General features: G+C 37.5%; 2 protein-coding genes and 6 pseudogenes across 7 annotated transcripts; 3 read left to right on the top strand and 5 right to left on the bottom strand.

Annotated features, from left to right (window-relative positions):
- Window positions 1–22,432: 22,432 nt before the first annotated feature.
- Window positions 22,433–25,967, bottom strand: LOC143539167 (1-aminocyclopropane-1-carboxylate oxidase homolog 4-like; annotated as a pseudogene). The gene is made up of 3 exons (XR_013136383.1): window positions 25,286–25,967; window positions 23,915–24,299; window positions 22,433–22,709 (listed from the first exon to the last, which is right to left on the bottom strand). The product of XR_013136383.1 is annotated as a 1-aminocyclopropane-1-carboxylate oxidase homolog 4-like (transcript).
- A 1,502-nt stretch (window positions 25,968–27,469) lies between these two features.
- Window positions 27,470–30,438, top strand: LOC143539179 (1-aminocyclopropane-1-carboxylate oxidase homolog 3-like; annotated as a pseudogene). The gene is made up of 3 exons (XR_013136386.1): window positions 27,470–27,938; window positions 28,791–29,168; window positions 30,103–30,438. The product of XR_013136386.1 is annotated as a 1-aminocyclopropane-1-carboxylate oxidase homolog 3-like (transcript).
- Window positions 30,439–47,901: 17,463 nt separating this feature from the next.
- LOC143539180 (1-aminocyclopropane-1-carboxylate oxidase homolog 11-like) lies at window positions 47,902–53,079 on the top strand (annotated as a pseudogene). Its single transcript, XR_013136387.1, has 3 exons — window positions 47,902–48,336; window positions 51,007–51,384; window positions 52,717–53,079. The product of XR_013136387.1 is annotated as a 1-aminocyclopropane-1-carboxylate oxidase homolog 11-like (transcript).
- Window positions 53,080–55,105: 2,026 nt separating this feature from the next.
- Window positions 55,106–59,392, bottom strand: LOC143539149 (uncharacterized). The gene is made up of 6 exons (XM_077032550.1): window positions 59,247–59,392; window positions 58,420–58,833; window positions 57,435–57,552; window positions 56,175–56,524; window positions 55,349–55,447; window positions 55,106–55,278 (listed from the first exon to the last, which is right to left on the bottom strand). Exons 1-6 carry the CDS (start codon window positions 59,390–59,392, stop codon window positions 55,167–55,169), a joined length of 1,239 nt encoding a protein of 412 aa, XP_076888665.1. The 3' UTR covers window positions 55,106–55,166.
- Window positions 59,393–67,007: 7,615 nt separating this feature from the next.
- LOC143539166 (putative calcium-binding protein CML25 pseudogene) lies at window positions 67,008–67,942 on the bottom strand (annotated as a pseudogene).
- Window positions 67,943–69,425: 1,483 nt separating this feature from the next.
- LOC143539177 (protein VAC14 homolog) lies at window positions 69,426–96,434 on the bottom strand (annotated as a pseudogene). The gene is made up of 20 exons (XR_013136385.1): window positions 96,325–96,434; window positions 96,131–96,244; window positions 95,168–95,233; window positions 92,669–92,758; window positions 92,451–92,570; window positions 92,328–92,356; window positions 82,983–83,125; window positions 82,810–82,904; window positions 80,050–80,136; window positions 79,254–79,361; window positions 78,816–78,907; window positions 78,623–78,704; window positions 77,664–77,729; window positions 77,303–77,418; window positions 76,154–76,275; window positions 71,441–71,602; window positions 71,226–71,354; window positions 71,068–71,136; window positions 70,416–70,655; window positions 69,426–69,672 (listed from the first exon to the last, which is right to left on the bottom strand). The product of XR_013136385.1 is annotated as a protein VAC14 homolog (transcript).
- Window positions 96,435–100,913: 4,479 nt separating this feature from the next.
- LOC143539165 (borneol dehydrogenase, mitochondrial-like) lies at window positions 100,914–115,784 on the bottom strand (annotated as a pseudogene). Its single transcript, XR_013136382.1, has 2 exons — window positions 115,743–115,784; window positions 100,914–101,737 (listed from the first exon to the last, which is right to left on the bottom strand). The product of XR_013136382.1 is annotated as a borneol dehydrogenase, mitochondrial-like (transcript).
- A 15,843-nt stretch (window positions 115,785–131,627) lies between these two features.
- On the top strand, window positions 131,628–133,369 carry LOC143539164 (uncharacterized). Its single transcript, XM_077032563.1, has one exon. It carries the CDS (start codon window positions 132,230–132,232, stop codon window positions 133,142–133,144), a length of 915 nt encoding a protein of 304 aa, XP_076888678.1. The 5' UTR covers window positions 131,628–132,229; the 3' UTR covers window positions 133,145–133,369.
- Window positions 133,370–134,924: the final 1,555 nt, after the last annotated feature.

Genomic DNA, 134,924 nt, shown 5'->3' with positions numbered 1-134,924 from the left:
TCATAAGTTCAGTTTAAAAAAAGACAGTTGGTTTAATTTTTTCAGTTTAATGCATGCCTCTAAATTGTCAAACATAAAATGTGTTTATTAGGTCTAGTGAGATTTTCGGTGACGAATTCCACGGCTTTAAAGTTCACATCACATGAGGGGCATGACTCACATGTCGTTAGCTATGAATTGGACCATGTCCTATTGTCCTTGCTATCATGTCGCTACCACATGAAAATACAACATAAAATATCTTGGGTTTGGTGAAAGGAACCTCTTTAGATGAATATGCATAATCTACAGAATAAATAGAGGCTTGGGTTATACATGCACTATGCAGGTTATTTATATATCAGGAGTGCATAGTCAACTAATTTTCAATCAGGTATGTCAGGTTTTATTCCTTCATATCGTATAGCCCCTACACGAGTCGTATATGGCTATACGACTCGTATAGCCCCTATACGAGGGGCTATACGAGCTGTATAGGTCAGACCCTATTATAAATCTCTCGTCAAAGTACATGCCGACATGCTGTATATATGAGTCGTATAGACCCTGTAGGCTCGTATAGGTCAGACGCGTTACTTGAGCTATACGAGCTGGAAAATCTATACGGCTCGTACAGACTGCAAAAAGCTGACACACTATCACCTTCGTACGCATGTCAATGCATTAGGGCTATACGACTCGTATAGGCCCTATACGAGCCGTATAGCCTTATTCACACACCAGGGGGGCTGGTGTTTGTATATAACCGCCCATAAATAAATGGTTTGTTGGATTTAAATAATCTGAACTTCGCCCAATCGGGCAAAACTTAACGGAGTTAGACGTTGTTAGGAAAAAGGCTCACTGACGGCCGACACAGTGAAAATTGGATTAACGTGGGTCAATTCTTAAGGTAAGATTAATATTGATCAATTGACCATAATTCAGATTATTTAAATCCAATAAACCTAAATAAATAGCAAAATAAAATTTTAATAAATAAATAAATACATATATAACATATAACAAAATTATACATAAATTATAAAATATAAATTTTTTATAAAGTAATAAATAAACAAATAATAAAATAAAGTTGTATTCATATTTTTCCTATTTCTTAAACTATAGTACAACCTATAAATATGTTATTGCTTTAGTACTTTATCATATTCTTCGGTGATACTTTTGGAGGATTGTCACCTTTTGGTGTTTGGATTTGACGTAAAGACTCCATTCAAAGACAATTGTGTGAAGTATTGAAGAAGACACATCACACATGCACCATCCACAATATTCAAACAAGTATTTTTGTCCCATAAAATTTTATCCAATCTGGTAATCGCCAGAAAAATAAAGCCGCGTGTTGCAACGGGTATAAAACCTTTTGAAAATATAGTCGTAACTCGACCAAAAGAATACTGAAACGTGTTTTGTCTATTTTATTTATGTAACGTTCAAGTTCAGGCTACCAAACATGCACGTTGTGACAACAATCAACAATTAAGATTAAAATTGCACCCCCTCATCCAACCAACTCGAGCCATCCTAAAAAAAACAACTCGAGCGATCCCACAAATCCCAAACATCAATTAAGGATAGAATCGCAACACCTAATCCTAGCTATATATAGCATATTAAAAATCGTGTTTTTTAATATACCGGAATTAACTTTATTAAGTTTATGTGATAATTGACTTAAACCCGAAATTGGTTATGTTGTACTAACTTAAATCTAAGCGTACCAACTTTACACATATTTTTTAAAGTAATTTAAAACTAAAATTTTTAAAATTTAGTCACTCGATATAAACCCTTAAAATTTTGTCACTCGATATAGACCCTTACATCAATTAAGATTAAAATCGCACCGCCTCATCCTAGATATATATTACAATTCATATTTTAAATATACCGGCATAAAATTTTTAAAGTTTTATGTGATAACTTACTTAAATCAGAAATCGGTTGCATTGTACAATGACTTAAATCTAAACGTACAAAACTTTACACATATTTTTTAAAGTGATTTAAAACTGTAATTTTTAAAATTTTGTCACTCAATATAAGCCCTTACATCAATTACGTTTAAAATCGCATCGCCTCATCCTAGCTGTATACAGTGTATTACAATTCATTTTTTTTTAAATATACCGGAGTTAACCTTATTAAGTTTTATGTGATAATTGATTTAAACATAAATTGGTTACATTGTAACATAATTTAAATCTAACTTTACACATATTTTTAAAAACAAATATAAACTAATTAAAATGTTAAAGAATCTGTCACTCGAAGGATGATAGTTTCAGTATGAAACACATAATGATAATGTGTTTAAGGTTAATCAGGGCCGGCTCAACGAATGTGGAAGCCTAAATCGAAACAAGATTTTGAGGCCTTTTCAAAACAATTGTTAAGAAAAAAAAACTAACTATTACAAGTTTTGAACTCATAACATATACTTTTATAAAAATCAAGCATACCACCGCACCAATACATTACTTTGAGTTTACTATGCTCATCATAATATATCTATATATAATGTTTTTTTTGGATTTGGAGGCCTTAACCGAGTATGGGCCTAAAGCCCTAACTTGTTTTCGCTGTTCCACGAGCCACCCCTGAGGTTAATTAATATCTTTCGATGTAGTAAGCCATTTTCTAAAATAATAACCCTAACTCGATAACAAGAAAGTATCGTTTTATAAACTCGATTTCAAAGTTATAGTTATAAAACCACGTTCATTATTTATATAATTTGTATTAGAGGAAAGTTAACGTACAAATTAAATTAACGTACTAATTGTGATAATCAAGTAGTGTAATTATGTAATTACATCATATTGTAATTACAATACACTAAGCGTATATATAATTACACTACTTGATTATCACAATTAATTAGCACGCTAATTTAATTTGTATTTGATTCAAACTCTATGCAAACGTTAACGGTAAGATATATGAAACATGTGTAACCCTTAATTCTACGTTTTAAACATATGTTTTGTTTCTTAATAACAAAGTTTTATGAAAACAATAATAAATTAATTAAGAAGATATCACTTTTGCTTTCACGCATTCACTTTACCCTATCTAACGCAACAAAATATTTGAATAACATATGTTCACTTAACGACATGGGTTTCTATAAAGTTATCGATAGCTTTTAGAAATGACTTTAACGATAAATTGTTTTATTGTCATCTAATTTATCTTATTGATTAACATGACCAGCCTCTATGCCTGTACAATACAGGATTTGAACGCACGATTTCTAGGCAATGAAATATACTCTAACTTCTTTTAATTTTACATAATCATCGCATCATTTATTTTTCTCTTTTTCAGTGCATCTTATCCAAAAAAAATGGTTTAATTCATTTAACTTTATCTTAACCCAATTAATTGTTAATTTAATATATTGGTCCTTGTCTTTTAACCCGTGAAAAGCATAATCCATGGTTCTTTTTAATAAATTTAACATAAATAGGAAGTAATTTAATCCATCTTAAAGTGTCATATCATTTTAATTTATGTTGGGGCGTTATAGTATACTCCATGGCCTAACCCATTCCTTAACCTGCATTAATTACCCCCCCCCCCAAGTAGAACGCCCCCATCCACCAAAGGTCGTCCCTGAGAATCGTTAGAAAAGTTTTGGCCAGAATGTGGAAAAAAAACTAGGCTTCAAGTAAAAGGGTTCTTTTATTTGGGTTAAACAATTTAATTTTTAAATAAGGTTATTGGTTAATAGTTTTGATTGTGCAAATTCTTTTTTCATATAAAAATGGGATTAAGTGAATTGGACAATTGAGTCTAAACATTAAGAATACATTTTTTTTTCATAAATATATTAACTTTGAAAAGTGAAAAGTTTTAGGCCAAACGAGATGACCTTGCCAATATTCAGATTTAAGAATAGGTTTAAAGTTTAAACAATGTATCAGTTAGTCGTTCTAAAAAATCAATATTAATAATAATATTTCGTTTCCTTCTATTATAACTATTTATTTTCTTCAACTGACGTACCGGTATAGTGGTATAATGTTGACTCTTTAAAAGTGAGACGATAGTTCAAACCTTGTAATAACAAAATTATGTTAGATGGAAAAATTTGCTGTTAAAAAAGTTATATTATTATTGGTGTATCCCCGAATAAAGGACTTTTTACCTTTATTTATTTTATTAAAAAAATCCAAAATTAAAATTCCACTTTATTTTGCTCTCACACTTCCCGTACGCGTTTTAGCCTAATAATTCGTTACTGTTTTCTTTCCTTAAAGATAATAATATAGTAACGTTGCTTAAGGAGATGAAGTAAGTGATACATTTACACATAAACTTAGAATCAATGGCAAATTTGAACATGGCTTTGCACTATGCAAAGCAACTCTAACCACATATTTACTTACACGCCAACGCAAACAATATTTTCCACCTTTAGTGGAACCGAATAATAATTGAATATAGCTATGATACATGTTTTCCATTATATTAACAAAAGTTTATCAAACTTTTTGATCATTACAAAATTGTTTCACTGGTTTCACACTACTTTGGGTTTTGAATGTTGGTGACTAACAAATTTGGAGCCGTTAAAATTTTAATAATGTAGGGACTTTATAATTAATGGAATACATACTGTGGTACTTATATAAACTAGAAGTATATACGTGTGAACCTCGGGTGAGCAAAACTGAAATTACACTAATTTTGACGTTATTTTACTAATCTCGTGAAAATAACATTAAAAATGTCGGAAGGTTAATCAGGCATCATGTGGTGGCGTTGATAGCCGAAAGACAAAGGTACACGCACCAGTCGGCCGGTGTCTCGATGGTTGAGTGTTATGTGTCTTATGTCCAAGGTTTGATGCAAAACTACTATCGAGTCGGGGGTCTCAGCAGCCTCTCTATTCCTATGGGTAGAGGTAAGACTGTCTACATCTTACCCTCCTCAGACCCTATCATAGCTTTGTTATTGGTGGGATTTACTGAGTACGATGATGATGATGATGATAAACTAGAAGTGTGCACGAAACCAAAAAGGTAAAAAAAACAAAAACGCAAAAAAAAAAAAAACAAAACCAAACCGAATTAGAAATCGGCTGTTCGGTTTTGATTTCTAGTAAAAACAGATATGTTGGTTTTGGTTCGGTTTTGTGTTTTGTGAAAAACCGAACCAAACCGAAAAACCGATTTTAAATCTTTTATGTTTTATAATGTTGCATCTGTTTTATATTTAACGTTAATCAGTTACGTTTTGTCGATTTAGGTGTAGTTAAACCATTTTAAATGTAAGTATCTTTCATTAGCTCTTAAAATACTATATTTGCAAAATATAGGATTTTATATTAATTATTTATATCTTTAAAAAATATTAGGCACAACTTCAAAATATCATGAGTCAAAAGCTTATTTGGTTCGAAAATTACAGCCTGAATAGCAAAACCGAATAAAAATACCAAAGTGAACCCAAAGCCGAAACATAATGCTTTTGAAAAAAATCAAAACTTTGGTTTTTAGTTCGATTTTAACCCAAATTACACCGAACCGTACAACGCACACGCCTTAATATAAACTATTACTAGAATCAGTTTGATGGTGGCTTTTGTGTTATCTAATTAATTTGGGTAATTACAATTTAGTTGTAGACAAATTAAAGATTCATGATACATATTAAAAGGTGTGGAGTGCGCACTCATCTAAAATTAGTATGACCTCGATACCTATTCAGGGTGAGGTGGTTGGCCTCTTATGGGGTCTAAAAGACAATGCCCCTGACTAGGGTCTGACGTGAGGTCGAAGACTCACTAAAAAATAAACCGAATACAACTAGTTAGATAGCAATAAGCGGGTATCGAACACAAGGAGTTTGTGGAAAATGCGTTATTAAGTAGCACAATAATTACTCTATATTAAACTAAGTGCAAAAGTAAATTCAAATAGTTGGTTGTTTGGTTTTGATTAACAAAAAAAAACTGAAGCAATAAACGAGTGTTAAACAATATAAGAAACAATACTCTCTCCCGATTTCAGGTTTCCAATGTTGACCAAGTTAACGTTTACTTTTGGGATGAACTACATAGACATAGTTCGTGACAATGCATTTGATTGTAATAAAAGAGGACTAAGTACTTGGATTGTAAACACGCAAGGTTGTCACTCGATAATCAGTTTAGTATAGTTAACCCTAATTCCCTTCCAATAAATCCCGATTGCCTATGGCACCAATAACGGATAGACAAGAACACGAATTATACTTTACTAACAATTACTAATCAAACTCACAATCACCATAGCAATACAATCATAAGATCAAACTACTATCCCACAAATAACATAAACGATTCAAAGGTATTCAATTGAAAACCTTACAATTCGGGAGAGAACATAAAAAGAACTAGCCACACATACTTTGATTCATCGTCACATCAATTAGAGTTTGCATATGAATCTAAATCGAGTCTCTAATGGTTACCACACTCAAAATAATGTTCTTGCACTCAAAAATCGCCTCTAGGTCGCTCTAGGATGAAAAGATATGATTAGGATGTCAAAAGTCGTCCCTAAAACAAGTTTATAAGGCTGTTACAAGTTTCAGCGTCATGCCCACCGTAAGCTACGGTGGCCACCGTAGCTTACGGTGGCTTCCAAATGCCATGCGGTGGCTTAAACTGCCATACGGTGTCATTTTCTTCAGATCCCACCGTAGCTTACGGTGGCTTCACCGTAAGCTACGGTGGCCTTTAACAAGGCCTTCTTGTTTTCGTCATAACTTTCTCGTTCCAAGTCCATTTTCTTCACCGTTTTCGCCCACGTTCTCGTAATTACATCCTCTATCTTCTCCTACCTGCAATTATATGAGTAATCATAGTCAACTAATTCAACAAGATAAACCCATTACACACATGATTATTATTGTTCTTAAACCACTTAAGGGTTGTCCCATGGACCACCCGTCACATTCCCACACTTACTTATTGCTTGACCTCAAGAAACATCTCAAAACAAACTCTTTATTATTTTCAACTTGTATCCACCAATCTTACCACAAATCCGGTTCAGTTACGGTCCCAAGTCATACCCTATTCCCTTATTTTTATCAGTTGCACTAGTTCACTTGACTTTCCATTTAAACCGAAGATTTCTAACCAAACCTAACATGCTTTCGGTTTTTACCTATACATAACACATTTACACATTAACCTTTTTATTGGTGATCATCCATACATTTCATATTTAATCAATTCTCCTCGCATACGCTTGTACAATCATCAAATCTCCACCTATGTAAATGCTTTTGACATGAATACAAATCAAAAGGTCTTAAAACGGGTTGTAATGGGGCCAAGTGTAAGGGTATGGAAGAGAATTTTGAAAGTAGCTCAAACGATCAGATCCAACTTATTACAAACAAACTAAGTAAACAATAAAATAAACAACTATAAACATCACTAACTTCTCTTTTTCTTTTCTCTTTTTTTTTTCTTTTCTTTTTTTTCAATACATAATACTTTGAACATTGCATACATAAGCATTGCAACTCTAATACAAACTTTTTTTTTCTTTCTTTTTTTTTGTAAGCATAATAAACATAATGCTTAATACTAATTGACAAATACTAAAAACAATTACATAGAAACCTATTAAGTCGGATCGTTTCGCAACATAACACCATGGTTGATTGAATATAATAATAGGCCCAATAAAGTTTTCTAAAGGAACCAACCCCCCGCCCCTCACATAACCATCCTCATATGTATAATGTATGAGGCCCCAACCCCCCAGTACCCACACTCTCGCTCATCCAGACGAAGCTTAGCCTAAGTGCCTCTATCACTTTTGCACTCATGCCACGCTAAGATCTCGAAATGCACTAATTGTACAAGTTCTATCGGAGAATATCTACTTTTCCACCAACCAATACTTCCTCAATTCTCAAGTGTAAACGAATATGTTATGCAAGTTATTACACTGAAAGCATGCTAACCTTGATTAGAAAACTACATAATCTCCTTTTAAAAACAACAACTAGGCACATGTTATTTAGGGAATTGTGACCATGAAAAGGGACCAAAACTTTACCCCGCTATCTTACCACTTTCCGATTCTTTTAAACACATTTTTTTTTAATTTTCTATTTTTCTGATTTTTTATTTTTTTTCTGATTTTTTATTTTTTAATAATTTTTTTTCTTTTAACGAAATTTTTCAAAACAAACAAAATTTTTCTCATCCCCACACTTGGGATACATTGTCCCCAATGTACGTGTTTGAGAAAATAAAAACAAAGACACTACTAAGTAAAACTCCACTCCCTTCCATGAAAAACCCGAGTTGTTCCCAACACAGTGTCGAGGAGAAATCCATAAGAATTTCCCCACCCTTGGTTTTTGCTAAGATGGTAGCTTAATAACAAACAAACTAGAAATTATAATGCAAAATAAAAATTAAAATATACAAATGTACAATTACCATCTTTTTGAAACTTTTATAACATTCAAGGTGGGTGACTGGCCCACTCCCGTGCAGCTTTCTCGTTATAAGCACGCTCCTTTTCTATCAATTGTTGCCAGTCTTCCGGCAAACCAGGGTCAGGCCCGAACATCCTCATCCTCCACCCTGGATCATTTAGGTTAGGTGGATATCTCACTTTCGTCTTCCTTAGTCGGCCTCCTTTTTCTGCCACCTTCTCACTTTGTTGATGCTCAACTTCTTTCTTCTCAACTAACCTGTCAATCACAAAACACTCCACTTTCGTGTGATCCTTGCTCAAGGATACACACTTGTTAAATAAATCTGCCTTCAGGCTTTCGTTGTCAACAAGAGTGTTAGTAGTATTTTCAAATAATAATAACCGTTTATCACGATTCCCAAATTTAATTCCCAATGTCCCTTTAGCACAATCAATCACTGCAAGTGAAGTGGCAAGGAAGGGTCTACCCAATATGACTGCGGGGCGTGTTAGTTACCTTTTTAGCATAATCAAGCACTAAAAAGTCAACTGGGTAACAGAAATCCTCCACATGTACCATCACATTATATATCATGCCTCGAGGAAGTGTATGGGTTTGATCCGGTAATACCACGGTGGTGTTTACTTTCTGTAGCGGACCAAACTCATACTGATCATATAAACTACCGGGCATGATGCTAACACAAGCTCCAAGATCTAGCAGTGCCCGATCAGTTTTAAATTCACCAATTTGGATTGATAAAAGGGGCACTCCTGGGTCTTGAAGTTTACTCGGGATAATATTATTATCAACCCTCTCATCCCTTATTTTGGTTAATTTGTCATTTAAACATTTATCACAAGAACAATTTTCACAAAAATATGTTTCATTCGGTTGTAATTCAGAGTTATTTAGAAAAACTGTTTCATAATTACCCACATTTTCAATCTCATCACTAATATCTTCCACCACCCTCTCAACAAACTGTGGTGTTGGATCACTTTGAACACTAGAAATTTCAAAATTAGGTAAAAGACTTACCACATTGATATGCACGTTGTTCCCCTTCTTCAAACTCGAGCTGTTTTTCTTCAAATTTGCCACATCAGTTGCAAGTTGACCCATTTGAGTGGTCAATGATTGGATGGCTTTGTCTCGGACTTCATCCTTTTGCATTCGAGCTTCATCGAGTTGATTTCTCCGTTGCATGTCTTGTTGCATTATCTTCAATATGTCTATGACTTCATTTCCACTTGATGAACTTTGACCCGTTGACCCACTTTGACCACCAACCCCTTAACCTTGAAACCCTTGATTATTCCCGCCATGAAAATTACCTTGATTATTATATTGTTGGCGAGGAACATAGTTTCCTTGAGAATTCGGGTTATTGAGTGGCCGGGTTTCCATATAGAAAATTCGGGTGATTTCTCAACCCGGGGTGATAGGTGTTGGAATTCATGTTGTAATTACTACCCCCCCCCCTGAAGTGCATTCACCTCTTCCACCGGTGCTTGACCTACCACACAAACCTCCGAAGCATGACCCAACTCGTTACAATTTGTACAAACATTGATTACTTGATTAGTGGTTTGTACCCCTCCATCTTCCACGGCTTGCACTTGCGGTCTACCAATCGCCGGTCTTGCTCTTCATCCGGTTTGGGCCTTTCTCTTTGAAGTAACCGCCATTTGTTCTAAATACGCCCAATCATCTTGTTCATAATTGGTACCAAATGTACCATTAGTGATCGACCGCAAATCCCGTTCATCCTCCATACTCAAACCCTCATAAAACGCATTCAACAATTCCCATAAAGCAATACCATGATGAGGACAATTTTTAATCATCATGTTAAACCTCTCGAATGCTTCATGAAACATTTCCCCTGATTGTTGTAGGAAGGTTCTCAAACTTCTTCTCGCATCGTTTGTCTTTTGGGCCGTGTAAAATTCTTTCAAAAATCTTTGTTGCATTTCGGCACAAGTATAAATGGATGCTGAAGGTAAAGTATAAAACCATCTCTTTTCCTTGTCTTCCAACGAAAATTGAAATAGAACCAACTTGACTTCATCCGATGTAAAACCTTGATCTCCAATTGTGTTGCAAATGGAGTCATATGTCTCCAAGTGGAAGTAAGGTTTCTCCGTTGCTAGACCCTTATACTTCGGAAGACTTTGAAGGGAATTGGTTCTTACTTCAAATGTCCTCCCTTGATGATTGAGAGGGATAACCATCAGAGAAGGATTATTAGTAATTATGGGTCGGAAATGGGCTTCAATCCCCCTTACCATCTCTCTTGCATGCCTTCTTGGTACCCCCATTGGTAGTCTTGGTTGACCTATTTGCCTATAAACGGGCCTTGGCTGCGCATATTGTTGTTGAAACTGTGGTTGGGGCATTTGCTGTTGGAATTGTTGATATTGAGGTTTCCCTTGCGGTTGTTGAATAATCGGTGGCGGTTGAACTTGATTAACAACAACCGGTGGTTGTTGTTGAGCTTGTTGAACTGGTGGTTGAGCTTGTTGAACTGGTGGTGGTTGTTGTCGATTAAACTCTTGCAACGGTTCCGGTTGATGCCATTGACCATAACCAAAATTTCCCGGATTTACCCTTTTGCTTCCATCACCTCCCATGTAGTAACCTTCTACTTCATACCCTTCAAATTCATTGTCAAAACCATATCCGTATCCGTCACCTTGTGATCTTGAATGTTGCATAAAAGGTTGGGGTTGGTATTGGTAGCTTGATTGTGATTGTTGAAAAGGTAGTTGTTGATGTTGTTGAGATGATGATGACACACCAAAGTTAGGAAAAAGGTTGTAATAGGTGGCAATGTGGATGATGTTGCATAGGTGAATTGAGCATTGATGGGTTCAATTGTGGGTGGTGGTTGGAGTTCACTTGATGTTGTAGGTATATTAGTAGTGATCGGTGGAGGTGGATTTGGTGGAGGTGTGGTTGGAATTGTTTGACCTGAAGTGGGAACTGGTGAATCCATGTTGTTTGATGCAGTTGGAGAACCAAAAAGCTTGTTCTCTCGAAGTAAAACTCGGTTTCTTCGAAGTGTTCTGTCAATCTCGGGATCAGTAACTAGCGGTGATGACCTGTTAGAGCCTCTAGTATGCATACACATGTAGGTACCTGCACACTAACACAACCAGCGTAAACCCGAAAATAACAAACAAAAACTACTTAAACTAACACACGTTGCGCACTACTCCCCGGCAACGGCGCCAAAATTTGACGTGAGGTCGAAGACTCACTCAAAAATAAACCGAATACAACTAGTTAGATAGCAGTAAGCGGGTATCGAACACAGGGAGTTTGTGGAAAATGCGTTATTAAGTAGCACAGTAATTACTCTATATTAAACTAAGTGCAAAAGTAAATTCAAATAGTTGGTTGTTTGGTTTTGATTAACAAAAAAAACTAAAGCAATAAACGAGTGTTAAACAATATAAGAAACAATGCTCTCTCCCGATTTCAGGTTTCCAATGTTGACCAAGTTAACGTTTACTTTAGGGATGAACTACATAGACATAGTTCTTGAAAATGCATTTGATTGTAATAAAAGAGGACTAAGTACTTGGATTGTAAAAACACAAGGTTGTCACTCGATAATCAGTTTAGTATAGTTAACCCTAATTCCCTTCCAATAAATCCCGATTGCCTATGGCACCAATAACGGATAGACAAGAACACGAATTATACTTTACTAACAATTACTAATCAAACTCACAATCACCATAGAAATACAATCATAAGATCAAACTGCTATCCCACAAATAACATAAACGATTCACGGGTATTCAATTGAAAACCTTACAATTCATGAGAGAACATAAAAAGAACTAGCCACACATACTTTAATTCATCATCACATCAATTAGAGTTTGCATATGAATCTAAATCGAGTCTCTAATGGTTACCACACTCAAAATAATGTTCTTGCACTCAAAAATCGCCTCTAGGTCGCTCTAGGATGAAAAGATATGATTAGGATGTCAAAAGCCGTCCCTAAAACGAGTTTATAAGGATGTTACAAGTTTCAGCGTCATGCCTACCGTAAGCTACGGTGGCCACCGTAGCTTACGGTGGCTTCCAAATGCCATGTGGTGGCTTTAAACTGCCATATGGTGTCATTTTCTTCAGATCTCACCGTAGCTTACGGTGGCTTCACCGTAAGCTACGGTGGCCTTTAACAAGGCCCTCTTGTTTTCGTCATAACTTTCTCATTCCAAATCCGTTTTCGTCCACGTTCTCGTAATTACATCCTCTATCTTATCCTACCTGCAATTATATGAGTAACCATAGTCAAATAATTCAACAAGATAAACCCATTACACACATGATTATTATTGTTCTTAAACCACTTAAGGGTTGTCTCATGGACCACCCGTCAGGGTCTCAGTAACATTGAAGTTCAATAGTGACTTTAAACTTCAGTAGTGAAAATAAAGATTTTGAACTTCGACAGTGAAATTGAAGGTCAGTTGCGACTTTAGGAATTGTCGACGAAGCTATCAAAGTACATATTATGGTACTATTACTAAGGTAACTGCTACGGTAACATGCTAACTGCCATAACTGTTTTTGCACCATTGCATGTTTCACCTTAACCTTTGTGTGACTTCATACCTATGTTATAAAAGGGTCAGTAAAGATAATTGTTGTGGTTACGTTTATTTGTGTTGACTTTATGGAGTTATTTAATCATTTATCTGGGGTATTGGATTTTAAAATCACAAGTCAGGAAATGTTTACAGATAGTCCAACCTTGAATATATTTTTCTCCAACATGCTAGATTTTTTATGATGCAGAAAATACGTAAGAGATTGTTGAAGGAAAATACGTTAAAAGCTAGGGTTGTTTGTAGATATATATTTTTTTGGGATTAATCCCGGTTTATAGGGAATAATTGGGATTATTAAAATTCAATAACCCTATAATTTGGTGAGGGGTCATGCGGGCACAAAAGTTTAAAGGATGTGGGGTGGCAGGTGGGTGTTCAAAAGTTTATGGGGGTGATCCCAAAATATTATAGAGGGCGATCGAGATTTTTACAAGTATAGTAGAAACTTTAAAAAATAATACACTTGGGACCACCAAAATTTATTAATTAAAAGAGTTATTAATTAATCGATAAATTAATAATTATTAATTTATATATTAATTAATATTTTATTAATTTATATTAAAATACTTAGTTTACAAACAACTTTCAAGCTTCTACTTAATTATTGTATACAATGCATGTATATTAAATGAACGGCCCAATTTGAAAGAAACCTTCAATCTCCCACGTTATTATGCTTCTTGTGTTCAATGTATCACTTTATGGACATTAAAAATATTTTCTGTATAAATACAAGATCAAAATAGGTTAACACAAACACTAGAAGTTCTTACCATGCTAAGAAAAATTAGAGACGAGATATGAGGAATTATTAATTTATAAATCATTCATTCATAAATCATTCATGTAATATGCTATATATAAGGAATTATTAATTTATACTTTATATGAGGTCTAAAGAAATTATCAAAAATGTTTTATCTTATAATTTTAGCGAATTATTAATTTAGCACCATATCCCGAGTCGGGACCGGCAAAAAATATTATCTTATAGAGTTTATTAAATAATCGAGTATTAATTTATCGAGTTTCTACTGTATATAACAATAATTTTAATTTATGGAAGGCAGTTGGCCCCATACTTTGACTTTGGGTCTCCCCCCCCCCCCCCCCCCCCGACAAAATAAAAAAACGGATTGTATGGTGCATGCCCCATGCTACTGGGTAAGAGTGTGAGCTAGTGATGCTTTCAGCTACTGCACTTTCGCCATCTAGAGTGTAGCGTTATACCTCTTGTCTTTTGAGGGATAAAAACGCCTAAACCCCACCCATTGCAAATGCTCTAAGACGTAAACATTATATATTTTTTTAAAAGTAAAGAACCCTTTTTTTATTAGATAAAAACATGAATTTTTTACATTAATAAAATGTTCCGTCACAACACTAACCGAAAGATTTTGGTTGCATCATATAAATTTGTACTTATTGTATACTTTATGTGATGTATAAATCACTTTAAAGTTGAAGGAAATATTTCCTTTTGTTGCTAGTCATAATTATTAATTCATAAAGCCAAAATAATATATTTTGATAGTTGATACAAATAAGGGTTGTCTAGGAGAATCATATGAATACATGTAGTTGTAGAATTTGCTTAATTTGCAATTTTCTCAACAGTTACACGCAACAAATCAAATAAACGTGAGTCGGGTTGAAATGGGCTTTTTGAGTACGTGTCTAGTCAAGTTGGTATGAGCCGAAACACAAACTAGTTTATCCACTATACAGTGATAATGAGAGACTGTGTGAAATTAGAAACCAGAAATTGATAATACACTTGAAAGGTTGATAAGCTCTTGATGGTTAACTATACGCAATCAAATTGATAATACACTATCATTCAATCGTACCAAACGATACCTTATTGCAATAGAGGCTACATTATTGTAACGGTTGCTTAGGCTAAGGGGTATACACCAGTGGGCAACCCCCACTAGTCCTAGATGGCAGTCACATGGCAACGCACCCCTCAACGGTCTCACTGGAACACTTCCCCCCATATACTGGTCACACGTGACCTGAGCATCGTCACGCGCGCCGGTAGGTCATTTCCTTGCTTTCATGTGGGGGCCACTGGTGGAGATTGGTGTGTTTTGAATATTCTATAAATTAAAAAAAAAAGAAGCAAAAATGGAAAATGGTGGAGAATGATGAAGAGTGGTGTATTTTCTTGGTTAAAGGGTGATGATGAATGATGGGGGAAGCTGACATGGCGCTAACGTGAAGAATGAGGAGAATGATGTTGAGTGGTATATACCCCTTAGCCCTATAAAAAAGATTGGGTGGAGTTGATGCAACATTAGATAGCGATCAAACGATATCATCACCATCTTCAATGCCGACTATATAACCTTGTTTTCGATTCTATAAGATAGTTTGACATACTTTGTTCTCGAACGGCAGCGTTTCATTAAACATGGCAAACTAGCAATACGTTAGGCCAACAAAAAATAATGAAAGAGTTTATAAAGAGAAATTACACAGGACATAAACAAGAATCTATTTTTTATCTATAGATACGCAAAGGCATTAACGTCTTCAATGACTTTGTAATCTACCAAAGCTCAAAGATATATGCTAATAATTTTTTGCGATTATGTTACGAATTGAAAAAGAATGAATAGACAAAGCATTATGGGTAATACGAAGATTGAGATAGAAAATTGTTTTGAATTGTATTTATTGATTATAAATTTACAACATTGAATAATAACTTAATAAGTGCACAATACGTGTATAAACTATTTGGCATACACATAAAAAGAGTCATACGTGTACAAACTTTTTACAAGGAAGCCAACGCAAATACCTTGGAATTGTGTTGGAACGAATTTGAGCAATCACATCGTAATTAAGTGATGACTGATGATTAATGAATAATGAGATGAGTTGGATAAATGTACAGATCTTTCTATTCTCTATATAAAAGATAACTAAACATCTATACATGATAACGACTTTGCATAGAATTCGCGCTCTAGTTTAACTTAATAATCAAAATAAAAATCAATGAATATACGTCTATAATCGAAAAATACATATTATACTAACCAGCTCTTTATGGATATGATTCCTTATTTACCATAATTAAGTGAATGTTGAGCACATGATTAACTTTGGGTGCGTACTCCGATATTGTTAGTACGCTTCTTGATAGAGGTGCACAATATACCAGGTTCCAGACCCAATCAGGAGCCGGTTCCTACCCGTACCCGACCCACGGCTACGACCCAGTATAGGATTTCTCCTCGGAACCAAAACCGACCCGGACCCGCGGAACCAGAACGGGGAATATCTAGTCAAAACCCGACCCGACTGAAACTCGAAAAAACCCGGTCAAATACCCGAATATACCCGGAACCGGCTCCTACCCGACATGATTTTGACTTTTATTGACTATACCCGAAACCGGTTCCTATCCAGTTTCGCTTAATGGTCCTGAAAATACCCAGTTTATGCATCCTACTTTTTGATATACAAAGGGATACATCTCTGGACTCTGGCTAACGTTAACATAATGATTCATCTTGTTCACCATTTGTCAAAATAAAATATTGGTGTCACATGTGTATGCATAAATATAACGTTCTCAAAATCAGCCTTTGTTTAGCATATTTCTAGACAAATTTGTAGTGGAACATTTAAACATTATTAGATCTTATTTATGTTAGAATTTTGTGCGGGCTAAATCGCTAATTAAGTTGGATAGACCAATAGAGTAATGGTGGGCTGCAATTAAAAAGTATTGTTTTGGGCCCATTAAAGATGTTAACGAGGCCCAGCCTTTTGGAGTTTTGGTATTGATTATAAATTCATAAATTATGACAATTGGGTTCAAATTTATTCTTTTGTTTATTATTTGGTTGTGTTAATTAATAAACGGGTTCTAGGGAAAATACAGTTTGTAGGAATTCATATGTTACAAGCCCAAAATTAATACGGGTTTTATGTCTATGAATATATAACAGGGCATTTATATATATATATCCCTTTCTTAAGTTCCTTTATTACACATATCCCCAACCCTTAAAAATCAATTACATATTTCTCCTCCTTAAACCACATATATTACATATATCCCCATTTCATTAAAAATATATGATAAAATGACTGTTTTACCCTTAATGAACTAACTTAAAAACTATTTACATATATCTCTTTTAAAAAATCAATTACATATCGATCCATCTATTGGTCTTCAAATACTCATTCCTATTATGTATATATATATATATATATATTACATATACTTCTAAAATGTATATTATAGAAATGGATCCCACAGCCACAAGCACATCCTTTAGCGTGGATATAGAGACCGAGATGCTATCAAACATGAAATCTAGAATTGAGTTAAACCAAACCCTATCACAATCTGCGGAAGTATAACGCCTATCACAATCTGTAGCACATCAATTCAATGAAATTTAAATGAAATCTAGAATTAAACCAAACCCTAAAAAATGAAGACCAATGGAAAAATCCGACTCATATGGTGAACCAAATCAAATACGATTAAACCCATACGAAGAACACTGATTATTTAATAATGATTTCGTATGCGATTATACCCAAATCGAATTCGATCAGGTCGAACAAGGAAGAAATGTCGTTTGGTTGTTTGGTACTCTAAATTGATAAAGGGTAAATGGGTAAATTAATATAAAAAGGGGAAATATGTAATTATGTTTTTGTGATTGGGGAAAAATGTAATTAAAAAGCTTAGGAAGGGGAAATATGTAAAAATCCCTATATTAAGCATCAAGTTAACATGTTGCAATCTAGTTTAGTTGAATAAAAGTTGTGTTTAAGCATTTAACTGGGTTTTAATCATACGCATATGATTTTTATTCATTTTGGTGTGACTGATTTAACGTTAAGACGGTTTATAGTACACCACTTGGTTGTGCCCAATAGTATACACCTTACTTAAGTTTAGTTAAGGATCTAACACTTGGCGTGTACACACATGAATCTTCCTCTAGGTCAATGGAAGAATCAATAAAAGAAGTTATGTCTATGTAGCCGATTAAACATTATTATTGATTAAGTTTTGCAACTAAGTAACCATCTTGATACGTGAACTCTTGCGTGTTCTCCTCTTTGTAACCTTTTAAATCTTTACTAGTTTCTTGTTTTTTTTTATCAAGTTACGAATTGGTTTAGTTTCGTTTGATTCATCACTGTTACGATCATAAATATTATTTAAGTTTAATATAGTAATTAAATTTATCTTTTATATAATTTCCTTATTGTATTATAATTAGGTTTCCTTATTTTTTATCTTTTCCTATTTTTATGTCTTTGGCTTTCCTATCTTGTCTAAGAAAAAATAATCAGAAAAATAATCAGAAAATTGTTTCAACTCAATTTGTCTTCTTCTCTCTTGTTTTTGAAACCTAACTCACACTACAGATCTATCGGAAGATTAACCATCTCGAATCGGTCTCTATCAATCAATCTCCAATTCAACTTTTCATAATCAAATAAAACATTTAATATTAACCACATGCTTGTAGATACAATACCCTAGTTACCATTGCCACCTTAGTTATTTATGTTTTGCATGACTTAAACGACATTCATTACTCGTCAGTCAACTATGAAAGAAAGACGTGAACATTAAATTGTGGAATTGAACTTGTGTTATAACTCATGATCATTATTGAGGTAGTTTAATTTAGGGTATATTGGCAACAACTAGTTGTGGATGATAGAAGAACATTATAGTTAAACGTGTTTAAAAGAGAGAAATTTTAAGATAAGTGATATGTTAGGAAGTTTTCACCCCAAGTATTGTTACGCCTCATAAACAAGGACGTGAGCTCCCTTTGCGTGAAGCAATCAATATTGGTTGGTAATTGGTAGCAGATGTTAGATGTTACAAGTGCCTCATGTGTGTCGTCTAAGATGGATGGGCAACCCTCATTTACGTGATAAGTCCCTAAAAGGGTGTTAGAAAAACTTCAGTCGAATGTTACATTTCTTGATCGATTGAGAATGTTAGACAAACATTGTTGATGAACAAACGAGATGTTTTCTCTTATTCCACGAAATTTGACTAGAAAAGAAAAATAAACGAGCATAGAAAGTGATGAATAATTATCTCTTTATTTGAATTTTGATTTTAAATATCTTTTATTATTTTATGTTATCTCGTTTCCTCGTTTATCTTTTTTCATGTTTAGTATAAATAATGATCCAATGTTGTTTAGATTATTAGTTTATGATTGCGTTTAATAAAAGTACATTGTTATTGGAACCTTTGGTTCTATTTCTCGTGTTTGATTAATCATGAGTCTCTTGAGTTATTGATTGTTTCCAAAACTACACCAGTAAACAATGTTCTTATAATAAAACTTAATCAAAATGTGAAAATTACATAACATTTGACCTTAATTTATGAAATAGCTACATCAGAAAGATTTGAATCAAATTAAAAGGTATGAAAATCTTGCTTTCTTTATTTAATAATTCTTTATCATCAAAAAGTTCATCTTAGATCTATAAATAAATTGTTTTGATTGAAATAGAAATAATATCTCACAGTGAATTAGTTAATAAGTTGAAGTAAACTAACTAAAATCAAGAGCTTTTGTTATTAGACCGACGCCTTTAGTCCTTTAATTCATATTAGGATAAAGTACTGACTGTTTTAAAATTCGAAGATTAAAAGATGTGCATGGTGTGATTAATATAATAGTGAATCCACTCGTGGTTAAGATAGCTATTTTTAATTTTTGTTGTTCTTTTTATATTAGATAAGCATAGTTTTCAAAAGAGTACACTTTATTCAAGGGAAAATACCATAAAAAACCAACATACTTTCTGCTTTTGTTTGTTAAAGTCCCTCAACAATTTTTTGCACGTTAAAATCCCTCAACATGTTAAATTTGAACAAAAATGTGACATGACTCATAAAAACAATGTGAAACTTATTTTTTTTGCTTATGTGTTACTTTTTCTTATGTAATATATATGGGAAAGTGTATATGTGGCTTTTAAACATCTAACTCATATGCGGAACCCATCAAAACCATGTTGTTTTGATTAAATATGACTAAAAAAGTTAAAATTATCAAATTCTTTTAGGGTTCCATTTAATACAATGTGAAAACCGGAATTGACAAGAACTCTGAACAGTGACATCGAGCATAGCAATTGAGTTCAACATCCCACACAAACTTCATAGCCCATATCCAAACCAATCCATCCCTAATTAATCAAAAAAAATTTATACTGTTAACTCCATTATGTTTTCTTTCTATTTTTATTTTACTTTTTTTTACGAAACTTGAATTAAGATGATTGGTAAATCATTCTAAATTCCTAATACTATAACCAATACTTTAACATGTTCTAACTTGCAGCAACGCACCGTAAATAATTCAGATTCATAGTGCTCCATTTTGATACAATGATACTTGTGATGTAATTGTAAGAATATGTGTTCCACCATCAAAAGAAAAAACTCACTCCATGTGATCTTGAGTAAACAATTCCATTGCAAAATTGAGGATTCGTAATAGGTTCTTGAGATGTGTCATAATTATCAACCAGGAAAAAGAATATTATTTATATACTCAAATGTTTTTATAAGTTATGTCACATTTTTGTTCAAATTTAACATGTTGAGGGACTTTAACATGCAAAAAAATGTTAAGGGACTTTAGCGAACAAAAACAGAAAAGTATGTTGGTTTTTTATGGTATTTTCCCTTTATTCAAACATGTATTTCACATCATCGATATATCCAATTATTATCGGTGGATATTTCCAATTTTAATCGGTGGTTATCTTGACGTATACGCAAGAAGACTTCTGATTATTTGGATGTGATTTCTTTCGACTTATTTGTTTAGAACTTTAGGATGCATCCCTTTTGTATGTCGTATATAACACTACTAGTTTTTATCCTCCGTATTATCGGGGTTGTTTTATATTGTTTGTTCGAATATTTATTTATTTTTTAAATTTATATTTTTTTATTGTATGAAAGTTAATAATATACTTATGGTTTGATGATAAATTGTTTCACAAATAAATGAGATGTTATAACTCGGTTTAAAAGCTATATGGTTTTGATGAGACCCAAGACCCGTTTATTTTTTTTACTATAAAACTAGTTTTTTAATTATAAATAATATTTATGAAAGTTAATAATATACTTATGGTTTTATGAGACACAAGACTCGTTTATTTTTTTTACTATCAAAATGGTTTTTTAATTTAAATAATATATATATATATATATATATATATATTTTAAAATAAATAAAATATTAATTTTTAATATATCCTATTTTTTAGGATTTTTACATCAATAATTTGATAAGAATAACTTTTTATTTATATATATTATAGATATTGTTACATGCGACATATAGAGGGTTTTGTCATATCCTATTAGTATCTTATATGTCGCGTTTATATGCGGTACATAGTTATTTAATTTTTTAATTATTATTTTATTTAAAACATATATCTAAAAATACTAATTAATATTTTTATTAATACTTTTTAAATTAATACTTTTAAAAATAATAAATCTTTTTTAGTAATACTTTTTTTAATTAATATAAAATAAATATCAACCTCCACCGCTGCAACACGTTCCGCGTGTATATCGTGTCACGCTTTTGCTTACCGTCACTCACGACCATATCCATATGCAGGAGATTTCAGAGCTTCACCAACTTGTGGGCTAACTCGTTAATTGTAAGTCACCCTTCATCGTGGTGAGGACTACAAACTACCACCACCACATTTAGACCACAGGGCTAGCCCGTCGGGTGTGGGACGCGACGACGACGTGTTGTCGCTTAGATAGATTTGCTATTGTTTTATTTGTATAAACTCATTGTACAATTTTATTTATATTATTTGTAATTTATTTCTTGTTTGTTTCGTTGTAATATGGAATTCGAGCCGACCTTTGATAACCACGTTTTTTTTATTAAAAAAGTGATTTTTTTTAAAGTTAATAATACAAAAACAAAACAAAAAAAACTTTTAAAAAATTAATTAATAATACAAAAACAAAAGAAAATAAAAAATAAATAAATAAAACACATCTATATGTCGCATATATTGCATATGCGGTATAGATTTAATTACATGTATTTTCAATCCCTTCATTATTTTTTTAGAATTTAATTTCATGGTGTAACATTTTAATTGAACTATTATATAAAGCCAAGAATAAAACGACTTTATTATGTAATGTTATGTAAAGATTATCAGTCATATCACTATGTTATTTTTTTCTTAAGCCAAGAATAAAACGACTTTATTATGTAATTTCAAACACTCATCATATTTCACATCAAATGATACAATATTCAAATAACCATACATGGCACATCATGCTTTTGTGTTATCAACTTTGTAGAAATTGGTTAATGTTTTCCCATCAAGTTCCTTAGTGAAAAACCTTCTCATGTAGTCTTCATACACGAAATCCCTATAAACCGCGGGTTTGGTACTAGATACGAGCTTTGGGAACGGCCCGTATAGTTTGTTTCGGTTGCTAGGATTGAAAAACACAGCGATGGAAACACGCGCACCTTCAACAGGGTTTGCTAATACGCGATGTTGCGCACTTTTGTATTCATCGTTTGACATCATCTGTAAATTTAAAAAATAAAATATATATATATATATATATATATATATATGTATCGATTAGTTCATGTAAGCAATTACTTGGACTTGCGTTTTCGAACATGTTATATCACAAAAAAAAGAAAAAAAACCTTTTTAAGTTTGTGGATAAGGTGGTGTAAACGAGTCAAGTTGCTCGTAAGGTCATTGGGATTGGCTCGTTTTAGCCCGAGCTCAAGCCTAAAAATAAGTTTGTTTAGTAAACGAGCCTGAGCCCGAGCCTCACTTATCAAACAAGCCATTGGGCTCACGCTCGTTTACTAAACGAACTTATTTATAGGCTCGAGCTCAGCTCGGTTTAAGCTTTTAAACAAGCCAAGCTCGATTAGCTCAACAACGGCTTGACTCATTTATATTACTTTTATCCGGACACTTAAATTTTATTTTTTTTGTATAAAATACAAAATTATAATTAAATATCTATAAAAGTTATTTAAATATGTACATGCATTAACTTATAAATAATAAACGAGCCATAAATATAAATGAGCGGAGCCAACCTCGAGCTTGAACAACTACTCATGATTCTAGCTCGACCTTTAAAAATTAAAAATAAAGCTCGAAACAAGGGGTGGCAATTGTGGCCCATTGGGTTGAATGGGTTGTATCAAAATGTATATAATGGGTCAAGCTAAAAAAAGAAAATGACTTAAACTGGTCAAAACGGGTTAACATTTCTCGAGTTCTTTTTTTTTTTTTTTTTTTTATGGAACGAAAAAACGGAGGAAACATTTTAGTATTTTTACTTTTTAAGTTTTTTTATTTATATTTCGAGTTATAATATTTTAATAATTATTTTTTTTTTGAATTTTTTAATGAGGGGTGTTTTGAAATCTCAACCCATTTCACCCATTTCAAAAACCCCTCATTAAAAAATTCAAAAAAATAATTAAAAAATTATAACTCGATATAAATAAAAAAACTAAAAAAAGTAAAAGTACTAATAAGTTTCTTCCGTTTTTCTCGTTTATAAAAAAAAACTTTAAGAAATGTCAACCCGTTTTGATATGTTTCAATCATTTTCTCTTTTTAGTTTAGCCAATTTTGACTCATTATATATATTTTAATACAACCCATTCAACCCAATGGGTCACATCTGCCACCCCTACTCGAAACGAACCAAGTTCGAGCTCTCATAAGTTAACCAAGACGCGCTCGAGTTTGGTTACCTGTAGGAGATCACCTATGTTAACAACAATAGCACCATGAACAACCTCAACATCAGCCCACTCATCACCACACTTAACCTGCAGCAACCCACCAACTTCATTCTGCACCACCATGGTTAACACCCCAGGATCGGTGTGCGACGACAGCCCCACCGTGAGCTCCGGCTGCGGACACGGCGGATAATAATGTGATGCAAATACCCTTCCTTCCAAGTTCCAAACATGTCAACTCCTTCAATCTATCACTTTTTACACCCAGTCCTTCACACAATATAGACATCAGTTCTTCTCCTAACCGGACCGCCGCCTTGTCCCATTCCGCGAGCGGTGTTCAACACATCTCGGGTACCGACTCCCAGTCGGGCTCCACGGGTGACATCCTCACCTGTAAACAGGGGTGTGCATGAACCAAAAAAAAAGGGAAAAGTGAACTGAAATAAAAACTGACGGCTTTGTTTTGCGTTTTTGTAAAACCGAATTTATAGGTTTTCATTATTTTTAATTTTATTTCAAATAATTTATATGAATTTAATAATTATGTAACTCAAATATTTTACTCCGAATATATAATAATCATTTTGTTTGTAATTCTACAAAATGATTTTAGGCCCGGTGCATTAATTTGCACCAATTTTTTTTTCAACACAGATATTTTAAGCTCAAATTATAAAATGTAAACAAACCCATACCGAAAATCGAAACCGAACTGTTTTCAAATATTCAAAAAATTTAATAAAAACTGACGGTTTTGTTTTTGTAAATGTAATAAAAACAGAAAAACAGAGCTGAACCAAATTTATAGGTTTTCATTATTTTTTAATTTTATTTCAAGTAATTTATATAAATTTAATAAATATGTAACTCAAATATATTTTAGCCCGAATGTACAATAATCAGTTTGTTGTTAATTTAACAAAATGATTTTAAGCCCAGTGCATTAATTTGCACCAATTTTTTTTTCAGCACAAATATTTTAAGCTCAAATAATCAAACCTAAATAAACCCAGACCGAAAATCGAAACCGAACTAATTTCAAATATTCAAAAAATAATGTTTCGTTTTTGGTTCGGTTTTAGCCCAAAACCGACTAAAACCAATGAAGCGAAACCAAACGGGTTTCAAAAACCGAAGTATTGTTTTTTGGTTCAGTTTAAACCCAAAACCAACCAAACTGAACTGAACTGAAACCGACATATTAATTTAAACATTTAAAATCCAAAGTTTCATTTTTTGGTTCGATTTTAACTCAAAACCGACCAGACTGAACCGAACCGAACCCGAACGATTAAAAAAAAACTCAAAAAATAAAGTGTCGTTTATTGGTTCAGTTTTAACCCAAACCCGACCAAATCAAACAGTACACACCCCTACCTGCAACGTGTCACGCCAGCTGGCAGCTTTAGACTGATACAAGTCAAAGTTGGTGGAATAAGCTGCTCCTTTACCGGCCTCTCTATGATAAAACCGCATCTTATACTCCGTCAATTGCTCAAAAAAGTTCTTCATCGAACTAACAGCCGAATCGATTACATTTAACGGAATACTATGATTCACAATCTGAAAAAACCCAAGCGTGGAAGCCGATCGTCGAATTTGGTCAACGACCGTTGACCTTTTTTCGGATAAGTCGATAACTGGACCTTTAACCGAGGTCGGTTTTTGGGTTTCGGGCCGGGTAAATTCTCGGGCGGGTGGTGGAAGAAGCTGAGGGATGGCAGTGACACCAGAATCTACTAAGCCTTTTACGCTGATTTTTGATTCGTCGAATTGTTTCACTTCTTTGAGACGATCGTAGTCGTGTTTGTGTTTAGTTGTAACTGATGCCATGATGATGAATATTATTATTATTATTATTATTATGAATATATGCAATAAGATGAGTTTTCTAGTGTTTATATTGAAGGTACAAGATTTAATTGGTAGTGAAGTAACGTGTTAAATATGGATTCTATGCATTGATTGAGGTGGTTGTTGAGACAACGTAATATGTACATGTGACATGTTTGACTATTAAAAATTAAAATGTCGTGTAAAGTTAACCAATTTGTGTTTTTGTGGGGACCAAATAAACTGTCACCAAGTGTATGGGACTGGGAAATGTAGTAATGTACAAAATAAAAACGTTTAGGTTCATTGATTTATATAATCTCATCGTACTAGTAATCATTTATCACTCAAAAAATCGAATATCTAGCAGTCATTCGTGGACATTATTCAGTCTAGATCGAACGACATTAAATCCATGTGTTCGTTTATTACTTTATGTGTTCTGTTTTTATATTTAATCCAAATATTCCCACCCCGGGTCCCACATTAAAACCTAAATTTGAACCTGCTAAAGTTAGAACAAGCAATGGAAGATAAATTTTGCAAACTAAAACCAATTTAATTATTCCACAATTGTTGCTTTTACCGGTGGTATGGTTTAACGAGGGACAAGCTAAACTCTGAAAGCCAGCGTTGACCCAGTTAAAACAACATAGTTTAACCATGGTGGGACGACAAATCTCTCCAATTTAAAAAGTGCGGTGACCTAAACACAAGAAAATCATCGTTTAAAAAAAACTCTTAGCTGGTTAATGTTCTTTTCCTTTATGTAATGGAGGATCAATGTAGTTTTAAAACATGGGAAAGAAAACATAAAAAACCATTAAGGTAAAGTTAAAATATAAAGGGAGATAAAATGAGAAGTGTGAGAATGATTTGTGGTCACACAAAGAAACCCCTTAAAAAATTCAAAAGAAATAATAAAAAAATCATAGCTCAAAATATAAATAATAAACGAAAAAAATTTTAAAAACCAAAATATTTCACTCGTCATTCCCATTAAAAACAACGAAAAGACACAATGCCGAGAAAAAAGACACAATGATGAAAATTAACAAAAGACACAATTATAAATAAACAAGACACATTAGATTATAAATTATAACAAAATGCCAAACAAAATATAAACGATGTTTAGTAATATAACATAATATAGAAAAAAAAGGCACAATGTCAAGGGAAAAAAACACAATTAATGACGATAATAAAAAACACATTGATAAATAAAAAGACACAATTTCAAGAAAAAAAAGATACAATCAATGACGAAAATAAAAAACACACATGGATAAACAAAAAGACACAATAATCTTTTTTTCCTCAAAATTATGTCTTTTTTAGAACGAAAAAGACGGGAGAAACATTATTGTTTCTTTACCTTCTTTTTTTCAAATTTTGATTTATAATTTTTCATTTATTTTTTGAGGTTTTTTTTTTCCATATATTCTTCTCATTGTTTTCACTTTTTTCCCTTCTTAGAATAAGCAGACCAAAACAATAAAAACAATAATTAAAATAAACCACAATTGGGCTAAAACAAAATGCAGATGGGCTGGCCCAGTTTCATCCATTTGACCCAGTTAAAAAGTCAACTTGCATGCATGTGCTGTACTGCTGTGCATCCTCTGTTGACATTGCTTACAAAATTATTTAAACACATAGCTAATCTCACAATTAATAGTTTTAATTAATATATCCCACAATTAATCCATCCTGATCTCTGTCAAACCACCGTACCTAGCCACCAATGGCAACTACCTCACCGGACTACGACCGTCTAACCGAACTCAAACAATTCGACGAGTCAAAACTAGGCGTAAAAGGCTTACTAGACTCCGGCATCACCGCCATCCCACGCTTCTTCCACCACCCACCAGATACTCTTCCAGCTCCAAACCATAACAACAATAACCTTACTAAACTTACAATACCAGTAATCAACTTATCCGACGAAAAGTCAACGGTCGTTGACCAAATTAAAAAGTCAAGTTCCACATTGGGGTTTTTCCAGATTGTGAATCATAGTGTTCCGGTGACGGTTATTGATTCGGTTATTGGTTCGATGAAGAAGTTTTTCGAGCAACCGAATGAGTATAAGATGCGGTTTTATCATAGAGAGGTTGGTAAAGGAGCCGGGTATTGGACTAATTTTGACTTGTTTATGTCGAAAGCTGCGAGTTGGAGAGACACATTACAGGTATTTTAATCGAATTCGGAATTGATTTTTGAATGGAATACGAGTTTATGATTTCATATTCGATTCAAAGTCAAATTATATATGTGCGTGTGTTCAGTTAAGCTATTAGACTAAAACTGAAGTTATCAGTTAATCTATTTTATTAACCAATAGGTTTTCGGATTATTAGTTTAGTTGTTTGGTTGGGTTTATTCCGTTTAATAACCAAAACCAAAATTCGGCTAAAATTTTGGTTAGCTTTAAGTTTTCGGTTCATTTCAATTAACCATCAAACCAAAATTTGGCTAAAATTTTTGCTTAAAAATACATGAAATGAAGATATAAATACTTAAAGTGGAGGTATAATACATGAAATGGAGGTATAAAGGCTGAAAAATATATGAAAATATCAATGGCTCGGTTCGGTTAGTTGAAAGTAAATAAAAATATAAAACAAACACCGATTTTCAATTAATTCGATGAATCAATTTTTGGTTCGGTTTTAATCAATGTTTTAGGTATTGCTCACCCTTAATTTTAATCATACATGCTCTACTAATTCAATATCTAATTATCATCGTACTCAGTAAATCCCACAAATAAAAAAGCTATGGTAGGGCCTGAGGAGGGTAAGATGTAGACATCCTTACCTCTACCTCGTATGAATAGAGAGGCTGCGTCCGGTGAGACCCCCGGCTCAATAATTCAATATCTAACTCAAGCACAAAGTCTAATTATTTTTTATTTTTATTTTTTGAATTCAAATCGAATTTCAAATTTGAATGAACTAAATCTAATTTAAATTCGTAAAAAAACAAAATTCGACTAGTTCTAATATTCGAAATTTGATGCGTTGAACGCCCCTAACTGCAGGTAAGTATGTCACCAATGGAGCCAAACTGGGAGGTGGTGCCAGAAATGTGTAGGGAGGCACTGGTCGAATGGGACAAGGCAGCGGTGGTGTTAGCGGAAGAGCTAATGTCGCTTTTGTGTGAAGGATTGGGGATAAAAAACGAGAGATTGAAGGAATTGACATGTTTCGAAGGGAGACTGAGTGTGGCTCATTATTATCCACCGTGTCCTCAGCCAGAGCTCACGATGGGGATGACGCCACACACCGATATTGGGGTGCTGACCATGGTGGTGCATAATGAAGTTGGTGGGTTGTTGGAAGTCAAGTGTGGTGATGAGTGGGTTGATGTTGAGGCGGTTCCTGGTGCCATTGTTATCAACATAGGTGATCTGCTACAGGTACTTTTATGCTATTTATAAAGTCCCGTAAACTAGTTATAACTTAAGTTTTGGTAATACAATTGTGTTTAATACCCGTCAGGTAGTCGTTACTAATTACTTATCGGGGTATGTTTCATACTCGTCAAGTAGTTGTTATGAATCGTGTTTATGGTTAAAATGTTAGGTGTTAGGATATCCAATTGTTCATTACCTTGCATATGAAAAACTGATTTATAATTATAGGTGTTCATATGATTTTAACAATTAGGAACTTACCATTTATTAATAGTTCTCAGATTATATAATTGTGGGTATGATATTAGGTGATATCCGACTTGATTACCTAAAACATACATAACCGTTTACACAATTTCGTTTCTTAATCATTAGTTAATCGGGTAATCTAATAATTCACTAATTTTTTGTTACATATATATAACTTTCTTGGATAGTGTTTATATGAAAGTAAAATAGTAAAATGTACTTGAAAATCTCAGTAGGTATGCTAGATACAGACAGGTTTAGTTGGGTATTTGACACGATTACACAATTAGGTATGGACTGGGATTACCCATACACGCCACCGCTGGTAATAACTTTTATTACTAACTCTGTACCGGTCTCAATATGTTTCGGGTTTTCATGTTGCTTGCCGAAATTTTGATTGATTAATAAATTATTAAATAAATTTCTAAAAATAATATCTTGGTAGGAGAGAAAAAAAAGGCAAACTATTTTGTAAAATATTAAATAAGAGTTAAGAGCATCTTATAGTGAATGTTACAATTAGGTAATGATAATTGATATATTAATGTGTAACTATATAATTCTGAACAAAAAGCATGCATTAGACAACCGGTTATCTAGATTTGTAATTAGTTCAAAACACAAATCAAAACACTCGCTTACGCAAATTAATCCATATACGTGTTCATGTTTTTCACATTCACAGATGATGTCAAATGATGAATACAGAAGCTCGGAACATCGTGTATTAGCAAACCTGTTGAAGGTGCGCGTGTTTCCATGGCCACCTTTTTTGGTCCAAGCAACAAAGAAAAACTCTACGGCCCGTTCCCAGAGCTCGTATCTACCACGAAACCTGCTGTGTACCGGGACTTCGTGTATGAAGACTACACGAGAAGGTTTTTCACCAAAGAACTTGATGGGAAAACATTGACCAATTTCTACAAGATTGATAACAAAGAGGCATAATGTGGTATATGGTTATTTGTATACGTGTATTGTTTGATGTAAAATATGATGTGTGACATTTGTCACTTTTCATTTTCATGTATCCGACTCGTATTATAATTCAGACCTTTCAGTATTAATAAAATTTTGCATTAACAAATTATGGTGTGTATTTATTTATTTAATTATGTAACTGCATGTTCGAACTATATCACAAACGCTATTTCACGTAATTCAATACGTTATTTGCATTTAATCCAAGTTTAAGGGTCATATAAGTTATAAACTAAACTTTCTATGAAAAGTCTTCCTTTCACACTACGAGAAGAGCTCAACCCTAACTCGTCACGATAAGTGGCGATGCTAGGGTTTTTCGTCCAAATTATTCCAGTCGTGCTACCTGAAGGGGCCTTTCCTAACGCTTTTGAGATACGTGACGGTCACCATGAATGTAACATCCTAAAATTTTAAGGTTGAATAAAGAAAGTTATGTTTAGTGATTTCGCGTTATTGATTATTTAATATCGAATAAGGAGCGGATCATGGACTTAGATTAATTGAGATGGGTTAAATGAGAATAGGCCTTAGGTCCATGGGCTTAAGGGATATAAATATCCCCTAAACCCTAAAACATCACTCATTCCATCTTATTCTCTAACACTCCAAAACACACCCACACCACACACACCGCCGGCGGCCGAGGGAGAGGAACGAGCGTGATCCGAGAGAGAGTGAGCGATTAGTTGTGATTAAACAAGTTAAACGAGATCCAAACAAGCACAAAAAGGTATGATTCTTGATCTTTGAAGTTTAAAGATCCAAGCTTTATAGTGTTTATACAACCGAAAACGGTTGGGGAGCGTAGTGGGTGATGTCGAACCATAACAAGGGTGTTAAAATCGCCAAAAATGCTTGATAGAAACCAAACAGCGGCTGAACTGGGCAACTTCGCCTTCAAAGCGATAACTTCGCCTTCAAAGCGATAACTTCGCCTGAGGCCAAGTTCGCCTAATTGATAACTTCGCTTACGGCCAAGTTCGCCTAACTGGTAACTTCGCCTGAGGCCAAGTTCGTCTAACTGATAACTTCGCCTAAAGCTAAGTTCGCTTAAGGTTTAACTTCGCTTAAAGCTAAGTTCGCCTAAGGTTTAACTTCGCTAAAAATCAAGTTCGATTAGGAAATAAATTAAAAACCTAATGAAAAATGTGTTAAGACAGTTAATGGAAATAAAATTTTTCCAAGCTGACCTGGCAGCTCGACCCCAGCCAGGGGCTCTGCCCCTTGGACCCTGCTAGGGGCTACCGCCCCTGGACCCCGCTGCCAGGGGCGCTGCCCCCGGACCCCCGTTCGTTGTGGGTCATATAAAGATAGAAATGCAATATGAGAAGTGATAGTTAATTGATACATATACTCGTTATACAGTTAGCCGTGCACAACTGAAGAAAGGGATTATGATTAACGGTGAACGTAACCGTGTTCAGGTGAGTTTCTAGCCCCATTCCTTGTTATGCTTTCGGGGCTGTGTGCATACTCGATGTGTTGTTAATACATTTATCCTAAGTGATAAGTGTATGCCATATGTGATATGTATGAATGATTGCTTGATGGTATGTGAACGATCTTCGGATATTGCACGTACCGTCAGGTTGTAACGCTATGTATAAGGTAAGTATGATATGTATGCTTATGTGTATGAATGTAATAAAGTTAATAAAAGAAGGAAAAGACGGTTGTATGGTTGTATGGTTACGAAAAGGGTACCGAGCCCTAATAATACTCGAGGTATGATGTATGGTTGTATGGTAACGAAGAGGGAATCGAACCCTACTAATATTCGAGAACTAGGGACCAGACCCTTATAATATCTGTGATGTTAGGGACCAGACCCTTATAATACCTGTGATGTTAGGGACCAGACTCTTATAATATCTGTGATGTTAGGGACCAGACCCTTATAATACCTGTGATGTTAGGGACCAGACCCTTATAATACCTGTGATGTTAGGGACCAGACCCTTATAATACCTGTGATGTTAGGGACCAGACCCTTATAATACCTGTGATGTTAGGGACCAGACCCTTATAATACCTGTGATGTTATGAACCAGACCCTTATAATACCTGTGATGTTAGGGACCAGACCCTTATAATATCTGTGAGGTTATAGGGCGAAAGGCTCTTTAAAACGTATGATTATGTATGTAAAGAAAGTACGAAGGTAAAAATGAAAGTATATGCACTTAGGTGTGTATGAAAGAAAGTTAAGAGGTTAAGTATGAAATGTAAGAATGTATTGTATGATTATGTGATTAACTAGAACTCACTCAGCGTAGCTGACTTTTAGTATGCACGCAGGTGAGTAGGATGAGGCAGCCCGCTTGAGGAGACACGTGGCACGGAATAAGAGGCTGGCATCGAAAGACTCAAGACGTTTAAGTTTAATGTTTCGTTTATTTTGAAAGACAAAATGATGTTTTAAGACAAGACGTGTTTTGTTATGAAATGTTTTATGAAAGTTTTTAAATTCCGCGAATGTGTTAATTAACTCTGTTATTTAGAACTGCGTTTATGAGTAAATCCAACACGAAAGTAGGGTTACCGGTGACGGGGCCTTACAATGAACCAGGGCAGTATCCGAGAATTTAAATACCTCGGCCGAGCCGAAATAAAAAGGCCCGTAGGCCTTAACGAAAATTTTTTATTTGCTAATTTTTATCGACCAATTTATTATAAGCAGAAAATATTCTGAGAATGTAATTATCTCATAAACTATTGCAAATAGCTTTATTTTTAACACCAAAAATAATATATATCTAACATGTATAAAAAAGTTTGTGCCCCCAAAACTTATATGCCTCGGCAGATGGTGTAGCTAACCCTCCGAGTCTCCCTTGCCATAAACAACCGAAGCTGTAACTAGGTGACGCTACACGAAGTTCCTCATCACAAACTTTTAGATGTACAATACAAAGAAACATAATCAAATACAATATCCTAATTATGATAACACTATTATACTAAAACTCTAATAATATATTCTTCTACAATATTCTCTAACATTCCCCCGCAGTCAGAGCGGTAGGAAATCGGACGCTCAAACTGAAGCGCAAAGCTTGTGTAGATACATGATCGGCTGTCACGTAGAGCAGGAACTCAATCGGTTATAGGATCTAAGAAGATCACTGGCGGCATGACCGTGGTTAGGCGGCTAAGCATGATGACAGGAGCTTCGACTGCGATGGCAGGAGCTATGATTGAGTCGGCCGAAGCAACGACTTGACGGCAAAGAAAAAAAATTATATATTCTGAAGAATAAAACCGAATAAATAAAATCTAATAATATATAAATATATTATTTTTTACGAAAAAAAACTAAGCTAAAAAGGAAAAAAATAAAATAAGGAAACAACTCCCGAAGGATAGCTAAAAAGAATAATAAATAAATATTAGAAGAAAAACTAAATATCAAATAAAATAAGACAAAACTGTTTAAAAAAAGGGGGTTTTTTCATGGGTAAGAAACCTATCGCATGCAAGAAGACATTGTGGTTTTCCATAGATCGTAATCTCCCGCGGCTGATCGCAATGCGGCGGATGTGAGACCGTAATCAACTATATATTGCGTGTACAAAAGTCCCCGGGGTAGGACAAGAATGAGAAGAACAGAAAGAAACATGTTAGAACCCTAAGGCTGTGATACCATATAAAAATAATGAAAACCCCGTAAGGTGTAATGTATTATTGATCAACTATATATTGATGTACAATACAAAGAAACATAATCAAATACAATATCCTAATTATGATAACACTATTATACTAAAACTCTAATAATATATTATTGTATAATATTCTCTAACAGTTCCTCATCACAAACTTTCGCAATACGCGACGTAGATCTAGTGTAGAAAAATGCGTGTTATCACTATAATAATCAAATAAATTATAATATCCCTTGCACTTAAATTAAATTGTTGTGGCTTGTGGGGTTTAGAGAAACGTGCATAACAAAAATAATATTATCATAGTAATATTATAACATTCAAATTTGTTAGGTGATAAAATATTCGTTTCCTTTCCCCTTGAATCAAAAATCGTTGACCTCATGAAGAGGTAGGTCCCAGCAGAGCCCAGTTGGACCCGCAAGACTCACCTTAAACAGGGACGTCTGCGCAGAGACCAACTGGATCCGCAGGACCAACCATGCTCAGAGACGTGACGTCCTTACGCGCAGTACGCAAGCTGGTCCCGCAGGAAATGCCTCCCAATGGTGAAGGACTCCGCCTGTCCCCGCAGCCTCGGATACAAGCCATTAGGGAAGGCCACCCGCGCAGCATGGCTACACGCACAAGGCACTTAGCTCTCAATCGTTCAGTGTCACCTGAAGGAATGAGCCAAGCCGGGAGCAATCCCGCACAGAGGCGGGAGGGGGAATACTCCCGCCCAAATAAGCCAGTCCGTATACTGAAGGATCTTTTACTGTACCTGACGAGGTATGGGCGAAAGATCTGATCAGAGATACGACAGCTCACTGATACAGTATGGCGAGCAGCATGCTCCAGTACTGTATCACTATTAGCCGCTGCCTACTCACCAACTACTGCCATACCACGTGCGTAGCCGTCAGTTGGTGGAACAGGAATAGTATACAGCAGGCCTGGTCACTATCAGCCGCTACCTACCCACCAACTACCAGCAGGGCACGTGCGTAGGCTACTGTTGGTGGAACAGGAACACTGTTGCAGCCGGCCATACCTCTTTGGAAACCTACCTTCGGCTATAAATACCACAAATGGTATGACCATCTCATCTTATCATATCTTATCACAATATACCTGATATCTGCTCTAGCAATCTCTTAATATACTTTTATATTTAAAGAGCAATCTAGTCTGATTCTCACGCCGGAGGGTGGTCACAAGGAGGAACCCCCCCCTTCTCAGTGACGAGCTCACGGTGCCTGTTTTGCAGGTTATCAGAAGAACCATCTTCTCAGGGTCTAACCCCTCGTGGGAAACATCTATCTAACCCCCAGGTTACCAGTAATCTGTCTGGGGTCCGGTTAGTGTTTCTTCATTGGCGCCATCCGTGCATAAAGCTAGAACTTTATTTTTCTCCAGTTTTTTCAAACTTCTACAAAGATGGTTAGAGAAATTCCGGTAACCACAACCCCAGCTACTAGGGGGAATACCGGCAACACAGTTTTTACGAACACTACCCCGGCTACCGAAGCCGGGGCAAGTGAAGTAAATTTTACGAACACTACCCCACTTACCAAAGCTGGGGCAAGTGCAGTAAATGATAGACTACTGGGATCCACCGATACCCAGTTTGAGAAACGAAGACTCCCCCGCCAGACTCTCGATGAAGTTAAGGCATGGGCGGAGGCACGACAAAAGGAATTCCAGGCTGAGTTGGACGAACGCTTGTGTTCCGTGCAACAGGCCGACGAATTCGAATACTGGGAGGATGACTCGGAGGAATCCGACTCCGACGCGAACCCTCGCCATAGGGCAAAAGGGAAGCGTAAGGAAACGGAATCCCAACCGAAAAGGCATTTTGGACAAGCCTTCAAACCAAAAAGCACAGGTGGAAGTCCACGAGACTTCTCCAAAACGTTCAGACCAAACGTTGCAAATGCAGGAACGTCCAAATTTGCAAGGGACATTGCTGAAGCAATTGCCCCGAGGAGTGCTAAACAAATGCCTAACATAGGCACATATGACGGCCTATCTGATCCAGACGATCATTTGAACAGGTTCATAGCGGGGGCAACCGTTAGCAATTGGACGGAACCCACGTGGTGTTACATGTTCCAAATGACGCTGGTGGGGGCTGCTAGGGCTTGGTTTGATCGTTTACCGGTTAACCACATTTACGACTGGGCAGACTTCCAGCAGAAGTTTAGCCAACACTTCAGCCAGCAGCGAAAGTATACCGAGGAGCAATGGACAATCCTCAAATGCACACGGGAAGAAGATGAATCTCTGCCAAACTTCATCACTCGCTTCAACACAAAGAAGTTAAGTTTGGGCAATATCAGCGAGGATCTTGTTCGCGCAGCCTTCATCCAGGGTGCGCAGGACCCAGAGCTTATCCGCACCCTAACGGGTAAAGATGGAATGCCATCCACATGGGATGGCATCATGACAGCAGCCAAACGCTATGCGGAAACGGAGAAGCAACTGGGTAGAGACCTTCCGCAGAGCACAAACCTTTACACCCAGAGGACGAGAGAGGACAACGTCCTCACCGCCCGATTGAACAAAAAACGGAAGCAAGGCATTTGGCAGTCAAGGGTAAACTTTGACACCTCATCCGGCTTACAGCACCGATTGGGTGAAAGGGATAATGTAAAGCCGCACCGGAACTCCAGATGGACGCCACTTACCAAAAGCGTCACTGACATATTTGCTACTGAAGAGCTCCCATGGCCAAAGCCTCCAGTAATCCGACATCGTCACGATGCTGATCGGAGCAAGTACTGTGACTATCACAGAACAAAAGGCCATAACACTGAAGAATGCATAGACGTAAAAGACATGGTCGAAACATTCGTCAGAGATGGGACGCTCGCGCACCTCGTGGCGAAATAAAAGCAAGGCAGGCGAGTGCGTATAGAACCCCAGCTGGGGAAAACACGAACCAATTCCAGCTTCAAAATCGAGACTACATGCTGCGTAAAGAACGAGATCCCGAACCAGGTGCGTATCGGCTCGATGGCACTCCCATCCCAACATGGAAGGGAGTTCAATTACACAGTTTGCATGTAATCAATTCCAATTTGTAAAGAGAAGGCCAAGAGCCACTTCTAATGGAAATGATTCTCTTTAAGAATATCGAAGCTGATGATTTTACATTTATACTTTTCTGGACACCAATATGCCGGTGTTCACCGCATAATTACGTGAAGTCATTGCATGGGAAGGCGGTACTACCCGCACGAACCCAATAACGTGACAAACCTTCACGCAGGTCAGTTGAAGGGGAAAAAAGTTCAGCACCCAAAAATGAAAGTGCCGGTCTATCCGCATGAATCATTAAGGAAACTGAATAATAACCTGTCAACAACCGCGCGTCGAACGGTTAAAACTATCCAACACTGGTGACGACATTCACATTACGCGAAGTCGTTGCGTGGGAAGGCGGTACTACCCGCACGAACCCAATAACGTGACAAACCTTCACGCAGGTCAGTTGAAGGGGAAAAAAGTTCAGCACCCAAAAATGAAAGTGCCGGTCTATCCGCATGAATCATTAAGGAAACTGAATAATAACCTGTCAACAACCGCGCGTCGAACGGTTAAAACTATCCAACACTGGTGACGACATTCACATTACGCGAAGTCGTTGCGTGGGAAGGCGGTACTACCCGCACGAACCCAATAACGTGACAAACCTTCACGCAGGTCAGTTGAAGGGGAAAAAAGTTCAGCACCCAAAAATGAAAGTGCCGGTCTATCCGCATGAATCATTAAGGAAACTGAATAATAACCTGTCAACAACCGCGCGTCGAACGGTTAAAACTATCCAACACTGGTGACGACATTCACATTACGCGAAGTCGTTGCGTGGGAAGGCGGTCTTACCCGCACGAACCCAATAACGTGACAAACCTTCACGCAGGTCAGTCGAAGGGGAAAAGTTCAGCCCCATTAAATGAAAGTGCCGGTCTATCCGCATGAATCATGAAAAAGGGAACTGCACTAACCTATTGACAACCGCGCGTCGAACGGTTAATTTATTCAACACGGATATGCCGGTTTTCACCGCATAATTACGTGAAATCGTTGCGTGGGGAAGGCGGCAAAACCCGCATAAACCCAGAAAACGACAAACCTTCACGCAGGTCAGTCGAAGGGGAACAGTTCAGTCCCATTAAATGAAAGTGCCGGTCTATCCGCATGAATCATGAAAAAGGGAACTGAACACAAACCTATTGACAACCGCGCGTCGAACGGTTCAAAACAGAATTTCTAAACAAAAGGATGAGGAAAACCTACACGCAGGTCAGATAAGGGAAAAGTTTTGCCATCCTCTTAAGTGCAAGTGACGGTTCTACCCGCACAATCACGAAAGAGGAAGCAAAACTTCACACCTATTATCAACCACGTTCAAAGGTTAACTTATCCTCAAAAGATGAGAAAAACCTATACGCAGGTCAGATGGTAAAGTTTAGCCATCCTACTACGTGCAAGTGACGGTCCTACCCGCACAATCACGGAAGAGGAAGCAAAACTTCACACCTATCTACCACGTTCAAAGGTTAACTTATCCTCAAAAGGATGAAGAAAACCTACACGCAGGTCAGATAAGGGTAAAGTTTTGCCATCCTGCTAAGTGCAAGTGACGGTTCTACCCGCACAATCACGAAAGAGGAAGCAAAACTTCACACCTATTATCAACCACGTTTAAAGGTTAACTTATCCTCAAAGGATGAGGAAAACCTACACGCAGGTCAGATATGGGTAAAGTTTTGCCATCCTACTAAGTGCAAGTGACGGGTCTACCCGCACAATCACGAAAGAGGAAGCAACACTTTAACCCATCAACCACGTTCACAGGTTAACTTATTCTGAACACTTGGAAAATTGCTAATTTAAACTAAGTATGCAAGTCATAAGTTTATAAAGCAAGGAACCCAAAGAAGGAAATAACAATCTTATACGCGAAAAGATTAATATTTCGATGATATATTACAACAGTGGCCGGGTAACTACCCGCCTAAAAGAAATCTATACAAAGCTAAGTCTATCCTAGCGGTGGGAAGAGATCTTCAGGATCAGGCTTCAGGGCCACCTCCGCTTGGACCAGCACCGTCTGAGCGTGGCTGCCCAAGGAAAGCCTTAAGGATGTTTAGCCCATCATCAGCAGCAGCAGCTTCGTTCACCTTCTCCACCACTGGATGCGGGAAGGCAGCATACTGGTTCACAGCTTGGTCATAAGCAGCTTCAGTATTAACATTGAATAAAGGGAAGTTGGAGGGCGGAAAGCCTCTCTCAGCGAACCCTAGACCAAGCAGGAAGCCAGTCTTCTGCCCATCCTCATGAGAAGCGTTGAGGGCTGCGCTCATCGCATCGTCATAAGAGGTCTCTGAGAGGACCTGACGCACAACCTGCAAAAGAATACAAGTTAAACATTTTCTAATTACGAGCAAAAAGCGTAAAGAAAAAGATAAAGATACCTGAGGCAACGCTTCTCGAAGCAACCATTGGAGGGTAGCTTGACTTTCTTTGTAAGCACGTTCGGCTCCGCTTTTATCAAGGTTGGCAAGTTGAACTTCCTTGGCGGCAGCCTCTTCGACGCTTTTGAGTTTCCTTTCAGTACGGTCAAGCACCCCCCTCTGGTCAAGGATCTCCTGCAGCTTCTTGGCATCTTCCATTGCCAAGGCGTCATGAGCATGCTGAAGAGCCTTTAATTTGCATTTAAGCTGCTCATTCTCTTCGCGAAGTGGCTCAGCAACAGCTTCAGCCTTGGCAGCCCTCTCAGTTGAGTTTCGCGCAGTCTCCTTGGCCAGCCGAAGCTGTTCATTCACAGCTTGGGCAGCCTTGGAGCGGGCCTCGAGTCGCGCCTGGACTTCAACCTCGAGGGCCTTGAATGCCTTCTCCTTCTCGGCTGCGGCAGCGGCCAACTGCCGGTTCTCCTCCCGAAGGGCCCGCGCTTCAGATATATCTTTGGCGCGAGCTGCTTTTAACTTGTCGTTTTCACGACAAAGCAGCTCGACGCGGGGCTGCGTTCGGGCCTGGAGAACCCGAAGCTCATTGGTTAGCCTACCCTCTTGGTAGCTAGCCATGGCTTCCCCCAACGCACCATGAGGAGCAGCGTGGCGAGCCCAGTCCACGCACTCCACAGGGGTGCGAAGGGTTGTTCCTCGGCGTATGTTCCATCTTGGAACATACACTTCATTGGAATCCGACACTGCAAAAGAAACAAAGGCAGTTAGGAAAAGATGATAAAAATATATAAGGGAAAAAGAACCCTACATACCTGTAGGGTCAATAACAGGCCGATAGCCGCCAAACCCATCACCTGAACCTAAAGGAAATCCATCCAACAGGTCAGGCAGACGGGAAGGTGGCATAGATCGGCGGGAAGCCTGGCGCGTACCTGATGGTCCGGCCGTCTTTGCCGGTGGCACAGGTACAGTGGCAGCCGCTGTGGTAGCCATGGTTGGCGCCACCTCCTCAGCAACAGTAACCGCCGGCTCCGTGAAAGATGCTGTAAAAATTGCACTCACGGCCGGCGGAGACACCTTCTCAGCTGGAACAGCCTCAGGAAGGCTGGAACCAGCGGAAGCAGGCATAGACGCCTGGGTCGACGCCTCGGGAAGGCTGACCGAGCCTACCGTCATTGGCGGGGGAATACTTGCTCCAACTCCACCCTGGAATGCGTCAACATCCACACCTGCACAAGCAAAAGTGTTAGAAAAATTTATTTGAAACAACAAATCTAGACAAGAATTATGGGGGTACTCACGGGGTTTCTTGAGCTTGAACGCACGGACGAGCGGGGGAGAACCCGATGGAGCCGGCCTCTTGACACCGGTAACCGTCGTCGTCGCTGCCTCCCCGGAGGTAACACCGACAGCCTCCGGAGCGGTGGTCTCCTCACCACCGGGCTTCCCCGCCACCTCTGCATTATCTGACTCCGAGTCAGATAGGACTACCGGGTCGGCCGTAGAGGCCACCTTCTCCTTGCCCTTCCCGACGGCAGCCTTTCTCTTCCGCACCAGTGGAGGACCTTCTGCGGATTCCTCAGAAGAAGAAATGTCATGAACTCCAGCAGCAGGCACAGCATTGAGAGGTTCAGGGTAGAAGATAGGCTTACCTGGCCGTCGGTGGCTCAGGATCTCTTGGCCTGGCGGGTAAACCTCCACGAACCGACCCGCGGTCTGCTCTAAGATGGGCAACTCGTTCTCGTCCAGAGCACGAGTACCCATCCGCGCAGGACCATCTTCCTCCCGCGGATTCAGGAGCGACTGAAGATCGTTCCCCTCTGAAATCAACAAGAAAGTTAGTAAAAATCGAAGTCAGCAAAATGAAACAAGACGTACCATAAGGGACAGAGTTCGAACCATATTCAAGGACGATCGGAACCTTATTCGCATTCGCCGCCTTCCACACCCGGCTCATCCCCAACATCACCATCGCCGACTCCGGAAAACGGAAAACCGGGGACTGGACCTGGGAAATCTTCGAGAACCATTCCGCCTCCTCGTAGTTGAGGGCGGGAAGGTTCGGAAGCGCCTGGCCATTCTTGAACTTCATGGCGATGGGGATGGCGCGAGCGGATATGAAGAAGAACTCTCTTCTCCATGAGCGAAGACTCCGCTCGGTGGTACAAATCTTTAAACCCTTGATACGGGTTGTAAGAGTGTACCACCCTTGGATGCACCTCCATGTATAGAAGGTCATCAGGCGGTCAACGAGGGGCTCAAGGCCCAGTATCCGGCACACCCACTCAAAGTGCCGGACCTTGGCAATGGCCATGGGGTGCACCTCTGTCAGGTGCACACCGTGCCTCTCTAGGACACGGTACACAAACTTTGTCAACGGAAACCTAAGGTTTCCGTAGACAAAAAATGCAGCATAAACCCCAATCTTGCCACTAGGGGCATCGTACACAGTTTGGTGGGGCTCAGGAAACTCAGGCTCGAGAGACTCGAGCATGAACTTCCTGACGATATACTGGTACAGCTCGACAGGAAGAGAACACTGGCATTCGCCAGCAGTTTTCTGATCATCAGCATCGTGAGAAGACATGGTGGAAGAAAGAAGAGATTTCAGAGTAATGCTTTACTGAACAGAAAAATTCGCCGGAAATTACTTGAGAAGAAGAAGAAAGGTGAAAGTGTGAATTGCAAATAACCCTCTCCCCCTTTATATAGTAATCGCAATTAATGCGATGAAATTAATACGGAAGAGAGAGAAGTCAAAGGTGCAATGAAAGTATGACGCGTGGCAAAGGCAAGCTGGCAACAGCTGTTGAAAGGACGTGTGCCAGTAATTTCGCGGCCACGCGCCCGAAAAATCACGGCCACGCGCCTGAAAAAGCGACTGGAATGACCATGTTCTGTCACGTCACCATAACTTCCTGCACGTCCTGACACAGTCAGAAGAAACCGTCGCACGACGTTTCAGAGATTTGGACTGTTATCTTTTCACCAACTCTTCGAATTTCAAAATTCAAAATTCGAAAATATTAAAAAGTAAGCGGGAAAATACCCCTTACCCCTTGGCAAACAAGTAACCGTAAGACGGCTGCGGGTACAGTGTTAAGGCAAAACCCTTCACATACCTAGCACCCGCAGGGAATTGAAGCCAAGAAAACCTTGGTGAACAAGTAACCGTAAGACGGATGCGGGTACAGTGTAAAGGCAAAACCCTTCACATACCTAACACCCGCAGGGAATTGAAGCCAAATAAACCTTGGCAAACAAGTAACCGTAAGACGGCAGCGGGTACAATGTTAAGGCAAAACCCTTCACATACCTAGCACCCGCAGGGAATTGAAGCCAAGAACCTTGGTGAACAAGTAACCGTAAGACGGATGCGGGTACAGTGTTAAGGCAAAACCCTTCACATACCTAGCAACCGCAGGGAATTGACGCCAGGAATACCTTGGAAGTAAAGTAACCGTAAGACGAGCGCAGGTACAGTGTTAAGGCAAAACCCTTCACATACCTAGCGCTCCGCTGGGAATTGAAACCAAGAAGGATCTTCTGGGCAATGCTTGCGGAAACGGAAATAACATCCCCGCATAGCGGGAACGTCGAGAACTACGTTGTTTAAAGCTCCAGGATGGAATTGGTGGTCTTAACATAATTGATCACTATGTTCAAAACTACCAAAACCTCATGGAAATTACATACAACTGGGACTCAATGCTCCTGACTTGCGAGGAGGTTACAGACCTACCCGCATCATACCCAAAGACCAAGCAGGAAACTCGGGCATTTCTGCAAGTGACAAGGACTTCCGCGGAAAGAATCCCCATGGAAAACCTTACAAAACCCTTTTCAAAACCCTTTGCTCAAGTCCAAAAGTTCACCTCACTTTATTAAACACTCATGAGAAGAACATTGGACTGGGGGGACTTGAAGAGGTAGGTCCCAGCAGAGCCCAGTTGGACCCGCAAGACTCACCTTAAACAGGGACGTCTGCGCAGAGACCAACTGGATCCGCAGGACCAACCATGCTCAGAGACGTGACGTCCTTACGCGCAGTACGCAAGCTGGTCCCGCAGGAAATGCCTCCCAATGGTGAAGGACTCCGCCTGTCCCCGCAGCCTCGGATACAAGCCATTAGGGAAGGCCACCCGCGCAGCATGGCTACACGCACAAGGCACTTAGCTCTCAATCGTTCAGTGTCACCTGAAGGAATGAGCCAAGCCGGGAGCAATCCCGCACAGAGGCGGGAGGGGGAATACTCCCGCCCAAATAAGCCAGTCCGTATACTGAAGGATCTTTTACTGTACCTGACGAGGTATGGGCGAAAGATCTGATCAGAGATACGACAGCTCACTGATACAGTATGGCGAGCAGCATGCTCCAGTACTGTATCACTATTAGCCGCTGCCTACTCACCAACTACTGCCATACCACGTGCGTAGCCGTCAGTTGGTGGAACAGGAATAGTATACAGCAGGCCTGGTCACTATCAGCCGCTACCTACCCACCAACTACCAGCAGGGCACGTGCGTAGGCTACTGTTGGTGGAACAGGAACACTGTTGCAGCCGGCCATACCTCTTTGGAAACCTACCTTCGGCTATAAATACCACAAATGGTATGACCATCTCATCTTATCATATCTTATCACAATATACCTGATATCTGCTCTAGCAATCTCTTAATATACTTTTATATTTAAAGAGCAATCTAGTCTGATTCTCACGCCGGAGGGTGGTCACAAGGAGGAACCCCCCCCTTCTCAGTGACGAGCTCACGGTGCCTGTTTTGCAGGTTATCAGAAGAACCATCTTCTCAGGGTCTAACCCCTCGTGGGAAACATCTATCTAACCCCCAGGTTACCAGTAATCTGTCTGGGGTCCGGTTAGTGTTTCTTCACCTCATTTTCACGGCAATATGAAGTTATGACGTAGGCTATGAGTTATGTGTGGTGTGGGTTTACAAATTGTCGGTAATTTTGAATATTCCATCATATCAGCAAAGGTTGTAATAATGTTATAGTCTAAAAATCGCCACCAAAGCTTGCCACCGGTCCATAAAATAACAATATTCTCCAACACTTACCGGCAACAAATACATGCCCCACCATGTCACCTCTTTTTATCGCCCGAAGGTGTTATCGCCACATATCACCCGATATTGAGCTATTTGTCGCCAATTTACATACTGTCTTATGAACATTGAACCCTGCCATCTTATTTTCTTACCTTAACTTTCTAGTTTTCCTCTAATGCTATGTGTAGTAGAGGGGCTATATTGGAGGACGATTTTTTACACACGACGTCATGCCAGCAAGATGGCTGATTTTTATTTTAGGTTGTAGTGGTTTGTAGGCCAATATTGCTTCATCAAATTATATATATATATATATATATATATATATATATATATATAGGGTAGGGTTAACGTAAAAAACAATAGTTTTGTGAGAAGCATAAGAATAGATTTTGGCTCTTAGATCTAGGATCTAGTGGTTGAGATTAGTAGTTTCTAAATACTGTATAGTTTCCTATTTACATGGTATAGTGTTCTATTTTAGTTGTGTGCTTGATTTTTAAGCCTTCTCACACTTCTCACAAAATAATTGTTTTTTATTTGAACCCTTTTCTATATATATATATATATATATATATATATATATATATATATATATAGCCGGCCGGAATTGATATTTACAGGGTAACTAAGATCGACAGGTTTTTATTAGTTTGACCCCTAAAGTATACCTGTCGGAGTAATATTAATTGATAAAAAGAAAAGTAAAGAAGGCATTATGAGGTTTTTTTGATGATTGGAGATGACGAGAACGAGAACTGGTTCTCTGTATTTCATGAGGAAGAAGAAGTTCTCTGGACTTCATGAGGAAGAAGAAGGAACAATTCCCATACTAATTGTTTACTGCAAGTTTAATAATAGCCACAAGTTATTTTATGTTTTTTAAGGTTAGTCATAATTATTATTCTATTTTTTCTTTTTAGAAATTCAGTAAGTTAATAGTTAGTTTTTACTAGAAAATTTGTTTTTTATGTCACTTTTTACTTAGACTATTAATTAGATTATAAATTTATTTTACTTATTTGAATTTTTCGAAGTTTTTCTATTTTTTAAAGAATATATATAACTAACAAAATATTCTTACTAATACATTTCATTTATTAAATTTATATAACTTTTCCTAGATTTTTTTTCCAATCCTTTTAACAAAATATATAACTAACATTTTTTATTATTTAGAGACATATTATTGAGGATTTTATAGTAAAAACGATTAAAGCTAAGCTTTTGTTAGAAATATTAAGATTATTAGCTATACGTGGCTTTAAAGGTTGAGTTGTAACATAAAAAATGTTTATGTTGTGACCCTCCAGATGAGATATTCTAGTTCCGCCACTGTATATATATATATAAATATATATATATATATATAGAGAGAGAGAGAGATTCACGATCTAAATCTGTTTTTTCGATGAATCAATGATTAATTGGGTATGTGAGATTTCGAGATCTTGTGATGTGATTTCACCAATCAATTTCGTGAATATAGATATTGTTGTACGCTAATGTACGTTAAGGATTATTGTATTATATCTTTTATCTCGAGTTAGGTTATCGTACAATAATCCTTAACGTACAAAAACGTACGCGAATTACGCTCAAGACAAAAACAAAACGCTCAAGGCCAAAACACAAAAAAAAAACGCTCAAAAGCCAAAATAAAAAAAACGCTCAAGAATCCGCAATACGCTCAAAACGGGTTAAGGAAGAAAAGTAAAAAATCGATCGATTAACGGTCGATTAATAAATACTACGCTCAAGAAGAATCTGACCAGACTATTTTATCTTAACCGGACTCACACTGACTTAAAGACTTGGGCGTTCTCCAGAAAACTCATACTGTCGACTGTCACTTTAAGAGCAGATCTCTTTAAAGTAACAGTGATATGAAAACCTGAACAAATTCAAATTTCAAACTAACAACCTCTTGTGACTTAGCTTAGATCCTTCTTTACCTCATCCACCGAAATGACACCACTAAGTATTAAACTTAAATCTCCACGAAAAACCCGAACCATTCTACCGTAGACCACACCAATGGATAACTAATAAGTGTTTTAACACTATAGGGGTGTTTGGCCTAGCTTTTATTTTCTAGCTTATGCTTATATTTTAAAGTAACTTATAGCTTATTTTTATTATTTGATAAGTTGTTTTTAAGTGTTTAGATTAGCTTATATTCTACAAGTTGATTATATGTCTTAATAAGTTGTTAAATCCACCATTTTTTGGTTTGTTACCGTAATAAGTTGCTTCAATATTATTAATCCACCATCATTTGAGAGCAAATGAGTAACTTACCCCTTTAAACAAATAAGCTTATTCAAATAAGCTAAAAAACCATCTTCAAGTAAGTTTATTTAAATTAGCTTATATAAGCTTATAAACATAAGTTAAAAATGCCAAACCAAACACCAAATTAAGCTTATTTTGTAAAAAAACAAAGCTAGGCCAAACACCCCCTATGTCAGTTTCGTTGCTCCAGGTTTGTCAAAATGTGCAGCTTGGGGATGGTATAGATAGGACCTGCTGGTCCATTAATGATTCAAGTGATTTCTCTGTGGCCGTGTAGAAACAGAAGATCCGAGAGTTAACACAATCGGCTCCAAACTACAGATTCGTATGGAATAATTGGGTCCCGAGAAAGGTAGAAATTTTGGCTTGGAGAATTGAGTTGGAGAGGATACCGGCAATGACATTATTGGCCAAGAAAAACATTGATGTGAGTCGGTCGAACACCTTTTCGTGTGTTGCGAGGTGGCACATCTGGTGTGGCATGCGGTTTCGTCATGGTGTAAGATTCCAAGCATCTTTGCTCTCGACATTCATGATCTTTTGGATTTGTATAAACTTACTAATTTTCCAAAGCGTAAAGTGAAGAGTTTTCATGCTATTTGTTTAGGGTCGATTTGACGTCTTTGGAATGCAAGAAATGATTTGGTATTTAATGGCAAACCGATTATGGTGGAAAGCATAGTGGGTGAAATCAAGAGGCTTGGTTACCTTTGAATAAAACATAGATCGGGTGAACCTTCATTATTGTGGGAGGATTGATGTATGTTCATACTTTAACCGAGTTAGACGAGAAAAATTATAATCAGGTGTTATGGTCCGTTTCGTGGGTGTTTTGAGTCTAGCTTCTTGCCAGGCCCGGTGATTGTTTGTGTAATTGGTTTTTTTATTAATGGATATCTTCGTTTGTCTTTTTTTTTTTAAAAAAACACCCCCTATGTCATTATCTATCTCTTAACTCCTTAAATAAACCATCACTCTCATCAAACCACTACCACCACTACCACCGTAATTAACCACCACCCATGGAGTACAACCGTCTAACCGAACTCAAACACTTCGACGACTCAAAACTCGGAGTCAAAGGCTTACTCGACACCGGCATCACCGCCATCCCACGCTTCTTCCACCACCCACCCGACAACAACCACCTAAAAACACCAACAGTCCTAATACTAAACTTACAATTCCTATAATCAACCTATCCGACCAAAAGTCAACTGTCGTTGACCAAATTAAAAACTCAATTTCCACATATGGGTTTTTCCAGATCGTCAACCATAATATTCCGGTACCGGTTATTGATAATGTAATCAATTCGATGAAGGTGTTTTTTGAAGAGTCGAGTGAGTATAAGATGAGATATTATCATAGAGAGATAGGTAAAGGCGCGGCGTACTCGACTAATTTTGATTTGTTTCGGTCGAAGGCGGCGAGTTGGCGAGACTCGTTGCAGGTTCGAATTCGGGTTTTGAGTATTTGAATTTTGGTTGTAAATGTATGAGTGGTGTGGATGGGTCGGTTTGGGCTGGTTTTGGGCTGAAAGTGTTGTAAAAAATTATTCACTTAATCGAGATTAATCAGATCGGAATTTAATGTATAATTTGAGTTTTATACACTCATTTTTATTTGTAATTTTCAGTTTTATATATACATGCACACATTTTTATATGTAATTTTTAGTTTTATATATACATTTTGGCCGGAAATTACTGGAAACCGCTGATTTTGGCCAGAATCTCATCAGATTAAGCCGATTAATCCCGATTTTTTGCCGGATTTGAGAATTTACCGATTAGCCCAAAATTAATCAGTGAAAGAGAAAAAGGGGGAGTGGGGTAGGGATTAATTGGCACTAGTCGGAATTTTTGCAACACTAGTAACTGCATTAAAAGCCAAAACTTTTTGAATATTTGAATTTGGTTGTAAATACACGAGGGGTGTGGTTGGTTCGGTTTGGGTTGGTTTTGGCTAAAACTGCATTGAAAACCTTAAAAACCGAAACTTTGGTTTTTGAGTTTTTGAGAATGTTCGGTTTTGTTTTTTTGGTTGTTTCGTGTTTGTCATTTGAGTTTGAAATGGGCCGAACCAAAACCAAAGATTCGGTTTTTAATCATAAATTCGTACTTCAATGTATGAGGGGTGTGGATGGGTCAGTTTGGGTGCATTAAAAACCGAAACTTTAGTTTTTGAATATTTTAGAACGTTCGGTTTTGGTTTTGTCATTTGAGTTTGAGATGGGCTGAACCAAAACCGAAGATTCGGGTTTTTAATCATAAATTCGTACTTAAATATATGAGGGGTGTGGATGGGTCGGTTTGAGTTGGTTTTGGGCTATAAAATACTGCATTAAAAGCCGAAACTTGTGGTTTTTGAATATTTGATAATGTTCGGTTGGTCTTGAGTTTTTGGTTGTTTCGGTTTTGTCATTTGAGTTTGAAATGGGCTGAACTAGAAACAAAACTTTGAAATTTGATTAGGGAGAATTCGATTTACTAATCAAGTCGAATACAAATTTATGATTATAATTTTGATTCGAAACTCGAACTCAAATTTATGTTAGTAAGCGAACTAACTTCCTGCCGAAAATGAGCTGAACTGTTCGGTAAGAAGTTCGTTTATTTTCAGACTCGAAAAACATGAAATGTAATTCGGGAGAATCCGATTTAGTAGTCGAGTCGAATATGAATTTTTTATTTTTAATTCAATTCAAAATTCTAACTCAAATTTATGTTAGTAATCGAACGAACATAAACGAACTTCCCACCGAAAACAAACTGTTTGTGTACGGTTCAGTGGGAAGTTCGTTAATGTTCGGACTCGAAAACTCTAAATTTGATTGGAGTCGAATTCAGTATTCAAATTAGAATTCGATCGGTTCAAATTATAGAAATCAATTTCGAATCGAATACGAATTTATGATTGGGTTAATTTCGGTTAATAAGCAAAATCAAACTTGGGCTAAAATTTTCGCTTGGAAAAATATGAAAATATGAATGGTTTGGTACGGTTAACCGAGGGTGCAATTTTGACTTGTATCGGTCAAAAGCTGCTAGCGAGACTCGCTGCAGGTAAGGGTTTTGTTAGTACTCGAAAAACTAGAATTCAGAATCAAATTTGAAGGTTCAAATTTCGTTTTAAAAATTCATATTTGACATAGAATTTCGAGCTCAAGTTATGTATATGAATTATGAAATCAGGCTTCTAATGATTTTTTAGTTAGGGCAGTAAGCGAACCAAACGTTCAGTGAGAAGTCCGTTTGTGTTCGTTTAACTAAATGAATGAACACAAAGAATGAACACAAACAGGGGTCGCGTTCGTTCAATTAGTGTTCGTGAACGTTCGATGATATGCTCATTTATGTCCGTTAATGTACATGAATATGATGTTAGGAAAAACACTAATGCAAAATTGGTAGCTGGACCAAACCGTTGACACTCACCATTCTCGGTTAACCAGATCAAGTAAAACATTATTTTTGTTCGTTTGTGTTCGTGAACCGTACATGAACAATTTCATTTTTTAAATAAACTAACAGGTACAAGAAATTCCGTTTGGTTAGGTGCTTATGAACCGTCGCTTGTCTGATATAAGCTAGGGGTGGCAAATAAAAAAATAAAATGATTGAAACGGGTCAAAACGGGTTGACATATCTCAAGATTTTTTTATGGAACGAGAAAAACGGAGGAAAATTCTTAGTACTTTACATTTTTAGTTTTTGATTTATATTTCGAGTTATGATTTTTTTTGAATTTTTTAATGAGGAGTTTTTGAAATGGCTCGAAATGAGTTGAGATTTCAAAAACCCCTCATTGAAAAATTCAAAAAAAAAATAATTAAAAAATCATAACTCGAAATATAAATCAAAAACTAAAAAAGTAAAAATACCAAAAAGTTTCTCCGTTTTTCTCGTTTCATAAAAAAAAAACTCGAGAAATGTCAACCCGTTTCAATCATTTTCTTTTTTTAGTTTGACCCATTCTGACCCATTATATACATTTTAATACAACTCATTCAACTCATGGGTCACATTTGCCACCCCTAGCCTTAATTTAAGTCATATTGAAAATATTCGAATAATTCTTATATTTGAAATTTGATTCCGTTGACCACCGGGAACTGCAGGTAAGGATGTCACCAACGGAGCCGAACTGGGAAGCCGTGCCCGAAATGTGTCGGGAAGCACTAGCCGAATGGGACAAGGCAGCGGTCGTGTTAGCCGAAAATCTGATGTCGATATTATGTGACGGATTAGGAATAAAAAGTGACAGACTGAAGGAACTGACATGCTTGGAAGGAAGGGTAAGCGTGGCTCATTATTATCCGCCGTGTCCTCAGCCGGAGCTCACGATGGGGCTGACGCCACACACCGATCCCGGAGTGTTGACCATGGTGGTGCAGAATGAAGTCGGCGGGTTGTTGATGGTTAAGTGTGGTGATGAGTGGGCTGACGTTGAGGCGGTTCCTGGTGCTATTGTTGTCAACATAGGTGATCTGCTTCAGGTATATAATAAGTTACGAGTTTTGGTTATACAGAGTTTTATACCCGTCAGGTGGTCGTTACTAATTATTTATCGGGTTTATTATTCATACTTAGAGGTGGCAAATGTGACCTATGGGTTGTATTAAAATGTATATAATGGGTCAGAATGAGTCAATCTAAAAAAAGAAAATGATTGAAATGGGTCAAAACGGGTTGACATTTCTCGAGTTTTTTTTTTTGAACGATTAAAACTTAATCGGAGAAAACTTTTTAGTATTTTTACCTTTTTAGTTTTTGATTTATATTTCAAGTTATAATTTTTTAATTGTTTTTTTTTAAAATGAGGGGTTTTTGAAATCTCAACCCATTTTGACCCATTTCAAAAAACCTCTCATTAAAAAATTCAAAAAAAATAATTAAAAAATCATAACTCGAAATATAAATCAAAAACTAAAAAAGTAAAAGTACTAAAAAGTTTCCTTCGTTTTCTCGTTTCATAAAACAAAAAAACTTCAAGAAATGTCAACCCGTTTTGACCCGTTTAAATCATTTTCTTTTTTTAGTTTGACCTATTCTGACCCATTATATACATTTTAATACAACTCATTCAACCCAATGGGTCACATTTGCCACCTTTATCATACTTGTTCGGTAGTTGTTATGAATCGTGTTTTTGGGGAAATTTGATTTAAACTCATCTGAAAAACTGATTTAAAATACTAAATATTTATATTTCTATAAGAATTTTATAATTTATACAATTATAATTATTTGTATGATTTTAACAACTAGGAACATACTATTTGTTATACTTCTTAGATTAATATAATATTTTTATATACTTGGTTTTCATGCATGTATACATGTTTGCGACTAGTGTTGTAAACGGATCGAACCGAACCGGACGAGACATTGTATGTGTTGGTCCGTTAAGCTTTTGCCAGACAAACGAACGGTTCACGAACACTATTGAACCATGCGGCCCCTGTTCGTGCTCGTCCATTAAGCTCACTGAACGCTATTTTTTTTGTTCATGTTCAGTTCGTTTATTAAATGGACGAACATAAACGAACCTCTTGCTGAACAGACGCCTGATCCGTTTACAACCCTATTCTCGACGGTATGGGATTGGTTTTAAAAAAATTATATGGGTTATGATATTAGGTTATACCCAGCCTGATTACCTAAAACATACATAACCGTTTACACAATCCATACTCGAATTATTATTATTATTATTATTATTATTATTTTATTTTATTTATTTATTTTTCATTGGGTATTACACAAATCCAAACACTTGCTTACACGAATTAATCCATATACATGTTCATGTTATTTTACATTACAAGATGATGTCAAACGATGAATACAAAAGTGCGCAACATCGCGTATTAGCAAACCCTGCTGAAGGTGCGCGTGTTTCCATTGCTACTTTTTTCAACCCAAGCATCAGAGATAAACTCTACGGTCCATTCCCAGAGCTCGTGTCTACCACGAAACTTGCTGTTTACCGGGATTTCGTGTATGAAGATTACATGAGAAGGTTTTTCACCAAAGAACTTGATGGGAAAACATTGACCAATTTCTACAAAGTTGATAACACAAAGGCATAATGTGGTATATGGTTATTTGCATACTTGTATTGTTTGATGTAAAGCATAATGTGTTCTTGAAATTGCATATAGAATAAAAATTAAAGAGACAATTGATACATTTGGATATTATAATTATTCTCACTTTATTATGGTAAGTGTATAGCTTTTTTGAATAGTTAATAATTTATTAGGGATTACTCCATAGAAACGTATTAAAGCCTAGCTACCCGAGGTAACATAATGGCGAAAGACGACCCTATGTGTTCACAATTGCATATAGTGTTTGATAGTCCAAGCCCATCGTCTCCAGTTATGAGAAAAACCCGCTGTCAAAGGTCCACTATGATAAAACTGAGTTGGGATCGCATTCAAACTTAAAAAGTATACAAGAGATTTATAATACTCATTAGTTTATTTCTTTTCATAACTCATCTCGTGTAACAAATGTTTAAAGCTAGCATAGTATATAGTAAAAACACATAGGACTGTTCAAAAAGCTCGCGGCTTGAAATTCGGGTGCACGATTCGTTCGATAAAAGCTTGAATAAGATTTAAAACAACCTAAAAGTTGAGTTGGCTCATTTTTGTAACCGAGCCAAACTTGTCCCAAGCTCGGCTTGGGTCATTGCTCGGCTTGTTGGCTCGATCTTAGGCTCGTTTAACTTCAAAACAAGCTAGAGCCTAGCTGAGCTGCCTCATTTAGTTACGAGCTCAAGCTTGAACCTACCCTAACTCGACTCGTGAACAACCCTAAAACATGTGACTATCATACCCACAATCTCCTAAGACTCGTGTTTTTTCCTCAATGTTTAACCCACAGGTAGCTAAACGCCTTAATTTCACCAACCACATTGCTAAGGATTATCGGCTTTCTCTCAAACACGAGCATTCCAAGCACACCAAACACACCATATCGTGGTCAAACAAACCGCATTAAAGGCCTTCTATGTCCACTTTGAAAAGGATGAATAACGATGCATCTCCAAACACACCACGTTGAAATAATACTCCAAACGAGTTGAGCGAAAAGGCACAGAATCATTAAATGTTCCGTCGACTCTACCTCCTCTTCACAAATTGGGCACACCATCGATGACACTGTAACACCTCTTTTCAATAACTAAACCAAAACTAGAATACGGTTTTGTATAAGTTAAGGATTAAATGGTTATAAATAGAGGTTATTTGCAATCGGTTAATCACCACCATCATCAATAATACAAACGAAAATTAGATTCATAATATCTTATTATCACTTTTAATATGCATATGTTCTATGTGTAATCATCCTCATTTCAATGCATATTCTAAATACAGTAATTTCGTTCCTCTTTAAAGATCTAAACCTCGGAAAAGTATTTGGGGGGGGGGGGTGGGGGGGGTTCAATAAGGAATTCATTCGGGCTTCGTGGGTTTGTCCGAGGACCGACGGGTAGAGGTGCACAAAAAACCCGAACCCAAAACCGGACCCGAAATAAAAACCCAGAATCGGTTTTTTTTATTCCCGGGTTTTTAACACCCGAACCCGTACCCGACCCTACCCGTAGGGTACGGAGAGGGTATGCATTTCGATACTAAAATCCGAACCCGAACCTTGACCCGGCTTGTACCCGATAATACGCGAAAACCCGAATCGGTTCCATACCCGGAATCGGGTTTTTCCGATACCCGAAACTGGGCATTTCAAATACCCGATCTATACCCGAAAAATACCATAAAAATACCCCTAAAAAGTGCTACCTTTTAAAAAATCCAATCTATACTTGTACCCGGAAAAAGCCCGAAAAAACCCGAAAATAGGGTATTAAAATACCCGGTTCTATACCCGACCCGAACTCGATGCATAGGGTATGGTTTTTAGAGGCAATACCCGAACCCGAACCCGAACCCGACCTGGGTATTACCAATACCTAATTTTCCAATACCCAATCATACCCGAACCCGGTTCCATATACGGAACCGGATATTTGAAAAACCCGATCTGTGCACCTCTACCGACGGGTATATATATGCCACGGTTCAATCAGTTTCAACGAACATGTTACCCCCTTCAACAATATCAATGTACATTAAATAAAGCAATAAACATAACACTTGAAGCAAGACCTTCATGCTTATTCTCAATTTAACATGCCCCTATATATATTTACAAATCTTGCTTTTCATTTTAATCCAATACCCGACAAAGTTCATCTTGTGGTCGATCAATCGTCTGCGTTTGATCGCTGTAACCAAGTTGAATTATTGAATGCTTTTGCGCGTTTATGATCACATTTCAAGCATACCATGTTTCTTTTGAAGTTTATGTAATTGCATCTGCAAAACAAGTTACTTTAAATGTGAATTCAAACATTATATTAAACGAAAACGAGATGAATAAACTCACGAGTCGCATTCCCATTCCCCGGGATTGAGTTGCCTTTTTGGTGGGTTTGTATGGCATTGCAGACATCTACTGTTCTTGACAAAATTAAAAAAATTGCATCTGTCATAATTGTAAGAGTTATATTAGTAGACAACATAAAATATAAGGAACACAAAAGGTAAAAGGTAATGCTAAGGTTGAATTTTAAAACTCAATCGATTCGGTTCAGTTCATTAGATTTAGATGTATGTAACCAAAAGCAACTTGAAAAAGTCTGTTATGAAAAAAAAAATAACCAAACCATTGGTTTTTTATACATTTATTTCGGTTTCTCTGCTAACCCCTGTATAATTGTGTTTTTATTTTATTATTATTTTTTTTACATATGGCATGTTTCTGCAATGTAGATTGTGTTTATATTTTATTTTTATTTTTTTAACATTTGACTTGTTTCTACAATGTAGATTGTGTTTTTATTTGAAAACAAATTGTAAAGCAAAAATTTTTTGTTATAAAGGGAAAAAAAATGAACAGTCAATGTGTTGTTTGTTTATAAAAAAAAAAGCATAAAAAATCAAGTTTACAGCTATAACTATCTTTTTACAATATTTTGTGAATTGATTTAGTTTCGCCCGTGTATTTTACTTTTTTTCATTAAGGGGATTTTCGTCCTTAAGCACGTTTATAGCTGACTTTGCTACAAACAAAGCAAACCTGGCTAGAAACATGTTTAAATACGAAAAAAAAAACTTGGAAATTTTGAAAAACAAAAAATACACTCGTATATCTGTTTATAATAATAATAAAAATTTAAATAATTATCAATATTAATTATTAATATATATACCTTATACATAGCCAATCTCCCTTCAACTGAACATGATCTCTTGAACTTGGAAGTCTTTCTTGGAATATAGGAATAACAGACTGGTGTTCTTGTTGCTGAGTTGGACTTCTCCGAACAGGTGGGACCCGCTTTGAAGGATCAATATGAAGTTTGTTGTTGCTAAATTCAACCATATGTTTAGTTAATCTTCTTATTGCTTCTTCGAGCTTTGTGTTGCTAATCGGTTTGTTATGATCAAGGGCGTATGTGAGTACAATGCGCATAACATCGACAACGTGACCACCTTCATTTTCGTGTGCCTTCATATATGCCCTCTCACAGTTTCCCCTTAGATTGCAGGAGCTGCAAACCTGACAAATCATTCATTATTCAATATAAATACTACTTTTTTGTAACTTTGGTAGTATTTTACAATTTACAGATCCATGCTTGTTAGCACGTTTACCTAAACGGCTCGTGTTTTGTTCACTTGTTTAACCCGTTTGCTTTTATAAATTTTAAAACGTATATATATTTAAATGTTGATTTAGAAACCAACAAGTAGATGGGTGTGAATTTCTAACAAACACAAAATGCACGGGGTTGGGTAAAATCTAAATGAGTGGGTCAGTTTTGAGTCGAACCCATGAATAATTGACCTAAGCAGGTCGACTCAGCGAATTCACTCGTTTAACCCAATTATTTTTAAAATTTTAAAAAGTATTTTATTGCCGTTTTAGAAGAAACCAACATGTAGTTGAGTATATGAATATTCAACACAACATGAAATTCGTGGGGTTGAGTCTAAATGGATCGGGTCAGTTTCGATTCGAACCCACGCAAATGTTTACCTAAACGGGTTGTGTTCTGGTCGGCTCGGCGGGTTCACGAACCGACCCGTTAAACCCGCTTGTGTTTATAAATTGAAAAAAAATATAGTTTATGTCTTACCTTTAATAGCTAAAATTTTAGGAAAAAAGAAAAATAAGCATTATGTTTTATAGTTTAAATGTAACAAATTATATATACATTTGTATTTTTGGTTGTAAACTGTAAATTTAGACTTTAGAGTATAATATTCAAAGAAACCATTAAAATAAAATTTTATGGTTAAACAAGCCTTGTTCGTGTCAACCCGTGAAAACACATAGCGCATTCGAGCTCACGTGTCTGGCATGATTTCCGGGTCGTGTTGGTTTCGACTTTCAACCCGCCAAGTCATGAACCCGACCCATTTAAAACGATTATCATCAATCATTTGAAAATAATATTCTTACATACATTTCCTTCATCAATGCCCAAATGTGCCCTTAGCCGTTTACCCGAGTTCACCACTTTTCTGTCTATGCTAGGACAACCGGCTTCTGCAATCATCTCTATGTCTCCATCCTTAAAGTACCTGAACACAAAGAAACATTAACTAAAAAATTAACTTAAAAACAAAATATACATTAAACAAGATATCACAAGATTCTACTGCCAATTGCATATAAAAATAAAATGAATATATTATGGAAAGAAAAAATTTATAATATTATGGAAAGAAAAAAACAATATTTTTAGCATACACATGATGCATACTTAATCAACTACAAAATTTATAATTAACATATACTAAAATTTTTGTTATACTTTTGGTTTGTAATTTGCATATATTAAAATTTGGGCTTTATATCAAATGAGCTGATTAGCAAGCCAGCGAGTCAAACTTACCTTGGCTTTGGCTCGGCTCATTTACAAACAGGTCGATTTCGAGCGAGCCATGAGCTTTTTAAAACACCCAAAATTTTCCCCCATGTCACAAGTTTTGATTTATTACTTTTTTCTATGTAAAAGTGTGTGAATCTTCTATTTGAGCATTTATTTAGGAAGTCAATTTCATAATTATGCAAGTCAATTTAAAAAAAAATTGTTCTTTGTAACCAGAACCTATAAATTTTATATAGAACTTTTATCAAACAGTTTCAAATTCATTACTTTTTTGGCCAAAATTCTCAAGCTAAAATGGCAAAACCGAAACCCGAAAAACCAAACGGTTTCAAACTTTCAAAAACCAAAGTTTCGGTTTTAACCAAAAACGACCCAAGCATAAACAAAACCTGAAAAACCAAAATCGAAACCAAACGGTTTTCAAAATTTTAAAACCGAAGTTTTGGTTTTAGCCAAAAAACGACCCACGCCGGCCACTAACCTAGAAATTTCACAGAGAACTTTTATCAAACACTTGGCGTGCATAAAAAACCAACCCGGAAAACACCTCCAATACCTCATCAAATCAGGCCGATCACGCGCAAACTTAAGACACGCGGTCCGAATGGACCGAATTTGACTACAACCCTTCCCATCATCCAACCATCCACTTCTAAACGGATGATTCTTGACACCATCAAAGTACCCATTTTTCATTAACTTATCCATTAACCCAATCCACTCTGGCCACTGTGGATTATTATTATTATTATTATTATTATTAATTACATGGTTTGATGATTGAAGGTTGTCAATTTCGTCTAATATGAAGTTAATTGCTGGATTGGGGATTAGGGTTTTGTTTCGTGTGTGAATATTATTATTATTATTATTAGAGATTGGTGTGATTGATTTGAGGGTTTGAGATAATATTTGTTTCAGCATTTGTTTATATGATCGATTCAACAACACAAACTTTCTTTGGCGGGAACTGGAAAGATTAAAGGTTATAGCACAATAAACTAGTTAACCGAACAAACGATCAAACCGAAACCAAATCAGTTTGAAACGGAGTATGTAGAAACTAGTTGGAACCGAAACTGGTCAAAACCCGAACTGAAGCTGATCATAACTTGGTCAAAAAGCCAGTTTCAACCCGAACCAAAACTGAGATTTTGACTTTTGTTGACCAAACCGAACCGGTTTCAACCAAAACCTGTTTTTTTGATAAGTTTTAAACCGGTTGGTGCACCTCTAATAATAGGGATGAGAATTTTGTCCCGAATACATGTAGTCATACTCGTATCGTATCCATTTCTCCTTCACCCTACTTTCTTAACGACACCACCACCTAACAAGAGCAACATGCACCACTATCATAGTCACCACCACCACCATCACCACCTGACCACCGTCGTCTCCACCACCACCACCTTACCACCATCGCTAACATTGTCACCGACGTCGTCACTATTGTCACTGTAACCACCACAACCATTATCACCATAACCACCGCAACCATTGTCATTGTCGCCTCCTAACACCACCATTGTCGCTGCCTGACCACCACCACCTTCGTCACCATCACTACCATCGCTTGACCACCGCTAGCCTCCCACCACTGCCCTTGCCGCCTGACCACTACCACCACCACCATCATCGTCATTACAATTTATTTTTGGGTAAAAAAAATTATTTTGAGATAAGAATGTTTTTATTATTTCTATTTTATTCATACAAATTTTTTGGATACCAAATATCATTAACTAATAATTTATTTCATTCTCATAGGTTAACCAAACAAGACAATTGAATGGTAATTATCTATTTAATTCCATTCATTCTCTCATTTTATTTCATTATCTCCAACCAAACATATCCTAGTATTTACTTAGAAATATTAGGCAACAAGTCATGTTGTTAATCCTTTTAGAATTGCAAAACCTAATCTTTTATATACTACATTAATGGATCTTAGATCGGATTAGGTAATCCGTCGGATCGATGAAGGGTATTCAAGAAGGAAGAAAGATATAATGGAATGATTCATTGATTGGTAATGAAAAAAGTGATGTTTGATTGCAATTGAATGAAATTATTTCTTATTCCATCAAAACCATTTATTCAAACCCTCTTCTTTTTTTACATTCTATTCCTCATTCACCATACTGTCTCAACACCACCACTGCCTGACCCCCACCGTCATCGCCGTCGTCTGCACCATCACCTCCTCCACCGGCGGCGCCGCCGCCACCATAAGCGCTAACATTGTCATCGCCGCCGCTGCCACTATTGTCACTGTAACCATCACAACCATTATCACCGTAACCACCGCAACCATTGTCACCGTCGCCTCCTAACACCGCCATCACCACTGTCGCTGCCTAACCACCACCACTTTCGTCGCCACCCTACCATCGCCATCACTACCATCGCTTGACCACCTGTAGCCTCCCACCACCACGATCGCCGCCCTTGTCGGCGACAAGCTACTACCACCACCATCGCCATTGCAGTTTTTTTTTTTTTTGTAAAAAAAATATGTTGAGATAAGAGTGTTTTTATTATTTCTATTTTATTCCTACAAAATTTTTGGATACCAGACAACATTAACTAATAATTCATTTCATTCACATAGTTTATCAAACAAGACAAATGAATGGTAATTACCTATATATTGCCCTTATTCATTCCATTCATTCTCTCATTTCATCTCCCGTCATTTCATTACCTCCAACCAAACATACCTTTATTTACATAGAAATACTATGTTAGGTACCCGTATACAACACGGGTTTAACAAATTTAATTTTATAAGCCTAAAAACATTCGAATTGTTATTAAAAGAAATTGGTATTAAATATAAAAGGTAGAAAAATACACTGTAGTTAAAACAAATAAATAAATTAGTAACACATTAATCATAAAACGAAAGCAAAATATTATATGATCGGACCCAAATACAGCTATTCATGGAGTAAGTGAAAAAAAAAAGAAAGACAAAAAGTGGTAAATTAAAGTACCTTATTATTATAGAAATTCTTTTCGAGTTTAGAAATTATTTTCGTATCTTTGTCAGTTTAGTAATTTAAAAATATTCAACATTGTTATTAAGATTATAGTTCTTGATCTCGATCCTAAAGGCGAACTTTCTTTCTAATAAAACGTTGAAAGCAGCAGGGAGCGTTAAAAATTCAGCCGACTGTGGAAAGCATCAAATATTTTTATTTCAAACATTAAAAGATACAGAATTTCACTATTATAAGAATGTTATTATAAACGATTGAAAAGGACAATGTACTTGTTCCTGTTCGTCTAGCACGTCTTTAACAATTTGTCCTATAAGTTTGTTAGCCTCCCGCTCAAACTTTGTAAGAGTCATAGTCACTGTGCAATCCTGGACTATTATGGGGATCTTGTATCTAAAAATAAGAATGATTAAAATAAATTTAAAAGATAAAGCATGGTCACTATTGTAAATAAAAAAGTAAAAAAGAATTAAGAACCTAATGCATTTGTACTCCTTCACATCAAAAACATTTAAATCCTCTCCCTTGTCAATTCTAGCCTTTTTGGTTTCAACTAAATTTTTACATAAAATCACAACTACAATAATTTCATGATTTTTCATTGCATACAGTTTTGATCTTACCAACAACAATAAGGGATAGAACCTATCCATAATTAATAGAATGTTAATAATGGTATTTCTATGAATCCAAAAACAAATGATTTAAAAAAACATAACATACCTCTTTTATTTCATTAATTTCACGAATGCTGATAAAATCAATTTCATTAAGAAATTCTTCTTCCAGTGACTTGACCATAGATGAAACAACGTACCGATGAGAGGATGTTTCTTTACCAATGTAGACAGAAAGCTGGTGTGATGGAACTTAGGAAAGTAAGTTTTAAAGACGCTTGCCTGCATCTTCGTTCCCTGAAACTTTAGTCTGGTTATGATTGCTGAATCCTAATGTAAAAAATGATGCTAAATATTTATCTCCAAATCCATTATAATCAATCAATTGACCAAATTCCGTTAAGGGTTCTTGTTGTTTGGTTTTCTCCATAGTCTAAGAACTCTAACTTCTATCGTATAGTTTATCATGTAGCATCAAGTTCTAAATCAAAATTTTTTTGGCTCCATGCTTCTGTGTGACATTGATAAAAGAATTACCTAATTTGTTGTGTTTTTTATTTAATAAGATATAGCAAAGTATAATTAGCAATTCTTAGATTTTGGATGCTAGTGGTCAAGAAAATGGGTTTAACAAAAGGAGTAGAGAAGTCAACCTTATATATATTTGACATCACATTATGGAATTTATAACATTATATAATTAACGATCATTGAATGAGTTTAATGGTATTTTGGTAACACAATTATTTGATTGAGCAAAAATCAATCAATTTAACAGATTATGTATTTGAAATAAATTCCATAACTAAAGCAAATTGTTAAAAAAATATCAAGTTAACAAAAATAAGTTGAAATTTAAAAATTCAAACAGTTTGTCAAATAATGTACTACATATTTTGAATTTGAGAAATCATTTAATTTAAAAGTTTACAAATATACATTCTCGTTTTTGGTAATGGAAGCTAATTTAAAACAACTCCTTAGTTAAACTCAAATAAAATCAAAATGAATCCATTTTGATTAAATTAAATGAATACTAAACAATTTATATAATTCATTCCAAACTTATAATGTACCTTTTCTGAATAACAATTTTGTTGTTTAATGCATGCATGGTTAATCATCCATAATCAGTTTTAAGAAATCTCAAATTTTTCGATCTGAATCACAATGGAAAGACTTTGCAAATCACCATAATACCAACTTAAGTTATAAAATAAAAACATATAAAAAATTGTTTACGACATGCGGTCGTTAAATGGTTAAGCAGTCCACATGGAGTGCCTTGTGCGTGTGAGCAGGATATACAAACTCAATAACCTGTGAATATGTCATTGAAAAAGAGCATACACAAATATACATTCTCTGGCAAACAACTTACGAAAGCTTGTTGTGCCAAGTCCTGTGGGTGACGAGCTACTGAAATAATCCAAACCAAAACAATATTAAGCATAGTTAAGTTAATGAAAAGTTTTGTCTTCATAATACAAGAAAATAGAGCACACAACTAAAAAAAACACTCAAATACCAAATTCAAATGTTGAACTAAAAGACAAACAACCATATGGACATCTAAAATCATATATGATGGAACAAAAGACGAAGATTATTCAATCACATTTGTAAACACACTTTAATAAAATAGAGGAAAATAATAAAAATTTAAGCATTATGATTCAAGCACTGCTGTATGTAAAGATTGATTTAGATTTTATTGAAGAAACACTACGAAATCCAGATGGAAATTTAAATAATCACAAATTTATAAGTTATACATGCATTGTAATTACAAAATTGTATACAAAATTGAAATTTAAACCCTAACATTGAATATGTATCATATGAACAAAAAATTGTGCAAAGTCCTTTATGTAGGCAACATAATCACAAATTTATAAGTTATACAACTATATGACTGCCGGATCGAGGAAAACCCTAACATAACAGGAACTATAGACATCTAATAGTATGTAAAACGCATAGAAAGAAACAATTAGGAACGAATTATACACCTAATTAAGTAGCAGAATCGTCAAAGCAAGATATAACATATCTGTTTTCTGATCTGAATATAGAAGATTACGGTGGGCACATCGATGAGACATGGATGATGATGATAAGACAAAGTGATAAGGATTGTCGGATTGAGAAGACGTCGATTTTGAGTATCGCTCTTTGACAGACTTGCATCATTGGAAAAGGGGGAAAGAATGATTTAGGGTTTAGGTAAAAGATGAATGTTGTTATGCGGGTTATTAGATGATAACAGGGTCGGATAAGGAGACCCGGTTTGGAAAAGGTGTGTGGTGGGAGGCGGGAATTGGTGAGGAAGGGTGTGGTAAAAAAATGACACGTGGCATAAGGAAACTTTTATTTATTTATTAGTATAGATCAAGCAACAAGTTACGTTGTTAATCCTTTTTGAATTGAAAAATCTGATCTTTTAAATACTACATTGATGGATCTTGTCGAGTTTCCATAGATCGGTAATCCGTCAGATCGATGAAGGGTATTCAAGAAGGAAGAAAGATAGAATTTAGAGAAACATTAATTAATTACTAATTATAAACTTAAGAGACAAAAACTGAAATACATAACATGGGTAGTAGTAGTAGTCTGACATATATATCCCACCACTCTAATTATTTAAAACAAACAACATGCATGCATAGTACGTTACATATGATCATAAGATAACCAACTACTAAACATAATTGAAGCAATTAAGCCAATCTTATTATCTAGCTACTCCTACACCTTAATTAGGACTTAATTGTCTTCAAACTTCTTCGGTAATACGTGGACTTAACGTTGTTCTTGTTGTCCAGGCCGTCACCCCATGGCCGCATAGGGATTGCGTTGTCCAGGCTTTTAGGCCATGGCCACACAGGCCACCCATTGTCCAGGCAGTCACCCCATGGCCGCATAGGAATTGTGTTGTCCACGCTGTCAGCCGGCCATGGCCACCTAGGCCACCCATTGTCCAGGCCGTCACCCCATGGCCGCATAGGAATTGTGTTGTCCACGCTGTCAAGCCGGCCATGGCCACCTAGGCCACCCATTGTCCAGGCCGTCACCCCATGGCCGCATAGGCGTTGCGTTGTCTAGGCCGTCACCCCATGGTGGCGGCACATGCCACCCATTGTCCAGGCCGTCACCCCATGGTGGCGGCACATGCCACCCATTGTCCAGGCCGTCACCCCATGGCCGCGTAGGCGTTGCGTTGTCCAGGCCATCAGCTAGCAAATGCTGTCCCAAGTGGTTGATTGACTTAACGTTGTTGTTTGCATCCAGGCCGTCCATGTTGGTGCCTTGTATGGTAATGGTGCGGATGGTGGTTTTGTAGGAAGACACTAGTGTAGAAAATGCCATGATAATGGCTATGAAGAAGGTGAGTGCAAAAGGTGCAACTTTTGCCATAGTAATTGTAAGAGTTGATGGCTGCTAAGTGGTGAAGTTTGTAGGTTCATATATATTTATAGTACAAGAAGTGGATTTGCATGAAATAGACGTGCCTTTCTAGATTATATATTAGTACATATTCTTAAGTTTATTATTATTATTATTATTATTATGGATAATGACCAAAATGGCCCATTTTAATAACATTCCTTAACTAACTCACTCAAACTAAAAATACTTAAAAATTATCATTTTCTAAATTGTTGGATCCAACATATTAGAACTAACATCCGACAAATCTATTTGATACTCTTTCGTTTTTATACCAACCACATCTATAAACGTGTACACGCAAATAGTCAGCCATATATCTATTCCGTCGGGCAGTCATATCTATTACGTCGGGCCTCCGTATCTATTCTTTCGGACTTCATATCTATTCTGTCGGGGAGACAGAATATACTGCATACGAAAATGAAGTCTGACGGAATAGATAGGGAAGCCCGACATATTATATATATGAAGCCTGACGGAATAGATTTATGGCTGACTATTTAAGTGAATACGTGTTTAGATGTGGCTGGTTCAAAAACGGAAGAGTATCAGATGAATTTGTCGGATGTCAGTTCTAATATGTTGGATCCAACAATTAAAAAAGTGGTCACTTTGGGTATTTTTGGTTTTGAGTGAGTTAGTCTAGAAATATTGGGAAAAAAATGTCATTTAGTCATTATCCATTATTATTATTATTATTATTATTATTATTATTATTATGCAAGTAGTGATTTGCATGGGAAGCACGTGGATGTGATTTTACAACGTGTGATGAAGAATGCAACAAGTGGATAAAAAGGTTAATTGATTTATAGTACGTTAAAAGTAGTTTGCATGCCAGGCATGTGGAGAGGATTATGCAGGTTGATGGTTATGTTTGCTATAATTGGAATTGATTTAGATCTAGAGTTTAATTTACACTTGTGGAACTTTAAACAAGTGGATTTATAATATGTATGGAGTTATGTTTAGTAGTACAACTTACATTATTACCCGTGTTTCGTGGCGAGAACTTAAGTTGATGAATCATAGTAATAGTAATTAAATTAGGTTTGTGTTTTGTGGTGGGTTTTGTTTTACCTTTTTAGTGAATGATAAATACTACGAGTATATAAAACCAACATATGTCTGTTTATGCTCACAAAAGTCCTTTAACTCAACTTTTTTATATAAAAGCACCCGCACTTGTTGAATGTGAACATAAATGTGATGTTTTTAGAAAAAGGGCTGTAACTGGTTGCACTGGTTATTTTTCTTACATGGCAATATTTTTTTACTAACATGGTTTTTGTTTTAAAAAAAATATATCTTTTAACATTAACTGGATAAACAATATTTAATAAAAAAAAATGCAATATTTGGTTTAATGAGAAAATCATATTACTACCATTACGATCATAATACGCGGATAGGATATTAAACGAGGCTATAAGTTAGTGTCCTTTGTGTTGATTTTGGATTACTGATTTGATTTCCGATTTCAAGTTGTTTGTTGATTTTGGATACAATATTTACTGGTGTGGATGGTTCGCTAATCCTTAGTGCCCTTGCGTTGTTTCAAGTGTTGGGGTTAAACTTATGTTTAATCGTTTGTATGTTTGTTTTATAAGTTTTTTTCATAAAAAAAGGCCACGTAAGTAAAAAAGAATGCATATAAGCAAAATATCCGGTGCTACCGGTTACAAGATTTTTTTTAATTCACATTTAGGTTTAAATTGAATAAGTGGAGGGGCTTTTATATGTAAAAGTTAAGATGAGAGACTTTTATGAGCAAAATCATAACGTATGTTGATTTTTTTTTTTTTTGTGATATTTGCCCTTTATTGAACATTGACCTTGTTTATTCCTTTTGACCATCTCTAATTTCAACCATAAAAATGTGTCATATCCAGATTAATTCATTTAACTTATTTAATTAAATAGGTTGACCTGCTAACCTGTTTTGACCTAATTAAGCCATTTTTATACAAACGGACCAACTAACACGTTTACAACTAGATTACTTCCACCATTTGCTAATCCCTTTTACACGTTTAAATAAATGAATTAACAAGTCATGTCCAAGTTACACGATTTTAAATGTGTGCGAGTTAGATTTTATGTTTTTTACACGAATAATATACAAACAATTCAACCCAACACGATTAACGAACACCCTATGAAATAGCATATTGAAAAATTAAACCTTTTCCTACTCAAAACATAAAGATTCAATCCTAGACCAAGAATGCAATAAACACCATAAGAAGAAAATAATAAAACTTCAAACATTGCAAAAACATTAATCTTCCCTAACAATTTATTCTTTCTGCAACCCCATTTTCATCATATCTTTAAACTCATCAAAATTAATCATACCGTCACCATCCCTATCCGCTCCGGCGATCATTTTTCGACTATCGGTAATCGTACAATTCTCCCCCAAACTCTTCAAAACATTCAACAACTCCTCAGCAGTAATCAATCCATTTTTATCAATATCAAATATAGAAAATGCATCCTTCAAATTCTCCAACACCTCACTCGAATCGATATCTTTTGTGTTCAATTCAATAAACTCGCCTAAATCAATAAACCCGTCCCCATCCGAATCAACCTCCTTGATCATGTTCTCTAGCTCCTCTTTGGTTGGATGGTGTCCCAAACTTCCCATTATTGATCCCAATTCGGATGCACATATTTTCCCATCACCATTTACGTCGAATTTTTTGAAAACTTGTTCTAACTCCTCCTCTATCCGCACCCGAGGATGATCTAACTGCTTGGTGGATGCCTCGGGTGTGGATTTTGGTGCATTTTTTGAAGGGCTTGTGGGTTCTTCTTCGCGGGTTTGATCGTGGGTGCTGTTATTTTCTCCGTGTTTTTTCGACTTTTTCTTCTTTAGGAGATTCTTCAAACCCATTAATTACCAATTTGTTATGATTTGGTGGGATGATGGTGTATGAAAGTTGTTATTTTGGTTTTGTTTGTGTTTATGGTTGTAAGGTGGTTGGATGTGCATGCATGCATCCAGGAGAATTTGCATGTGATTAGGGTATCATTGAAAAAGTAAAATATTATTATTATAACAATAAATATATAATAAATTAGGGAGATGAAATTGGAAATTTAAGGAAAATGTATTTAAAAAAAAGTTAATCCAAATCACTAAAGAAAATATATGTGTTTAATCTAACCTAAGAAAACATGTATTTTTAATCTAAACTTATAATAAAATATTGAAAATAACAGTCAAGTTGGTTATAAAATAAAAAATACGTAATTTAAAAATACATATTTTGGTCCATCCTAATTAAATAGCCCATGAACAACATGAGCGTTTTGGGGTACCGGCTTTTTAAGCGTCATCATGCAATCTCTTCTGGTTGACACCTATATGAGTTAGCTAAGCTTTTGAACTATAGATATTATAATTATTATTTCGTTTGATGATGCAGACGTGTTGACTCATGTTAAACTGTTAATTCAGCCTTTGAAAGTTGTTATAAAAGTATAGTCGTTCGATATCTTATACATACATGACGCATTAAATAGAACTTGTAGAGTGACGAATTATTTAGCTTGTTTAATGCTTTTATCTTCAATTAATTAAATTTTTGCTATAATTAAAAACGTTTGTAAAAAAAACTTCTAAAACATAAATAAGCAAAGTTATAATAATTCATATTCAATAATCAACTAAGCAACCAACAAACACGTTATCATAAGGTTCAAAACATAAAGTCCAAAACATAAGGTCCCAAACATAAAGTCCATATACGGTCCAATAAATAAAGTTCAAAACACATCAACATCTAAACATCTGATATCTAAAATAATAATTCTTTGATAGCAAAGGTAATGCATATAATTATAAAAATAATTAACTAAAAATACTTTATGATTTTACCTTATTGGTTGGAAAAATAGATATGTTGCTTGAATTTTAAACACCGGTAACTCCATAATTATTACCACTAGCAACTCCACAGTTTTCAAAAAAAGTTATTTTCTAAATCATCTCACAAACAATTTCATGTTTTAGGCTTATATCCCAATATTACATTCACTCTAAATAACTTTTGGTATAATCTTAGAAAGCAACACAAAAATCTTACATTATTGAAGCAAGAGCATATGAAAACTAGCATTTACGGTCATATATCCCCTATACAACTCATATAGTCCATAAAATAAGTACAAATCCCCAGTCAAAGTACAAACTAATATGCTTAACTTTTTTATCGCGGAATCTCTGTGTATACATGCCTCTACTAAGGGTTGGTATTTGAATATAACGACCCTTTAGCAAAGTTTAACACTTGACCTCTCATTTGGTTAGCTTTCTTACAGAATATTGCAAATACGCAGGTTATATACATAAACAAAATTCGTTCAAGTATTTATTTTTGCATAAGTGTCAATAAATTAGCTTTCTTATAGAATAATGTATTAGATCAATAATAACCAACTTCTAAATCAATATCCTAGCTCTCCTACCCTTGTGGTTTTCAACAAAAAATCAACATAACCACAAGACCGAATTAACCTGAGTAACAAATAATTCAAGAAAAATGAACTAGGATTACGACTTATGATATACGATTTACAATGTATACAGCAATGGCTGTAACTGCAGATACGTATTCGTCATAGAGGTTTACGGGATAGTCTAGACTGCTGTTGGTTTATATTTGCCATCATTAAAGCGCCCTTAGCTTCTTCATAATTCTGAACCTCCTTTGTTTCCTGCAAAATATTCATTTGTTATCGTCCCAAAACGACTTCAACCCGTATCTTAATAAACGGGTTGATTTGGGTTGTGATTTATATCCGGTGTTTTTAGTGCACAAAAACACATAAACTGTTTTTATTCAAATTTTATGATTATTATTGTGATAATAATCTAAAAAGCACATTAATTATTGAGATAGTAACAATCTTAACTAGATGTCAGTTTCTACTCAAATACATAAAGACAGATCAATATATTGTATTGTTACATAAGTCAAAACGAGACTAACGTCCATTAGAGATGTAAAGATCCAGGATCGAGATCGGCTCGCTAAAAGCTCGAACTGAGCCGAGCGTAAACGAGCTCGAGCCTAAAACTAAGCATGTTTAATAAGCGAGCTCGATCCCGAGCTTCACTCGTCAAGCTCAAGCTGGCTCACGAACCTATTAATTATACAACTTTTATTTAAAATATAAAATATGTTTATATAATAATTACTATTATATATAAAATTATATGATAAAATTAAATAAACAGTGTATAATATGTTATATATAAAAACTATAAATAACATAATAACATGTGTAAAATAAAAAAATATTGATAAAGTCATAAATTAATTAATAAATAATAAAGGAGCCGAGCTTGGCTTGGCTACAACCCTAGTCACGAGTCTAGTGATCCAATCATAATTGGCCTAGTGACCAGTATCTTTATTAACATTATGAAACTTTTTTAAAAGGAAGAATATAGAAACCTTCGAGGATATGGAACTGTTGTTGGACAATTTTTGTGATTTTAAGTGGGCCCGATGCTGTTGCTGCATTTGAATGAACCGTTGCAGCCAAGAATCAAAGTTTATTCCGTTACTCATATGACAAGGATCTTCGTTAGTGTTGGAATGCACTCCAGTTGACATGTAATTTCGAATGGGATTAAACGTATATGAAGGCACCGTCTTCAAACGTGTTCTTAAAATCTTAAAGGCTGCACTTTGCTGCAGTGATTAAAAATAAAAAGATGCATGAAATAAATATATAGGATCATTAAAGAACTTCCAAATAATTTAAGAAATAACAATCAATCGTCTTATTTACTGATTATATATATATTACCATTTGATGGTAGTTTTGTCAGTTACTACAAGTAATTTTATGATTACATATGTGTAAATTGGTTATTATACATATGTGAACTTGTGATTGCATATATGTAATCACTAAAACTACATATAATAAATGACAAAACGACCCTCAAATAATACTACATATGTAAAATAAAAACATATAAAATGACTGGTTAAGAGTTCCTGAAGTAACACACACACTCCCTCACTCATACATATACATATATGAAATACAAACATACATATATAAAATATAACATGAAATTGCATTAATGAGACATACCTGAGGAAGTAGCATCAGGAGACCATACAAGGCTTTTAACAGCCATATATATCTACCAGGTTCAAGAAGCTGCAAGAAAGACACAATATATAGAAATATATAACTTTCAATAAATATATATAAATAAACAAATAAATAAATAAATTAAATCAAAGCACCTGCAGCCGAAGATAAGCAAAAGTTGGAGTCTCCAATAGGTGTATTAATTTGTCCAACTGAACCAAGAATCTGACATTAATATCCTCTTCGGTCAGAGACTGAATAACGGAACTTGTATGTTCATAAGCCTAAATCACAGACCACAAAACAAATTAATAATATTGAATTTGATCAAAAAAACAATAAAATAAAATAAAAGAAAACCAATTCTTGCCTGTGCTAATAAACAAAGACTTATAATAGCCATTGATGAATGGCACCACGAGGCATACAGTGAAAGAAAGAAGTCTTTTCCAGCAGCGTTAGATAACGAAAGCTTTAAAAGATCTCGTAGACCAGCCAACTCGGATGAAGTAAGCAAAATTAAATTTAAAGCCTGAAAAAATATATATAGTATATGTTATAAGCTACAGATGATTAATTTGTTCTTGTTAGTTGTATTTAGTTATAAATAGATGTAGTTGTTTATGTATTTCTCACACCTTCAAGTAATAAACATTACTTTCACTACAACCATCTTCTTTACATGGTATCAGAGCTACGGCTCTCGATCCAAACCCTAGCCGCGATCTGACCCGAACCTGAGTCTGACCAGCCGTCACCAGCAGCCTTCAGATCTGAAACAAGCTCCTGCCTTGTTGTTCTGTCCTGTCACGAAATCTTTTTTTTTTCTTTTCGACCGTGAAACTACTGTTCACTGACGAGCACTGTTCACGCGAAATCACTGTTCATCGCGGAAACACTGTTCTTGCCGGAAAACACTGTTCAAGCCGGGAAACACTGTTCACGCGGAAAACACTGTTCACGCGGGAATTACTGTTCACGCCCGGAAGTCACTGTTCACTGCCGGAATTTCTGTTCGCTACCGGAATTACTGTTCGCTGCCGGAAAGTTACTGTTCGCTGCCGGGATTAACTGTTCACGACGAGTAACTGTTTAAGCCGGAATCTGTTCCCGCCCTCCACCCGCACTTTTTACTGTTCACAGTCAATTTCCAGTTTCGTGTATCACTATGGGCGAAAATACATACATGTATACATTTACTAAAGAGGAGCATGATCTTATTCAACGGTTTCTTACCTCCCAGTTGCCTCATCCTCAAACCAGCTCGGCACATTCAGGTAAACCTTCTAGCCTTGACTTATCATGGGTGATTGATTCTGGAGCCACACATCACATGACTGGGAATCGGGGTATTTTTTCTAGTCTTCAAAATGTTTCCCATGCACCGGTACGTCTTGCCGATGGATCTTCATGTCCCGTTCTCGGCATAGGATCCATCAGTAACTCGGAAAACCTAAAACTGTCTTCTATCCTATTTGTTCCTAAATTTCCTACCAGTCTTTGTTCAGTGAGTCAGATTACCAAACAAAACAACTGTTCTGTGACCTTTTACCCAACTCACTGCGTTTTTCATGAACTAGGAACAAATCGGGTAATTGGTACCGGTTTTGATTCAGGAGGTCTCTATCGTATATCCCCGTTTTCGCATCCTGTAGCAAACTTATGTGATTCCGCTGTCAGGGAGGCTCACTGTCGGTTAGGTCATCCCTCTACAGCGGTTCTGAGGCAAATGCGACCAGATTTACCACTTTCGTCTTTTAATTTTCATTGTGAGTCGTGTCAACTTGGTAAACATACCAGGCGTCCCTATCCCCCTAGGGTGCCCAATCGAGTCAGTTCTTGTTTTGAACTGTTACATTCTGATGTATGGGGCCCTTGCCCTATCAAATCTACGTTGAGTTTTGAATATTTTTTATTACCTTTATTGATGACTATTCTCGCACTACTTGGGTTTATTTATTGAAATCTCGTAGTGAGGTATTTTCCATATTTTAAGAATTTAATGCTTATGTTCAAAACCAATTTAACACCACCATTAAAACTTTACGATCTGATAATGCTAAAGAATATTTTTCCACCGACTTTTCTTCATACTTAAAAACCAACGACATTATTCATGAATCATCGTGTGCTTATACATCTCAACAAAATGGTGTGTCCGAACGCAAAAATCGTCACATATTGGATGTTGCTCGCACAATCATGATCCAATCACGTGTTCCTCATCGTTTTTGGGGAGATGCCGTTCTCACTGCCACATATCTGATTAACCGCATGCCCTCAACCGTTCATGGTAAAACACCGTTTTCTGTACTATTTCCCAACGATGATCCATTTCCTCTCGCACCTAAAGTATTTGGTTGTGTCGCCTATGTTCATGACCATAGTCCAAAAACCATCAAACTTGATCCTCGAGCCATTCGTTGTGTCTTTCTTGGTTACTCACGGGTTCAAAAAGGGTATCGATGCTATAGCCCATCACTTCACCGATACTTTACCAGTGCCGATGTCACTTTTCACGAGTCTCCTTACTTTCCCGAGTGTTCCACTCCTGTTTCTGACCCGTTTCCCGACCTCGATATACCCACATCTCCCTTCATCCCCACCATTCCTGTGTCAATTCCTTTTACCGATCCAATCTCTACTGATTCTGACCCACCGACAGAATCTCCGCCACTGCTTTTCACATATGCTAGGCGGGGTAGGGGTCAAACATCAGCGACTCTTGATTCACACCCTGGCCACGACCCCGAAATACCCTCCGATACTCCGTCTACATCTGAGCAATCCACACCTCTCACTAATACATCCTTACCCGATCCAACAACCTCTGATACTCCCGTTTATGATCCTCCTGGTGCCCCACTTCCCGATATACCTATTTCCTTTCGCAAGGAACCCCGGAAATGTACTCGTTACCCAATTCAGGACTATGTTGCCTACACCCACCTATCTCCTGAATCTCATGCGTACACCACTACCCTTGATTCCTACCCGATTCCCAATAATGTGACGAGCGCTCTCGCTCACCCAGGATGGAGACAGGCTATGGAAGATGAAATTGGGGCTCTAAAGTCCAATCATACATGGGATCTTGAAACACTTCCTAAAGGGAAGCGTATTGTTGGTTGTCGTTGGGTGTTTACGGTTAAACTACACCCGGATGGCTCCTTACACCGCTTAAAGGCTCGGTTGGTTGCAAAAGGGTATTCTCAGGCATATGGCATTGATTACGATGAAACCTTCTCTCCGGTTGCTAAAATGCCATCTGTCCGTATTTGTATCGCTCTTGTTGCCATTAATCATTGGCCGCTCCACCAGCTTGATGTCAAGAACGCCTTTCTTAATGGTGTTCTTGAGGAGGAGGTATATATGGAGCAGCCCCCAGGGTTCGTTGTTGAGGAGGAGGCCTCGAAAGTTTGCAGGCTACGTCGTTCTCTATATGGTCTTAAACAGTCTCCCAGGGCATGGTTTGGTCGATTCTCTAGTGTTATGGGACGGTTTGGGATGACTCGGAGTGCCAACGATCACTCTGTCTTCTTTAGACACCAGAAAGGAAAGAGGATTATCGTAGTTGTTTATGTGGATGACATTATAATCACAGGTGATGACGAGGTCGGGATTATCGAACTCAAGCAGTTTCTTCAGTCTCAGTTTCAGGTCAGCGACTTAGGTCGATTGAGGTATTTCCTTGGCATAGAAGTATCCCGCTCTCCACAAGGAATACTTCTCTCCCAACGAAAGTATGTTCTTGATATGTTAACTGAATGTGGCTTACTGGGTTGTAAACCTGTTGATACCCCAATGCTTCCTACAAAGAAACTCCTCCCAAAGGAAGGAGATCCAATGAAAGATCCTGAGCGATATAGACGGTTGGTTGGTTGGTAAACTTAATTATTTAACTGTCACACGACCGGATATCTCCTAGACTGTCAGTGTTCTGAGCCAATTTATGGCTACACCATACACCGGTCACTGGGATGCTGCCCTTCATGTCTTTAAGATATCTTAAGACCTCACCTGGCTTGGGTATATTATACTCCGATCAGGGTCATTGTCGTGTAGGTGCCTTCACGGAAGAAGGAGATGGTCGGATATCAGGGTTCTCATATGCAGATTGGGCAGGTTGTCCGATTTCTCGACGATCTACCACCGGATATTGTGTGTTTGTTGGAGGAAATCTTGTATCATGGAAGAGTAAGAAGCAACACACGATTTCCCGGTCGAATGCCGAATCGGAGTATAGAGCCATGGCAGATGTAACATCAGAGATGACATGGGTTCGTCGTCTTCTCAGAGAGCTCGGGGTTGTTTCTAATGACTTGATGAGGTTATACTGTGATAGTCAGTCAGCCATTCACATAGCCAAGAATCAAGTATTTCATGAGAGGACAAAACATATTGAGGTCGACTGCCACCTTATCAGAGATCGAGTAGTAGGCACACAAACTGATCCTCCTTCCATTCAACCAGTTCATGTGAAGACAAATTTTCAGCTAGCAGACATTCTAACTAAACCGCTCCGGAAAGCTCAGATAGATTTTATTTGTAACAAGTTGGGCATGATTAACATCTATGCTCCAACTTGAGGAGGAGTGTTAGTTGTATTTAGTTATAATTAGGGTTTTAGCCCATATAGTTGGCTAAAGCCCATGGGCCTTTTATGGGTTGATAGCTAGGGTTTATTTGTGTATAAATAGATGTAGTTGTTTATGTATTTCTCACACCTTCAAGTAATAAATATTACTTTCACTACAACCATCTTCTTTACAGTTCTTGATCTAAATAAAGAGTCATTTGTTTAATGCAAATGTTTATATTTAAGCATGACAAGTCTCGAGAAAAAGATAAATTATTTATTTTATTTTAATGTTAAACTAAATAGATGTAAGTTCTTAACATCAGTATTCTGTATTACTTCTAGTTAGTACATAGTTTAATACAAATAATAATTAATAACCTTTATTTGCAAATACAAAAACTGAACCTAGTGAAAGATAAGCAAAACTGAAATAAGATTATAAAGAAGATTTATTTTTATATTTCAGATAATGTTTAAAACAACGAATTGTAAAAGGAAAACCTGAACCAAAACCGCTGCATAATCCAAATCTTCTTCCCGTTCAAGAATTGTTGAGAGTTCACGATAAAACCCTTTCAGCATCTAAAAGCACACAAAGTCGGCGGATTATCAAAGCACCACGCCTGCAAAAAGAAACCATTAACTTAAGAAAATAAAAAAGTAACAAGAATAATACCGATTAATGTGGGTTGTGATTTTAAAAAAATCAGAAAATCTAGCTAAAAGAGCAACGGGTCAAACGGGTTGAAAATCGGCCAGTCAATTTTCAAGCATGTAACCCTCAAATTCACTTTTATTTAAAGATTCAGATTAATATTGTAACAATATTGTTTGAGCAGTTATACATAACGCATTAACTAATATTTTAATACCTACAACCAGTGGCGGATCCAGGAATTTTGTCAAGTGGGTTCACTATTCGGGTCGGTTTGACGGTTCAGGTCGTTCCGATTGTTCGGATCGTTTCGTTCGATGGTTCAAGTCGGTTGGACGATTTGGTTAGTTCAGTTGACCAAGATTGAGATTTTACTAAAGATCACCTTTGATTCCTCAAAATAATGAACAAAACATTCTTTTAGAAAAACTAGCATATCTCTCTTTCTTATAACATGTAATACATAACAACCACAAGATTAAATTGCTACATTGAGCAATTTGAAATTGTGTTGATTTTTGTTTACAAGAGTCACCTAATTGTGTTAATAAAAATACTTTAGCTAATAAATGAATGTTGCAGAGTCACATCTTTTGAAGTTAGCCACATACACTCAAGCAGAAGCAGAAGGTAGGAAGATACAGACACAATTAATCAGTTTAAGAAAAAAAAAACCCTACTAAAAGTGGGAATCGAACTCAGGTTCTCACAGTGACAAACAAGGGTGTCTACCACCAAGCCATGATGAAAACTTTGTTTATGAGTGCACTCACAATTTATATGTGGGTTCACTCTCATATTTTAAATAGGCATTCTATATAAAAACCGAAACTCAGTGGGTTCCCGTGAACCCGCACCCGATTACCTAGATCCGCCCCTGCCTACAACCTAAATTTATTTTGACCGATTACTTGTACCGCCCATCTGCCACCTCTAATATTTTGTTCAAGAAAATAATAATAATAATAATAATAACTATAATAATAATAACTCACTTTTCCAGGAGTGCATCATCAGTTCGAAATTTGTGAACTAAGAAAACAAGAAGCTGAGAGAAGTTTTGTTGATCTTTTGCTATGCATGCATGTACCTCCAAAACCAGGAGCACTACCTGCAAATATACACAAAACACGGTCAATAATAATTATTATCATCTTTGAATTATCTATTTGTCTAATTATATCACCAGATATGTTTTTAAAACTAGCAAGTTTCAATTGAGTCCATAAGAAAAAGGTTTCTATTTGTCTATAATAAAGAGATATTTGACAAACAAGTTTTTTAAACATGTTGAAATTGAATTATGTGACTGACAAAACAGAATCTAAAAAGTGTTGAACTAAAAAGAAGGATTACCTTATCAGATGGATCTGAGAGTGCTTTCAAGAGTGTGTCAAAAATATCATTCAGAGACGAAAGAACCTGTCACACATTTTTAGATCACAATAAACATATACCTTATTTCAATTAATAGTAATGACAAAAGAACAAAAATTCAGTGCAAAACAATATTTTTTTTGTCTAACTTAAACTGAAACCTTAAAAGATTACAATAACAAAAAACACAAAATAATGGTTTTAACTTGGATGCACCATAGTTATTAAAAGCGTGCGATTTTTGCGCTTAAGAGCATTAAAAGCGCCAGGCACATTAACTGCGAGTTGCATGCCTAGATATTTAAAGCGCAGTAACTGTTCCCAACATTCCCATGTGTATAAAATATCATTTAAACAACCTGTTCCTATTCTCTAAGAGTACCTAAAACTCCATTATCTAAATGGTTCCATAATCAATTATATAGCACACAAAATCATCAAGAAACTAAGAAATTACAGGTTAGTTTTGTTCTTACTTTCCTATTTTCGAATTTCTTTCTTTTTATTCTGCATTTTATGTTCTTTATTTCTTATAATCTTATGTAACTTTAATATTCGAATCAGCAAATGGTTTCTTCTCAGTTTGATGATGATTAAGTTGTTTTAGTTTCTGGTTTTTCTAATTATTATGATGTACTTGGTACTACTTCATGTTTTGGATTTTGGTTTTTGGTTGTTTTATAAACTATTGGAAGAATGAATGTATGCTTTCTTATTAAGATGTTCTATTTTAGTTAAAAAATTGTTTTTTAATGTGCGCTTTTTTTTAATCGGGCGCTTTTTTTGCGCTTATTGCTTGGGCGCTAGGCCCAGCCTCAACGCTTTTGAGCGCTTATCGCATTTGATAACTATGGGATGCACCAGCAAATACTAGAAAACTAAAACAAAATAGTAACTATTTTAAGATATAAATACACATTCTGAAGGTTTAAGGTTACCTCAGGACGATGTCTATTCAAAAGGGCCGATATCCAGTGCAATGATTCAATTCGAGTAGCCTCATATTCACTAGATAACTGCCTGGTAAAATGGTGAAAGGGGATTATATTTACTGCCATAATAATCTTGTCTTCAAAAGTCACATCCATTATTCATAACCCAAACTAGTTTTACCCAACCCACCCATCATACCTCTTTGCAATAGAGAGGATTGCTCCAACATCAAATCCTTCAGCTGGGTCAGCCTTAATTGCACGGAGCTCATCATTTGTTTCACGAGCTACCTAATAATCACATATATAAAATTTTATTATTATTCATAATGTTCATGAAGCCATTATACATATATGTATGTATAGGATCATGATCATTTCAGAATTTGTACCACTCTAAACTAATCAATTTATTTTACTTTATATGTATAGTATTATTTGATGTTAGTTTTGTCATTTATTGTATGTAATATAATGATTACATATATGTAATATAATAAATAACAAAACTACCCTCGAATAATATTAAACAAATGGATAAAATGATTGGTTGCTAGGCGTTCTTTAAGCTCATAATTTTTGGAGTCCTGAAGAGATCCAAACCCTATATACACACAACATGGAAGTAGAAACTTACAACTCGTATTTTTTCTTCTTTATCAGCTATGCAAGGCAAGTTAGCTCCCAATATATCAGCATAATAAGGAACAAGCTGGTCTCCACCAAGTTTTACAAACTCGTTTATCTACACAAAGTTGTCTAATTAATGTGTGAACAAACTACAACACATGAGTAAGCCCTAAAATATTAGAGGTTGTGACGATCCACTGGCACTTTCTTATCTGTTTCCTAATACTATTTATAAAACAATTAATGTGTTAATTATGATTACAAAACAACATTTTTCACAGTTATAGATACTGTAAAAAAACCTAGATTTGTGCTGAATACGCACACAGGTCCGTTTAACTTCATTTTTTCATGATTAAATCCATAACTTTATAACTCAACGATAAAGCCATTTAATTAATCATGCAGAGAAGAAGAAAAAAACTAAGTGTGAGAACTTTATTGTTAAGTTTTAGAAGTTAAGAAATTAAAATATGCAAAAATTAAAGGCAAGGACTAATGTGTAAATTCAGCAAAAAGTCCATAGGATTCTTTTTTTTCTTTATGATTGGCCTTATAATAATTACAGTCCAAATCTTTGAATTAATTTATCTATAAGTTGCATGTGTTAAATACTATCTGAGGCCAACTTTCAACCCGATTGACCCTCCCCCCTTAAACCATATTTCCAGTTTGACTCTTTCCTCTTTCAACTAAATTTTTTAATTGACCAGTAAATGGGTAAAAACTGGCATACCATAAACTCTCATAAGAATGTACAACTAAGAAAATGATACATATGATCCAATTAAAAAAACTGTTACCCAAGTAATTGCAGTCCAACGGGTAAATTCATCAGGGGAAGATGCACGTTGTACAAGTATTTCAGCCATCCGACCATAATCTACAGACTTCAAGAGTAGCACTGCTCGAGTCAGGAATTAACAAATAAACAATATAATAAAAAAAACACACATAACTTTTAATAATCATAGTTACAGATTTTGTATAGCAAAACTTGTTAGGAACAAAGCGGCGCGCGGAAGCGAAACAGCACACACATGCACAACGATAAACACACATAAACGAAAATATAAACGACACAAGAATTTAACGTGGTTCGGTCCCCGCGAGGGGACCTACGTCCACGGGCTGCAACTAGGTTTTCTTATTAAGCTCAAGGCACACAAGATTACAATTACAACTAGGGTATATATAGACTAAATCTAGGGTTCCTAACTTGTTCTCCAAGTTAGGCCCAAACAAATAAGATGGGACCCATTAGGGCCGGCTAACCCTAATTAGGGCCGGCTGCCCTAATACCCTTTGTTCGAGTCTCCAACCCTAACAATCTCCCACTTGGAGGCTCGAGCAATCCTCAATCCACCATCCAAGCAAACCCTATACCTGTAACTCCAGTAATCTTAAAAACAGAAATCTTCCAAGCCTCCAGTTCCAAGAACAAGCTAAAACTTCAAATAAAAGAAGTCCTCCAAGCCTCAGTTCCCATAAACAAGCTAAGACTTCAATCTAATCCTCCTAGTTGCAGCGGCCCGCTCCTCAATTACCTGAAGAGCCAGTTGAAGCTCCATTGAGCTCCAACCCAACAGTCATCAATGACCCAGCCATGGCAAAACCCGCCATTGACTCATCCTCAATCTCAACCGGCTCCCACTGATTCGAACTACCGGCTCCAGAGACTCCCAGAGAAAACACCACTCTCCAAAACCTGCAAGTACCCAGGAGAGATTTTCCCATTCGGAATTCCGGTATTCAAAACCCAACGGTGTTTTGAACTGTACCTAGAACACGGTTCGTGCTCCCACTGTTCCAAAACCCCTGACCTAGTTTAAACCTCCGAATGCACTCAGCTACATCCCGGTGGCTCCAGGATTCACACTTGCAAAATGAATCCACTTAGCTCTACCCGATGCAGCGAGCCAAGACTTTAATACTCGGAAGTTGGTTCCCTTCTTCCAGCGATACATAAACTTGTACCTTCCCAAAGTCTTCAATAAGATTCACCAATACTTCACTACAGTGGGTAACATGAAATGAAGTATACCAGAATCTCGAACCCAAGAGTCTCACTGCCTTCACTGAGTCCCAATGCATCAACCCAGACACATTCTCAGAAGCAGAATTCATTATCTTTTGACATTGACTCTAAAGAATGTCACGAACCTCCATGCAGCTCCACGAAGTCAACTATGCCCAGCTCCCACTGTCCCTGTTATCCCAACCCATTACCAAAACCAACATTCCATGAGATTATCCCCGATCGTACTTTTCCCGGTAAACGTGTTCACCCAGCACAAGATCCCGGATCCCCTCAAATGTCGAACTGCTGATCACCACCGAACAAGAAATAATTTCATAGTTCCAGACCAGCTAACCGGCAAACGGTTATAACTAACAGCAGTAGAGCTTTACCGAAAGCAAACGGTACCAAGGATTCCGCGATTGTACACCCGATCAGCTAATCCTAACCGAATAAACCTTTCAACCTGACTTCCCTTTTTTTTCACTTATGTCGTCACCAGCACACCAGAATCAGAATACTTAAAACCCAAAGCATTCCAACCTGCTAGTTCCATTTTCACCTGTTTTATCCCACAGTACCACATCCAAGTTCCTTTGACAAAACCAACCAACCGAAATCCAAACCGGTCAAACCTTCGATCATACCCATCCCGTCTTCAGCTATAACAATAGCAATCAGGAAACAAATCGAAACAGTGAACACATCAATGGTACGAGCCAGAACTTGACGGATGTTCTCTACCGAACATTGTCAACTGACCGATTTGCTCCTACAATAAACTTCGCAGACAAATCTAAACCCAAATATTGATTTTCACGTAACTCGGTTCTCAAACAGTTGATAATAAACAGTCAACAGAAACTAACTAAATCTCTAACCTTTATTCGACGAATCCAAGAGTTTTATAACCAAACCCTAATCGGCGGCTTCAAAGAGATTAACCTGGTACTATAAACAAAACCATTTATACCCGCGATGTCATAACCCGAAACACCTGACCCGACCTTCACCTGCAAACCCGAGTGAGACCAGCAACTTCAAGAGATCCAAAACCGGAACTCTAATTGCAAATTCACTCCAAATCAGCCCCGAACAGCCCTGTTTTCTTTCCCTTTTTGCGCAACCTAGGGTTTCTCCTTTACGAATCGTTCTTCCGTGCAATACCGTGTGCAACAACGAGCCAAAGCTCTGATACCACTTGTTAGGAACAAAGCGGCGCGCGGAAGCGAAACAGCACACACATGCACAACGATAAACACACATAAACGAAAATATAAACGACACAAGAATTTAACGTGGTTCGGTCCCCGCGAGGGGACCTACGTCCACGGGCTGCAACTAGGTTTTCTTATTAAGCTCAAGGCACACAAGATTACAATTACAACTAGGGTATATATAGACTAAATCTAGGGTTCCTAACTTGTTCTCCAAGTTAGGCCCAAACAAATAAGATGGGACCCATTAGGGCCGGCTAACCCTAATTAGGGCCGGCTGCCCTAATACCCTTTGTTCGAGTCTCCAACCCTAACAAAACTCTTACTGGGGAATTCTTGATTTCTTGAAGAAATTCAGAAAGTGCCGAGTCAGCTTGTTGCCGGATTTCAAGGCTGGAATCACTTAACATATTAAATAAACCTGAGAGCTAGTCATGTCAGTTGACTTCATAAAGACATGCCATTAAAAGATGTGAAATGACGATAATATCCTTTTTACCATCAAGAAAATCAGGAAGAAAACCGAGCATATCTATGTCTGGAACACTGTCCAAAACTGTAATCCATCCGACCAAAAACTGACGCACGTATGGATTCAAGACATTCATACGCTCCCGCAATAATGGAATAAATTCTTCAATGCTGACAATGAAATACACTAACATTAAAATAAAATAACATAAAATAAAAGGTTATTTTTAATACACAACACCTGACATAAATACAAAAATCGGCGATTTCAACTAGGCCTGTAAACGAACCAAACGTTCGGTGAACGGTTCATTTATGTTCATTCATTTGGTAGACGAACAACATGAACAGAAGTTTTGATCATTAAGCTAAACAAACGAATATGAGCATGTGTCTCGTTCGTTCCTTTTGCGTTCAACGTTCATTCTTTTAACTTTGTTTGTGTTTGTTCGTTTACGTTCATTTATGTTTGTTATTTTACATTTGTTTAAGTTCGTTCGTTTACGTTAGTTAATATAAATTCATTTAAATTTTTTAGGCCCGTTTACTTCTAATTGGTCTTAGCTAAATTATGTTTGGTCTTCTATGTTCAGTTATGTCTGTTCATTTACATTCGTGAATCATTTGTTTATATTGTTACGCTTTCTAAACAAACGGAAACGAACAAAAAAAACCCGTTCGTTAGGTTTGTTTACAGGCCTAATTTCAACCAGTGTTTTCTTATGGATTGACTTGGGTTGTGTTTTATCTCAAGTGGGTCAAACCAAAAGAATAGCATAAGGAGGAACATGTCGAGCCGGTTGAAAGTTCCCAAAAGTCTATATTTAATACGTACAGGTATACAACCTACTAAATTGTTTTATTGACAATTCTAATGATTATTGAAATAAAATTCTTTCTGTACACATAATTAAATTATCAAAGTTTTAGATATTAAAAAAATCTAAATGCAAAAAAGAAGTGTGGGCCAATAGGAATAATATTATATTTAAAACTATATAAAAAAAAAAGATGATAGATCACCTGAATTGATCACTCTCAGTCACAATGTCCTGTTGCATGTTTAACAATTAAATCCATAATCCTCGCAAGTCAGGAGCGTTGAGTCCTGACTTGTGTGGATTCTCCATGAGGTTTTGGTAGTTTTGAACATAGTGATCAATTATGTTAAAACCACCAATTCCATCCTGGAGCTTCAAATAATGTAGTTCTCGACGTTCCCGCTATGCGGGGATGTTATTTCCGTTTCCGCAAGCATTGCCCAGAAGATCCTTCTTGGTTCCAATTCCCTGCGGAGCGCTAGGTATGTGAAGGGTTTTGCCTTGACACTGTACCCGCGCCCGTCTTATGGTTACTTGGTTACCAAGGTATTCCTGGCGTCAATTCCCTGCGGGTGCTAGGTATGTGAAGGGTTTTGCCTTAACACTGTACCCGCACCCGTCTTATGGTTACTTGGTTGCCAAGGTATTCCTGGCGTCAATTCCCTGCGGGTGCTAGGTATGTGAAGGGTTTTGCCTTAACACTGTACCCGCACCCGTCTTATAGTTACTTGGTTGCCAAGGTATTCCTGGCGTCAATTCCCTGCAGGTGCTAAGTATGTGAATGGTTTTGCCTTAACACTGTACCCGCACCCGTCTTATGGTTACTTGGTTGCCAAGGTAAGGGGTATTTTCCCGCTTACTTTTGAATCTTTTTGAATTTTTGAAATTCGAAGAGTTGGTGAAAGGATAAGAACAGTCCAAACCTCTGAAACGTCGTGCGACGGTTTCTTCTGACTGTGTCAGGACGTGCAGGAAGTTATGGTGATGTGAAAGTACATGGTCATTCCAGACGCTTTTTCAGGCGCGTGGGCGCGATTTTTCGGGCGCGTGGCCGCGAAATTAATGGTACGCGTCCTTTCAACAGCTGTTGCCAGCTTGCTTTTTGCCACGTGTCATAGTTTCATTGCACCTTCGATTTCTCTCTCTTCCGCATTAAATTCATCGCATTAATTGCGATTAGTATATAAAGGGGGGGAGGGTTCTTTGTAATCCACACTTTCACTCTTCTCTTCATCTTCAAAACGATTTCCAGCGAATACTCACCTTTCAGTCGAGCATTCTCTTGAAATCGTTTTCTTCTTTCATCTGCAAGATGTCTTCTCGTGATCTCGAATCTACAGCCCAGGAGGCTGGGGTGTTTGCCGATGACAAGAGTACTGCTGGCGAGTGCCAGTGTGCTCTGCCTGTCGATCTGTATCAGTACATCGTCAGGAAGTTCATGCTCGAGTCTCTCGAGCCTGAGTTTCCTGAACCCCATCAGACGGTGTATGATGCCCCCAGAGGCAAGATCGGGGTTTATGCTGCATTCTTTGTCTATGGGAATCTTAGGTTCCCTTTGACAAAGTTTGTGTACCGTGTCCTGGAGAGGCACGGTGTGCACCTGACCGAGGTGCACCCGATGGCGATCGCGAAGATTCGCCACTTCGAGTGGGTGTGCCGGATTCTGGGCATTGAGCCCTATGTCGACCGCCTGATGACCTTCTACTCTTGGAGGTGCATCCAGGGGTGGTATACTCTGATAACCCGGATCAAGGGTTTGAAGATTAGCGCAACCGAGCGCAGTCTTCGCTCGTGGAAGCGGGAGTTCTTCTACATCTCCGCTCGCGCCATCCCCCTTGCCATGAAATTCAAGAATGGGCAAGCACTTCCCAGCCTTCACGCCTCCAACTACCAGGAGGCGGAATGGTTCTCGAAGATATCCCGAGTCCAATCTCCGGTTTGCGGAGTCCGGGATGGTGATGCTCGGGATGAGCCGGGTGTGGAAGGATGCGGATGCGCAAAAGATCCCAATCGTCCTCGAATACGGTTTGAACTCTGTTCCTTACGGTATGCTCTGTTTCTTTTTGTTGATTTAGAATCTCCTCTAACTTCTTTCCTGTTTATTTCAGAGGGGAACGACTTGCAGTCGCTCCTGTATCCGCGGGAGGCTGACAGTTCCGCTCGGATGGGTACTCGCGCTCTAGACGAGAACGAGTTGCCCATCCTAGAACAAACGGCGGATCGGTTCGTGGAGATCTACCCGTTAGGTCATGAGATCCTGAGCGCCAGGCGGCCAGGTAAGGCGATATTCAACCCTCGACCCCTCAATGTTGAAACCTCTGCTGGAATTCCTCTAATCTTATGTTCTGATGAGGAATCCGCAGATGGTCCTCCGTTGGTGCGGAAGAAGAAGGATGCCGGCGGGAAGGGGAAGGAGAAGGTGGCCTCTACTGCCGATCCGGTGCCTCGGTCTGACTCAGAGGCCGAGAGCGAGGAGGTGGCGGGGAACCCGGGTGGTGATAGGACCACTGCTCCGGAGGCTGCGACTGTCACCTCCGGAGAGCCCCGGATGACGACGGTGAGCGGCGCAAAGAGGCCGGCTCCATCGGGTTCGTCCCCGCCTGTCCGCACTTTCAGGCTCAAGAAAACCCGTAAGTACAAACTTTATTTTTAACTTCATAGCTTAATATCATTAACACTTATCTTCTTTGTGCAGGCGTGGATGTTGACGCATTCCAGGGTGGAGCGCAGAGGAGTACCCCTCCGCCCATGACGGTAGGCTTGGTCAGCCTACCTGAGGCGACGACCCAGGCGGCTGCGCCTGCGCCTGCTTCCGCTGGTTCAGTTGCTCACTCCGTTGAGCCGACTGTTCCAGCTGTGATGACATCACCGCCGGCTGTCAGTGCATTTTTACCGCATCTTTCACTGAGCCGGCGGTTACTTTTGCTGCGGATTCCGCAGCGGCGACCGCGGCGGCTTTTACCATGCCTCCTCCGTCATCGGCAACGACGGCCGATCCTTCAGGTATGTATGGGGCTTATCGCCAACCTCTGCCTCCTTCCCATCTGCCTGACCTCTTGGATGGATTTCCCTTGGGTTCAGGTGATGGGTTTGGCGGCTATCGGCCTGTTGTTGACCCTACAGGTGCGTAGGGTTCTTTTGGCCCTTTTCATATTTTTATCATCTTTTCCTAACTGCTTTATGTTTTTTGCAGTGTCGGATTCCAATGAAGTGTATGTTCCACGATGGAACATCCGCCGAGGAACAACCCTTCGCACACCTGTGGAGTGCGTGGAGTGGGCTCATCACGCAGCTCCCAGTGGTGCGTTGGGGGAAGCCATGGCTAGCTACCAGGAGGGTAGGCTAACCAATGAGCTTCGGGTTCTCCTGGCCCGGATGCAGCCGCGCGTCGAGCTGCTTTGTCATGAAAACGACAAGTTAAAAGCAGCTCACATTAAAGAAGTAGCTCAGGCGCGAGCTGTCCGGGAGGAGAATAGGAGGCTCTCCGCGGCTGCTGCGGAGAAGGAGAAGGCCTTCAAGGCTCTCGAGGTTGGAGTTCAGGCCCGGCTCGAGGCCCGTTCCAAGGCTGCCCAAACTGTTAACGAACAGCTTCGGCTGGCTAAGGAAACTGCAAGGAACGCAACCGAGAGGGCCACCAAGGCTGAAGCTGTTGCTGAGCCTCTACGCATGGAGAATGAGGAGCTTAAAGCCAAATTAGAGGCTCTCCAGCAGGCTCATGATGCATTGGCGAGGGAAGACGCCAAAAAGCTCCAAGAGATCTTGGACCAGAGGGGGGTGCTTGACCACACTGAGCGGAAGTTAAAGGGCGTCGAAGAGGCTGCGGCTAAAGAAGTGTTGCTTGCCAACCTCAACAAGAGTGAAGCCGAACGCGCCCGTAACGAAGCTCAAGCTGCCCTCCAGGAGGCTCTGGTTGCCAAGGAATGGCTTCTTCGAGAAGCGTTGTCTCAGGTATGTTTAGCTTCATGTCTTCACGCTTTTCTTTGTAAATAGAAAAGGTTTTGATACTTGTATATTTTCTTTTTTTTTGTAGGTTGTGCATCGAGTCTTCACAGAGACGTCTTATGACGATGCTATGAGCGCAGCCCTCAACGCTTCTCATGAGGATGGGGAAAAGGCCGGCTTCCTGCTTGGTCTAGGGTTCGTTGAGAAAGGCATCCCGCCTTCCAACTTCCCTTTATTTGATGTGGATACTGAAGCTGTATACGACCAAGCAGTGAATCAGTATGCCGCCTTCCCGCATCCGGTGGTGGAGAAGGTAAACGAAGTTGCTGCTGCTGATGATGGGCTAGCTATCCTTACAGCTTTCCTTGAACTGCCACGCTCTACTGATGGTGCTGGTCCAAGTGGAAGTGGCCCTGAAGCTTGATCCTGAAGATCCCTTCCCACTGCTAGGATAGATTTAGCTTGTATAGATTTATATTCTTGTAGGCGGGTAGTTACCCGACCATTCTTGTAATGAATATTATGAAATATAAATCTTTGTGCGGGTAAGACCGCTACTTTCACTGGATTCCTTGCTTTATAAACTTTATATGACTTGCATACTTTAGTTTAAATTAGCAATTTTCCAAGTGTTTAGAATAAGTTAACCTTTGAACGTGGTAGATAATAGGTTGAAGTTTTGCTTCCTCTTTCGTGATTGTGCGGGTAGGACCGTCACTTGCACTTAGTAGGATGGCTAAACTTTACCTACATCTGACCTGCGTGGAGGTTTTCCTCATCTTTTTTGAAATTTCTAAGTGTTTAGGATAAATTAACCTTTGAACGTGGTAGATAATAGGTTGAAGTTTTGCTTCCTCTTTTGTGATTGTGCGGGTAGGACCGTCACTTGCACTTATTAGGATGGCTAAACTTTACCTATATCTGACCTGCGTGTAGGTTTTCCTCATCCTTTTGTTAGAAATTCTCTGTTTTAAATAAGTTAACCGTTCGACGCGCGGTTGTCAATAGGTTCGGTTTCCTCTCATGATTTGTGCGGTTAGGACCGGCACTTTCATTTAGTTGACCAAAGTTTACCTATGACTGACCTGCGTGAAGGTTTGCCGTTTTTTGGGTTTATGCGGGTTTTGCCGCCTTCCCCACGCAACGACTTTCCACGTAATTATGCGGTGAAACCGGCATATTAGTGTTGAATAAATTAACCGTTCGACGCGCGGTTGTTAATAGGTTATTCAGTTTCCTCTATCATGATTCATGCGGATAGACCGGCACTTTCATTTAGTGGGATGACTGAACTTTACCCTTCAACTGACCTGCGTGAAGGTTTGCCGTTTTTTGGGTTTATGCGGGTTTTGCCGCCTTCCCCACGCAACGACTTTCCACGTAATTATGCGGTGAAAACCGGCATATCCGTGTTGAATAAATTAACCGTTCGACGCGCGGTTGTTAATAGGTTAGTGTTCAGTTTCCTCTATCATGATACATGCGGATAGACCGGCACTTTCATTTAGTGGGATGACTGAACTTTACCCTTCAACTGACCTGCGTGAAGGTTTGCCGTTTTTTGGGTTTATGCGGGTTTTTGCCGCCTTCCCCACGCAACGACTTTCCATATAATTATGCGGTGAAAACCGGCATATCCGTGTTGAAAGTTCATAAAGTATAAATGTAAAATCATCAGCGTCGATGTTCTAAGGAGAATCATTTCCATTAGAAGTGGCTCTGGGCCTTTTCTTTACAAATTTGGAATTGATCTACATGCAAACTGTGTAATTGAGCTCCCTTCCATGTTGTTGGGATGGGAGTGCCATCGAGCCGATATGCACCTGGTTCGGGATCTCGTTCTTTACGCAGCATGTAGTCTCCACATTGAAGCTGGAATTTTTATTCGTGTTTTCCCCAGTTGGGTTCTACACGGATCAGCCTGCTCAGCGTTCATTGCGCCACGAGGTGCGCGAGCGTCCCATCTCTGACAAATGCTTCGACCATGTCCTTTACGTTTGTGCATTCTTCAGTTTTGTGGCCTTTTGTCCTGTGAAAGTCACAGAATTTGCTCCGATCAGCATTGGGACGATGTCGGATTATTGGAGCCTTTGGCCATGGGAGCTCCTCAGTGGCGAATATCTCGGTGACGCTTTTGGTGAGTGGCGTCCATCTGGAGTTCTGGTTCGACCGTACGTTATCCCTTCCGCCTAACCGATGTTGCAAGCCGGATGAGGTGTCAAAGTTTACCCTTGACTGCCAAATGCCTAGCTTCCGCTTTTTGTTTAATCGGGTGGTAAGGACGTTGTCTTCTCTTGTTTTCTGGGTGTAGAGGTTTGTGCTCTGTGGGAGATCTCTACCCAGTTGCTTCTCCGTTTCCGTAAAGCGTTTAGCTGCTGTCATGATGGCATCCCATGTGGATGGCATGCCATCTTTACCCGTTAAGGTGCGGATGAGCTCTGGGTCGTTCGCGCCCTGGATGAAAACAGCGCGAACAAGATCTTCGCTGATATTACCCAGACTAAGCTTCTTTGAGTTGAAGCGAGTGATGAAGTCTAGCAAAGATTCATCTTCCTCTCGAATGCATTTGAGGATTGTCCATTGCTCCTAGGTATACTTTCGTTGTTGGCTGAAGTGTTGGCTAAAATTCTGTTGGAAGTCTGCCCAGTCGTAGACGTGGTTGACCGGTAGACGATCGAACCACGCTCTAGCTGCCCCAACAAGCGTCATTTGGAACATGTAACACCACGTAGGTTCCGTCCAACTACTGACGGTTGCCCCCGCTATGAACCTGTTCAAATGATCGTCTGGATCAGATATACCATCGTAAGTGCCGATGTTGGACATCTGTTTGGCACATTTCGGGGCGATTGCTTCCGCAATGTCCCTTGCAAATTTGGACGTTCCCGCATTTGCCACAGTTGGTCTAAATGTTTTGGAGAAGTCACGTGGGCTTCCACCTGGGTTTTTTGGTTTGAAGGCTTCCCCAAAACGCCTTCTCGGTTGGGAGTCCGTTTCTTTACGCTTCCCTTTCGCCTTATGACGAGGGTTTCGTAAAATTTACTTCACTTGCCCCGGCTTGGGTAACCGGGGTAGTGTTTGTAAAGACTGTGTATCCGGTATTCCCCCCAGTAGCTGGGGTTGTGGTTACCGGAGTTTCTTTAACCATCTTTCCAGAAGTTTGAAAAAACTGAAAAGAAATGAAGTTCTAGCTTTTATGCACGGATGGCGCCAATGAAGAAACACTAACCAGACCCCGGGCAGATTACGGATAACCTGGGGGTTAGATAGATGTTTCCCACGAGGGGTTAGACCCGGCAAAGATGGTTCTTCTGATAACCTGCAAAACAGACACCGTGAGCTCGTCACTGAGAAGGGGGGGGTTCCTCCTTGTGACCACCCTCCGGCGTGAGAATCAGACTAGATTGCTCTTTAAATATAAATGTATATTAAGAGATTGCTAGAGCAGATATCAGGTATAATATGATGATAATATGATAAGATGAGATGATCATACCATTTGGGGTATTTATAGCCGAAGGTAGGTTTCCAAGGAGGTGTGGCCGGCTGAATAGTATTCCTGTTCTACCAACTGTGGCCTACGCACGTGCCCTGCTGGTAGTTGGTGGGTAGGCAGCGGCTGACAGTGACCAGGCCTGCTGTGTACTATTCCTTTTCCACCAACTGCCGGCTATGCACGTGGTATGACAGGAGTTGGTGAGTAGGCAGCGGCTAATAGTGACATACAGTACAAGAGCATGCTGCTCGCCATACTGTTGTCAATAAGCTGTCGTATCTTTAGTCAGATCTTTTGCCCATACCTCGTCAGGTACAGTACAGAAGATCTTCCCGTATCGTACGGACTGGCTTAGTTGGGCGGGAGTATTCCCCCTCCCGCCTTTGTGCGGGATTGTTCCCGGCTTTGCTCATTCCTTCAGGTGACAACTGAATGATTGAGAGCTAAGTGCCTTGTGCGTGTAGCCTTGCTGCGCGGGTGGCCTTCCCTGATGGCTTGTATCCGCAGCTGCGGGAACAGGCAGAGTCCTTCACCATTGGGAGGCATTTCCTGCGGGAACAGCTTGCGTACTGCGCGTAAGGACGTCACGTCTCTGAGCATGGTGGGTCCTGCGGATCCAGTTGGTTTCTGCGCAGACGTCCCTCTTCAAGGTGAGTCTTGCGGGTCCAACTGGGCTCTGCTGGGACCTACCTCTTCAATTTACATTCGTGAATCATTTGTTTATATTGTTACGCTTTCTAAACAAACGGAAACGAACAAAAAAAACCCGTTCGTTAGGTTTGTTTACAGGCCTAATTTCTACCAGTGTTTTCTTATGGATTGACTTGGGTTGTGTTTTATCTCAAGTGGGTCAAACCAAAAGAATAGCATAAGGAGGAACATGTCGAGCCGGTTGAAAGTTCCCAAAAGTCTATATTTAATACGTACAGGTATACAACCTACTAAATTGTTTTATTGACAATTCTAATGATTATTGTAATAAAATTCTTTCTGTACACATAATTAAATTATCAAAGTTTTAGATATTAAAAGAATCTAAATGCAAAAAAGAAGTGTGGGCCAATAGGAATAATATTATATTTAAAACTATATAAAAAAAAAGATGATAGATCACCTGAATTGATCACTCTCAGTCACAATGTCCTGTTGCATGTTTAACAATTAAATCCATAATCCACCACATATGTAAAATATGAAACTGAATAACAGATATCACAAAAAGACAAAAAAAAACTACCTTCACAAGTCTATCTAAAAGATGAGCAGCACTCTGTACATTGGGATCCGAGTCTGCTGAAAGCTTACACAATGCATCAAATATATTGTTAAAGTGTACAATAAACTCTCCTCTTACAACCTGCAAAAAGGCATGAAATACGCTCAAATTTTTGTTATGTTTAAAGCTTAGAACAGAAAGAAAAAACCTTGCTTGATGAAGTCTGAATTCACTCTCACCTTTGCAATGTTATATAGCGCTTCACAAGCCTAATAACGAACTCCGCTATCTTGGTCAGAAAAAGAGTTTATCACAGGCGGTATTATTTGCTGGCAATTTGTAAGGGAGAAGAATGAGAAAAATTGAATATATTCATCATATACTAGTAAATAATGAAAACTTCTTATAAACTGAACTCCTTAGTAGCATTTGGACAGAATAGCGAGTAGAGCATGATACAAGATGTGTTATTTTTAACGCAAACATATAACGTTTTTTGATAAATTTTAGATTTATCAGATGGTATGCTTAGACTTTAAAGCAAAAACCTCATTCTTGTTTCAGTTGCAGATAAAATTTAATAACATCATACAAAATTATTTCTGTACTTGCTTTTGGTGCTGATTGAAATTAAAAAGAAACAGATAATGTATCTCATGGTTTCCCTTGTCCGTACTACAGTCATAAAGCAAATCATAGTCTTACTGTTCGTTTCTAAAAGAAAAAAGCAAACTGTATACTCATAAAGAACTACATAAACCGATTACATATGGGTGCTAAAGTGAAATTGCACTGATTTAATGTATATAATGTATATATGTGTGAACCCTCGGGTGGGCAAAAGTGAAAATGCACTAATTTTTTACGTTTTACTAATCTCGTGAAAATAACGCTAAAAGTGACGGAAGGTTAATCAGGCATCATGTGGTGGCGTTGATAGCCGAAAGACAAGGGTACATGCACCAATCAGCCGTTGTCCCGATGATTGAGTGCTATGTGCCTTATGTCCAAGGCTTGATGCAAAACTACTATCGAGCCGGGGGTCTCACCCGAAGCAGCCTCTCTATCTCTATGGGGTAGAGGTAAGGCTGTCTACATCTTACCCTCCTCAGACCCTACCATAGCTTTGCTATTGGTGGGATATACTGAGTACGATGATGATGATGATGATGATGATGATGATGATGATGATATGGGTGCTAAAAATACAAGTTTCCATAAATCTGTATAGTAATTGATTTTTGTTAATATCTTGACATTATTGAATAGCAGATGGTATCATGGCTATCAAATGCGCTAGGCGCACTCAAGGCGCTTAGGCCTCACCTGGGGCCTAGGCGCCAAAAAAGCGGGGGTCTGAGAAAAAAAAAGGCACTTACATCAAAAATTAAAAATATATTATGTATATGAAAAATAATACTATTCTTCAATAAAATAAACAAGAGCTATTATATAACATTTAATATCATCTAATTAGTACCAAAAGTTCTAAAATAGTCAAGAGTCAAATGTAATGCCAAAACTTGAATAACAAAATGTTCAATGTAATTCCTTTGACCTCTCCTAGATCTAAGTTTCAATGGCACTCCTTGCGTTATGTTACTGTCGTAGACAATGCAGAAGCGCTCGCCTAGAAACTAGAAGCGCATTTATTGAGCCTCACCAGAAAAATGGGCCTAGGCTCAAGAAGCGAGGACTTTTAATAACTGTGGATGGTATCATATACATGTAACCAGTTTGAACATTGGAATTCAATGAATACATTATCAATCTTAATGAACTTCCAACTATTTGAAACCTCAGACGTTGTGAAATTGCCAAGTGTCTAGGATGGATCCTAAAACGGTTTTCTCAGGAGTAATCCATAAAGAAGTTAGTTTATGTCGTTTTCACCCTAAGGCCTAAAACAACTGTATATTTAGGGCTTTAGGCTTACAGTTAGTAAACTAGTGCCTACTGACTCCACCATATTTAACATTTCAATTCACGTATTGGTTATTACTGTGAAGGACACCCTCATATTGGGTCCGGTCCATTGGGCTCTGGCCCATCACATATTGCTCATTAGGATTGCCTCGCTTCCCTTTTATAAAAGAGTACCTAACTCCCTATTCTATGGGCTCTCATTCTACTTGTCTCTCCTACTCGCATGATAGCAAGCCAACCACCTTACAGTCTTACACTATGCAGCCGATATCGGTGCTATATCAATGCTAGAGCGGTTATCTGACATTTAGTAGAATATCAGTCAAAATATTGGTACCGATAATATCAGCGATATTGACCGATATATCACCGATTTTCCCGAGATCAGTTTTTCAAGTCTTAATTATCAATTCTTAGTGTTTAATGATAGTGTTTGTAAGTTGCAAAAGGTTAATTTGTTAATGGTAGGAGGGTATACTGAATTGTTAGTTTTTAATTGCTTTATATAAAAATTCTGCATGATATTAAAATTACGATATCCCACCGCGATAACCAATATCTCAATTATCGGTCCTTGACTGATATCCGATATTTTTCCGCATTAACTGCATAAACCTTACAGTTACGAGCATATGTTATCCCTAAATGATTTATGATTTCTATAGTAACAATCTCACAAACCAATATAATGCACTAGTTCTCTCACATCAATAAGCTACTTTCTTTCCTAAATCCTAATTAATCTTAGCCCAACAATATTCCAACTATGCAACAAAAAAGCTAACCAGAATATCAGATAAATAAACTCAAACCTCAAGATGCTGTGCAGCTTCAGTGCTCAATCCAACAGTAGCTGCAGCTAAACCAATTAATCCACCCTGCAAAAAATCTAAACATCACACTAATATAGAATAAAGAAAACCGTGAAGTATTACATATTATTAACAATCTATATGTATGTATACAATGAGGATATATACAAAGGAAACCTAACCAAATCATATCACCTAATTATGGTAAGATATAATCACAACAAACCCTAACTAATACATTCTATCTAACAATTAACAACAATGAATCTCAAAATATGTGGATGTCTACATTCATTATACCTTCTATTGATTGGCTTACGGCGAGTAAGCAAACTAATGAGTCAACAAATTAATCACACCAGTAATCTTATCATCACATTAACATAGAATAATAATAATGAAAACTGTAATGTATTATACATTATAAATCAAGTATATATAGTTATATACAGATACAATGAGGATATCATAAACATCACATTGATATAGAATAATAACAAGAACTGTACACTATTATATATCATTAATCAACTATATATACGAATACAACGCGGATATTAACAAAGGAAACCTAAACGAACCATATCTCCTAACTATGATAATTGCAATAAAGCATAACTAACACATTCTAACAAACGTATACCTTTTGGTGATTTGCTTGCAGCGAGTAAGCAAACTCATGAGTCAACAAACTACTCACAGCAGTAATCTTATAATCACATTAACATAGAATACTAACAAAAACTGTAACGTATTATACATTATTAATCACCTATATATATACAGATACAATGAGGATATCATAAACATCACACTAATATAGAATAATAACGAAAACCGTAAAGTATCATATATACGGATACAACGCGAATATATACAAAGGAAACCTAACCTAACCGAATCATATTTCCTAACTATAATAATTACAATAAACACTAACACATTCTAACAAACGTAAACTACCTTCCGATGATTCGCTTGCGGCGAGTACGCAAACTCATTCGCCAGCAACTTAATCACAGCAGTAATCTTATCATGATCACCAACAGCCGTCAACTGCTTCACAATTCCTTCAACCTATAACACCACAAATCAAAACCTAATAATCCAAAACCCTAACTAACTAACTATCAAAAACAAACAGTTCAATTACTAACCTCCAATGCCGCATTCTTCCGTTTCTCGTATAACTTATCCGATAAGTTACGTAACACAGCTGCCGGAATCGCAGTTAAGGCGTCCGCCATTATATATATATATATATATATATATATATATATATATATATATATATATATATATATATATATATATATATATATATATATATATATATATATATATATATGTGTGTGTGTGTGTGTGTATATATAATTGAGCTGAAAACAATTAGCGAGTTATTGAATTGCAATAATAATAATAATAAAATTGATGAATATGATGTAAACGGACCAAGTGATGAATTGAATTAGTGAAAATTGAAGTGAAATAATTAGTTGATGAATCTGGATGAGTTTGTTTATAGATCTAAATTAAATATAAATAGGATTAATTAATAATTAGAATGTGATTATGATTATTATTTGTAAAATTAAAACCCCTAAAATCGGATGAGTTTGTTTATAGATCTAAATTAAATATAAATAGGATTAATTAATAATTAGAATGTGATTATGATTATTATTTGTAAAATTAAAACCCCTAAAATCGGATGAGTTTGTTTTGTTTACTGTTTTAGTTTAGTTTCCAAAGGTGCAGGAGAAGACCTGACTGACGGGTGTGGGTGTCATGTGTGGGTAGGTGGGTGGGTGTATAGCAGGTTAGGTAAGGTTATTTTTCGGTTTGAATTTGACGGCTAAGCGGGGCTGTAAACGAGCCGAGTCAGAGTGTGCTCGAGCTCGAACTTAATCGAGCTGGATCGAGCTCGGCTCGTTTCCTTTATCGAGCTCGAGCTCGGCTCGTTTAAAGCTCGAGCCGAGCTCGAGCTTGTGCTTGTCGAGCCAGTCTCCTTTAATTTTTATTTTTTATTTTTTTTTATTTTACAAATTTTGATATATAAAAGACAAAAATATAATTTTAACATACATATTATATAAAATTTATAAATTAGAGAATTTGTAACCTTATATGTTTCATTTTCGTTATTCTTTTATAAGGTTTTAAGTATCGAGTGACATAATATATGTATAAGTATGATATTATTATATATAGATATTAAAATTTAGGGTTTAATTTAAACGAGCCAACAAGCCGAGCTAACGAGTCAAGCCAAAACCGAGCCATGAGCCGAGCTGACCCTGGCTCGAGCTCTACTCGTTTAGAAATCGAGCCGAGCTCATTTAGAATCGAGCTTTTTCAAGCCGAGCTTTTTTCAAGCTATTTTCGAGGAGTTTCGAGCGAGCCGCGGGCTTTTTGAACAGCCCTAGTGGTTAATGGGGAAAAAAATATTGTATTGCTTTTTGTGATGAGATGTATGTGAGATATTGGTGATTTTAATATTATCAAAATTATCCTATCGGTTAAATATTGATCAATATCGTCGATGTTATCGGTACCGATATTTTGACTGATATTATACTAAGGGACTGATAACCGATATATCGGTGATCTATCGACGATATCGACTGCATAGTTTGACGGTGCGTTTGGTTCGTGCACTATTTTTCGAAGGAAATTGAAATCTATTACTACGACCAAAACATATCGGACACGAGACTGCACATGACGTGTTGACCACCACCAGCAAGGGAGACGTAATCAACGACGTATGACCGATACATTAACACGTGTTAGATGCGTAATAATCAACAACGTACGACACACACGCTACTGGTGTCAAATTTGCGCCGACACGTTTTCGGTGCTTGTCACATTATTGGTTTCGGACGTGTTTTGAGCGCATGGTGTGTGAACTGGTGACGAATATGTAACCAGCGTACGACGTTGACTACACATTGCTAGTTTCACGTCTTGTCTTTTAATTAGTACACGGTTTACAAACCGAGTATGATATTGCGGGGTCTTTCATTAACCAAAGATCTCCATCATGGGATGTTGATAGAAGTATATTGTAACTTGAACAACGCCGCCAAATGATATACAACAGTATAAGATCGCATTAAAATCAAATGGTGTTTACTTGCTAAATATTGGTATGATACCCGCTTTGAAACACTTCACCCAAATTAAATATAGGTTGTTTCAAACTTTAATGTTATTTTTCTCACATGTGAAGGTTAGTAGAAGATAAAATGTTGTATTAAGGTTAGTAAAAGATAAAATGTTGTACATTATCAGTAAATACAAGTATTGAACCAAATATAAAAGCATTATTTTCTTTGCTGATACCGACCATGGCCTGTCTCTAGTTTAATGCATTTCTATACATAAAAATTCTATGTTTTTCTTTAAGAGTTTTAATCAAATACAAATTACTTTTATTATAAGAAATGTACAAATAACTAAAGTAATTATTATTATATTATAACTTTTGAATTAAAATAATTATTATTACACTATTTTATTTTTTATAATATAATTACCATAGTTCAAAATTGTAATTACTCTAAGTTAATGTTATGTTTAATATGTCAATTATTTGTGCTAAATCTCACCCATTTCTGTAAAACACATTTATGTTTATACAACTTACAAATTATAGTTAAAAAATCTTATATATTTAAAAATAACATATAAATCCTCATAGGATGATTAATGAATCCAATCTTGATTTTCCCATTTAGACATGTTTATAGAAGAAAAATTGGAAATGCAAATATTTAGATTTTAAGTTTAATTGTTTTAGTAAATTATGTGTGCCTTTTGTATTAGATGACGTGTGGGTGCAATGCTTATGTGTATTTCGAAAATGATAGTATTGTTGGGATGTGGTATTGTGAAAGGACCGCATAACATATATTGAGTTTGAAAACAATTTATTGATTTATTGGCTTTTTAAAAAAGCCAGTAGGTAAAAAAGGTGTTTGGCAAACGTAAATATCATTATTTTAGCATTTTGAAATGGTTAAATAAATGTTTTCAAAAAACAACAAATCATGTATTTTTAAAATGGCTTTTTGAAAAATCCAATAAATCAATAAGTTGTTTTCAAACTCAATCCCAACCATAGCAACACCATTTCCGGGCTGAAGCAGATTGCACTATCGTAATCAACCAAAAATTACTAGTTTTAATGTGTCGGCACTCGGCATATATGACTCTTTTTCTTCCAGATTACACCATAAGTATCTTGAATATGTTTCCAAATTTGTTTTAAAAAAGTTTTGATGTAAGGATCACTTACCACCTTAATAATCCAAATAATAATTTATTCATGATATTCATATAAAAATTAAAATGTTGCTCAAACTTAAGTTATGAATTGCAACTTTGAGAGTTTGAGGTGTGGGCCTTTATAATAATAATAATAATAATAATAATAATAATAATACTTTCTGTCATTAAACAGTAATAGTGTTATTAGTATTTATATTTTATACTAATAAGTGTTCATACTAATAATAAGAGGGTGTTTGGGATTGAGTTTTAAAAATGTTTATTGGCTTATTGGCTTTTTCAAGAAGCCAATAAGCTAACAAGGTGTTTGGTAAATGTAAAAGTCCTTTTTGTTTTGGCTTTTTGATTGGCTTGAAAAAGCTATTTTCCAAAAGCCTCAAATCCTAACTTTTCGAAAATGCTTTTGGTTTTTTGATTGAAAAATTACTAATCTACCCACCCTTTACCCAAATCGTAAATATAATAATATGACGTTCATTAATCTCTATTGTTCATCTCTTCGCTGTTCTTCTTCTCTCTTCTATCGTTGCAGCAACTATCATAAGTTTTCTTCACCGTTTCCTATATTTGACTTTTGGAAACATCACATATATCTTTATTTGCTTTTAGAAGGCTGCCATACACAGTGAAAAATTATAGTATTGTTATTTTTATATCTTTTGGAAACATCACCATAGTATTATTATTAACCAGCGCAATGAAGCAACATTCTTTGTAACATACAAAGTTTATTAACAGTTGATGTCGCGTACGTCATCTACTAATATTTTGCTTTGTTATGAAAAAATTATAACAGTTGATCGATAGACACTAATATTTTGTATACGCGTCATCTACTATATGTTTACTCAAACTTATATTTTAAGGTATATTATAGTTTGTATTTTTTTAGTTATAATTTTGTCTAAAAAAATTTGTAAAGTATATAAGATTATATGTAGTAGTAAATTAAGTATGCCCTTTTTGGTCATTTTACGTAAATAAGCTAAGCCAAACACTTAAAAAAATACATTATTAGCTTGTTGGCTTTTCCAACCATATAAGCTAATCCAAACACTTTTTTAAAAACTTCTTTATAAAAAATCATAAGCCAATAAGCATTTTTAACAAAAAAACACTTTTAGAGTTAAATAAGCAATCCCAAACACCCTCTAAAACCAAATGTGTTAAAAACCTTTGCCGAAACACAAAATTTAAGCTCAATACCACCATGGTCACTTGCAATAAACCTGAAATCAAATTATTGAACTTTAATTATGGTTTATAATCAAAATATCAAATTAGTTTCACCTTTTGCATATGTACCAACTATATATAAACTGATTTTAAAAATTTTGATTTAAAACTAAATAAAATTCAATAAAGAAGGAGTAGACGAAAACGAATAATATATTATAACTAATAACACAACACCACATTTCAATAAATTTCATCAAACTGGATAACTTATTATACATAAAAAAAGGACAATCATACTCATACATAACATACATAAGAGTGAGTGATGTATCGATTTATGAATCTAGTTTTTCACAGAGAACAAGCCAAACACGGGATTCAAAACACTGTAGCCACCATCGACGACCAAGTTATGTCCACTTATATAGCCAGACTCGTCACTCGCTAGAAAGAGAGTTGCATTCGCAATGTCTTGTGGTTCAAGTGACTTTCCCGCGAGGTTTGAGTGAACACCCGAGGAATCCTCAATGTGAAAGATTTTATGTGCCATCGCAGCTGGTATAACATCGCAGTTGATTCCTCCCAAGTTCCGCAGCAGCATTCTTTGTCAGTCCCACCACACCATGCTTTGAGCTTGTGTATGCGTGAGATGTAATCCCGCCCGTGATAGAAGCCACACTTGCAATCGTGATGATGCTCCCATTGCATTTTGGGATCATCACACGTGCCGCATGCTTGGTTCCTAGAAAAACTCCAGTCAGGTTGACGCTAATAACACGCTCAAAGTCTGATTTTTCGTTCTCTAAAATACTTAGTTTTGGCTCATCGATAATGCCTGCATTGTTAACCATGATATCTAATTTCCCGTGCCTAGTTATAGTAGTGTTCACGACATTCTCTAGGTCTGATTCGAGGGTTACATCGCAATGAATGAAAGAAACAAACTTGTCACCCAAGTCTTGACAAACCAATTCTCCGAGGTCATCTCTCACATCAGCAATCACTACTTTTGCTCCATGTTTTACGAACAACCTCACGATACATTCTCCGATGCCTCTAGCTCCACCGGTGACAATAGCTACCTTGTTTTCTAGTCTAGAACATATTTCATATCATAAGTAAAATAAATATAATATTGGAAAGTATATTACAAGGCTAGAAAGCTCAAACTCATTAAGGTCAAACTATATATGAGAAAAAAAAATTCTATCAAGAATACATTAAAAAAAACGAAGTTATAAGTGTGATTTACAATCACCAAATTATTATTATTAGTATTATTATTTACTTTTTTACTAAAATAAGTACATTTTTGTTTATATATTTAAACAACAAGCAAGCTAATCAGATTTTTATGTCAAAAAATTCATTGGATGTATCATAAAGTTCAAGAACAAAATAAAGTCAAATAGTTGTCTACTTATTGAAACATGGATGAATGATGGGATGTGAATGCTATAAGTAAATGCATCATTATAGTCATCTAGTCTTGTTATTCTATATATGTGTTTTAACTTCTATAACTTGATTCAAAGATGTTAAACAATAAAACAAAGGCTTTTTGGTTATTTCAAATTAAATTCTTGTTGGTTTAGTGTGGTTGTTATTTTTGAGAAGCTAAGATTGAGTATTCTTTTTTGTGTTAATAATAAAAAAAATCAAGTTTTCTTTAAGACTAACTTGATATATAAAAACTCACATGAGTAGCAAATACCTAAAGAATTTGTTTTAGTTATAATGTTAAAAAAATGGAAAGCTGGATTTAAACAGTCCAAATAAATAGTTGGCAGCTGATGATTCTATATTTTAACATATTTGTTTTCAACAAGCAGCGACTAGCGGAAGCATAACTCCGTTAGTCTCCGGTTGCTGGAAAAACGTTTTTGGCTGGAAAACACAGCATGAAAACCACTGTCGCCACCACCTGAACACCATCACTTGAATAGCACCACTTGAACACCACACCGCCGATCGACAACCACCACGTGAACATCACCACCACTGTCGATCGACAACCACCACCGTTGACCACCATTACCAGAACACCACCATCAGCGATATTTCTAGGGTTCTGGCGACCTCAATAATTATGACTTTTACTTAAAAAAAAGTTCTTAAAGGTTCGATCTAGTCATCTAGAGGTGCATAGAGGTTTTGAAGGAAAAGGTTAGGTTTTTCAACGAAAAACAGTTTTATGGCCGAAAATGTTTTTCTGAAAACCACCACCTAGGGTTCCAACGACCTCAATAATTGGGCTTTTACTAAAAAAAAGGTTTATAAATGTCCGATCTAAGGTTACAAAGAGATTTGGAGCGAGATTATTGAGTTTGCCGGTGAAAAGAGAGTTTTCCGACGACCGAAGACTAACTGAGTTACGTTTCCGTTAGTCGCGGCTCGTTGAGAATAAATATATTTGAAGAAACGTGGATCTACTCACTGGTAGCAGATCTACTTTCCTCGGGTATGATTAAACTGTTTCACCGATGGTTCTTCTGGATCCGTGTTCTTCCACCTACAAAATGAACGGGGTAACCCTCCGGCGTGAGAATCAGTATCTTTGTGGAGAAGATAATAATGTGTGAGTCAGTGAATCTCAAGAGTCTTGCTGAATCGCTGACTACTCTTGATTGTGTGACTGTGTGTTTTTCTGTAGCTGACTGTGAGTGAATATAATTCAATATGATTGAATGTGATATCACTGCTTGTAACTGTCAATGATTGAGTGTGAATGAATGTGTCATCAAAGTGGAGTTGATGCTGTATTTATAGTGCTAGGGTTTCCACTGGTTGGGCTCAGCCTCGTTGGCCTCCTCCAATCGCACTGCGCCACGTGTCCTCTGGGACACCTGGCGCTTTCTCGTTGGTTGTAATCATGTGGTAGCACATGTGTCATGCTGAGTTGTCGACCTTTCATTTGGCAGCTGTCAACATCAGCATATTCTTACTCCTTAAAAAGATGCCTTCTAGAAGAGTGCCTGACGTGCACAATCAAGGTTGCCCTGATCCTGATTTGGATAAGGACGAGGTTGATTATGTGTACGTGTGATATGCGCCCATCCTGAGGATGCGCGAAGTCTTCTTTTTATTCTCACGCGCAGATATTTCATGCGCAGGTGTGATATGCACGAGCGTGTGATATGCGCCGCGCGCTGGTGCGCCACGCGCATATGTGACGCGCGAGCATATGTGATGTGCAAGAGCATGCGATATGCGCCGCGCGCATATGTGATGCGCGAGCATATGATGCCTGAGCATGTTTTGTATGCGCCATGCGCCTGGGTTTTGGCTTTGTGCCTTCATAATGTCTTTATCTTGTGGGTTGACCCGCCTTGCTTGGTGTTGAGGCGGGTACATACCTCTTCAAGCCCCCCCAGTCTAATGTGTGTCTTATCTTGCGCGAGCGTGGTAAGATAGATATTAGACTCACTGAATTGTCCTTTTATAGGGGGTTTTGTCGTTTTCTTGGTTGTTTCCATCGTCGCGCGAAGTTCTATCCAGTTGGTTGAAAACGAAAGGTCCAAACACGTGGTTGGTTGGTGATGACGTGCGCCGTAAACGTGTCAGACGTTTCGTGTGCTCGAGGTGCTACAGTTGCCTTTCACGTCCCCTCACACAGCTGTCTTGAACACGTGTCGCACTCGCATTGGTTAGTACCTGCGAGTGGGGGCGCGTCTCTGTTCCGTGGCAGGTCGGTTACATCTTTTTGTCCCCTCACACAGCTGTTAGGGACACGTGTCGCGCCTTCGTTGGGTTGCCCCTGCGAGTGGGGGCGCGTGAAATCCGATCAGCTGCCACATTTCTCTCTCCTGGGCCTATAAAAGCAGGCCCTTAGGAAATTTTTATCTTCATCTTCATTGTTGCTAAAATTCAAATTTCTGCTTTCACTTTCTGATTTGAGTGTTTACATCGATTCGAATCCTCGATTATCGGCTATTACAGTTGTATGTCTGATAGTTCATACTCGTCTAGCCCTTCAATCACCTCCGTTGCCTCTCGAAGACGCCGTGTGAAATCTGTGGTGATGTCGACATTGAAGCAAAAGGGGAAGGGGAAGAAGGTTGTTGAGACCACATCGGAGGAAGTAGGGAGGACCAAGGCCACCAAAAGGTGGAATGAAATCCCCTGCAAATTGAAGCAGGCAGATCTCGACAACCTCATCACCTCTCAGGGCTTTCCCACCCTGTTTGGCTGCATGTTGCCTAGGTCCGGGCAAACGGCGGCGGACCCGCCTGCCGGCTATATATCCCTATATAGCCACTTTTTCACCCACTGCAACCTTCGTCTCCCGATGACAAGGTTTGTGGGTGCACTGTTGAAGTTCTATGGGATTCACATATCCCAAGTCCATCCGTTTGGACTCGTGCGCGTGACTCACTTTGAGTTCATGTGCAAATCCCAGCGCGAGGAACCCACTCCTCGGCGCTTTCAATATTTTTATAAGGCCAAGATCCAAGACAATTGGATATCTTTTATTCCTCGCAGTCAGAAGGTGAAGTGCTCCACTATTTCATTCAAGAGCCTTCATGACTGGTCTGAGAGGTTTTTTTACATTAAGGCCGGTGTGATCCCCATCCGTATGACCATGCGCTCTATCACTTCTGCGCCTGCGGATGAGGGTGTCCTCAAGAACCCAACTGGCGCATGGGTTAAGAAACTGACCGCCGAACCATCCCCCGCGTAGAAAATTTGCGAGGAGGCGCTGGTTGGGGTCGGCATGAGCAGGCTCTGGGCCGACAGCGCGCTTGAGCCCGTTATCCAAGTCGACGGGTTGTGTAAGTTTTTTTTTTTTTTTTGTTTTTTTTTGTTTTTTTTTTTTTTCGTTGCGCGAACATCGTTCTTTTGCTGATATCATTTAACTTGTCTTTGCGCAGTCACCAAGGATTACATCCTTGCCGCTTATGATGAACATGTGGAGGGCGGCTCCGTCGAACTTGGCGTTGGGGAGGTTGGTTTCCCGGATCGCTTCGATGACATGTTCATCCCAGTGGATCTGGATTTTGACTTTGACGGTGACGCGCCTGGTAAGCCTTCGCACTCCTGCTCATTCCTTTAGAATACCCAAGTTTATTAACAGTTCTGTCGCTTGTTTTTGTAGATGCGCTTGAAAACTACGAGCTAGAGCTCGCGGAAGAGGAGGAGGAGGAAGAGGAGGCGCCTCTACTAAAGCGCAAAGCTAAGGGGAAATCTGGCGCAGGGGCCAGTAAGAAACAGAAGAAAGAGGACACCCCTGTCGCTCATCCCCATGCTCAAACGAAGGGACCTAAGGAAACCCAGGTGTTTACCACAAAGGTTTCTTTAGCTTCTCTGCCTGTGAGAGTGGGCAGACCTCCTGTCCACTTGAGGTATGGTGGCGTCGCCTCCTCCTTTCGCGCGGCTGAAGAGAGAAGCAGTGCCGCGCCTGCAACAGGTATACTTTATTTATCTTCATCTGGCTGAATTGTTATTAAACCTTTGCTCCTTTAAATGTTTGCAGAGGCAGCGACGGTAACAGATCAGCCGCAGGCGCCACAAGGTGCCACGGCTGCGCCGGGGACTCCATCGAAGTCCCCTGTTCTACCCTCTGAAAAGGGTAGAATGGATTTTATGGCGATGTTCGATGCGCGAACAGAATTGCGCCAAGGTAAGTTTTGCACATATGTCTTCTGAATTTTTCCCTTTGGAGTCAGTCATAAACAATTTTTCGTTGTTTATTTGTTCATAGGAGTTGTAGCTGGCGCAACAGTTGCTGGTGATACTCCTGGCGCCGCTGCCGGCGCCGCTGGTTCTGGTCCTGCTCCTGCTAGTGCTGAGTCTCCCCTTATTGGGATTACCAAGGAGCAGGAAACCGTATTGCGCGCCGAACTGGCGGTGTCGAGACCTCCCTCGCCTCCTCCTGCACGCAGCCCTCCCCGCGAGGCTGGCTTGGAGCCTTCCAGGTCGCAGGAGAAGAGGCCTGTTGAAGAAGATGAGGAGGACGAGGGGGTTCAAGTTGAAGACTCCTTGGGAGACCGCGCCAGCCCTGTGATGCCGCAAGTGTTCGCAGCGCAGACTTCTGGTGGGGCTGGCGCTGCCTTTCCTGCTTCATCCCCGCAGGTATGTATTGATTTGTTGGTGCGCTGCGCGTACCTCCATATAAGTATGTTTTATGACTTAGAACTTTTCTTGTGTTTTGCAGGAAGGTGTCCACGTTTACCGCCCGAGATGGAATATTAATGAAGAGAGTTCCTTTCAATCCATGGGCGTATGCGAGGACTTCTGGGCTCATGCCGTGCCTCCTACTGAAAGGAGGTATCAGGAGGAGCGCACCCGCGCGGACTTGCTGAACGACCATGTTTTCGCTGGGTCGGCTTTCTTCGCTGCTTCCCAAGAGCTTCGTCGTGATTATATTAAAGTACGCGACGCTCTTGTGGAAGCCCAGCGAGAGGCTAAGGTGGCCGCCTGGAACCTGTCTGATGCTCGCGCGCGAGCTGAGAAACTCCAGGCGGAGCTCAGTGAAAACCGAGCAAGTGCCAACACCGCATACATCAAGCGCGGGCATGAGCTCCAAGCTGCGCGGGAGAAGCAGCAGTTGGCGGAGGCCGAAGTTGCCAAGTACGCGCGCAGAGTGCGTGTCTTGGAACAGCAGGCCGAGGCGCGTGACCAAGCTATCATCCAGAGTATCACTGAGAAATCATCACTGGAGAGCGAGGTTGCGCGCCTGAAAAGGGATTTGGCGGCCGCGCAGGCCGATAGAGATGAGGCCTTGGCCACGGCGGCGTCTAGCCAGGAAGCACTTGGTGCTGCGCAGGCGGAGAAAGAAAAAATTTTGGCGGCAGCAGCGTCTGATAAGGAGGAACTAAAAAAGGCTAAGGAAACTGTTGAGTTATTAAACTCTCAGGTTCCTGCCCTCGAGACGTCTGTTGCTGGCCTCGCGCAGGATCGCCAATGGCTGGTGTCACAGGGCATGGCTCGCTGCGCTTTGGCGATGAAATATTCCGCCGAGTTTCAAGCCCTTGTGATGGACTGCAATGCCGCCGCGCGTTTGGTGGGCCGAGCTGAAGGGTTTACGGATGGGTATGAGTATGGCATGTTGAGGAAGAACCCATCCGAGTACCCTTACAAGAGCGATGCGGCCTGCGCGGACATGGCCGCGGTGGGGGAAAAGTATATGAATACTCCCATCCCCATCCTTATGCAGGTACCTTGATCTTAATGAGTTTTACTTTACTAACTTTTCTAAGTGTTTTGTACTCATTACTTTTCTAATGATTTACAGATAGCTGCGCTTGCTGACCAGCCCGACCTCGGCGCGCTAAAGAAGTTGCTTGATGATTGCGAGAGGGCTGGTGGCGATGATGGTGGCGCGGGGGATGTTGCCCCTGCCAGCGGCTCTGGCGCGGCGAAAGAATCTGCTCGTGACACCGTTGTGATCGAAGACTCCAATGAGGAGGAAGAACTTGACTATGGTCAGTTCGGGGATGAGGAGCAGACCGCGCCAGATGCTGCGGGAGATGATGAGGGTGATGAAGCGGCTGACGTCGACGTGGAGACTTGAGAAGCCCTTCATCAAATTTTGTATATTTATTTTTTTATACTTGTAATTTGTAACTCATCATACTTGTAAATTTCGATCCAATGGAATGAAACTTGTTCTCTCCTTTTCATATCTTGCGCATTTCCATTCATCTCTTCATGTTTGGTTGTATAGATATAAGATATGCTTGCACGTTAAAATAAGAACAAGGTTGTAAGGAAATTATTCACTTAACCTCTGTTCTATTTTGTTTGTGGTTCTCGCAGTATCTTGCTCATGCTGACATGCGCGCTAACTTTTCGTTATTTCTTTTTCGCGCGTCGTTGTCGCGCGGTATGGAAGTATGAGTTTAGCCATTACATGTCAGCTTGTGTTACTCAGATATCCACTATGGTTCCGCGCGCGGCCTCGACCTGAGACCTTAACATGATATGGCATGTACTTTGCCTTAGTTTTGTTTAAGGATTTTTATGATCAGGCTGCGCGGGATGTAAGATGGATGTTTGTGAGTGTTTTGAGCTAAGGCTCTTTGTTTTGGGCTAAGGCCCTGACGTTTTTAGAGTTAAGACTCATTAACGTGTTTGAGCTAAGGCTCGTAATTTTGGGCTAAGGCCCTGACGTTTTAGAGTTAAGACTCGTTAACGCGTTTGAGCTAAGGCTCGCGCATGTATGTTTTACTTCGCTTTATTTTGTTTTGAAGTCAATATAGTGTTGTCATATTGTTCCAATTTAATAAAGGAAGTGTGAAACATGTATGCAAAGGTAATAGAACAAATATTGAAAGATAGCGCGACAAATATTGAAAGATAGCGCGAATCATCATTCATGATGGCTTAAAAGCCTTGATTACAAATTTGAACTTTTTACATGAAGCATTTTCTAAGTTGTGCCGCGTTCCACGCGCGCGGTATCTTTTTTCCATTCAAATCTTTTAAAGCGTACGCGCCTTTCCCCAAATCTTCTGAAATTTGATAAGGTCCCTCCCAATTGGGGGACATTTTTCCTGGGGGTATTGCGCGACTAGCTTCATTGTTTCGAAGGACAAAATCATTTTTCTTGAAGTGGCACTCTTTAACGCGCTGATTATAATATTTTTCCAGCTTTTTCTTGTATCTGGCTTCATTAATGATAGCCGCTTCTCTGCGCCCTTCAAGCAAGTTAAGGTCCAATCTTCTTTCGCGCTCGTTATCAGTTTTGCTCATCATGAGTACCCTATGGGATGGGCATCCAATTTCCGCTGGGATCATAGCCTCTGTCCCATAGGTTAGGCTGAACGGTGATTCGCCATTGCTAGTTTTGCTTAATGTCCTGTGCGCCCACAGGACATTAGGTAACTCTTCGACCCAAGAATGGGATTCTCCCTCCAACCTTTTCTTCAGCCCATTTAGCAAACTTTGATTCGCGCGCTCCACTTGGCCATTCCCCTGAGGGTGGTAGACGGACGTGAAGATTTGGTTGATGTGCAATTCTTTGAGCCAGCTTGATATCTTCCTGTCAGTGAATTGTTTGCCATTGTCGCTCACAATTTCCATAGGAAGGCCAAAACGGCAAATGATGTGGCTCCAGATAAATTGCTTCATCGCCTCAGCTGTGATTTTTGCTAGTGGCTTGGCTTCAACCCATTTTGTGAAATAGTCTATCGCCACTACCAAAAATTTCACTCGCCCTTGCGCTTGCGGCAGGGGCCCCACAATATCAATGGCCCATTTGTGGAAAGGCCATGCGGAGGTGACTGGAATCAAGTTGTTCTTTGGACGCATGGTGTTTGGCGCGTAGCTCTGACATGCCTTGCATTTTTGGATTTCTTTTAGCGCATCCAAGTACATGCCTGGCCAATAGTAGCCTGAGCTCATCGCCTTGGCAACCACCATGCGCGGACCAGCGTGAATTCCACAGATTCCTTCATGAATCTCCTTAATCACATAGGTTGCTTCTTCAGCATCCAGGCATTTCATGAGCGGTCCAAGATAAGAGCGCCGATATAATGTACTATCAAGTAATTCATAGTTCTGTGCCTTGTGTCTTATCTTTCTCGCCTGTGCGCGATCATCCGGTAACTTCCCCTCGTTCAGGAATTCCATTATTGGAGTTATCCAGGATGAAGGAGTTGTATGAATTACAAGGACCGATTGCGTTTGCACTGACGGGCTGCTCATTATTTCCACCCTGACATCTTTGCCAAAGTGATCAAAATTAGTTGATGCCATTTTACTCAACGCGTCAGCGGACTTGTTTTCGCTGCGCGCGATGTGTATGATTCTGAAGAAGTCAAACTGCTCAACGAGCTTTTTTGCCTGCTCTAGATACAGAGGCATTGTGTTCTCCTTGGCGTCATATAGGCCGTTGACCTGAGCAGCTACCAAGTAAGAATCAACATGCGCCTTTAGTCTTTTAACCCCAAACTTGCGCGCGATGCGCAGACCAGCCAGCAGGGCTTCATACTCAGCCTCATTGTTGGTACTCTTGAAGTCCAACCTGATAGCATAAGTATATTCATGATTATCAGGGTCCACCAGTTTGAGGCCTGCGCCGGACCCTTCGCTGTTGGAGGCTCCATCAGTGAATAGCCTCCAAACATCTTCTTCATCATTTGCTCGCGGAGGGTCTACCTCGCGCTGAGCTTCTTCAATCTTTCCCTCTGGGATTTCCGTGATGAAATCCGCCAAAACTTGACCCTTTATCGCTGGACGGGGCTTATAAGTGATCGTGTGTTCACCTAATTCCAGCGCCCACTTTGTCAGCCTTCCGGAGAGCGCGGGACGTCGCAAGACTTGCTGGATGTTGTAACCAGTCAGAACTTCAATAGGATGACCATTGAAGTATCTATGGAGCTTGCGCGACGCGTGTGTTAGTGACAAAACTAACTTTTCCATGATGGAATAGCGCGTCTCAGGGTCTGTGAGCACCCGACTCACATAGTATATCGGCGTTTGTATCCCCTTGCGATCCACCAATAATACTGCGCCGATCGCGCGGTCTCCAGCTGACAGGTACAATGTAAGGGTCTCGCCAGGAAGTGGAGCTGTGAGCGCTGGCAATTTAATGAGACATTCTTTTATCTCAGTGAAAGCTTGCTCGGCCTCAGGCGTCCACTTGAATTGGCTCTTCTTCAAACAGTTCCTCAAGGTGTTAACGAATGGAGTAGATTTGCTGGCGTGGTTCGCTAGGAACCTGTTAATTGACACCAATCTACCATTCAGCTTCTGAACCTCTTTCATGGTGGATGGTGAAGGCATGTCAAGGATGGCTTCCACCTTTTCAGGGTTCACCTTGAAACCATCCTTAGTGACCATTACACCAAGAAATTTCCCCTCTTCTGCGCCGAAAGTACATTTGCTCGGGTTGAGCTTCATGTTAACCTCCGTTAGGCGCTGAAGAGTTTCCTCGATGTCTTTGAGCATTTGTCTCTCCTCCCTGCTCTTGATCACCAAATCATCGACGTAGACTTCTAGATTTCTTCCGATTTGTTCACTGAAAACCGAATCCATAAGTCTCTGATAGGTTGCGCCCGCATTCTTTAAACCAAAGGGCATTTTTGTGTAACAAAAAACACCCTTGTCGGTTCTGAAGGCCGTCTTGTCTTCATCCTGTGGTGCCATTTGAATCTGGTGATAGCCTTTGTAGGCATCCAGGAAACATTTGAGCTTGAATGGCGCCACGGAGTCCACCTTTGCGTCGATGTTTGGGAGGGGGTAACAATCTTTTGGACATGCTTTGTTGAGGTCCTTGAAGTCAATACACATTCTCCATGACCCGTTGCTTTTCTTTACCATCACAGGATTGGCTACCCATGTCTGGTATCGAATCGGGCGGATGATGTTTGCGCGCAACAGGTCCTCCACTTGCTCATTCATGGCCTTCGCCTTTTCATCCCCCATGATTCTCTTTTTCTGTGCAATTGGCTCCACCGACTTAAACGTGTTAAGAGAATGTTGCGCCAAGTCTCGCGGGACCCCCATCATATCGGAGTGTTGCCACGCGAAAACCGACGTGTATTTTGTGAGCAACTTTTTCATTCTCAATCTCGTTTCGTCTGAAATGGTAGCGCCAATTGTGACCGTTTGCTCTGGGAATTTTGGGTTTAAAATCCACTTCTCTGGCGCATTGTCAGCCATTGTAAGTTTCATTCTCCCTTCCCGCGGCGTGCTTGTCACTGCGCACAAATGATCGCGGTAAACAAATGCTACGCCTGTTGGTGTAGGGATCCCCAATGCGCCGTGCGCTGGCGACGGTACAGCATTAAATTGGGCAATCGTTCCCCTACCCAGGATCATATTGTGGCATGACGTGGTGGGCAAGACCAAGAAGTTGACAACTTCGGCTCGCTTGTGCTCATCATCCCCCATAGTTAGTTCAAACTGAATCTGGCCTAGGGGATGTATGATTTCATTTGAGACACCACAGATTGGTGCGTTCACAATTTCGAGCCGCGCTTGGTCTGCCGGGTCTAACTTTCTGAAACACTGCTCATACATAATGTCAGATTCGCTTCCAGTGTCCACCAGGACCTTTGACACTTCGTAATGAGCAATGTGTGTGGTAATGACGAGAGGACTGCTTATTGAAGGGCCTCCCCTGATTCTTGGGAAGATGACTTGCTGCTCGCGCCAATCTCCGTGGATTTGCGCGCTTCTCTTTCTTGACGTCTGCCCTTGTCGTCCCCCCTCAGCCACACAGATTCTTTTGTACTTCTTGCTGGCAGAGGCTCCCTCCGGTTGCTCATCTTCTATTCTTTGGTTTTTTACCAAGTGAGCCAGCCTGCCCGACTTTACATCATTCTCGATCGCATCCTTTAAATGATGGCATGCGTCGGTGTTGTGGCCCGGGGACCTGTGAAATTCACAATATTTGCCACTGTTTTGCGGTCCCTTGTAGTGTAGTTGTTTGGGGGGCTTGAATTGGACATTCTCAGTACTTAACACCTGTGAAGGTGTTTTAGTGAGGGGCGTCCATATTCTTGGCAAAGGTCTGCTAGGATCTCTGCCGCCCTCCCTCTTGTCACCCTCCCCGCGATTACGAACTTCTTTTTGGGGCTGTGGTGAGGTTGGTTGCGCTTGTTTTTCCGCGGAAGAAAAACTTGTTGGCTGCAACCTGGACCATACAGAGTTCTGTTTGGCCCTCTTATCTTTGCTGCGCGGTGATTCTGCCTGATGCGCTCTTTCTCTTGCCCTATCTTGGGCAATCTGTTTCTCATTTCTCGCGAAAACTCGCGATGCCTCCATTAACTTGGCCCACGTGGTGGGCATACCATCTTTGCTTACAAGAGCCCGGCGGAGTTGGTCACTGCGCGCGCCTTGTATAAAGGCCACGCGCAGGAGCTGCTCAGTTATGCCCCCGATTGCCAGGGATTCCTGATTGAAACGAGTGATGTAATCTTCAATCGTTTCATCATTCCTGCGTATGCAGTGCATGATGTCATCAGGATCGCGCGTGTGCCTGCGCTGCTGTACGAAGTGGGCTTGGAACTTTTCTAATAGTTCCTCGAACCCATCAATTTGCCCTGTCGGCAAGCTCTCGAACCATACCCGCGCTGCGCCCGTGAGGCAGCGAGCAAACATATGACACCATGTTGGCATCGTCCAGCTCTCTAGGTTTCCCGTGTTATAGAAACCTTGCAAAAATTCATCTGGATCTGTTGTGCCATCATATTTGCCCAGACCACTTGGCATCTTTGTCTTGTGCTGGATGGTAGCCTGCGCGATGCGCGCAGTAAACTTTGAGTGTTTTACCAGGATGGCTGGTCTATAGGGCGTGGTTACGTCCACTTGCCCTCTGATCGGCGGGCTGTACGGCATGTGCAGATCCAGATCTGCTCTGGCTCCAGGCGCCATGTTCACAGGCGCGCGAAGCTGTGAGCCTCCTGCATGAGTATCCCGTGTCTTCCTCATGCTATGCACTTCTTCATCACTGAACTCAGTGTGTGCAGTGTGAACAGAATGTCCCTCTTCCGGCGCGCGCGGCCTCTTTGTAGTCTGCTTATCAAAAGCTTGCCTTTGTGCTTGGTCGGCTAGCTTCTTCTGCTTGACCATGTCGTTGTACTTTTCAATCAGACGCCGCTGCTCGTTTATGAGCCATTCATTCGGATCATTTGCTTCATCTTCTGGACCCATTGGTCCTTTCAGCTTCGCGCCGGCCATATTTTGTAACGTGTGATCGTCTGGAGGAGTTTCAGTCTGGCCGTGAGGGGTTGTGACGAAGGGACGGTTGCTGGTGGTACGCGTAGAATCACGCGGAACCCTCAGAACCTGCTGTCCGTCGTTAACACCCTCACGTTCAATATCCTCCAGAGCTTGATCAACGTTACGAACTCCAGAAACCATGGTGATTGATTTTTTTGTAGATCTGGATGAGATCTGATTGCCGTTTGTAACAGTGGATGGCGCCAATGAAGAAACGTGGATCTACTCACTGGTAGCAGATCTACTTTCCTCGGGTATGATTAAACTGTTTCACCGATGGTTCTTCTGGATCCGTGTTCTTCCACCTACAAAATGAACAGCGCCGTTACTTACCCCTCAGAAAGGGACAGAGGGGTCCTCTTTGGGGTAACCCTCCGGCGTGAGAATCAGTATCTTTGTGGAGAAGATAATAATGTGTGAGTCAGTGAATCTCAAGAGTCTTGCTGAATCGCTGACTACTCTTGATTGTGTGACTGTGTGTTTTTCTGTAACTGACTGTGAGTGAATATAATTCAATATGATTGAATGTGATATCACTGCTTGTAACTGTCAATGATTGAGTGTGAATGAATGTGTCATCAAAGTGGAGTTGATGCTGTATTTATAGTGCTAGGGTTTCCACTGGTTGGGCTCAGCCTCGTTGGCCTCCTCCAATCGCACTGCGCCACGTGTCCTCTGGGACACCTGGCGCTTTCTCGTTGGTTGTAATCATGTGGTAGCACATGTGTCATGCTGAGTTGTCGACCTTTCATTTGGCAGCTGTCAACATCAGCATATTCTTACTCCTTAAAAAGATGCCTTCTAGAAGAGTGCCTGACGTGCACAATCAAGGTTGCCCTGATCCTGATTTGGATAAGGACGAGGTTGATTATGTGTACGTGTGATATGCGCCCATCCTGAGGATGCGCGAAGTCTTCTTTTTATTCTCACGCGCAGATATTTCATGCGCAGGTGTGATATGCACGAGCGTGTGATATGCGCCGCGCGCTGGTGCGCCACGCGCATATGTGACGCGCGAGCATATGTGATGTGCAAGAGCATGCGATATGCGCCGCGCGCATATGTGATGCGCGAGCATATGATGCCTGAGCATGTTTTGTATGCGCCATGCGCCTGGGTTTTGGCTTTGTGCCTTCATAATGTCTTTATCTTGTGGGTTGACCCGCCTTGCTTGGTGTTGAGGCGGGTACATACCTCTTCAATATTAAAAGATGAGACTGACAACACTCAACTCATTAGTTGGGTCTGTTATTTGCCAATAGTCCATACTGTGAATTATTTAATCCATTTTGTTAATGCACATTGTTCACTTGTTAACTAATAAAGCCAACTTATATATAACTAACTATATCAAAGATTCAATGATTGTGAAACTAAGCTTAATTAAACAATTTATTTATTATATGACAATAGTGAAGAATATGCATACCTTGGTACATGAGTCGAAGAAGCCATTAATATTGCCACCAGATTCTTATCTCTTGAATGGTTAGACACTTAGATGTGAAAATTGGATCATCATATATATAGTCTCACACACTCACTAACTATTTGGAAAACAAATTTTTTTAATAGTGCATGATATAGACATATTTAGTTATTTAAATTCATTTTCTCTGTTCAAACTAGAAAATCTGTTTTACTTTACATGTAAATTCATTATAAAATGTTAATCAGATCCTACCAAAACCATACTAACTAATGAAATCGAGCAAAACACAACTTATCACTTGATATTCTTATGTGTAAGGTGGAATTAATACCATTTTAGATAACTTATAAAGATAAAATATATCTTACTCTTTTTCACAAATCGGAAATCCAAATTTATAAGGTGTACATCGAGTAGTAATGAGATCGGTATCATGCCCGTATTGAGTACCAACTAACGTACCAAATTTATTGATGTGGCACGGGTACAAGTATAAGTACGATACTCGCTTTGGTATTGATCGTACCGTAACAATGCCCGTATTGAGTACCGAGTACCGTACCAAATTTATTGGTATGGGTATCGGTGCGATACCTGCTCTGGTTTTTTGTTTTTTTTTTGTTTTTTTTTTGTTTTCTTTTCGCTAATGGATATATTTTGAATGTAATCATTGGTGGATTAAACACTCATTAAGTGCATGGATTAAACATCTGGAATAAGTCTTGACACTGCTAAAGAGTAATGATCACATTAAAGACTCGTTAAACAGGCGGAATCCTCGACGTCAGTTACACTTATGAAGATTATCTTAACTAAATGATCCTCTAAATGATCACCTAACAACTAGAAGATCAATCCTACATGAAGAACTGCATGGAAGCTAAGCTGACCAAGGTCCAAAGGCTAGTTTGAAGACCAAATTAATAGTATTAGTTGCGGCATACCGATTACTATATAAATGAGGCTATGATGAACAAAATAAGACACTTGCACCTCACCACATACACACTTATGTAATCTAGCACTCGTTCATCACCGATTCTTGAGATGTAACACTTTTAACTTAATAATATTATGAGACACTGGGATAGTTTTCCCCTCTCGAGGTTTTGTGCCGGAGATCCTCACCGGGAGGATCAAGGGTTTTCCTCGTCGTATCCTGAGTCATTTACTACTTTATCAAACACTACTTATAATATCCTAAAAAACACTCTACCTCACTTACAAAGTTTGATCACTAAATTGCTTCGGTAATTTTTGACCAAAACAAGTTTGAAAACTGCTCACGAACCAAACTTGAGTTTTAGGATAAGAGCTCAAAACGAACGAAGTTTGGGTTAACTCGTTCACATCTTTAATTGGGAAATACAATAAAAATGATAAGATATCTTATAACAGTTAAAGATATCATAAGAGAGTCGGCTATGAATTTTCTACGTTTTCAAAAGGAGAAATCGAAAAGTGTTGCATATGTCACCACGTAAGCACCGTAGAAGAGTTCTAAAAGGGTGTTTTGGGGCTTTATGTAAAATGTGGTATTTGTTAGATATGACCTGTTGGAAATTAACTTAGAAAAAAAAACAAAAACACATATAAACAGCCTCACGTCCCTAACTCGCCATACGTCCAAAGGACTAAAGCCCCTCCAAACCCCTATTTCGATGTTGTTAAAGCAAATCCTAGCCTTATCAGTCGTAGGCTGAGACGGGCCTTAATGGATGAGAATATAAGCGATATTTGAGAGTAATATGAGAGTGATTATGAAACACATAGTTAAATGTGTATATTTATCAATATGAATAATCTAAGCATTGTTACAAATATACAGGCTATTTACAGAATTTACAACATCTCATAGCCGATCACATGCAAGGACTGTCCTTTTCCAGTTTTGACCGTTATTCCTCATACGATCTTCCTTTTTGTCGTTAGCGAGTATATGTTTTCCTTATCTTTTATGTGACGATGCTCTGACATGAGTGTAGATGCAATTTCTGGAGTGCTACCCCTACAAGTGTCGAGGGCGCTAAGTGACTTATGTATCATGTAAGTATCGTGGGGTTAAAGCCCACAACACATAGCCTAACCCCAAGATCGAAAACCTCATAGTTTAGGTCCTACATCACGAGAAACTCGTTAGTGGTTGAATAATTCATCGAAATACTATTCAGTCCAATGACATGTTGGTTGGTGATTGTACAATGTGATATTTGACTTATTTTGACATTACAACTGATCACATGATAAGATTCCTTAGGCTATCTTTAGTTGACATGACATTTGGTTAATCATACATGAACCTATCCTTTTTCTTATGAAATCATTTGTTTTATTTTTAACTTATTTTTTTAATACTTTGAATGATACTAAACTATGGAATATCAATATGATTAAACAAATGTCACAAGAGCTTAAGTTATTTTACGAGAAACAAATAATACTTTAGGTAGAGTATATAGACGAATGTGTGTGTTCTTTTTTTTCTTTTGTTATGAATCCTTAAGCTTAACGTTGTGGCATTAGGCCACTTCATCTCTGACGTGGCAACACATTTGCAGGCTAAGGGGCGTTTTCAAGGTGTTAAACCATGTCGGCGGAGTGTGAAGGGGCACCAAAAAGGATGGGTGGTAGCCCATTAACGCCAAAAGAGGCTAAAGGGTGGAGCGTTATTGGGAGACCGACGATTTTGCTGATGTGGTAGCACCCACATGTATTATCCGCAACACATAATCTTACTAAAAACTTTTGACTTTTATTTGAAACGATATAATAAAAAACCTCATATTTTACAAACTATTTTTTAAAAAGAAGGATTTGCTAAAAGGGTCATTAAATGTGATGTTGATAGGTACATGTATGGTTGAGTTAATCATCTTTCACTCGAGTAGTGTTGTCTAACCAAAAGGACTTAAAACGTGAAAAACATGTACGTTAGTAACTCTTGATCGTACACTTCTAATATAATATTGGAGTGATGAAATATAGTTTTATTGAATTTTAATAATCTTTATTGAATGGTATTGGTCGATAATAATCCATATTCATTTTATCGTCACTTGTAGTCCCATATTCAAAAAACTTGGTTCCAGTGGTCCGTCGTTAAAAAAGGACTTAACAATGTTATATTTTTTTCCCGAATTCAAAATAATGTTTTAGGGTTTTTAATCGGAAGGAGTATCCAAGTCGATTGATGTAAAACTTGGCCCGAAATGTTGATCCAAACGGCTTGACTTTTGTTAATTGTAAGTTTAAACACCTGAATTGAAGGATTATTCCGTCGTGTTGGAGCACCATTTCAAACTAAGTTTTATATCAATCGACTTGGATCCTCCTTCCGATCAAAAGCCTAAAACATTCGTTTGAAATTCGGAAAAAAGTATAACGACGTTAAGTCTTTTTTAACGGGGGACCATTGGGGCCAACTTTTTTAAATTTGAGACCGTCTGTGGCAATAAAATAAATATGGATTATTATCAGCTAATAGTGTATAATAAGGATTATTAAAATCCAACAAACCTATTAATATATGCATCCCTTGCTATGGTTGATTTGGAAAGCAAGAAACAATCTATTGTAATTTGAAACCTATGTATATTCATCATCTAGTGTCTTAATGTGCCTCCTTTCTTGTTTTATATCTAGTATAGATAAATGATTGTGTGCTTCATGCATAGGGCCGTCAAAACCGCTCGTCACTCGAGAGAAAAGTTATTGTAGGAGATCTCGTTCATCATAAAATAAAACAAGTTAGAACATATTACAACAAGAAAGAAAATAAGTTATTCTGTATCTATATCTATACCGTACCAGTATTCATACCATACATGTATGCATACTTTTATCCGTACCAATTTAGTCTATTTGATACGAGTATCGGAACTCATTTATATTATTTTCGCCACGGTAAGGGTGCGGTAGAAGTACATTCAGTATCTTGTACCCCCGTTTGGAATATTTTGAAATTTTATTGGGTATCTCGATATATAATATCTAAAAAAATCCTCTAGTCGTATCATCATTGAGCGTATTACGATTTACAAAGTATTGAACCTGGCATTATATTAACTATTATGGTTTATTTTGTTATTATGGTTTATTGATTTTGGCCTTTTGTTTTGGTTGTGGTATTGGTAATGCAGGTACCCATACCAAGCCAATTTGGTATCCATCATGTACCTGGACTGATTTAGCATATTTGTTACTCGTACCAGTCACGGTAACAAGATCGTTGAAGATTTGGAAAATAAATAAAGCAAATCGGTACAAAGGCGGGTACTGCACCGAAAAATCCGTACCCGCACTCATACCGTGTCAATAAATTCGTTACTAGAATCGATACTCGTTTTCAATGCTTTTCGATACGGTTACAATCGAATACGGGTACGGATACATATATGAATACCATACCGATCTCATCTCTTCTCAAAACTGTGATTTTGATTTGGGCAATATTTATGTGTGCAAATCGATAAATTTATTGTGATTTGTCTTGTTTGATTTGAGGCTTTGAGCTGACTAACTGATCCATTATTCACCTGTTCTTATTGGATCATAAATTTTAACGCAGGCCCATTGATATCATTCACCAGTCTAGGCCCTAGGGGCCTATCCATAAGAGCCCAGTATGAAAGAAAAAACAATTCCTGGTAACACGGGTTGTAAACACGGGTTTTAAAACCAAACTAGTTTGGTTTATTCTAAACCGGTTTGACCCAAAAAGTAGCCAAACTGATCTAGACCGGTTCGGATAGGTTTTAAACCGGTTTTATATCGGATTTAACCAGTTTTAACCGGTTTGATTGAAAAATACCCAAACCGCTATACGAATTAGCGGTTTGGTTCGGTTCGATTTTCAGTTAACCGGTTTTTCTATACACCTCTACTTGTGACTACTGAATGGACTTGTGACTGTGTTGGTGGTGGGAAGGTGGTGACTGGTGGTGTCACGAGGACAGTGTTGACAGCGGTGGTTGTATGTGGTCGTCAATCGTCATGGCTTGTAATGTAGTCGTTTTCGTCTCACGAATCTAAAGTGAAAAAAAAACTAATAATAATAAAGAGTAACAAAAAACTATATAAAACTATCCAAACCAACATGTTCAATATTTTGACTATGTCACTATGGTTTTAGTCTTTAGATTGTGATGTTCTAATCAGAATAACAAATTTGACTATATCTTAACATGTCCAATTTGTGTGTTGGTCGAGGCAGCGGATCTTCATTTCCAAATGGATCACAAATTTAATAATTATTTTATTTGTTTTAGACTTTTAGGTTAAGAATGACAGAACATGAGATAAAAACGTTAAGTGTGCGTGTGTTTCTTTCGTTTTAATTTTCTTATAATGAAATAACGTTGTTTTAGGAAAAAGGACTTTCGTTTTCAAGCATAAAGTTTAAGATCGATTTACAGTCGGGTAAATATGACCATACTAAACCTGGCTTCAAAATGGACACCAACAAACACACTTCTACCGGTGAAAAAAACGGTATCATCAGTGGTTCCGGATTTGATGAAGCAAGTTGTTAAATCGTTGTCCGCAAAGGAAAAATGACTCCAATAAAAGACCCAATCGGAAGACACGAGTGAAGCCCCTTGAGATAGACTGCTCCTAATGCCACCGGAAGACTTGAATGATGACCCCATGGTGCTTTCATACCGTCCTCGAGAACAAGAACGCTCTAATAACACATGTAGAGATAATTTGTTTTCTATAAGAAGTAACAAAGAAGTTATAAAAATTACATTATGATTAATTTTATATATGCCCTTAATTATTCGGCTTCTTTTGCTTTCAATTAAATTATTTATTTAATATATTATAAAATAATAAGTAATATAATTAATGTATTCTCACCTAAATAGATTCAAATTGACAAACAATAAAAGCTTAAATAGAATATGTTTACATCATGAACTTAGGACTTATGGCCCCGTATTAATAGTAGCCTTACCCCGTTGCGTCCTATGTCCCCTGCTTACCTCTAAGCAAGTGTCACGTCTAACCCTTAAATTGACAACGACTTGATGCCTAACATCTGAGATTACAATTGGACGGGATGGGAAATTGGGTACATTGTACCCAAGGTCGTCTGGGATATAAGGATCAACCATCGTCTAGATCCCGTTGTTGACATTGGGCTCAAAATTTTTAAAAAGAATTATATATACATACATATATATATATATATATATATATATATATATGGGGAAAGTTCATGTACATTTTAATCTTAACATGAGAATGTAGGAAATAATATTAATTTATAAAAAAAATGAGAACGTAAGAAACAATAATTTATAATAACAAAGAAAAAAACCTAAAAATTACAACAAAAGAATCAAAATCAAGAACAATATAATAACAACAAACACCTATAAAAATAAACCTAATGATAACAACAAATTGGTTCTCGTTGTTTTCATGATAAGAATAAAATGTATTTGACCTTATATATATATATATATATATATATATATATATATATATATATATTTAAACAACAGATTATATTAAAGATGATAATTAGAAAAGGCTAACCAGACATCACAAAGACAAAATTACATGAAAATAAGTGGGTTTTAAATCCACTTGATCTAAGAGTCTAACACTGTATTCTTGAGTTTGTTATTTAAGGGTTTGGAAAAGAAAACATAAGAAAATTTTTCTTTTTTCATTATGGAGTTTTTTATTAAAAGAAAAGAAAGAGAATGAAAAGAAAACTTAAGCATTTTTTCATACAAAACTTTCCTGCCAAATATGGTATGATTGAGAAGGAAAATTTATAGCTCATTACAATATTACTAATTTATCTTATCTCAATTGTATTTTCCATGTTGCTATGAGGACATAATTGTAAAATTACAATTTTTTTCCCTATATTTTTTTTCCGATCTAACTCAAGAATTTAATTAGCACTTTCTTTTCTTTTCTTTTAACTCGAGAATTCATTTTAATTCATTTTAAGTATATAATTTCTTTTCCTCTCTTCCCCTATCCAATTTTATCATTTCTTTTTCTTGTATTTTAAACCCGAGAATGCAGTGTAAGAGAGTTTATTTTTTTTTCTTTTATAACACTAATAGATTAGACCTCTTATATAACTATAAATATAAGCTCCATTCACAATAGGGCTTTTTAAATTTTAAGTAACTTAAGCCAAAATGTGGTTGATCTTTGAAAAAAATTATAAATATGGGCCTATCTTTTATGTACTCGTATGAGGTATTCAAAATCTCAGAGACAACACTGCAGGTTGTACCGATTTGGTCTAGGGAAATTCAGTCTAATTCAGATAGACTGATATAATAATATGTTGGTTTATATTAGAAGGTTTAGCATCAGATGTATTCGATGTTTGCTTTGTTCGAATGTATTCGATGGTGGACTTGAACCACGTGAATTGAAAAGATAAAGTTGGTTGATTAGTACAAAAAGGAATATGAGCTCGAGCCATGGTTAGCTCAAGATCAACTTGTTTGCATCCATAGATTTTGACCCACACCCTTCAAATTATTGTATGTGAAGTAGTTGAAATGAGTATGAAAATATCTATTGTAAGCCTTTATTGAAAAGTTTTAATCCCGTCACTTAAGTAGATAAACTAATTTGTAAATTCATAATACGTACAAGATGGTTCGTCGTAGTTAGATATGACATTTGAGAATAGGGTCCAATGCGTATTTGAAAATAGAATCCTATGTCCTTAAAGAGATGTAAACTCATTAATAATTATCGTATCAATAAAAAGTAATTATTCATTCTACATAAATAAATTGAAATTGACAGAAAATTTGAATACTGAAGTCTAAAGCCTCGATGTGTTTACATAATCAACTTGAGACTTATGGTCCCGTATTTAAAGTGGCTTTAGCCCATTAACTCTTGTGTCCCCGGCTTCCCCCCCCCCCCCCCGACAATGCTACCACATTTAACCCAAATTCAAACCTAAATCAACAACGACTTGTTGGCTAACATCTATTAGTCTAAGGCCATCCACAATCGATGGTTTGTAACTTTGTATCTTCATGGACATTGACGTGGAAATAGAGAGGAGATAGAAGTTGTGTGAGAGGCGAGGTAGCTATGAGAATAGAAGAGAGAAAGGATGTGCAATCTACGAGGTATGAGAGAGGACAGGCGTTGTCCGGAGACAGAAGCCAGGCATACCTGTTGTTGCCTCCTTCATGAACCCATTCACTCTCTAATACTATGGAACCAATTTCTCATTTTTATTTTAGTTACATTCGTGTTTAGATGTCATGTTAGTTTTGTTCGGATTGCATATGATAAGAGTTTGAAGAGCAACTTGAATTCTTTTCTTTATGTAAAATCTTGTTAGATAATATATGTTGTGATATAGGTTTAAACACATGCAACATACCCATGACTGGTAAGTAATAACCACTAGACAAAGGGTAATGGTTGTGTTAGTTTGTTACAAGTAGTTTTTTTATAGGTTTTATGGACCGAATATATATGATGTCATTCAAATTTTGAACACAAAAGATACATATAAATTATTTTTTCGTCATAAACAACATATGTTCACCCGTGCTTCGCAAGATGGAAGTAAAACAGAGTTTTAGAAATTGACTTGTGTTGTTAAAGGAGCCGAACTCACGCTCTATTAAGTTCAACGATTCATTCTCAAGTTCTATTGATCTCTAAAAGTTAAAAGGCGGAGCTTGAGTTCATTTAAGATATATCGACCTAACCCTCTTCGAATTGTCACATGTGAAGTAGTTGAAACGATCACACGAACTATACATCATAACCCTTATCTAAAAACTTATGATTCCATAATTTCATATAATTAAATTATGTATTCATAATACATCTAAGGTGGTTGGTTGTAGTTAATGACCCAACCCTATGTATGAGATGTGACATTTGAGTATAGGGTCCATTGTGTGAAACAAAGGGGCAAACCTTTATAAGGCAGACTCATAGAGCAACAATAGCCATAGGTTGTTGCTTTAGTACGTATGGTGTTTAGTATAAGAAAGCAACCAAACAAGTCTCTATTTGGTAGAGCCAAGCCAAACATGACAGATACAACATGTATCTACATCTCTATCAAAACTATACACTATGGGTGACTCTGCCACGTGTCAAAAGGTTATTCGCTCGTCTTGATGACATGGTGAGACAGGTTTGGTCCATGTGGCTCTGTTATGTTTCGCATGAGGTCTTTTGATTGTGGATTGATCCGAAATTGATCTTGAAATAAGCTGTAGCAAAGCGGTTATTTATGTTTGATTGAACATGTAGATCAAACCCGATGCTCAAACTTGAATTTTACTTATAAATTTAAATTAATATATGATCAAATCACGAGAATAGTTAAAACACTAAACGAGTTTTTCCGACATAGTGAAATTAGTTCGGGTTTTGAAATGTATAGACATGAATAAACTCATCTTCTACTTTTTTTTATGCATATATACACACAATGTTTTAAGTATCTACTTTTATATTAAAAACTCATATTTTAATTCGTTCAAATATAAATTAACGTATTTGGTCAATATGACTCATCGTACATACTGCATAGCTTAATGTTTTTACGTCTAATTTTCATTCTGTTTTCTTAATCACGAAAGTTACTAGTCGTGCGAGAGGGCATGGTGACTGAAGGCGTCGACGGCGTTGGTGACTGCAAAGACTTTTGAAATTTTTATATTTATTTATAATGTATTTTATTTATTTATTTATTTTTATATAAATGTATTTTAATTCTAGATATGGTGAAAACAACTTTTGAGAAATTAAAATTAAAAAATATCCTTTAATAACAAACAAATAAGTTCCTCACGTGCGAACACTACCCACCCACGCACTAAATGCAACTATCAAAGCCCAAAACCCAAAAGCGATTTGCGTTGATTTGAAAGTGCACTTTGACTAAATTACCCCTGGGTATAATATTTATTTTATTGTTAATGATCAACGAATACAAGTCCAGTTACCTGGGTAACTGAATGACAAAAGGCGACCACACATGCCATCGATCACATACAACGCTAGGTAGCAAGTTGGTTGGGAAAACCCGCCGCACTAACCTACTGTGGTAAAACTAGGTTGTGATCAAGTTCAACTTGAGACCTTGCAAAGGTGCAGTTCTAAACCAGATTTTCATTTCCCCTCCAATATCAGTTGAATTAGGTGCTGTTTGTTTTTCAGATGTAAAATGTTTGTATTCTACAGACCATATCTGCAGACATTTGTAGAAGAATATGTAGACCAAACCTTTGTAGTCTGCAAGAAGTAAAATGTTTGATTTTTAACGTCTGTATACTGCTAAAATAATTAGTGGTGCACGAGCTGTGAAAGCGGGTGGTGGTGGTGGATGGTGATAGTGGTAGTGGACGGTGTTGGTGAACGATGATAGGAGGTTGTGGTGGCGGTGGACGATTGGTGGTAGATGATGGTGGTAAGTGGTGAACGGTGATGGTAGTGGAAGACGGTGGTGGTGGTAGACAGATGGTGGGTGGTGGTTGTGGACGGTGATGGTGGTGGAAGACGATGGTGGTGGTGGTAGATGGTGGTGACAGATGGTGGTAACAGATGGTGGGTGGTGGTAGTGGACGGTGACGGTGATCGACGGCGGGTGGTGGTGGTGGTGATGGACGGCGGTGGTGGCGGACGGTGGGTGGTATTAGTGTGTGGTGGTGGCCGACGGTGGGTGGTGGCTGGTGGTGGTGGATGGTGGTTGTGGCACACAGTGGGTGGTGGTGATGTTGGATTGTAGGTGTCAGTAGGATGTGAAGAAGTTGGATATTAACTTATTTTTTAAGATCATAAAAGCAGTTTTCAGGTCTTTTCTATTTTAAAAAACAAACTGCCTTCAGAGACTTATGTCTGCGCGTGCGCAGACATAAGCTTAATGCATATCTATTAAGCAAACACATGCATAACCTTCGTCTTATTTGTTTTTTTGTTCCAACTTGAATTAAAATTTTTATAAATGTAATTAAATAACCGTAACCTCGTAAAAATCATATTATTGATTTTATATAATTTGTAAAATTCATATACATTTTATAAATCATATGAAATTTTTTGAATATTTTATAACTTTTACGATGTTTTATGATATTATTTTTTAAATGGTAAGCTAAGTTATACATGGACTGAGGTCATTTTGTAAATTTTTATAAGATTTCAGTCATAACGTGAAAGAAGCATATGAGACAAGGCAAAAGATTATATAAATTTCACATATTATATATATATATATTAATTTGGATTTGGCAGTTAAGACACAGATTGACACTGTTCTACGGCTACGAGATTTGAAGCGTAAGTTACAAGTGCTTAAAGCATTGCACTGGGCCGTACACGTGCCTTCCACAGTCATTTGTTGCTGATTTGGTGGCCTATTGCGTTACTCCGTTTCATCTACTTTCACCATCAATTGCATGTGGGGTTTTTGTTTGCAGGTCTCCCTGGGATTTTGCAAAATTAGGTTATGTCTGCTGCTGCTCGATTTTGCAACATTATAACAACACTATAATGTTGTTATAATTGGGATGGACTACAAAATTGGTAAATATGACAAACATGATTTAACATAAAATAGAACATATGTAAAGCATGTTTTAGTTGCGTTTGTGTCATTGATGCTTATGTAGGGATCCACTCGATACCAACACCGTAGTACCGATCCTGAAAAACGCAAAAAAGTGTGTACTGACTACCGAAAATGGCCCGGTACCGGTTCCGCTCATCCCTATGCATATGTATGATATAAATGTGTGTTTAGTAATCTTTGTGTCCATGATGCTTATGTATCACTCCTATACAAAGCTTACTAACTTCTTCATGAATGTTCATTATGATATTGTTTCTAAAGTAATGTGAGACTTATTATTTTCATGTGTGCTACATTTATTCTGGAGTTTATCTTTGATATATATTTTATATTTTTTGACGCTGCATTGTTTGCTCTGTTTGGCTTTTGAATGTGCAGGTCTTTTAGTTTGCTATATTTTCATTCGTTGCATTGGACATCATCCTTTGTATGGTTGGAGGTAACTTATGTCGTTATTGTTTTTACTTCTCTAAACGTGCATTTTACTTCTATTATGCTACTCATTTACATAATTAGTCATTTAATTTTAATTAATATGCACTTTATATGTTGGCGTATGGCCGCCTATTGTTTGCTCGCCCTTTGATTTAAGCATCAAATTTACTATCTTTGTTCTCTGCATAACAGATTCTAAAAAGTTTTGTGTTCTTTGTATAACTTATTTTAAAAAGTCTTTATCCATAGTTTTGAGTATGAAATTCACTATTATTGACTTATGCTTTTTCAAAGAAAATGTCATGGAAACAATATTCAAAGTAGAATTATTGATACAGATTATTCGTACATATATTATTATAAAGAGTTTAATTACTATCAAACAAAAGTTTAGTCTTGAAATATGATTATTAGAATGCTTTGGTATTTGAAAAGGAATTCCCTATGAAGAAAATAATATTAGAATCATAAACTCTGTGCATTAGTGTAATACTTACCTGTATGTTGGGTTCACTACAAGCACAAATCCAATTTTGCACTTCAATTAGTCAGAGTCAATAAGTTGTTTGTATCTTTGCACTCATAGAGGTTCATCTATTGTTTTGTTTTCAGATTATTAAATACCATAATCATAATATATGTACGTGTTATTCAGGTGTCATGTAAACGAGGTTATATGCTATTTTTCATATTCGTACAACTTTCTTTATCTTTTGTCTATTTTTTGAGTTTAAAGTTAAGTATTTGTGTTATGTTGCATTATGTGATAAATCCGCTTGCATTATGACTTCGTCTTTCACAAGGTATTAAAAAGTTCGTTTCCTTCATGTTTAAGTGTTTATTATTTAATTGATGTTGCTGTTTAGTTATTACATGTTTACCTGTTAAATCACTTTTGCACCTTTATTCATCCTATAAACAAAGCTATGTATGCTTTTTCTACTCTCAATGAACAAGTATGCAGCATTATATTAATGTTAGGATTAACATTTTGTAATGAAGACATGAATGCTTCATCTAGACATAATGCAACCAAATTATGTGTCTGTAACATTTGCTCTAGCAAACAATAACTCGCAACTCAATGCCCGCGCCGCGAAGCACGGGTATACTTCCTAGTTATTATTTTATATTTCAGTTTTAGACTTTTACTCAAGAACAAAAGGAATTACAAAATGTTTCTATGCTTAAAAATCCACTTCATGATTGTTGATATAACCACAGTGTCGCCATAATAATTCAAATAGGTGGTGACCATTCAGTTTATATCGTGCTAGGCACACGTAATTATGAAAAAGAAAGATTCCCAAATGTAAAAAATGGTAACGACCCCATATTTCAACTTTATGATAAAAATCACATTATCACATTTATTTATTCTATTTCAAATATTACAATACCATTGGAAGGATCGTCACTAAAATTTCGGATACCATGTACAATTACTAGAATATGACCCCTTAGCATATAATTTTTATCCTCACATAACTACGATAATTGTGATAACAAATAAGAACATAAAGTTACTGCATAAATAAATAAATAAACGCAAAACAAATAGTGTTACCGTGTAGCCAATTAATGGACTAAGGAATAATTGGGTTATGTCTATTTATGTTTAACGGACTATTTTGTTATTTTTGGGTTTTCAGTTGAACGATTGGTTAATCATTATGGGTTAATTATTTGCTGGTCTTTTTTTTTTCCTAAGTAGTAGGCTTAAAAAGTTTTTACTTATTGTTTTAAAACTGGGTTTCCGACGGAACAAGCTCTAAGCGATCGCCTAATCCCCCCCCACAAAACCTAAAGGACGATCTTGATGATTGTATTAGTAAACTTAGATGTCTTGTTATCAACATTATGTTCAAGCAACAGATCACAATGAAAATATATTTTCGTTACAACTTTTATAGTTGCGACAATTTGATGGATCAGAAAACTTTGTCAATCGAAAGCAATAGATACTCGTGTTATTAGAAAACTTTGTCGATCGAAAGGCTGAACAAACACACCGGACTATGGACCATCTTCTAGTCCTGCACATACCTTTTATCCTTTTTCTTAAATTGTTGCGTGGGAAATTTTGTAAGGAAAAAGTGAAGCAAACTACATATTCATGGGACATAGGGATAAGACTAAATATCTTTTATTTTTCATAAAGGTTCTTGTCTCAAAAGAAGCCAGATAATCTCTTTTTGAACCAGAAACTATTTATATGAAGCCAATCAATACTATCTTTGAATTGATAGTTTTAGTGGAAGTTAAAACTTAAAAACAATATTTATTTTTAAATATAACAAACAAAATTGTCACAAACACATCTAGTTACATATAAAATACAAGACTATTTACTAACCAATACACAATCAATATAATGAAAAACACACAAATGTGTGTATACACACGTATATTAGCTTGAGACCTGACTATAAAAGGATAATTAATGAAAATATAATATTTACTAAATAAGCAAAATACAAAAAACACCAAGGGAGAGATAATACCAAACAAAGCGAAAAGAGTTTTCCATGAGATGGAAAATGAAAACTATTAGCCTCACATGAAGTTTGTGAATAAGTGATTGTCTGATAATGATAATAAACATATATATTGAATGACGAAATTAGTGTTTAATAGTTATCAATTTAAATAAACGATAATGAATGATTTTAGGGATTAGTTGATTTTAAATTATAAGAACTAATATGAGGTTTGATAAGTAACAAAACATTATATGTTTTTTTCTCAAGAGAAAACATTGTAATTTTTATTAAAGAGCATAGACATGAGTCACATGATCATATAAATATAGATATATATTATGAATGATATTATTTATAGCTTTAAGTTTTGTTTATAAGAATTTAGCAATTTGCAAAGGTGGTTTATCGGGCCAACGCATGGCCCACCTTCATTTTCGAAATCTAGTCCTCTATTCTAGTCTTCTAGATTATAATCTGGAAACATAAGTAGAAACAACTCAATAAAAAGATACTATTTATTAATCACTAATCAATATATTAATATCACACATACGCTAACAAACATATATAAAAAAACGATTATATAATTGTTTTATATATTATAATTCAAATACAATATATGAACTTGTTTCTTTCAATCTTTCATAGTTTTTTTACTTTTACATATATTAATATTTATGTTAGCTTTAAAAATGGTAGGCCAATAAGATCCCAGTCTACCACTTTCTTTGATTTATTTATCATGAACTTGCAAAGGAGCATTATTGCAATAATGCATGGCAAACAACCACTTTTGAAAGCTAGTCCTCCATCATAGAGTAGAAATTGAAAACATAACTAGAATCCAATGAAAAATACAACACTTTGACCCATGACACCTAGCACAAACCAATGACTTTCCAAATTCTAGCTAAGCACAATAAGGACTATGATTAAAACTTTATTTCATTTATATGTAGTTAAAGACTAGAATGATCACAAGTTGAAAATTAGCTAGAGAGGTTTACAATCAGTTTTCTGATGGAGTATCATAGATGGATTACCGACAACGTCCACTTTCATGTAAGGACTTTAGACGGATGTGTCCATAGGTGAATACACTTTGTTTTGGTGTTGGGTCAACCAAAAACTTTTTATAACAAAGTAATGTTGTAATGAATTAGTTGACATATAGATAAACTCTATACAAGTATGAAGAAAAGTTGTAGAACTATGTAAAATTGTTACATAACCTAGTTTATATTACTAGAATACAAGAATTAAGTGAATAATCTTCATTATAGTTTAAAAAACTAATCAATTTGAAATTGAAAAAGAAAAACTTACATGGCCAAACTATTGATCAATTTCACAAGTTTTATCGGTTTCAACCAACTTTAATTATGTAAACAGCCTATGGAGGGCAGGCTAGTACATTTCTTGTGATGAGATAGTATAAACTATAAAGCAATTGAGCTTTTATTTTAATTAGAAATGAGCCCTTTGTTCTATTGTTTTTCCTTTTGATTTGACAAGTAAAAACAAAGAAACCTCTTAATTAAATGATGAACAAAGCACCTAAATATAACATCTAAAGCCGTCTAGCTTGCTTATGAATCTAATTAACAATTTAAACCTACAACCTAGGCTAGGTTGTCTACTATGTGATCATAGTACATGCTCTTCCAATTATGTAAGGTGTCTTTTCCCCAACAATAAACCATCATTCAAACCAAACCCATAATTGCCAGCAAAATCAAGTTTTAATAACTTGTACTTCATGCATTATAACTTGTAAACATGCCCCGACAAAAACAAATGGGAATACAATGATTACTATAAATAGACATGCATTGTCTCAATTGATCAACCATCCAAGATCCAACTACCACATCAAATTATTGCATGAAAAATACCCATCTTAACATCTCATCTCTTCTAGGGTTTAACTCTCATCCAACAATTTGAGCCTAAATTTCACTCAAATCATGCCGAAAACCGTCCCATCTTTACAAGAAAACAAGAAACCGTTCCACAGGAGGAACGGTTCAGGCGAGATTCATGTATTTGAATCCGCCCGTTACTTTGAGAGCAGTTATGACACCACTCTCTTTCATAAGCATTATATGAGAGAGGATGGTGGAAGACTGAGTCTCGATATCCCTAACACCACCAGACGAAACTCGATTCCATTACAAGCCATGATGATGGACAACCGAAACTCGGTCCCCTTACAAAGCATGCTAATGGATCAAAACCCTATGATGATCAAGAATGATATAAAGAAGCATAAACAGCCAAGCTCACCAGGAGGAAAGTTGGCTCATTTCTTGAATTCTCTTTTCAACCAAACATCTAAGAAGTCTAAGTCCAAATCAAAGTCAACCACATCAACATATTCTATAAAAGATGAAGATGAGAGCCCTAGTGGTTGGAGAAGAAGGAGGAGGTGTAGCATTAGTCTTTTCAGGAGTGGAAATAGTAATTCCAACATTAATGTAAGTGACACAAAATCTACTTATTCAAAAACAACACAACCACAAGCACCAACAAAGAGTACAACAACAACTTACAAAGATCTTAGAGCCTCCACATGTGAAATTACCAAAATGCCCCTCATTGAAAACCACAACAAGAATGAAACCCTAATGATCAAAAGTGTGTTTCCTGAGCCAAAAATAAGTAATGTAAAACATGATGATGATCATCATAAGAAGTTTGATCCAACGGTGGAGGTTAAAGAACTCAAAAGTTTTATTTTTGATGATGGTGGAGAGAGTGATTCAAGTTCTGATCTTTTTGAGTTAACAAATTGTGATTTGGGTTATTATTCAAGTGGTTTGCCAGTTTTTGAAACAACCAGAATGGACAACATTAAGAGGGGTGCACCAATATCTAGCTAACTTGGTCATGGGTCCGAACCATGTTGGAACTGCGTCCGGACCAGACCGGACATGCCCCAAGTTGGATCAAACCTTAATCCCAAAAGGGATCTTTAAGTAAAGGTTCTATATATTAATCATATGTTTCATAGGTGGGGTTTTTTCTATTTTCCAAGTAAATTTTGTTTATTATTGTTTTATTAAATATTAGTTAGTAATTATTTGTTTGGATATTAAATGAGTATGAAAAATTACAAGGGGTTATTTTTAATTTTGGCTTTTGAATTTGTGGTTCCCATATGATATTCTTGTTTGAGTGAAAAATCTTTGTCTCATTATAAAAATATTTGAGAAAATTTTAATATCATTTTAAAAATCATATTGATTGATATTTGACAATAATGTATATGGTGTTAATTTTGAAATGTGTGGATTCTTAAAGGTATCCATCAAAAATATTTTTGCAACTATATACATTATTTGATTGCTATTGATAAAACTTATTTGTCTTCTAGTAATTTGTAGTGTCATATTCCTTCAAAATATTTTGAAAAATAATCAGAAATGACAATATTAAATTTAAAGTTCGAAGGTTTTAATTTTAACAGTTTCTTGAAAATATTTTTATGACCACCAATCAAGGGGAAGATCATGTAAAGTAGAGGTGATTGAATGTTTTCAACCTTTTTCAAAGCAAATATGATTACTTTTATTTGTTTTTTTCATTCATTTTAACTTTACAATAAAAACAATGGGCGTGATCCAGTTCAATTAGTTTAACAACTCCATGACATTTTTCTTGTATACAATTTTACTTAAAATCTATAGATTTAAAAACAAATAACATATATGATCCACACATGAGAGAGAGCTTCTTGATATTGCACCAAATGATCAAAAGCATGGACTTATTGCACACATAGTGAATAATACTTATCAAACATTTTGGTTTTCAAGAACTTAAATCATTCAATACTAAATCATTGTGTTTTACTTTATTAAACAAACACTAGTATTAAATTCTTTGTTGAACAAGTTCTTATCACTCTTTCCAATTTCCATCATAATAATTATATAAATTATAAAATAGTCTTTTTTATCAAAATATTTTAATGCATAATTAGTCTCTACACCTGACTTTATTCTTTTAAACAACTAATAATAAGTATAGTTAGAAACTTAGAAACCACACTATGAGTATATGGACTATTAGTATACATGTCTTAGTTATTTACCATCACAAATACATATATGTTGAAAGTAATCACTTTTCCATTAGCTAGTTTAATAGTAATATAAGTTAAACCTCTTTAAAGCAATGCTGTATTACAAATTGAGGTATGTTATTCTATATATTGTATGTCTTATACATGTTGTAGCTAGGATTTAGTATAATGCATATCATGCTATACATAGACTTTAAAATGCACCCGGGAGAAATATGAGATCACAAAATTGAAATGCAAACTCTTATATCACACATTTTTAGAAGATACACAAAGACATGCCCACACGTGGTTAAATTTATATATCTCAAAGTTATATCACTGTGGGTAAATTTATATTCATGTTCATAGTTTTTGTTCATACATAGTTAGTTATATATGTTGTATAATAAAATCGTGTGTGGTTATAATGCATACACATATACCCCTTGTCCTAAGACATGTGTCGCTTACTACACTTCATTCGTTAAATGACGGTGTATAATTACATTTTGGTCTATATGTGTGGCATGTGTGTGTGACGATGATGACGATGATGATTTGGATAAATATTTTTAAAAAACAGTTCTACACAA

The sequence above is a fragment of the Bidens hawaiensis genome, unplaced genomic scaffold, assembly GCF_021521415.1.
Source record: "Bidens hawaiensis isolate Kalapana, Puna unplaced genomic scaffold, B.hawaiensis_p1.1 tig00011819_1, whole genome shotgun sequence".
Classification (NCBI taxonomy): domain Eukaryota; kingdom Viridiplantae; phylum Streptophyta; class Magnoliopsida; order Asterales; family Asteraceae; genus Bidens; species Bidens hawaiensis.
This window is presented reverse-complemented; position numbering and strand designations above follow the sequence as displayed.

Excerpts from the sequence above, each read along its gene's own strand:
- LOC143539164 (XM_077032563.1), top strand. The coding sequence starts at position 132,230 with ATGCCGAAAACCGTCCCATCTTTACAAGAAAACAAGAAACCGTTCCAC.
- LOC143539149 (XM_077032550.1), bottom strand. The coding sequence starts at position 59,392 with ATGGTGGTGTTAGGAGGCGACAATGACAATGGTTGCGGTGGTTATGGT. Across the intron at positions 56,525-57,434 it reads TGGGCATTGATGAAGGAAAT|GTTTGCAGCTCCTGCAATCT; the intron begins GTATGTAAGAAT and ends ATGATTTGTCAG. Across the intron at positions 55,448-56,174 it reads GGAGATTGGCTATGTATAAG|ATGCAATTTTTTTAATTTTG; the intron begins GTATATATATTA and ends CAATTATGACAG.